Source organism: Sminthopsis crassicaudata, chromosome 3 (assembly GCF_048593235.1).
Source record: "Sminthopsis crassicaudata isolate SCR6 chromosome 3, ASM4859323v1, whole genome shotgun sequence".
Taxonomy (NCBI): domain Eukaryota; kingdom Metazoa; phylum Chordata; class Mammalia; order Dasyuromorphia; family Dasyuridae; genus Sminthopsis; species Sminthopsis crassicaudata.
The window spans coordinates 356,883,249-357,027,427 of NC_133619.1; the positions used below are offsets into that span (position 1 = coordinate 356,883,249).

At 32.5% G+C, this 144,179-nt stretch overlaps 1 pseudogene; it reads left to right on the top strand.

The window, feature by feature from the left end:
* Positions 1-48,273: 48,273 nt before the first annotated feature.
* On the top strand, positions 48,274-48,914 carry LOC141559660 (ras-related protein Rab-18 pseudogene; annotated as a pseudogene).
* The last annotated feature ends 95,265 nt before the right edge of the window (positions 48,915-144,179 follow it).

Below are 144,179 nucleotides of genomic sequence, written 5' to 3' on the forward strand. Positions count from 1 at the left end.
ACAAAATTTTGCAAGAAACAAGAAAAAAATAGCAAATATGCTGTAGCTACAATTAGAATTGTACAGGACTTATCAGAAGGTACAATAAAAGACTGCAGGTCTTGCAATCATCTCTACCAACAATCAAAAGGACTAGGCCTGCAGGCAAAAATATCATATCCAGCAAAATTTTCTGTTATGGGCCCGAACTTGAAACAAGGTGCTAAGTCACTGGAATGGATAGACAATGATTATGTACTTAGTACTTATTAGAGTTTACACGTTTAAAAGAGCATATATAAGGAGGAGCTCCCACAAGCCCACAGAGGCCCAAAAGTCCACTCTCTTGGAGGCAGAGTCAGATTCATTCCATTTTCCACCTTTGTGCTGGATGGAGGTTCAAGTGAAGGAGATAAGATTTTGATGGAAAAAATAAAGGATCTGGACTTTAAGTCCTGCCTGAATTTGAGGTGATTATTGAACTGAACTGAAACTAAGGCTGCCTCCAAAAGCTCCCCAAGAAACCTGATCCTGTAGAACATTATATTTTAGAGAAGAGAACATTACAATTTTCTGTTAATTTTGAATGAGAAAAAATGGATATTCAACAAATTTGCAGATTTCCAGGACTTTCTATCAATGAAACCTGAACTTAACAGAAAATTTAGCATTTAATAGCCAATATCAAAGATCACTTTTGAGGAACTCAACATGGATGAACTATTTAAACATGGACAAATTGTTTTTTTTTACATAGGAAATAGATAGTATATGTTTAAGATTCACATCAACAATACAGTAGCTCAAAAGAAAGATTATTAGAATTAAGATAAAAATAGTAATCATATTATACAAATGAGATGCAGAGAAAGAATAGAAACAGATATATTAAAGGGGGAGGAAACTTTGTAGTTCTGAAAACCTACTCACATCAGAAATAGGTTAAATAGTCAACACTACATGAATAACATGAAATCTATAAAGAAATAAGAGGGGAGGGAGGAGTAGATGTTGGCTGGGAAAAGAAGGCAAAAGGAGGGATTCTTGGATGGGGGAAGGTTAAGTAATAGCAAGACAAGTATTGGAGGAGAATTGAATGAAAGTCAGCAGGGATAATAAAGACACGTGTGTATGTGTGTGGGGGGTGTATGAGTGTGCCTATGTATGTATATATCTACATATGCATACATAAATATATCTTTAGAGATATATTAAGAAATTTATTTTTCCCTCCTTTCATCCCCATCAAGTAGGCTATAGTTAAGATATATATATATATATATATATATATATATATATATATATATATACACACACATATATATATGTATATACACACATATATATGTATATATGTGTATATATATATATATATATATATATATATATATATATTTATTTATTTATTTATTAAGGACTTTTTTCTTTTTTTCCTTTTTTTTGGGGGGGAGAAGGGAATTTCCATATTAGCCGTGTCTAAAAATGTATCTTTCTAAATTTTAAGATCATCATGTCTACATCTACACCTTAACAGATTGTGTCAATCTTTATTCATTAGGCCTTATTATTTATCTTTGCATTAATTAGAGTTCTAAGGATGTACCAATTATTTTTTTCAATTGTTCTTTTTTTGTTCAAACATTTTAGTCATGTCTTGTTCTTCAAGACTCTAATTGGGATTTTCTTGCAAAGATACTGAAGTGGTTTACTATTTGTTTCTCCAGATTATTTTACTGATGAGAGCTAAAGCAAATAGGGTTAAGTGACTTGTACAGGGTCACACAGCTAGTAAGTGTTTGAGGTGAGATTTGAATTTAGAAAGAGTAATCCTGATTTCAGGAACGATACTATATCCACTGCAAAACCTAACTACCCACTGAACAGTTTCGAATAAATCATTCTCTAATTTCTCACTTCCCTCCGCAACATTTCACAGAAGTCTTATTTATTTCTGGTGAAACTTTTTCTCATTATTTATGGTGCAATAATATTTTATTTTATTCATATATCAAAATTTATTTGGCCTTGTCCAATAGTTAGACATCCTCTTAATTTTCAATTTTTGACTGAATTTAATGAAATATTTTTTGCATATATATATAGGATCTTTTCCCTATTTCTTTAATGACATGCTTATTGATAATATAGTTGAAACAAAGGATAGTAACTTTCTGGACAAAACACCAAATCACTTGTCAGAATGCCTGAATTTAACTTACATCATAGCAGTAATATTATCCACAGCCCCTTCAACATTTGTCCTTTTTTTCTTTTGTTCATCTTTACCAATCTTATGGTGTGAGAGGAATTCTTATAGTTTCATAATTTTCATTTTTTCTAATAATCAGTAATTTATAGCTTTTTATAAAATTATTGATAGCTGAGATTTATCCCTTTGAAAACCTGCCTGTTCATACCCTCCCATCAATTATGTATTGAGCAATGGCTCTTAGTCTTCCAAATTTATATATATATATATATATATATATATATATATTAATAAGAGATTCTTATCAGTGGTACTTGATGCAAGGATTTTTCAGTTAACTATTTATCCTCCTCTGTTTGCTCCATTAAACATGGACATAATATAATACAATTAAAATTGTCCATTTTACTTTTTGTAACCTATAATGTACTGTATCATTTGTGAATCATGACCAATTCTAATGTCAATAGATATGAAAAGTATTTTTTCTTTGTTCCTCTAATTTGTTTTTGATATAACATTTTCTAGCTAAGTCATGTATCTTTTTTTTTTTTTTTAATCTTGCTTAAAGACCTATTTTCTGGGAGATATCAATCAACATTTATCACTAGTTTTTAAAAATTGGAATTCCTTCTCCCATAAATGCATTCCTTTGGTTCTCAATCTCTCTTTCCCTCCCTCCATCCCCCTTCTTTCCTTCTTCCATCCATCCCTCCTTACCTCCCCACCCCTCTCCAGAATAGTACCAAATTATTTTAATAATTATTGTTTTGTAGTATGATTTGAGATGTATTATTAATATGCTCCTACCTTCCAATTCTCTTCTCTTCTGTTATTACCTTTGAGATTCATAAACGTTCCCCCTCCCTCTACATGTTAATCGAGAGTTTGATTAGTGTAACACTGAATAAGTAAATTAATTTAGATAATGTTATCATTTAATTATATTGGTTTAATTTACCCTTGAGCAATTAATATTCTTTAATTATTTACTTGTGTTTTTACTTCGGCATAGTTAGTTCTATAAATTCAAATAATCTCTGAATAACTCTTGGTAGATTAACTTCTAATTTTAAAACTTTATAGTTATTTTAAAAGTAATGTCTCTTTTTAGCACTATCTGTTGCTATTTTTTTGCTTATATGTTGGGTACTGATAATTTATGTGTATTTTTCTTATACCTTCCACTTTTGCTTAGTTGTTAATTATTAAAATTAATTTTCATTGACACTTTAGGTTTTTAGCACTATACTATCATATTTTCTGCAAAAAATTATAATTATACTTTTTTAAAAATTTTTTCTCTATTATTATTTCTTCAGTTACTTTTTTTTCATCTTATTACTAAAATTAACATTTATACTTTCATTCCTCTTCAGTCTCCATTCCTGACTCTCTGAAAATGTTTCAATCTCCATTTTCTAGCAGCCTTCTTTTCTTTTTTTTTTAATTATAGCTTTTTAATTTCAAAATATATACATGGATAATTTTTGACATTTACCGTTATAAAACCTTATGTTCTAATTTTTCCCCTACCTTTCTCCCTCCTGCCCCAGTTGGCAAGTTATCCAATATATGTTAAACATGTGCAATTCCTCCATTCATATTTTCACAAATATGATGCACAAGAAAAATCAGATCCAAAAGGGGAAAAAATGAGAAAGAACACAAAATGCAAGCAAAGGACAAGAAAAAGAGTGAAACTACTATGTTGTAGTCTACATTCAGTTCTCATTGTCCTCTCTCTGGATGTAGATGGCTTACTTTATCACAAGACCTTGGGACTGGTCTGAATCACCTCATTGTTGAAAAGAGCTATGTTCATCAGAATCGATAATCATATAGTCTTCTTGTTGCCATGTACAATGATTTTCTGTTTCTGCTCACTTCACTTAGCATCAGTTCATGTAAGTCTCTCCAAACCTTTCTGAAATCATCCTGTTGGTCGTTTCTTATAGAACAGTAATATCCCATAATATTTCACATACCATAATTTATTCAGCCATTTCCCAACTGATGGCCATCCACTCACTTTCCAGTTTCTGGCCACTACAAAAAGCTACTACAAACATTTTTGCACATATGGGTCCTTTTCCCTTTTATATGATATCTTTGGGATACAGACCTAGTAGAGATACTGATGGATCAAAGGGTATGCACACTTTGATAGCTCTTTGGGCAGTTCCAAATTATTCTCTAGAATGGTTGAATGACTTCATAATTCCACCAACAATGTATCAGTGTCCCAGTTTTCCCACATCCCCTCCAAGATTTGTCATTATCTTTTCCTATCCTTTTAGCCAATCTGAGAGGTTTGTAGTAGTACCTCAGAATTGTCTTAATTTTAATTTCTCTGATCAATAATGATTTAAAGCATTTTTTGAAATAACTAGAAATGGTTTCCATGTCTTCATCTGAAAAGTGCCTGTTCATATTAGCAACCTTTTTTTCAATGAACATGCCAACAACATTGTGGACTTTTCACCATGGAAGATTCTTATACCCTGTGCCATTTACTTATGATTTATCTTTTCTTCCTGGACCCTCCATTTTAAGGAAGTATATCATATGTAATCATATATGTACATATATATATATATATATCATATGTATATATGTCATATATATTTATATATACAATTGTGTGTGTTTATGTGAGATAAACTGTAGAAAATCTTAGAGAAAAGATACTATCATTAGGGCATGAGAGATCTGAAAGGGTATAGCAGAATACAGGATTTTAGATGAATTTTTCTTGTATTCAGCTATCAAAGTAAATCTTTCTAAAAATTCTAAAATTCTGATTATGTCATATAAACATTCAATTAACACCAGGGGCCCTCCATTAGCTTTAACTCAAAATTGAAATCCTCTGGCATTTAACCTCCCTCTACCCATGGATTCTTCCCTTGTCTTCTTCTCTCACCCTTTGCTTCCCTGTTTGCCCATCGTTCCATATGTAATTTTTTTAATAGATTTTGGAGGGTGCTATATCCTTCATGGTATATATACAGTGTTGCCTATTTAAGCCTTTCGTAATGTGAGTAGGTTTTCAGAACTACAGGTCTTCCTCCCCCTCTAATGCTTCTGTGTCTGTTCTTCCTCTGCACCTCATTTGTATGACATAATTAACATTTTTACCTTAATTTTGACCCAATCTTTCTTTTGAGCTGTTGTATTGTTGATATCAATCTTAAATATATGGTACATATTTTCCATGTTAAAAAAAAAAATAAACAATTTATCCATGTTGAGTTCCTTGCAACTGATCTTTGACATTGGCTATTATATAAATTTTCTATTAAGTCCAGGTTTTGTTGATACAAAGTCCCAAAAATCTTCAGATTCATTGAATATCCATTTTTCTCTTTCAGTATTATAAAAAATGTGCTGGATATGGTATTTTTGGTCACAGGCCTAATTATTTTGATTATTGGTAAATATTCTAGGACCTGTGGTCTTTTATTGTGGCAGCTGATAATTCCTGTACAATTCTAATTGTAGCTTCAGCATATTTGAATTGTATTTTTTCCCTTGTTTCTTGCCAAATGTTCTCTTTCACTTGGGGTTTAAAAGTTTGGCAATAATGTTACTATGTGTTTTCCACAAAGGATCTCACTGAGGTGGTGATAGTGAATTTTTTTTTCCTGTTTCTACTTTCCCCTTATATTCCATCAATCTAGGACAATTTTCTTGGATTAATTTTTGTATTTTGTGACCACAATTTGGTCAGAACTTTCAGGCACTCCAATTATTCTTATATTTTTCTTCTTGATCTGTTCTTAAAATCTGTAATTTTTAATAAGTTATTTCACATTCTGTTCTATTTTATCAATCTTTATAATCTGTTCTGTTATTTGTAGGTCTCTTATTAAGCCTTATTAGCTTCCCTTTGTCCTATTCTAATTTTCAAAAAGTTATTTTCATCTTTGGGACTGTTAACTTTTTCTAGTTCATTAACTTTTTTTCATAATCTTGGAAGATTTTTGCATATTTTTAAGCTTTTACTCAATATCTTTTATTTGATTTTTACATTATTTTGAGTTCTTTAAATTCTCTCTGGACAGGGAGCCATTTCACAGTATTCTTCAATGTAGAACCTGTTTTTGCTTCAGTGTTTTCCTCTGAAGATGAACCACAGTCTTTCCTGTTTTCATAATGGGTTTCTATGATGGGGTTTTTTCTTCTTTTCCTGTTCATTTAAAAAATTTATAACATTTAATAACATTTTAAATAATATTTAATAATTAAAATTATTATTTAAAAAATAACCATATTAGTGTAAATATCTATAATCCTTGGATGGGGGCATGATGTCTCTTGCTTCACTTCAGTTCTCCACTTTGTGCTGGAACTCAAAACCAAGAACTCCACCCTCCTCTCAACCAGCCCTGCCCTGCCTCCCTGCTCTGCACTCACCAGGTGTGGATTCCTTCTCACCCAGGCCCTGGTCCTGCATTACAGATGGGCCTAGCAGTCCTGAAGGTAAAAGTTCCTGAAGTTCCATCAAAGGCTCCAGCCACACCCAGATAGCCTGAGGGGTCCTCACTTGCAGTTTTTGGGAGCTAACCCAAAGGAATTTGAACTTCACTGGGGTAAATCTCCAGCCAGGTCTTTCTTCAGGTTGTATCCAAAGGATCCCTGTTTTACTCCAAGTCTTCTTGATTTTTCTTGAGTCTATGTTCTCCTTGAGGCACAAATTTATTTTATTTTTGGTGGAAATCAGGAGATCTTGATACCAAACTACTGTTCCTTCTTTCCAGGATCCTCCCCTATTAATTCTACTCTTTAGAAAGCCTGAGGCCATTCCCCACTGATATTCTCTCTTCTTATGGCTACTGTACATGTCTAATCTCCCTCTCTTTCCCCACCTACCAAAAAACTATGCTTTGTAACTCATCATAGCCAAAAGTATGTGAAACTTGTCAAGTTAGGTGAACTGTCAGTATCCTTTTCAAAATCTATTCCTGACTTACTGTTAAATGTTATATAATTGGGCGACATCCCTGTCCTTGATTTACAACTCTACATTTTCCTCATTTTGTGGCTTTGAAAATGAAGTTAACTAGGAAGTTTGTGACAAAATGGAGGACACTGAAGCAGAGGGGTGCTGTGCTTTAGGACAACAGGATATCCATGTCAATATAGAGGTATGATGCATTTATACAATATGCATATATCTGTGCAATATACAGTATACTACTTTCCAAAGCTGTCAGAAGAGTCTGCTTACACTGCTGACAAATCTGAGGCCAGAAGTCTCTAATGCTGAATGGGACAGCCTAAACTAGGAAAAATACCAACTTTCAGGAGTTCTAGTTTGTCTTGCATTCAGACTTCTGCAAGTAGAAATAAACTGAGATCTTGAGTCCTTAGTTTCTGGGGTTTTGCCCTTTTTAGAAGCTTGAATCAGATATCTTTTAGATGCTATGATATTTGCATACTTTGGCAAACCAAAAGAGGAATCAAACTGTCAATTTCCATGACCTACATTCAGATCAATCTGAAATCTGAGGATTATTTTCATATTGTGATGATGTGGTAATGGCTTTTCTTTTTCCTTTATGTATAGCAAACATTACATAAAATTTTATAAAACACATTTATGTGTAATATCTAAGCATATGTGTATAGTCATTACTGAATTTGCCAATTTGACAAGGGTTCACTGAAATATAGCACATTTTGAGAAGGATACAAGATTTTGTTAGTAGAGTGATGTCTCAAATGCTGTTATTCAGTAAATCCACAAATCCAAAAAAAATCAACATTAGTCTATGGATAAATCTGTAATGGATTTTGAGACCTATAGGAACTTCATACCGCCTTAAGACTTCTGCAAGCTAGGGGTTACCTGCATAAATAAAATACTCCAAAGACACATGAGTTTTGCAGACTAGGATCAGTTGAATGATTATATATTCATAGTTATAAGTGTGTATGTCTCTATATAATATTCAGTTTATATTTGTAATGTAATATGTACACATATATACATGTATAAATAAATACAGAATATATTTCAATTCAATTTCATATATATATATATATATATATATATACTATTAATATCTAGCATTTACATAGTGCTTAAACTTTGCAAACTGCTTTACATATAAAATCTCTTTTGATTCAGCAACCCTGAGAGACAAGAACAATAATTTCACCTTTTTATAAGTGAAGAAATTGAGGTTCATTCAGGTTTACACAGATAGCATTTGAGTATGGTTTGAAATTCCTTGTTCCCAAATTAAATCGAGAGTTCTATACACCATTCCACCTACCCCCATTGCATATCATCTATCCAGTAATTCTCAAACTTTTTAAATAGGGGGCCAGTTCACTGACTCAGACTGTTGGAGGGCTGGACTATAGTAAAAACAAAAACTCACACTCTGTCTCTTCCCCTCAGCTCATTTGCCATAACCTGGTGGACCACATCTGGCCCACGGGCCATAGTTTGAGAACCCCTGATCTATACTTTCAGTTGTAAGCCTACTCTCCTACATTAAGTTATACACATACAATATACACATATACATATATATATATATATAAACACATAGGTGTGTATGTATGTATATGTGCATATGATATACCTTTCAAATAAATGCAAACTCAGATGGCAGTGTTTTTTGTTTCTATTTCTATGTTTTGCTTTTGTCTTTATATCTCTAGCACCTATCAGAGTTGCCAGAATAGCTAGTTAATAAATATTTATAGACTATGAATTTACAGACCTATAATTTTACCACTGTGCATATTCTGTCTCAAGGTATAGATGACAGAATTTCTACAACTTAATAAATAAATATGTAAAGTTGCTTTAGCTAGGAAAAGAATTCATCAACCTGAGATGGACCATATATAGCAAAGCTAATAAAAAGACCACAGATTTCTGGTCTGTCACCAAGCACATACACAAATCCTTTCTTCTTGGCTGAATTTGCTAGAGCTAGTGTTTCTTTCCTTTTTTTTTTTTTTTTCAATTCTTTTTTAAATTAATTTTATAATTATAATTTTTGACAGTACATATGCATGGGTAATTTTTTACAACATTATTCCTTGAAATCACTTCTGTTCTGAATTTTCCCCTCCTTCCCTCCATCCCCTCCCCTAGATGACAGGCAGTCCCATACATGTTAAATGTGTTATAATATATCCTTGATACAATATGTGTGTGCAGAACTGAATTTCTTCTTGCACAGGAAGAATTGGATTCAGAAAGTAAAAATAACCAAGGAAGAAAGACAAAAGGGCAAACAGTTACACTCATTTCCCAGTGTTCCTTCTCTGGGTGTAGTTGATTCTGTCCATTAATTGGAACTGAATTAGATCTTCTCTTTGTTGAAGATATCCACTTCCATCAGAATACATCCTCATACAATATCATTGTTGAAGTGTATAATGATCTCCTGGTTCTGCTCATTTCACTCACCATCAGTTCATGTAAGTCTCTCCAAGCCTCTCTGTATTCATCCTGCTGGTCATTTCTTACAGAACAATAATATTCCATAACATTCATATGCCATAATTTACCCAACCATTCTCCAATTGATGGACATCCATTCATTTTCCAGTTTCTAGCCACTACCAAAAGGACTGCCACAAACATTTTCACACATACAGATCCCTTTCCCTTCTTTAGTATTTCTTTGGGATATAAGCCCAGTAGTAGCACTTAGAGCTAGTGTTTCAATGGGAGAACTTTTAAGGAAGTAGTTAGTTACCTACACCATTATGAATCATGATTTATGTAGAATTATTACAAAACATATTATCATTATGCAAAAGGCAATGATCAGCCAAATGTCACAGTAATCAGACCATTTTGGTGCTATGGCTCCTTACCTTGCCTCATTGTGACATTATCATATTGGAGAATAAGCCAGCATAACGTTTTTAGAATATGTGAATAGTGATGTGGTACCCTGAACCTTGATTACTATAAGAACTTTAGTTCAGTGCAAACATTGATTATGAGTCTGAGAAGAGAGAGAGACAACCTACTCTATCACTGGAAATTTATACACAGATAAAATGAAACACCTGTCAGAATGATAAATGAGGTTTCTTGTTATCTCACTGTCTCTATCATTTCCCACTCAAATTCCCATCAAATGCCCAGATTACATGGGCAAAGCAGGCGGAAGAATTGTCCAGCTCATTTTATTTCTGCTCAAGAAATAGGAGCAAAGATCTCCAGATATTTAAAAACAGGATTGATTTAATTTTTATTTCAATTGTCTTGGATTTTAGAGTAATTTCTTTATGTACATTATCTTAAACATATTTCTCTGAGTCAAGTCTGATTTTTTTCTCCCTTTGTTTATGTTTGTGTTTATTTTTTTGAGATTCATATAGAGCCTTTTCAAAAGAGACTTAAAAAGAATTATTTTGAAAGAATCTCGAGAATAAAGCAGTATAAAAAGAAATGCCATAAACGTGGAAGTTCAAGCATTAGCCAAAATGAGGTAGGTATTATTTTATTCTCATTTTACAGATGAGGAGACTGAGACAAAGTCATACAGCTAGTAAAGCCAAAAGAGTAACATTTATGAGGAATTAAATTATAGCTATTCACATAGGCTAAACAAATGAATATACAAGTATAGAATGGAGATAGCATATTTATATATTCATTTATCTGAAAAAGATCTAATGTTTTAGTTGATTATATATTCAAAGTCAGCAGAAATGTCATATGGAAGTAAAAGAAACAGATAATACAATCTCTAGACCTTATTGAGACATAACTTTGAAGAAAAAGGAGAGTGATTAAGTCTCTGTATTATAACTTGGTCAGACATAATTTTAAATGGTGAGTTCCATTCTGAGTAGAGTATTTTATTTTTATTAAGCTTTTTATTTTCAAAACATATGCATAGGTAACTTTCAACATTAACCCTTATAAAACCTTGTGTTCCAAATTGTGTTTCTCCCTCTTTTTCCCCAACCCCTTCCCCTAGACAGCAAGTAATTCAATCTATGTCAAACGTAGGTAATTCTTCTGTACATATTTCCATGATTATCTTGTTGCACAAGAAAAATCAGATCCAAAAGGAAAAAATGATAAAGAAAACAAAATTCAAGCAAATAACAAGAGTGATAGGTTGTGATTCACCCTCAATTCCCACAGTTGTCTCTCTGAATGCAAATGGCTCTCTCCATCACAAGACCATTGGAACTAGCCTCAATCCTGTTGAAAACAGCCATGTCCCCCAAAAGGGGCGGAGCCAGGAGCTCTTCCTGGTGTCCATCAGATCAACATCACATCAAGCCTCTGAACTGGTTTAGGGGTAAGAGAAATCATGAATATTTGGAGTGTAAGAACTGAGCTAGACAATTTCCTGTGGTGGTTAACATGACCCTTCAAAAAAAAAAAAAAATAGTTGCCTCTAAGCAACAATGTCAAATAGATTCCAGGATAGTAAAGAAACAAAATATATAAAGAAAAGTTGAAGGAGAGAAGATCTTTAAAATAAGAAAACCAAAGATAGCCATGATAGCTATGTGAAGAGATTTCCTTTAGAAAGTTGAGGGGGATAAATTTGATCTTTGTTGATCTCTGCAAAAGAAATAAGACCTACAATACCTATCATTAACCTTTTTGCTTTTAGCAACTCTCCAAATCAAGTACTTGTTCAAGATATGCCATTTTCCATCTCTCAACTAAAAAAAATCATTGGGTAATATTTTGGGACCTGAGTTCCCTCACAATTTGTTGTTGTTTTGTTGTTTTGGATTTTAGGAAATCACTTTTTTTTGTGATATGTCTAATGATTACATAACAACAATACTCAATAAAAGGAAGCAGTATTTAGTGTTTCTTTAGACTTTATGTAGCCTTTTATTCATCCATTCAAAAAATCATTCATCCATCCATTGCTAAGTGTCTAATATTTGGAAGACACTATAGTAGATACTTGATATAAAATATAAAACAAACAAACAAAGAAAAAATTCTACTTTTAATAAAATTATACTTTATTAAGGTCAATTGGCCTACCTGGTTTCTATGTGAGGAATAAACTTTCAAGGAAATGAAAAAGAATCGCAAATATGACATTTCCTCTCTACCCAAAAGATCTGATCCTACCTTGTACTTAGTAGTTGAGAAGACCATAATAAGTTCTGACTTTTTTCCCTCATTTTTTGACAAGTAAGACACATGATTACTTCTGTTTCCTCCCTCTGGCAGGTGTGCTTTGTCCATTCTATTGATATTTGCATTTTCAAGGTAGAAAAATGAATGCAGAAAACATAATTAATATTAATAATGACAATGAAAGATCTGACAAAGGTTTTCCACTAATCTTATGTCATTTAGTTTCTAGTGGTATAATTAACAACTTGCATATTTAAAAACCAACAGAAAAAAAAAAAACAAAAACCTGAATCTCTCCTTTGATTTTCAGAATTTCCAGTTTGGGGATTAATTGGGGATTTTAAGTTTGTCTTTTTTCTAATTTATTTATTTTTAGTTTCATATTCAATAATTTGAACTGCTTTTTCTATATTTTATTGATGTAAGCAATTACACATATAAATTTTCACTAAGTACTGCCTTGGGTACATACCCTAAATTTTGTTGTGTTGTCTTATGTTGTCATTTACTTCAGTGAAATTATCCATTGTTTCTATGATTTGTTCTTTGATCCACTTGTGTGTGTTGTTGTTGTTTGTAGGATTAGTTTATTTAATTTCTAATTAATTTAAATCTCTATCTAATATTGTCCATTATTAAATGTATTTTTTGCATTATGATCTGAAAATGATATTAACTATTTCTGCTTTTCTACATTTGGTTGTGAGGTTTTTATGTTATAAAAGATGGTAATTTTTTATGGGCTCTACGTACTGTTTGAGAAAAAGTATATTCCTTTCTATTCTCATTCAATTTTTCAAGCAATCTATCATAACCAAGTTTTTTAGAAATTTATTCACTTCCTTGATTTCTTTCTTTCTTAAGTTTTATTTTTGTTACATTTATATAATTTTTGGTGATAAAAATTGAAATCCTCTTCTAGAATAATTCTATATTTATCTTCTCCTGTAACTCATTCAACTTATCCTTCAAAAATTTAGATGCTACACCATTTGACATATATATGTATACATTTAATACTGATATGACTTTGTGATATATATATATATATATATATATATATATATATATAACTTTTTAGCAAGATATTGGTTTCTTCTTTATCTCTTTTAATTAGATCTATTTTTTGTTTCTAATTTGTCTGATATCAGGATTGCTACTCCTGCTTTCCTTGCTTTAGCTGAAGCTTATTAGATTCTACTCCAGTCTCTTACCTTTATCCTGTGTGTATCTCTCTGTTTCAAATGTGTTCCTTGTAAACAACATATTTTAGGATTCTGTTTTTTAATCCATTTGCTTACCCACTTTAGTTTTATAGTTGACTTCATCCCATTCACATTTATAATTATGATAACTAACTGTGTATTTCCTTCTGTCTATTACTTTTCACTTATTTCTCTTTCTTTTATCTCCCACTCTTTCCCTCTTCAGGAATGTTTTTATGATCACTACTTTTACTAATATACTCATCCCCTTTTATTATTCCTGTCACTTATAGAGCAAGATTGATTTCTATATTCAACTGAAGGTGTTTGTTATTCCCTTTTTTAGCCAATTTTGAAGAGATTAAGCTTTAATCTTTCTCCCACCCCCATATTTCCCTCCATTATAATATTATTTCATTCCTCTTTTATATAGGATAATTTATACAATTTCTATACTTCCATCTTCTAGTGCAATTTTCTTTCTCACTCATTTATTTTGTCTTTTTGAGTATCATCCCATCTAAATCATCTTAGGTCCACATGCTTTGTTTGCATATACTCCTAATTGTTCTTATAGTAATAAAATTGTTAGGAGTTACAAATATTGTCTAGTCCTATAGAAATATTAACAGATCTTGTGTTTTCTCTTTTTTTTTCTCAGTTTAACTTTTTTTGTTTATTTTTAGTCTTGTATTTGGAGGTCAAAAATTTTGTTTGGCTCCAGTCTTTTAATGAGAAGTGATTGACAGTTCTCTATTTCATTATATATCCACTTTCAACTAAAAGATTATATTCAATTTTGTGGAGCAAGTGAATATTGTTTGTAATGCTAAATCCTTTGCATTCTAGTATATCATATTCCAAGTTTTCCACTTCTTTAATATAGAATCTGTCAAAATCTGGGTAATCTTGACTGTAGCTCCATGACATTTGAATTGTTTCTTTTTAGATGCTGGCAAATCTGTAAGTTCTGGAATATAGTTACAGTATTCCCTGGAGTTTGCATTTTGAGATCTTTTATGATGTGATTGGTGGATTCCTTCAATTTCTATTTTGCCTTCCAGATTTTAATATATGTAGACAGTTTTCTTTCATAATTTATTAAAATTTTTTGTCCAAGTTTTATATTTTATTAAATTATGGCTTTTAACTAGTCCAGAAATTCTTATATTTTCTCTCCTGCATCTATTTTCTCAGTCATTTTTTTCCAAAGTGAAATTTTATTTTTTCTTCTTCAGTGTTTTTCTTTTCTGATTTTGCTTTACTGTATTTGCTTTCTTATAACTGCGCTAGTTCAATTCCAGTTTTTAGGGAATAATTTTCTTGAGAGAGTGTTTATACTTTCTTTTCCATTTGCTTAATTCTATTTTTAAGAAGTTATTTTCCTCAGTAATTTTTGTATATCTTTTTCCCATACTATTGATTCTTTTTTTTTTAATTCTCCTTCATTATTCTCATTTCTTTTCCCAATTTTTCTTCTACTTCTGTAATTTACTTTTTAAAATCCAAATTTTTTTTGCCTGAGATCAAATTACATTTTTATTTAAGGTTTTACAGAATAGCCATTTTGACATAATTGTACTCCTCTGAGTTTATACCTTGATCCTATCACCATGAGAACTTTTCATATTCATTCTCTTTTTTTTTTTTCATTTTTGCACATTCTTTCTACCTTTATTTTGTGACTTGATGTTTTTATGTGCAAGTGTTATACAAATTTCTGGTCTTGCTGCTGACTTTTGCTGGGTTTCAGGGCTTATGAGTTTGCTTTTTCTAAACATTAGGGTCTGGCTTGTCCTAGGTGGTGGAGTCTATTAGCCTGTTCTGGTGGTCTGGTATCTGATGGCCTGATACAGGGATGGGTTCTTGTTGCTGGTTTGCTATGGTAAAGTTTTTCTGTTGGCTGGCCTTGGGATCCCTGGGGGTTGGGGCTCCACTGCTAAGGGATATGGAAACAAGGTCTCTGCTGGTAAGGTCCAGGGGCAGGGTCTCACTATTGCCCTGGCCTGGGGCACAGCTTCATTACTGTTTATAAGGGATCCAGATTTTATTGCTGGTTTCTGTTTGGGGTGGGTTGGTGAGATGGGGCCTTGCTCTGCTGCATAGACTGACCACTTACCTGGACCCTAAAGACTTCTAGAAAGGTGAATTCTCACTAGTGGATTGCCCCAGGTTTGGAAACTTGCTGCAGGCCCCCTGCTAAGAAGCTGGTTTCTCCTCTTACTGCTACTACTGCTGCTGGTCCTGAACTTGTTTCATCTCACCCCATTGAGATAGACCTTTCCTGCCAGGCTGCTAAGCTGCCTCACTGCTCCTTCATAAATTCTGGGGTGTTATTCTAGTTGTTTGAAGGGAAATTAGAGAGGGCTTCAGGGGATTTTTTCCTTACTCTTCCATCTTGGCAGCAAAAGTGGGGAATCCTTATCTTAAAATAAAAGGATAGAGATTGAATATGTCAACAGTAAAAATGACATTTTTACAACTCCAGTAAAATGTCACTGCAAATTGCAAATGGGGTATGCTACAACAGTGGAAAATTTGCCATAGAATGCAAAAAAATAAAAATCCTTATTTTTCTTCCTAGAGAAGTCATGCTAAAGGTCATTTTTAACACATATCAAATCCCACTGAAGCCATTCTTTCTAATGTGCCTTCAATATTCACTCAAATAGTATCCAACAGAAAAAAAAAAAGCCAGACCTCATGGTAATTAAAAATTCTGACTTACATAAGTAGGCAGAGCCTAAATAAGTAATGAAATAAAAATAGTTCCAGAAATGATGGTAACCAAGCAGGGGTAGGTGGTACATTTTTTAAAAGGGAGATATCAAAGCAACAATTAGAAAGAGTTAGGGGGATTATCAAATTAACATATATGGGTCTTTATACTTTATACAAAGGGACCTTCTTATTTATTTCACATTATTACTTCTTTAGCCCTGAACCTTGTTTCCTGATCCAGCTTTTATCTTTCCTACCTTCCCTCAGAGGGTCTAGAAAACTCCTTGGGGCAAAGACTTGTTCCTCTACTGCACATAAAAGTTTTATGAGATACAAAGTTTCCTTAAGAAAATTAGATTTTCCCCCCCAATTCAGTTCATTCCTGAAATGAAATTAAGCCTAGTGTTTTATGTGAATTGTCGAGGTTTTATTATTATTTTTTTGCATTTTCAATATCACAATGGAAACCCTGGGAATATTTACGGAAAGGAGAGAGACCCCAAAGCAATTGATTTCTATTTGTGGAGCAGAAAGTGATATCATCAAAAGAGGAAATTAACATGCTATTTGTTTTGACATTTGCTGCTGTACCACATATCTCTTCTTCATTTATAACTTGTCAGACTTTATATTGTGGGTGTACCTCTTTTATCTTCCTTGCTTTCATTTCCTTCTTCCCTCCTATCTAAGAGAAAAGAAAAATAGAATTCATAATTTGTCTTCATTTTACATTAATGTTCATAAGTTCATATCCAGGATGATAGAGGACTTATTTAGGTTTTGATTGGCACTCACTTCCCAGTTTTGAGAGGGTTAGAATGCACCAGATAAATCTGGGATTGCATGAAAGAAAGTTGGCTGCAAGATGAGATTGTCATTTACCATAGTCCAGTAATAAGTTGAGAAAATAGCACCTGGTGATTTATCAACTTCCAGGACCTGAACACATTTTGAGGAGTCAATCAGTCCATCTCTCTTTCTTGAAGAAAATTCTGCCCAAAGAAATATACCGTTTTTAAAAATTCTATCATATTATGAAAGTAGTCAAAATTTACATTAGAAGATATTATCTTCCTAACCAATTATTTGGACTAAAAATAGATTTTTCAGGTAGATATTTATTAGCTATATCATCCTGGATAAGTCATTTAATATTTATTCACCTCTATAAAGGCAAATAATAAAGAACACTTTAGGAACTCCTTCAGGGACTAAGCAGAAATGCTAAGGTCTCCTCCTTTAAAGTTTAAACATAAATATTTAGAAGTTTTCTTTTATGATAATCAACTACTGCTACTGCTACTACTATTGATGAGGTGTAAGAATAAATGAATAAGAGCCCTTCTGCTCAAAACCATAAAAAATGAAAAAACAATAGAAGAGAATGTAAAATACCTCAATGGAAAAACAACTGACCTGGAAAATAGATTTAGGAGAGAAAATCTAAGGATGATTAGACATTCTGAAAACTATGATTAAAAAAAAAAAGTCCACTTGTCATCTTTCAGGCAATCATCAAGAAAAACTGCCCAGATGTCTTAGAAGCAGAGAATAAAAGTCATTGAAAGAATTCCCCAATCAACTCCTGAAAGAGACCCAAAAATGAAAACCTCAAGGAATATTACAGCAAAATTTCAGAATTATCAAATCAAGGGGAAAATATTAGTAGCACCCCAAGGAAACAATTCAAATATTAAGAAGTAACAATCAGAATTACACAATACCTAGAAGTTCCACTTTAAGGGAAAGAAAAGCATGGAATCTAATATTTCAAAAGGCAATAGAACTTGAATTGCAGCCTAGAGTCAACTATCCATCAAAACTGAGCATTATCTTTCTGGGAAAAAAAAGATGGACCTTCAATGAAACAGGTGAATCTCATTTATGAAAAGACCAGAACTGGATAGAAAGTTTGATCTTCAAATAAAGAACTCAAGAGAAGTATAAAAAGGTAAAAAGGAAAAGAAAAAATTTTCTTTTAATGTTAAAAAGGTCATATGGGAAGATGATATATTTAACTCTTGAGATAATTATCTCTCTTATGAATCTATTTAGAGGGTGCAGATATAATATTTTATTTTATTGCGATGATATAAAAAATAAACTAAAGAACAAAGATAATTCTACTGGAAAAAGAGGAAAATGGAGTTAAATGGGTTAAATTATATCTCATGAAGAGGCAAATAACACCTTTACTATTGAGGGGAGAAAGGGATGTAGATGAGCATTGTCCGAATCTTACTCATTAGATTTGGCTCAAAGAGAATATCAGATATTTAGCTTCACAGAGAAGCTTGTCTAACCCTATTGGGGAGTAGGAGGGGAAAGAGTAAAAGAAATGGGTAAGCTAATAGAAGGGAGAACAAAAGTTAAAGGCCTTTTGCAGGATGGGTCTGCAAAAGGGGAGGGCTATTCAAGAGAAGGGGTGATCAGAAACAAAATACTGGGGAGGAGGGAAAGAGGAAAAGGGAAAAGAAAAGTATAACTGAAGGATAAACATAATGGCATAAAATATAAGGTTAGTCATTGAACATGTAAATATGAATGGGATGAATTATCTAATAAAGTAGAAGCAGATAGCAGACTGTATTAAAAGCTAGACTCTTACAAACCATTGTTTACAAAAACCACATTTAAAGCAGAGTGATACATTCAGAGTAAAGATAAAAGGCTGGAGCAGAATCCATTATGCTTCAGGTTAAGTAAAAAAAAAGCAGGGATATCAATACTGATCTCAGATCAAGCAACAGCAAAAAATAGATTGAATTAAAAGAGATAAGGAAAGAAACTACATTCTACTTAAAGGTACCATAGATAATGAAGTAATATTAATATTAAATATATACACAAAGTCATGTAGCATCCAAATGCCTAAATAAAAAGTTAAGAGAGTTGCAAGAAGAGTTAGACAGCAAAATTATACTAGTGGAGGATCTCAACCTTACTCTCTCAGAACTAGATAAATCAAAACAAAAAAATAAATAAGAAAGAAGTTAAGTAAACAGAATTCTAGAAAGGTTATCTATGATAGAGCTTTGAAGAAAATTGAATGGAGATAGAAAGGAATACATCTTTTTTTCTCAGCAATATATGGAACCTATACAAAATCGACCATGTATTAGGGCATAAAATATTATAATCAAAAATAGCATATACCTTTTTTCCAGATCATGTTGCAATAAAATTAGATGCAACAAAAGGCCATGGGAAAAGAGACCAAAAGTTAATTGGAAACTAAATAATCTAATTCTAAAGAATGACATACCAAAATTTATGGGATGTAGCCAAAGCAGTTCATAGGGGAAGTTTTATAGCTCTACAAGATTAATTGTATAAAAATAGAATAAAAGAAAATCGATGAATTGGAATACAACCAAGAAATCTAGAAAACAATAAATTAACCCCCCCCAAATAAATACCAAATTTGAAATTCTGAAAATAAAAGGGGAAAATGATAAAATTGAAAGTAAGAAAACTATTGAATTAATAGATAAAACTGTAAAGGACTAAAACTATGAAAAGGTGTACTTGAATCAGACAACTGAGCATTTAAGACTAATTGCCTATTGTATATGAGACAATGACTCTTTTAGCATAGTTTTGGATAAATGGCTCTTCTCACAGTTGATGCTGGCTCAATGTTTGGTGTTAAGATAATTGTAGGCAAGGATTAGAGGGTGGGGTGAAACAGGCCAAAGGCACTTGGTGACAGGAGGAAGAGGAGAAAGGTAGAGATTCTGGATCCCAGAATCAAGAAGAGATCTTTGGCAAAACTGGCAGTTTGCCTGCTGCTTTCACTTTTCCCCCTAAAGACCAAGGACTTTGAGGATTTATCCTTATTCTGGCTGATCCTGAGGCCTCCAGGGAGCTAGCTTGGACTTCACATAAAACTAAGAGTTGATTTTATGAAAAAAACAAGCAAACAAAACAAAACCATAAAAGAGATAAACCTTTAGTTAATTTGATTAGAAAAAGGAAAGAAGACAAAGAAATAATTAAATCTCAAAAATGATAAGGCAGAATTTTCCACCAATGAAGAGGAAATTAGAACAATAATTAGGAGTTATTTTGCCCAACTATATTTCAATAAATATGATAATATATGGGAAATGGAGGAATACCTACAAAAATATAGATTGCCCTGATTAACAGAAAAGAAAATAAATACTTGAATAGGCCCATTTTTGAAAAGGAAATTGAACAAGCTATAAGAAAAAAATCTCACTAAGAAAAAATCTCCAGAGCTAGTGGATTTACATGTGACATCTACCAAACATTTAAAAAAACAATTAAATCCAATATTATGTAGGAAAAAAAAAAGTAGAAAACTGACTCCTACCAAATTCCTTTTATGACACACACATGGTACTGATAACTAAACTAAACCAGGTAGGACAGAAAAAGAGAAAGTTTAGGACCAATTTCCCTAATGAACATTAATGCAAACATCTTAAATAAAAATTAGCAAAGAGATCATAGCAAATCATATTCAAAATTTATATCAGAAATGTAGGGCTGGTTAAATATTAGGAAAACTATTATTATAATTGACTATATCAATAATCAAACTAACAAAAATCATATGATTATCTCAATAGATGCAGAAAAAGCATTTGATAAAATTCAGCATCAGTTCCTATTAAAATACCAGATAGTATGTTAATAAATGGAGCTTTCATTAAAATGATCAGTAGCATCTATTTAAAACCATCAGCAAGCAACATATGTAATGGGGACAAACTACAGCCATTCTCAATAAGATCAGGGGTGAAACAAGGTTGTCCACTATAACAATTGCTATTCAATATTGTATTAGAAATGCTAGCTTTGGCAATAAGAAACGAAAAAGAGATTAAAGGAATTAGAATAGGTAATGAGGCAAACAAAATTATCATTCTTTGCAGATGATATGATGGTATATTTACAGAAGCCTAGAGAATCACTTAAAAACTTTTAGAAACAATACACAACTTTAGCAAAATTGCATGATACATAATACATCCACATAAATCTTCAGGATTTTTATATATTACCAAAATGTCCAACGACAAGAGTTACAAAGAGAAATTCAATTTAAAATAACTGTCAATAAAATAAAATATTTGGGACTCTATCTTTCAAGGAAAAAATCAGGAACTATATGAACACAAGTACAAAACATTTGCCACAAAAATAAAGTCAGATCTAATCAACTGGAAAAATATCAAGTGCTCATGAATAGGCAGAGCAAATATAATAAAAATGACAATACTACCTAAATTAATTTACTTATATTCAGTGCTGAACCAATCAAAATGCCAAGAAATTATTTTAAAGATCTAGAAAAAATAATAACAAAGTTCATGTGGAAGAAGAAAAGGTCAGGAATTTCGAGGAAATTAATGAAAAAAATGCAAATGAAAGTGGTCATCAGAACCATTTGGTACTGGTTAAGAAATACAGTACTAGATCAGTGGAAGAGGTTAGGTTCACAAGACAAAGTAGTCGGTGATTATAGTAATGCAGTGTTTGACAAACCCAGCTTTTGGGATAAGAACTCACTATTTGACAAAAACTGCTGGGAAAATTAGAAATTAATATGGCAAAAACCAGACATTGACCCACAACTAATACCTTATAGCAATAAAAGGTCAAAATGTGTTCATTATTTAGTCATAAAGAGTGATATTATAAGAAAATTAGGAGAACAAAGGATAGTTTGCCACTCATATCTGTGGAGAAGGAAGAAATTTGTGGCCAAAGAAAAACTATAGTATATTATTGAAAACAAAATAGACAATTTTGGTTTTGCTAAGATAAAAAAGTTTTGTACAAATAAAACTAATGCAGACAAGATTAGAAGGGAAGCAATTAACTGGGAATAAATTATTTTCAAGGGCTTTGATAAAGGCCTTATTTTTAAAATATAAAGAGATTGACTCAAATTTATAAGAATTCAAGCCATTTTCCATTTGATAAATGGTAAAAAGATATGAACAGATAATTTTCGGATGAAGAAATTACAATCATTTCTAATTAATTAAAGAGGTGCTGTGATTTATTATTGATCAGAGAAAGTCAAATGAAGACAACTCTGAAGTACCACTACAAATCTCAGATTGGCTAAAATGACAGGAAAAGATAATGATGAAAGTTTGAGGGGATGTGGGAAAACTGGGACACTGATACATTGTTGGTGGATTTGTTACCTGATACAATCATTCTGGAGAGCAATTTGGAACTTGCCAAATGGCTATCAAAATGTGCACACCTTTCTTCCAGCAGTTTCCACTGGGCTTATATTCCAAAGAGATTGTAAAGGAGGGAAAGAATCCTACACGTGCAAAAATGTTTGTGACAGTCCTTTTTGTAGTGGCAAAAAGCTGGAAATCGAGTGGATGCCCATCAATTGGAGAATGGCTGAATAAGTTATGATATATTAATGTTATTTTTCTACATTTTGTATTATTGTTCTATAAAAAAGTATCAGCAGGATGATTCCAGAGAGGTCTGGAGAGACATATATGAACTGATGCTACAGGATTATAAGAAAATCAGTTCTAATGGATATGGCTCTTTTCAAGCCAGTACTAATGTTCTTGTGATGAAGAGAGTCATCTACACCCAGAGAGAGGACTATGAGAACTGAGTGTAAATAACAACATAGCATTTTCACTCTTATTGTTCTATGCTTGCATTTTTTTTCATTTATTTTGATCTGATTTTTCTTGTGCAGCATTACATTTGTATAAATATGTATACATATATTGAATTTAATATATATATATGTATATATATTAATGTGTTTAACATATATTGGCTTACTTTCCATCTAGGAGCAGTGGTGAGAGGGAAGACAGGGGAAAAATTGGAAAAACATAGTTTTGCAAGGATCAATGCTAAAAAATTATACATACATATATTTTGAAAACAAAAAAAACTATAAAAAAAAGAAAAATGACATCAAATTAAAGATTTCAAAGCTTATTCTATCTTACTTTTAGATCATCATCATTTGTATTTGATTATGAAAACTATTTCTTGGGCTTTATGGTACTTGTACCCTTGATCTATAGAATGCTTGAATCAATTCACAACACCAGCAGTGTATTAAAGTGTCATTTTTTTTGCACATCCCCTCCATCACTTGTTATTTTCCTTTTCTTTCTTATTATTCAATCTAATATGCATGAGGAATTACTCAGAATTATTTTAATTTACATTTCTCCAATTAATTGTGAGTTAGAGCATCTTTTTATTTCATATGCTTATATCTACTTTTGATTATTTCATCTGAAAACTGTCTATATCTTTTGATCATTTATCTAATGGAAAATGACTCTTATTTTTACAAATTTGACTCAGTTCTTTACATGCTTATAAATGAATCCTTTATCAGGGAAACTTGCTTTAAATTTTTTCCAGATACTGTTGCTAACTTTATTTCCCTCCATCCTATTTTCCTACCTCATTTATTTTATTCTTTCTCCTTTCACCCTATCCTAGCTTCTGACTATTATCTCTCTCAATCTGCCATTCCTTCTATTAATCCATTCCTTTTGTTCCCTTCTACTCCTACCATCCTGTAGGGTAAGATAGATTTTTTTTTTTTATTATTCAACTGAGTGTGTGTGTGTATGTTTTTCCTTCTTTGAGCAAATTCATTTGACAGTAATGTTTCCCTCACTCCTCTTTACTTTCCCCCATCTTCCTCTCCATTGTAAAAGCTTTTTCTTGTTCTTTTTATCTGAATAATTTAGCTCATTCTACTTCTCCCTTTTACTTTCTCTGTGCATTTTTCTCTCATTCCTTTATTGTATTTTTTAGCTCTCATTCCTTCATATTCAACTCTTATTTTTGCGCCCTGTGTATTCCTTCTAATTGACCTAACAATTAGAATGTTGCTTTGAATTCTAAGTATTATCTTCCCATGTAATAATCTAAGGAGTTTAAATCCTTTTAAATTCCTGATGATTTCCTTTTCCTGTTTAACTTTTTATTCTTCTTTGTTTTACTTTCTGTTTTGTGCGTCCTATAGCTTGAGAATTTGTTCAGAATTATTATTTTAAAGTAATTGGAGAAGTTTGAGGTGATTACCTGCCTTTATTCTGCCATCTTTGCTCCATCTAGAAAAAAAAAAAAAAAAAAAAAAAAACTTTGTTGATTGAAGTGAATTCAGAAGATCACATCTCTACATATGAAATAAATGTCAGAGCTCATTTATTCCAATGCCTTCATTTTACAGATGATGGAACTGAGTCTTACAAAGAACATTTGATGAGTCATCCTCTCCAAGTTTTTTGTTTGTTTGAGGCAGGTTGGAGGAGAGTAGGGGAGGTGATAAAAATTTCAGCTTACGTGATTTTCAATAAAGCTACATTGCCTCTTAAAATCATAAATAATAGAGAAAAACAAATCCTCTATAACCTTTTTACACTGTGGTTCATAACTTCATATTGGTCTTGCAACTGAGGGTTGCAAATTTTGATTTATTATCAGTAAGTGTTTGATTTCTATACTTATTTCATATACATATATAGTTATATTTACATAAAAAATTCTTAAACAAAAAATGAATGTGAGTGGATAAAGTTTAAGAAGTCCTGCTCTATAGGATAGATGAACTGTTTTCCCTGTCAGTCTGGCTGCCTGACATAATCATACCTACATTGTATTGGATAGAGAAATAATGATGTTATGTTAAAGGCACAAATGCATGTCTTTCTTTATCGATTCCATTAGAATAAATTCTCTGTCACTATGATTACTTAATATATGTTATATTTATGCTGCATTTAAAAAGGAAGGCAAATATGTCTGCCATCTGGAGGGAATTCTACCCATGTAAAATTGTAGGCATTTAGAACAAGAGATGAGCATTGCTTAATTGGAGAATGTATAATTACTTATGTTAAGTTCTTACAGATGAATTATAGCAAGAAATTTCCCCCATTTTCCCCTCTTGTTGAATGAGGAGGTTATGTCTTAACTATTAACAAGGCCATAGCCTTTTATTGATTTCAAAAACTCCCTGGGCATTTTCTCATGAGTTGCTATGCAGCAGGACCTAGAAATCATGCTCATGAGTATTTAATATTGCTATAAGTACAAATCCTGCTCTGGGGCCTCTGCTATTATGATTTTTTTTTGTTTCCTCAGTTGGTTACTGCATCTAGATATGAGTCCAGTGATTTTTCATTTTCCTTAATTTCCCAAGCATCTCTTTACCAGATGCCATACTACTTTCTAGTTCTAGAACAAGAACCAAGTCAACTATATGCTTACTCTTCAAATTTATTTATTAGTAGTAATATTAACAACTCCCCTGTGGTTCCACTCATGATACCAGTAAATTCCCCAATCAAAATATCATTCAGTGGTCGTTGGACATAACCCCCCTATTGATAATGTAACTTCTTGAGGGAAAGAATTATATTTTATTTAACATTTACATCCTCATGCTTTACATATTATTTGGTTGATCAAAAACACTTAATGCATACTTCTGCTGATTTATTAATTCACCCAATACTATTTGTCCAAAGCTAACTCTGTCAGAAGTGATGTTCTTCCTCCTCTCTCTATTTATTACTCCTGCCCATCTTGGAAGACTGAACTTAAGTATCTCCTACTGTGAAACATTTCCTAACTACTCCAATTCTGTGATACCTCACTTTGGTGAGTCCCTAGAGAACTTCATTGCTTGACTTTCATTCCATATAATTTTCCTTAAGTCTGGCTCTGATCATGTCACTTCTCCTCTCAATCAGTGCCTTATTGCAACTAACATAAATGATAAATTCCTCTGTTTGCCTTTTAAAATTCTACAACTTACTTCACAAATCTATTTTTTTCAGTTTTCCTGTGTGTTATTACCTTTCCTGTAAATTACAATCTACATGAATTGTTCTTACTTGTATTCATATGCCATGTTCTACCTCCCATCTCTATCTATTCCTTTGTCTTGCTTTCCTTCACGATTAAATGTGTGAAGCCTTTACCTTTGCCTTATAGAATTCCTTATTTTCTTGTTCCTCTACTCTTTTTATTTCTATTCCCCAACACAAAGCCTGGTACAGAAGAGATATTTAATAAATGTTTGTTTAATGATTGAATTTACTGAAACTTAGTATATACCTTTTTTGCATTATTAGCTATCCTTTCCTTTAGAGATGCGATACTCATTTCAGTAGGACACAAAGTCCATTGAAGGCAGGGGTCATTCATGTCTTCTTTAATAAAGACATAATAATAATAATTATACCAAAGGCAGGATTATTCTACTTAGTTATTTAAAAAATACTTAATAAGCATACATTCTACACCCTCTATCCCCAATAAGCATCTTTTCCAAAGGATCTTTACTGAAAATTACTATTGTTATATTCCTCACCTATTAACTGGCTAGGGGAGAGTAGGAAAGCGGGGTAAGTTGAATTAGGTATGATCATTGCCTTTTGAATTGACTCCTAAGGTTCTTAGTTTGACTTATTTCCCAAGAGAGGAATTGTTCAGTTTGCCCTTACCTGACATACAAAGTTCTCTGCCCAAAGACAGAAACATAATCCAAAAGAATTATATGATTTTTTTTTCCCACAAAGTCCAAACAATACATTTTTCTGCTGAAAAAAAAACTCAAAAGAGAATAAGTGAGACACTTTTATTTAGAAGAAAAGCCTAAACAATTCAAATAGTATTCTGAAAATTGGATTGAACCAAGTTCAGTTCAGAGACTCCTCTTATATACTATAATTCCAACTTCCTCTATGTATCTTTCACGAATTCTATAATTTGGCTCTAACCCTATTTTCTTCTACTTCCTATTATATTCTATTTGACTGTCAGATTAGTCTCTCCCTATTGGTAATAGGCCATGTTTATTTTAGCTTCTTTTTCTTTAATCACAATGGACATTGAAAAAGTTACTTAATATTCTCTTGAGTCTCAGGTTCCTCAAATATAAAATATAAGAAGATTAGATTGCATCTATAGGTCCTATCATCTCTATGGCTATGATCTTAAGCAAATTTTCATTATCTAGAAGCCTTTTCTTTCCCTTTTCCAACTTCTCAATTTTTCTCATCTTTAATTGTCCTACTCAAGTCTCCTAACTATTCCTTGTATAAAGCCTGTTAGAGAACTACAATTCTAGTCACCTTAAACAAACACACACATACACCTGTGTATAAATGTGTATATTATATACCTCTCTATAGATACACACATGCATGTTTTCAACAAAAGATATGCATATATTGACATATGTATACATTGATATGCATATAAAATCAGCCTGTGAACTATTTATTTCTTATAAATTTGCCTTGTTTCTCAAATGATATTATAAACTTCTTGGGTAAAAGAGACTATGTCTAATCTTCTGTAGCCCCACTATATCTAATTCCTTTTGTAGTGCTGAGGTATATAATAAAAGCTTGATAATTAATAAAAACATGATCATTCATTAATTGCTGTGTTATTCCAAAATATAAAAAATGTTAAATTTTGAAAGAGTTAAAGTTTTAAATTCTCACATTTCTGCACTTTCTCCTATATTTTCTAAGTGACCTCACTCACTGTCACACTACTATTTATAGCATATGATAGCAATAGTAAAGGTTTTTCAGAAATTAAAGGAATCTCTTAAAATCTCTTATTCTTTCTGACTTTATGATTGCAAACTAATGTGAGATCTTTGTTTTGTGTCATTGAAAACAATGGGTGTCTGTCTCTACAAAGTCAATTATTCTTTTCAATTTTTTCCTTTGACTCATTTAAAAACAACCGAGGCTTCCTCAGAAATTTTTTTTCAGTTGCCATCCAAAGTAGTTGTGTGATAAAATAATTATTTAAATACCATTGCTGGCTCTTATTTTATATTAACTTATGTGTTCTTTCCCGCTGGCTGACAGGTGAATAAATGTCTCAGAGATAGGCCTATATGGTGTTCAACATAGAGTTTGCTCAAGCTAACCCCATGCTGTGCAGCAGTTTGTTATTTTTAAAAGCTAATTATCAGTCAGTCTTTTCCTTTGGGATTTCATCTATTTTAGCTTGAGAGGCAAAGGAGTGAAAATTATTTCTATCCCCTCTTTCAGGAGGAGAGAATAAAATGTTGTTTAAATGAAAATATGTAGAATGTCTACATAAAGGAAGATAAGAATCTCTATGGGTGATGAAGTACTAGCAAAATTCTAAAGTATTTAGTAGTATCAGTAGCTTCATTTTTGCTGCTGGCTGAAAGTAAGAACTTCACAACTTTAATGATGATTTAGGATGTAAATAAGTAGCAAAAAAAATGGTTCTTGAGACCAGAATTTGGTATTTCTGATCATGACTTAATAAATACAAATGATGAATGTGCTGAAGGATGGAGAGTACTGAGAGGAATTAATTTGCTTGGGAAGCATGTTGATCTAATCTAAAAAGGGTAAGGTAAGGGAAACCAAATCAGGTACAATTGCCAAGTCAAATAATATGTAGAGCAATAAGTGTGACATAGAAAGCAGAATGATATTAGAAATAGCTAGCAACAGACAGGAGAAAATATTTTAAGGAAGGCAGAAATAACATCCATAGAATCAACTGTGTTTACACTGATTCACATAATATTGTTAATAATATTTATTAACAATTAATAATAATTATTAATAATATTATTTATGTGTATATATACACATAAATTTAGAACGTCTCTAACTATGTATTTTCCCATACATAGATATAGATATATAGGTATGAATATAATTATACACATATCTACCTATCTTGGCATTTCAGAACACACAACAAAACACATTGAGGATTCTATATGCAACAGCACATCTCCATTTCATGATGATTATATGTGTACATATTCACACATACATACATATATGTATAGTCATCTTATTATCCTAAACTTTATAATAAAAAAAAAAAACTAACAGAATGATTGACTGACATTTGCTCTATAATTTAAGTGAGAAGGCCCCAAGGAATTTAGAGAAACACCAGTTAAAATCTTACAGTTTGTCCTGACATATTAAAAAGGAAATAAGTTCAAAATATATGGGAGGTTGTCGAGAACAAAATTTTGGCAATATAGTTAAGAATGCTTTAAAAAGAGAAGTTGAAACTGTTAAATACATTCAAAAGATGGAAGTGAGAAAATGTAAATGTGAGACCACTGCAACAGAGTAACAGTCCTCTAAGAAGAGTGTGAGAAATGCTGAATCTGAGAGGGCTCTTAGTGGATAGCATTTTATGCCTTTTTCATGTAGATTTAATTATTAACAGTATTGTTTATGGATACTTAGAAATGAATACACTGTGCAGTAAATTACAGATTCATTATGAACAAGCCATATCAGACTAAACTCATTTCATTTTCTGGCAAGGCTATCAGATTAATTGATCAAGAAATTTCAGTGAGACGAGGTAGAAGGAAGGATGGATTGAAAACTAAAGGCCTGTGGAGTGTCTGTGGCAATTTCTTTAAATAAGACCACACTTAAATTTGCCACATGGGTTGACTCTTTCTTTCCAGAAAGATTTCTCTGTAGTGTGTAATGTTATTTAATAGCATTTTATCCACAGGAGAACTTCTTTCAAAATTTCAATCAATCTTCTCAATTTCTGTTGCTTCTTTATTACCTGAGTTAATGTGATATTCTTCAATATTGTTATGTCTTGAAATAAGGAGGCCTGAGGAGAAAAAGAGAGATGAGGTATAAGCTGGTTGGTGGAATAGTCAGAAAACACTCAACATGTGATCAATTAAGTTTGCAAGTCCTATGCGGGTGTGATTTGTGGTGTCCCAAAACAATTATAACAGTAATACCAAATAAAACTTAACTACAGATCACCATAACAGATATAATAATAATGAAAAAAGTTTGAAATATTATAAGAATTACCAAATGTGACATAGAGAAACAATAGGAGTACATGCTGATGAAAAATGATGCTGATATACTTGCTCAGAGTTGCCCCAAACTTTCATTAAAAAAAAAGTGATATCAATAATATGTCATAAAGACAGCTCTGGCTGTATCAATATGATTTTTATTTCATTTAAACATAATATTTAACAAAGTGTTCTGTGACCTCTTTGTGGATAAGATGGAGAAATGGATTGGAATATACATGACATTGTTTGGTCTAATTTAAACTAGTTGAGTTACCAGAGCTAAAATTAAGTGATTGGTGTATTGAGGCTATTCTTTTTGGGAAGGAGTATGGAAATGGAGAAGGGTATTCTATTTTAATGGTTTAAGATTTTGTCTTTGGCTCTGTTTTTCATCATCATTATCAGCAGCAGCAGCAATATAACTAGCATTTATATAGCACCTAAAATGTGGCAAGAACAGTGCTAAATGCTTTATAAATATTGTCTTATTTCATCCTCACAACAACCTCATGTGAAGATGTTTTTATTATCATCAATATTATACAGTTGACAGACAATAATTGATTTGCCCAAGGTCACACAGCTACTGAGTGTCTGAGTTCATATTTGAACTCAGTTCTGATTCCAGGATAAACAAACTATGCATTGCATCTTTGACCTACCCAATAAACCATAGCTTCTTTATTTATAAAATGAGGAGATAACAAAACCAAAAGAAATACCTATTAAACACAACGATAGAATGAAGAAACAAAAACAATCTCTAAAGAAGATTTCCTACATAATAAAAATACAACTTTTACCATGAAAAGGGTCTACAGAGTACAAAAAAAGGAACACTGTAATTTTCTGAAAACAATCACAAAATCATTTTGACTGCTCTCTTCCTTGTCTCCTTTCCTGGTTTCATTCTCATTCTTCTTTTCTTTCCATTCTGACTTCATCCCTGACTATATCTTTCAAGGTTCTGAAGAAATTTGTTTCTTTACCTATACTCTGTTTACTGGGGCTTTCATCAACTTTCCTAGTTTTAACTATCATCTCTTTGCAGAAACCTTCCAAATGTTCACCTTCAAAATTGACTTCCCCAGATCTATTAATCACATTTGTAGCTGGACATTTATATCTAGAAGTATCCTTTCTCAATATCAAAGACAAACTAACTGGAATATAGGGTCTAGAGCTCTGTGTATTCCCTTATTCCTATGTTAATGTATGTGTGTATGTGTATCATATATACACGTGCACAGGTATGTATACATACACATACATAACTGCATGCAATACGCATACCCAGATATATGTGTGTACATACATGAATACACATAAGCATGTGTATATATATTAAATATATGTGTATGTGTACGTCTATCTATTTGCAAAACAGAGTGAAAACAAACAAATACTTTAATGAGAAGTGAAATCACACTTACATTGTGTTAAAGAAATATCTAAAAGGTGAAATGGAGCAGAATCTCCTGTTTTGCCTTGATGGGAGTGAAGAGTATGTCACTGACTGACTGTGTATTTGTCTAACCAGCTTAGTCACTTCCATTCCCTTAACACAATGTCTTTTCCTGTCACTAGAGAAGCATGACAGTCATCTTTATCCTACATTGTCCACAGTGTCCAAAAAAGACACTATTTTTATCTCATCCATTTCTAGCCAAAGAAACTGAAATCATTTAATTCCCTTTGATGTGACTCTGAAATCTCAGGTGGCCTGATCTTAGCTTTGGACACTGACCCTGAGTTGAAAATTCTTGTGGGTTTTTAAGCTAGAGTTCTTTCAGGTGACCTACAATTCATCATTAGTGATTGTATTAGAATGGCAAGAACAAGATTAACTCTTTTCATGCTAGATTCAATTATACATAAGTTAGGCAGACACCAAATAATACAATTAGTGAACAATTTAAAATAGTTAAAAAATGCTAAAAATAGGTGGTATAAATAATATGCCCTGCACTTTTACTCCTTCATACCTTTGGTTTTATCACTACACTTACATACAGTATACTTTTGGTCATTAATTATTTAGAGTACTCTTTCCATCCCTGAACCTCTTGCTTTTGGGAGGTTAACCATCAGTGTGACATTACAACATTATCATCATCTGTGTCATCCACTTAAGTATACAGCATTTTATTGGCATGAAGTGTTTTCACTAATATTTTCTGTCTCATTCTTATATTAATTCTGAGGTGCACAAACTGTTTACAAATTTTCATTTGTCTTCTACCTTAGGAATCCTTCATCCCTATATGCTCTGGTTCTTTCCATTGTCTCTAGGTTCCAATGTTTTCTTTAAATAACAACTCTTTGAAGTTTTCTCCTGCTAGAAATAATCCAAGCATTCATAGTATTTTGTTTGCTGACCCCTTAAGTACCTGTCAAATTTAAATTTGTATTATATTTATGTTCATGTATGGTCTTTCTCCTCTCTTAGACAAAAAATTCCTTAAGATCAAGGATCAAGTTGTATTTATTTTTATATGGCTTTCTACTTTCCATATAGTATGCAAATGCATACATGTATTCATATCTGGAAGCCATAGGAATTGAGAAGCATAGGAGAGATCATTGTTGATTTGAATTCATAGAGAGAGATTTGTTGAGGTGTTGAGACATGAACTAAAACGATATAAGAGCCAGGATTTGTACTGATAAGGAAGAAAGAAGAGGCACTCACTTTTTTTTTATATAGGCGTTTTTGAGCAAAGAATTGACATAGATACGAGCAGTTGATTTTAACCATTTTGAAAAATAATTCTTTTACTATCCAGATTCTAGAAGGCAGACTAGGAAATAAATTTAATATGCAGCCAAGAGGATACATTCCTACAGTGTTATGTAATTAAGATAGGGGCTAAGATAAGAAATAAAAGATAACCAAACATAGTTTCTCTCATTATAATCCATTTGGATGACAAATTCTAATCTGAGTGGTTCTTTGAAATTACTTTTAATCTGCATGGAGTTGCAATATTGTTTGAATAATAATGTTTGGGCTTACAGAATACCTTTCTCCAAGGGACCAAGTGAGTTTTGTGGAGATTATCTAATTAGTTTTATTAAAATCTCTGCAAGGTATGGGGATGGATACTGAAGTCCCATTTTTACAAATAACAAAACCCAAGAAATTATTTGAATGACTTTACTTCTCACTGCGGGTCATTTAATTTCACATCCTTTTACCTGATTTTACCTTTAATGCCTTTACATCTTATTAATTACCTTTACACCTCTCACTTCACCTAATTCTCTAAAACTGACCAGCAAACATATTTACCTAGGTATTTCACTACCTCTCTCTCCAAGTCCAAATTTCCCAACTGAACTTATATTTTCTTCAGAGCTAATTCTCCATGTGACTTCATTAGGTTTATTAGTAACACAAGTTGTCTTTTTTTAAACCTTAGCTTTACCTTAAAAAGGTAATATAATCTTGTATATAGAAGCTGTATTGAGAGTCAAGAGGATCATGATTCATATTATGTTTCCACATAATTATTGTGACCTTTATGTGTAATTTATTTCCTGAGCCTCAATTTCTTCTTTTATAAAATGGGGATATGAATGACATTTCCTTCAAAATATAGTCTGAAATAAAGTGTTTTTTTTTTTTTTTTTTTTTTTTTTTTTTTTTTTTTTTTTTTTTTTTTTGGTAAGAAATCAATGTCTTATCACTGAAAATCTTCAAGGGGATGGTGAAATCCTTATTAGTTATATTGTACAGATGACTTCTGTTTGGACATAGGTAAGATTAGTTTAAGACTAAGATCCTAATTAGAACTGAGATAGTGACTGAAATATTATGAATTTTAAATCATTTTTTCAAATCTTTTTCCTTTTCTCTTTTCTTATTCTACCACCATAGTGCAGACCTTTCTTACTATTCTTTTGTATTGTTGCATATATTTCCTTGTCTTTCTCACCACCTTCTAATTCCTGCTACATATTTCTTGATTTACATTCCTTTTTCACAAAAGTCATCATATCACTTCCCTATTTAGGGCTTGCAAAATATTCACATTTTTTGGTTTGCCGTTCATGTATGATTTTAATTTGGCATCTTATTTTTTCAAGATAATGGAATCATTCAGTTAAAACAAACTATTCATTGACACACACACACACACACACACACACACACACACACATATATATATATATATATATATATATATATATATATATATATATATATATATATATATATATATAGTATAAACATGTGACCAATCTCTATCTGTTGACATTTTATGAATTCTTTAGAATCCACATAAAAATGGAATCTCTTCTAGGAAGATTTCCCTCTTATGTCTTCAATTGATAATTATTTCTTCAATCTTCAAACTTGCATAACATATAGCTTATATCTTTTTTTTTCTGGACCCATTTTTCATTTTTATTATGGTGATTTTCATATGCATTATATTCCTCTCTTAGATATTCAGATTTATAAAGGCAAGACTTTAGTCTTTATATTGTCTCCAAGAATATTAACCACTACAGTTTTCTAACCATAGTCTATAATTAATAAATATTTCATAAATTTCAAGTTGAAAATAGGTGCATTTATGCCTATCTCCAAATGGATGAAAGGGACCTTATCAAATTTAGTGAATCAATTAATAAGAATGGAATGTAAATTATAACATAAAAATGCAAAATAAGAATGATATCAAGGAAACTGTATAATTTTCTTTATATAGATACATATATACATATATATGTATCATTAAAATTTACTTACAAAATACCTTTAATGATTTGCTTTGTTTATCCCCAAAATGTATTGTTCTAATCCTAACAAAAGGTCCTTCTTTCCATTAATTTCCTTTTAGTTTTCCCTCCTTTAGACATTTTTGATTCCACTGATTTTCTTTACTGCTAATCTTGGCTTTTTTCAACCTAACCTTCACTGTGGTTGCCAAATCTCCAGTTAAGATGACTTTTAGGCTTTAAAAAATTTTGTTAACACGATTCAAATCATGAAATTATATAAGGCTTTATTTATTTTACTCACCTCATTTCAGCAGGAAAACTTTTAACTATATATATATATATTACATTCAGTGTTTCTTTGAAAAAATAGGCAAGATTCATTTGTGTGTTGACACATTTCTATAAATGAGCAATAATCCCAAATTTTCCAGTTCCTAATTTACATTTTTGTGCTTTATTCCATCTCTAAATAATATTTTTAGATATTTGAGGTGGATTTAATAATTATACTATTAATACTATATTAATAATTTAATAATTATATAAAAAATAATAATTTTCATTTATCACACATGTAATGAATTTCCAGAAGGCATTTAAGGCAGAAAAGAGAATGCTCTAAATATAGACACTTAGTCTAGAAGTTTTCCTGCTCTCTAACTGTACCAAGTTTATACTTTATTCACTTTTTAATCATGGTTATACCAGCAGTAAATTAGACATATTTGTGATCCTAACCATCACTGCTATAATATGTCATATTGATGGTTGCATATCTCATATAGGAAATTAAAAAATGCTTCATCTCATTGTTGACCTATACAAAATATATATGTTCTGTGGTTGCATATCTCATATATAAAATTGAAGTGTTTGACTTCATTGTTGACATCAGTAAAATTTACATATTAAGGGTGATTTCAATTTCTGGTATCCTATTTTCATAGATTGTATAAAATATAAATGTTAGAAGTAATTTTTATGTTTTATGCCACTTTCTTCCCTTCATTGAAACCAATCCCAATTAAATGATCATCTTCCTTATCACATTAGGTACATAGAGACCTCTGGGTTGCTTATCACACTTCAAAATATAAAACTATCCAGGACTATCATTTTCACATATACAATGTTCCAAAATTGTCTATTTATTCTATCAACTATCAATATTCTATCAATTCTCCAAAGTTTCACAAAAATAACTATTCTAGTATTCAAAAATTATTCAATAAAATGGTCCTTATTGTACTAACCCTCACAGAAATACATGCTTCAAAAGGATAATATCTTAACCAAGAAAAATGAAGACCACCATGACAGTGATGATTATGACAACAAACAATGAAAGAATGTTAATTTTAGGAATTTCAAACACTGAGGACTACCAGGTAGTCATTGATAGAAACTTTGTGTTTGATCCAAAGAGAGATTGATCAAAGGGAGGAATGGAAGAGGAACCAGAAATTCTTTGGGAATCCATTTCCACTTACGTCATTGGGATCAAACAAATAAAATCAGTCTTAAATCTATGCAGAGAAAATAGTTATATCATCAAACAGAGACAGTAATTGTTTCTGTCATATGGGCATATATTAGATTTCAAGTTTGCCCTGAGAGAAAAAAATCAATTGGAATGCTTCCTCTAGAGTGTACCAGCATACCCAGCCCATGCTTTATACATGACTACCATTTTGTGATATATTAAGATGTAACTTTCTCACTCTATTATCTAGATGTGTTCTGACAAGATTTGAGATTATTATTTTCTATTTTATCATTTGTAGGTGCATAAAATCACAGATTTAGAGCTAGAAAGAATCTTAGAGATCTAGTCCAACTGCTTTGTTTTATAGATGAATAGATGAGAAAACCAGGGTACATAGAGAAATAATTTGTTCAAGGTGATATAGTTAGAAAGGAACAACAGTAAGGTGACAAAGCCATAGAGAACTAAGCATAATAGAACAATTGCTTTTGTTTTTCTTTTCTTTAACAAAGTCAAGTTTCTGTGATCTCTCCAAGGTGCTGTTTTAGACCAGTTTTCACCAGTTCTTATTCTGTTGTTTGGAACTGGCCAACTTCAATGTTCTTAATAGAATACCTCAGTCTTTGCCCTGCCTGCATCCGTGAATGGCATTGAATTTAAGTGTTTGATCCTGCTTCTGGTCATCAGATTTAGGCTACCAACATATGAAGTAGAGTCCTGAAATCCCCAACTCAGCTTCTCATTTCCTCATTTGGGGGGGGGGGGGAAAGTACCTTCAAGAAATCAGTCATATCTAGGCCACCATCTAAGTGGCTTTCTACTCTCCCTTCACATAGAACCTATTCTTTTAAAGACTCTAGGAACACCTTCCATTCGTGTTATTATTCTGCAAAATCTGCCTTAGATAATAAAATCTCTAAGACCCAGAAAGATTCTCTATGGGTGGTTTAACTAGAAATAACATATAACTCTGTTAGGGAAAGAGTGCAGTCACATGGGCTCATTTTTACCCATTGTGTAAATCCACAAGAAGATTCTCAGCTGGGGCAACTTGCAATAATATCAGTGCCTCAGGGAAGCATCACATTTCAAAGGGATTTGTTTGCCCAATGCAAAGCCTCTGCTTTCCATGTATTGTCTTGGAGGAAGGTAATGGAATTGTGTGAATGTTAAACAGAACAAATGAAACTCAAAGTGACTACAGAACAAAGACAAACAAATTCTGGCTCTCAGACTGAAGGAATTCCCTCACTTTCTGTTACTTCCCAGCCTTCCCTTGGTTCACTGTGGCTGCTGGCCTGATTTTAATTGCCATTTGTTCAGAGTCAGAATAGTAGACTTTGGATGTTCTGAAGACATGGCAATGAATATTAATGGTATATATGTGCTTTTCCTTCTGAAAAGATTCCAGGACACATTTGTTGCTTGTCATGGAAGGTCAGAAAACCCCTTTCTTAACCTGCAGTGCTGTCCCATTTGAATAAACTAGAGATAGCCTGCCAGAGGAAATGCAAAGGGAGATAAGAATAATTCTATTACAAATAAATAAATAAACTAAAATGGTTGCTATTCTATTTGTCTGGCTTCCTTCCTACCCATGCATCAATGTTTTTGTTAAGATGGTATTCCTTCTAATCACTTCTCTGATTTAACATCAGTATTAATTTCAGTATTACTTTATTAGTCTTTTTTATTTTCTTTTTGCTTATTTGGTGGTAGGGAGGAGCAACAGAAATATTTTAGTACTATCCAATCATTTTAACATTCCCAGTTGCCTGATTTGACACTTGATTTTAATGGTTATTCACATGCATAATTCTTGGGATAAGTTGCTTAGTCTTTCCTTGTTTGAACTTCCTTATCCATGAAATAGAATAAATAATAACTTTACTATGCCCTTAAATGTTTATTTAAAATAAGATATGTGTTAAAATATTTTTTGTTTTAAATATTTTGTAAATAATTCAATGTAATTAATGTAATAAAAATGGTTGTTAACTGGATAAGGGGTTTGTGGGAGATGATTCAGGTAGACAAGTTCCCAGAAAAGCAAACTAATCAATAAAGGCAATGAAGTAGGAGGGGAGTAGTGATGGAAAAGTCATGATTAATGGCTAAAACATTTTTATTTTGAGAAGAACTGATTAGAACATGATGCCAGGGCACACAGAACCTGAAGAATATAGATTTTAAACACTATTTTTGGGAAATTAGGAAATCAAAGTATGAAAAAGGAAAATATATCTGAGTCATTGAATCACAAAAACTTAGAACTGAAAAGGATCTCATGAACAAATAAAACCTTAATTTGAACAAAAATTCCCTCTCTAACATAAATAATAAATCAGTATCTGTAGTCATCTTTGATGACCTCAAATGAGAGAAACCTTACTAAATCTTGAGACAACCTGTTCAAATCTTGGAAAATTTAAATTAGTATTAATTTTTTCTTGATTATCAAATCTAAATTTTCTTCTTTCTAATTTCTATTCCATGATTCTAATTTTTTTTATCAAATCTTATCCATGATTATCCTTAAATATTTGAAGTGATATATCAAATTCTAAGAGTTCTCTTTATTATAATTTCAATGAAAAAATAAATACCTTTTTATTGTGATTTTGATATCTTTCATTTCCCTAGTCACCATCCCATAAACACTATCTTATTAAAGTATTATTTAAAATGTAGCACAAAAATTAAAAACAATATTTCTAATGTGGTCTAACCAAAAGTGAATAAAATGGTATCCTTACCTTCTTGTATTCTTTGCTTCTTTCAATAGAGTTAACATTCACAGTAGCTTCCTTGGGTATCATCTCATACTATAGTGAGTTTACAATGCACTGAAATACAGAGAATAGCTCTTATAAGCAAGACAAAATTTCTAGTATGTCCAGAAGGTGATTTAAGAAATCATCGTATTATTATTTTTTCAGGTGTAAGTGTCCAAGAAAGGTCAGGCCAGCATAATTAAGATGTAAGTGGACCAATGGTCTTTATCCCCAGATGTGTTTAAGAGTTGAGTACTTAGGGACTTCCTTGGTGGGTGGGACCTCCACCCATGGCAGGAACCTAGATCTCTCTCTGAAGTCTAGGTCAAGTTTGGGATGTAGACTTCGTTGATTGGCTTGTGTCTGTGACCTCATTGACTCTATTTAAGCTCAAGACAAGGAGCACCCTTCCCTTTTTTCCCCTCTTTTCCCTTTTCTCTTTCCTCTTTCTACCTGGAGCCTGGACTGGGAGGTTGATACTAAGGTATGTGCAGGAGGTCATAGGGTAGATGTGATTTATGGGAATAAAGTTTAAGATTGCTGCTCATTTAAACTCTCGGGTGCTCTGTTATGCTTCAACTACTTTCTATGAGATAGTAGCCAGAGGATTCTGAAGACCTCAAAATAGAGGTGAGATTGATGATATTATTTTTACCAGATTTTCTCTGATAGGCCTAGGAATAAGGACAGATTAGCATTAGTTAGGGAGAGGAAAATAAAACCCTAACATTCAGGTAAACTGTAATTGTGCTGAAGTAACAATGAATTATTGTATGGTGATCTTCTGATTAAGAATATTTGGTATTCATCTTAGCATAACCACATATGACTTCTGTCACCCTGAAGGTGATGATAAAAGTATTGACAACATTTGACTTTATAGAGTAGACGAGGGAATGAGTATTTTGGAAGGATTATTATGGATATTTCATTGTGTAAATTACCTGACCATAGAATGAATTCTTAACTGCCCAAAGAAATAATAAGAAAAAAAAAATAAACATTTTGATATGATTTAGTAAAGATAGCACTTCTGAATAGCATGAAATAGTATCATTCACTGAATAAAAATCTGAGTTTAATAATGTTCTCATGAAGAAAGTAAAATGAACTACAGATATTTTAAAGGGTTTGCTAATGGTAGTAACCAATTTAATCTGAACAATTATTAGAATTCACCCAGGGAAAAAGTTGTTAGTACATTTTCAAGGAATTCACCATAAAAAACAGATGGCAATTTTCAGTTGTGGGGGAGCATCCTTATACGTTATGAGAAGAAGTCTTTGAGTCCTGGTTGAGACATGCCATGAAGTTGATGTGTCAATAGAAAAATGCCTATTTGGAAAAAAAAATTAGAAGATTTGGTAGATTTTTTTTAATTTTTTTTAATTAAAGTTATAACTCACTGGGATTATATAACTGTAATTCTTAAAGCTTTTTTTTTTTTTTTTTTTACAGCTTGTTGATAGTATTGAGAATATACAGAAAAGCAAATTAATTTTCTTATTACCTTGCAATAGAAAGGAGGAAACAAAAAAGGAAAGGTCAGCCATCTTAAGCTGCTCTTTGGGGAATGGAGGAAATGGCATGGTATATCAACAACAAAAGAGTTCTTCAGTTGATAATGCCATGAAATCAGCAATCTTTTACTTATTGGACCAACTCATGTTACTCCTAAATAGATGAGCTGATCATGTCACAAATGACAGGAGTCAGCACTGAGAATTGTGGGGTTCCTCTGTAATCCTTTTATTGGAAAAGGATCAAAGTCTACAACTTCCTTATCTTCCTCTAAAGACTGGCCCTACTATAGGAATGATGATTTGTGAATAGGAACTTTGTTCTGTTTCCTACATTTTCTTGTCTTCTAGCAGGTGGAATTATCAAGAAGAATTAAAGAATTGTTAAAAATGCTTTTTCTCTGAATTCAGGGATTGAGAGCCATTTTTGTAATATATTTGAAATATATGTAGGAAGTTTTAAGATCACATTTGAATGTTCAATATTTTTCTATGTCTGTTTTATTGTTATTATGTGTTGCTTATTGTTGTATTGATTATATGACAAGAGTAAAACACTATAGTTAAACATGTTTGTCTGATTCTATAGAGATTCAAGACCATTTTGCCAAATGTACTCACTCAAATAGGACTCAAGAAAAGGATCAGCTTCAGAGAAGTGGTAGGGGCACAGATCCAATACAAATTGTAAGACAGACGTTTCCATAACTGATGCTTTTTTATGGATGTAAGAAATCCCCAGTATTTCTTCAATGAAGCTGACTCATGGTTTGTACAGCAGGATGAGCAGAAGCAATAATCAGTATGAACTAGTACAAAAGAAATCTACTGTTTGTTGCTTTGGACCTTTCTCTTTTTGAATGAGATATTCTTTTATATTTCTATACAACATGTCATGTCAGTTCTCTTCCTACTTCCTAATGCATAGTCAAGTGAATTAATCTTCTTTTCCTGATCTTCCCTATCATTTTTATATCAGGAAAGTGCTGTCGCTTTATTTAACATATCACAATATAACATAACATAATATAATAAATATAATGTAATATAATACTATAACATAATATAATATAATAAGTTATGCAATGTTAGCTATACAACTAAGTGGCACAGTAGTTACATCTCTGGGCCTGGAGTCAGGAAAACTCATCATTCTGAATTCAAATCCTGCCTCAGACACTTATTAGGAAAATGATCCTGAGCATTCTGCCTCATTTTGCCTCAATTTGCCTCAGTTTTTTTTTTTACATATAACAATGAGTTGGAGATGGAAATGACAAACCACTCCAGTATCTTTGGCAAGAAAACCCTAGGTGGTATCATGAAGAATTGGACATGACAGAAATGATTGAACAATAAGAACAAATATTAGCTATTATCATTGTTATCATTATTGTCTTCATCATCATTGTTATTTTTGTGGCTATTATGATTGCAACCTCTTTGTTTTAGAGATGAGAAAATTAAGATTCAGAGTGGCTAACCTGACTCAGCCATTTAGGTTAGAGTTGATAGTACAAGCTATTAGAACTCAACTTTCTGATTCTCAATACAGTCCACAAAATATTTATATATATCCTCAGGAGAGGAGTGTTATGTAATGGGGAGCTTTAGGAGAAAGGTGAATTTTTGAAACAGTTACTATGGTAATACTGAAAAAGTAGAAAATAATCAGACAAGAAAAAGGGAGGAAAAGGAATTGTATCCTTCATATGAATTTTGTTTGCTTTTATTTAAGCACACAATTCTAACAATTCTCCATTTCTCTACCTCATATGACCAAGAATGTAATTCACTGTTTCCCAATCTATTCAGGAGCTTCAGCTATTGGCTTTCAAATGCAGAGGAATTGAATCACAGTAGATGGCAAATATAATGAATGTTTCTGAAGCTATATAAAAGTGGTCTGTGATTGAGTTTAATTTGAATTAATTGTACAAAAAAGAAAACCCATCTATTTTATGTTAATCAGATGGCCTAGATCTACTTAAAGTTTGAAATTGCATATGTAATAATAATATTCACTTTCATATGTCTCTCTCCTTTTGATTCAAAGTATTTAACATGTGTTCTCTTATTTTATTCCCCAAACAAGGCTCTACATCAGTGGTCCTCAAATTTTTTAAATAGGGGGCCAGTTCACTGTCCCTCAGACTGTTGGAGTGCCTCACACTCTGTCTCTTCCACCTCAGCCCAGTGCCGGAAATGTGCTTTGCTAGTGTGAGTTTAGGTCCAAAGTCACTTCAGGTCTGATTTTGCCATAGGCAGGCCACATAAACGTCCTCAGCAGGCCGCATCTGACCCACGGGCAGTAGTTTGAGGACCTCTGCTCTACATCATATAAGGTGAGTATTATAACACAATACATAACAGACAAGGAAACTGAAGCATAGAGAATATTAAAGACTTATTCATGGTCATGATCATAAGATAAGTTATTAGTATAACTACAATAATTTTACTGATTCATATTGGTGAGTGAACCTTTGGTTTGAATAGAAAGCTTCTTCTGGAAATTAATTTTTTCATTTTCACTTTTTAGGTCCTTTTTCTTGGCATAAATTTTAGCTTCTCATTGTACTTTTTCCAATCCTAAGAAATCAGGAAATACAAAATTTAGAAAGCTTCTTGTGTCCTTAAAAAATTTATTTAGGAAAAAAAAAAAAAAAAAGAAGAGATAATAAATCAGAACAAAATGGAAGGACAAAACTTACTATTCAAACAGGAGAAATTGTTGAGGAGAAATGGAAACAAATACTTCTTTCCATCTGCCATCTATTTATTGAAGGCTATAAATTTAATGTCTCCTTTGTACTTTATTAGAAGGTTGTCCCCATACTACATTTATTTAATAAACATTTCTTATTAAGGACTTTTCTTTCCTGAGAAACTTACTATTTCTCTGGGTAGACAACAATATAAAAAAAATGTCTTAAAATTTTCTAACTACAGGGAATCTAGATGGCACAGGGATAGAATGCTAGCCCTGGAATCAGGAGGACCTGAGTTCAAATCTATCCTCAGATACTTAATTAACACTTCTTATCTGTGTGACTCTGGGCAAGCCACTTAACTCTAATTAGATTGTCAAAAAAAAAAAAAAAAAAAAAAAAAAAAAAACAACTTTCTAACTATCTGATAAGTAGTGATAAAGAGTAATGGATAGAGTTTGGGAATGAAATCCAGGAAGATCTGAGGTTAAATCACTACTCAGCTATTTAGAAACCATGTGACCTTTGCAAGAAAGAACTCCATTGACAAAATGAAAGAAATATAAAATTAAGGAACTGAATACACATTTTAAAATAGAATATCAATATCAAAGATTAGAATATTATTATCAATTAAAATTAGAATAAACAAAACTAAAATAAGCACAAAATGAGCAAAGTATGTGCCAAACTGATTATTTATGTGTATATCTCTAGAAAGTATACAGCCAAGGTAAGTGAACTTATCCACAGAATTCAATTGTAACCAATGGTTCCTTATAGGATGGTAAAATGCTATCTGATGAAGAAGCTCTGTTTTTTAAGTGTTGTTGGACCAAAATTAGCACAAGTAACAGAGAACTGATCCAACTCTATTACATCTCAACTTCAGAGGACACATTGAGTACACAAACATCTATGAACAAAATGTCACACATCAACTTTCTCTACTTTGATCTTGACTTTTAGTCTTTTTAAGTTAAATAGTATACAGCCATCAGTAACTTAGCTTGATAATCTTTTTTGTCCTTGTTTAAGACATTTAACAACATTACTGAAAACATCATGCTAAAAAGCCTGAGAGCAACTGCATAGTTTTGCTTTACTTCCTTGGTATTTGAGAAAGTGTACCATCATGGAAATGGTTGTAATACTAATGAACATTTTTTCATGAACTTCTGAAAGCCCTCATGGCTGACAGTATAAAAGGCTTGATCAAATAAATGATATTATTTATTGACTTCTGTTCATGGCATTTCTCCTGAAGTTGTTGACCATTCCTTGCCCCTTTTTGAAGCGACACTGGATCTCAGGTAAATTTTCTCCAAATGAAGTACCATCCCATTAAGGAGGACTCTGGTAAGAATCTTGCTGGGAATGACTAAGAAAAAAGAACTCCCTGTGACTGTTATAGAACAACTTATTTCCTTTTTTTTAAATAGAGATGAAGGCATTCTTGAATTCCTGGGAGATAAATCTTCTCAACCCAGGGGATAAATGAGGGGATGTCTGAACTCCTAAAATGGAAGTTTGAGATTCATTGTTCCTCTACTCAGATGTGGTGATAAAAAGCCAAGAGATAAGAGCAAGAATGGAATAGTAAATAGGTAATTGACTTCTGAACTCAGAAGAACAGGATTCAAGTCCTTCCCAAGACCCAACTGGTTATGTGTTACTGAATAATTTGTTTAACCTTTTGTGGGGGGTTGGGGAATCATATAACTCATTATCAAAAAACAAAACAAAAACAAAACTACACATATTTATTGCTCTTCATGTGGATACATACATATATAATCTTTATATAAAATATGTATGCATGATATAATGCATATAAAAAGAACACATGCATGTATATATTTAGATATGTACATATCACATTATGTATTATTATATATAACATACACAGTATACATAGGTATACATGTTTGTATAGAGAATTCTAGATGCTAGATATGGTGCTTAGTGCTAGGAATACACACATACAGTTAGAATCTACATACACATATAACCATAGTTTGAGTGTATACATACATATGCACATATACATTATACACACATACACATACATAGACACACACACACGCATATAGAACACACATACACATACATAGACACACACACACGCATATATATGCGTGTGTGTTGTCCGTTCTAGGTATTGTGCTTAGTGCTGTGTGTATGCATGTATGCATAGTGTATTCTAAGGTCTGTGCTTAGTATTTAGTGCTAGAGAGACCAAGTACAAATAAGACCAAGTCTTTGCCTTCAAGGAGATTGGAATTTAGTAAAAGAGATAGTATATGAATTATTATTGAATAATAATGTTTTGGGGACTTGGGCAGGAGATAAGTTTTATTCTGTCACATGCGCAAGTGTAATTAGAAAGATGTTTAAAAATCAGCATTGTAGAAGGAGATAAACTTTCAAATGCTATCTTCAATAGTATTTCTAACTCATTTTAATTATAGTAGCATTTTTATTTACTTTGCAATAATCCCTCTAAGTAAAACTTCTCATTTTTATAAAAGAAAGAACATTTTTGTTACAGAGGAAATTTCCATTGTGTTTAATGGACACATCACCATGCTTTATACTGAGGAACCACTGAGACAGTGAAAGGAGTCTAGTTTTCCTGTATAGAAAACAAACTTCAAAATCAAATGAAAAGAATATCATTCCAGGTCCTCTGGATAATCACCTTTTGTCCATTTTGGGAAAACTAGGGAGATAAGGGAGTGTTGGGAGATAGGAGACAAAATTTTATGAATGAGAGATAATACAACATAGTGAAAAGACTGTTGTCATTTTAGTTAGTAAAAGCTAGATTTGAAACCTACTTCAAGCATTTTATTACTCTTGTGAGTTGAACAAGTCATTTTCATTCCTCATTGTCTCAAATATCCATTACAACTCTGTTTGCTCTTGTGACTTTACTAGTAGCAATAAGTACTTGCTCTTGGCTTACTAATCTATGTCTCTCTGGCTTGTTTAATATGTCTAGAACCAATCATGAAAGTAAGAGTCCTTGGTAATCAAGCACCATTAATTTTTAGGACTAGGAGATAATATAAGATCAGCTTTAAAGATTAGCTATCAAAGCTTAAAGCTGTACCAACACTATTGGGAAACTCCATATGCATGTTTGTCTATGCATGCATTTGTGAGTGTTATTATATACACAAACATATAAAGACAGTTCTCACTTTATGGAATGAATTCTTCAGATCCCTATATAAAGCAATTTTTATATAATGAGAATTTGTTTGTGAATGTAGGGAAAGTCAGTATGGATGGAAAGAGGAAAGGGTCCATAAACCAATGGAGGAAGTGACAGGAACATGTTCCAAGGATATGTGGGGACCAGAGAGAGAGAATTGAAAGTAGGGAAAGCAACACATGTTGCTGGAGTCCCAGATACAGGGGTCCCAGCTGGAATGGAGATAAAGAGTATACAGGACAGAAATACTGGGCCAGTCATGGACATAGACAAAAAGGAATGGGCAACATGCAGGTCCAGAGATGGACATTGGTATTCAAGAACAGAAGAACTGAAAATAGAAATGGAGCTAGACAAACAGGCAGAGGCTGAAGCAGGACAAAGGTCTCTTTCAGTGATAAAAGTCTCAAGTCATGCCCTTGATTCTTAGTGATGGAGGTATCTACATAGCTCTTTTTTTTTTCTTTTCACTCAGAAGGTTCTTTTTTTTTTTTTTTTTTTCCTTTGGGGTGGGGGATAATGCGGACAAGGAAGGAAGACTATGGAGCCCTTGGCTGAGGAGCATGAGCAGAAAGAGAAATATAAGTATTATACAGTAAACTTACTTTTTTTTGGAATGTGGATTTCATTCAGAATTCTTCATGTGAAATCAAATATATTTATAATGTGAATTTACATAAAGGGAGGACTATCTGTACACCTATATAGATGTGGATGTGGGTGCATTTTTGATTCTGTGTTTAATGCTAGAGATATAAAGCTGAAATAAGATGTAGTTTTATATGTCTCTTGGTTTTAATTTCCTCATCTATAAAATTAGGTGCCTGAATTAAGTAGCCTCAAAGGTCTCTTACAATTCAAAATGCATGATTTTATGAATACACCAGTAATGCCAAATACTGACTCTTGATAATCTACTAATCCATCACTATTCTAGTTGCTAAACATCTAGAATCAGCATTGTCAATAAGACTTTATGATATCATACTCCCTTTGTTTTTAGAACTGAAGAATAATTTGAGATCAATATTAGAGTATAGCCAAAAAGAAAAAGACAGAAGAAATGAAGGATGGGGGAAAGGCTTTAGAAAATCTACTCTCCATTCCCTTAGCACTGCAGTGAAACCACATTAATTAGAAGCAATTGAGAGGAAGGCTAAACTGAATTAGTGAAAAGCTTGAATTATAGATGATTATTAAAGGAACCACTCATTATTTTCAAGTATATATGGTAACTGGAAACAGTCCAACAAAATGTTGCCTAATAGAAGTCCTTAAGTTTTAATGAACAGATAAAAATGCAGCCTTCTAAGCAAATAGATGCTTCTTATGAGTTTTACTAATTGTATTTGAAACTATCACCTTGCTATTTTCAGACCCACACATATGAATTCTTTTTTATGTTATTAATTTTCTCCTAAAAACTTTTCCTATGGAATTTTTCCTAAATAACATATTTATGTCAATGGCGATACATTCATTGAAATGCACTTGTTCTCAATATAATCTTTGCTTCTTTTCTGTTTCTCTCCTCTTACATCAAAACAATTATCAAATCTTTTCTTTTCATATCCATAATAACTCCATAATTAATTTCCTCCTATTTTTTCTTCCATTATTATAGTTCAACTTTTTTTTTTTTTAATCCAGACCTAAAAGGGGACAGACAGGAGAGCACTGAAATGGTGTGAATGATATGGCTGGCTGACTCAGGAGCTGAAACTAGAGGTAGGATAAGAATGAGGAGCTTTAACATACTAATCATTGGGGAGAATAGGGTGGGCAAGTTCAGCCTTCTATTGAGATTCACAGATGATTATTTTGATCCAGAGTTTTCTGCAACAATTGCTGTTTATTTCCAGATGAAGTCTCTCTCAGTTAATAGAAATAAGGCTGTTTGCAATATGGGATACTGCAAGTCAGGAACAGTTCAGAACACTGAGATTTAGCTATCACAGAGGTGCACAAGACTTCATATTAGTGAATGATGTCTTAAGAATAAATAATTCTATTAAGCTGGATAATTGGTTAAAGTAATTGGAAATATAATATAAGTGGCATAATAAAATGCTAGTTAGAAAGAAAATTTATAAGGAAAATCATGTTGATAGAAATAAAGAGTTGAAATTTGCACAAAAGCTTCCCATGTTATTTATATGGACTAGTGCAAAAAATATCTGTGATGGTGTACAATATGCCTTTGAAGAATTTGTTGAAAAGATCATTCAAACCCCTAGACTAAGGGAGACAGAATCAGAATAAAGGAGTAAAGTTATCACATAGAGAAGAAAGCCATGAAGCAGCTTAAGGAGTGTATTGTTCTGTTATAAATTTTAAATTTTTGTGTTTTGGATCAGATAGGGTCATATTTCTTAAATGAACTATTTAACTGCTTAGGGACCTTGTAGGTTTCATATATTTGTTTTGTATCTTGACAACGAACATTAATAAAAACACTCTTCAACTCTCCCTGGTAAAAATGTTTATGGTAAGCATGCAAAAATTGCAACCTCCAGTCTTTTATATAACATAAAACAGGAGTTCATTACCAAGTAAATTATACTTTATAAACTATATTAATCATGTATTTTTAATTCAACCAATACATATCTGTTGTGAAGTTGTCTGTGTTTTGGTTTCCTTTTGGTTAAATGCTTTAGTCTGATTATTTGATTGCTTTGTATAACTCCTAGGATTCCTAAGAGATATCAGTACAAGAGATTATATCTTATGAATGTCTTTGTAGCATTAACAGCATGATCTTATAGCTTTGCTAGCATGTTGATAGTAAAGATGCTTTCTTTTTTTAAGTACTTAACAAAATTTCCAGCGTGCAGTATGATTGGGGCCTGTTTATATAGTTGCCTGTATTTGTCTGATGATGCTTCTGAATTAGCAGTAAAATAATTCCATTGTGACCTAATCTTTAATTCATTTCATTTAATAATTCATTTGTTTAACTGGTGTTTTACTCCTGTAATATAAACATTAAATTCATGACAATTTTGCAGAACAGATTTTGTGGGAAGAAAAAAACATGAAATGACAGTTTGAAAAAAGGCATTATATAGTTTCTGTCTTCTGATGTGTGGAGAAATCCTGTTTCAATGAAAATCTTGAATTAACTAACTAGTATCAGTAGTTTATCTTTTTTTTTAATAAATAAATGGAAAAGTTTTTATTAAATGCTTACTCTGTGCAACTCATTATAACAAGCACTGCTGATTCAAACAATAAAGTGAGATAGCTCCTATTTTTTATTAAAGCTGTTTATTTTCAAAACATACTCATAATTTTCAACATTCGCCTTTGCAAAACCTTGTGTTCCAAATATTTTTCTTTCCCATCCCCCCACCCCTTCCCCTAGACAGCAAATAATCCAGTATGTTCTCACAATTATCATAGTGCACAAGAAAAATCAGTTCAAAGGGGAAAAAATGAGAAAGAAAACAAATTGTAAGCAAATAACAATAAAAAGGTGAAAATATTACGTTAAAATCCAAACTCGGATCCCACAGTCCTCTCTCTAGATGCAAATAGTCTCCTCATTACAAGATGTTTGGTACTGGCCTAAATCTCCTTGCTGTTGAAAAAAGCCACGAACATCAAAATTGATCATCACAGAATCTTGCTGTTACTGTGTAAAATGTTCTCCTCATTCTACTCATTTCACTTTGCATCAGTTCATTTAAGTCTCTCAAGTGGCCTTTTTGAAATCATCTTGCTAACAAAAATATCCCATAACATTCATTTACCATAAGTTATTCAGACATTCTCCAACTGATGGACATCCATTCAGTTTCCAATTTTTGCCACTTCAAAAAAGGCTGGTACAAAAATTTTTGCACACAAAGGTCCTTTGGAATAAAGTTCCATTTGAGACATTGCTGGATCAAAGAATATGCAGTTAGATAGCCCTCTGAGCATAGTTCCAAATTGCTCTCCAAAATAGTTGGATCAGTTTATAATTCAACCAATAATGTATTAGTGTCCTAGTTTTCCCACATTCCCTCCAACATTCATCATTATCTTTTCCTGTCATTTTAGTGAATTTGAGAGGTACATAATGGTACCTGGAAGTTGTTTTAATTTGCATTTCTCTGATCAATAATTATTTAGAGCATTTTTTCATATGATATAAATGGTTTTAATTTCTTCATCTGAAAATTTCCTGTCCATATCATTTGAAGAATGGCTTGAATTCTTATAAATTTAACTCACTTATCTATATATTTAGAAATCAGGCTTTTATCAGAACCCTTGGATATAAAAATTTTCCCCCAGTTTATTGCTTCCCTTCTAATATTATCTGCATTGGTTTTGTTTGTACAAAAACTTTTTAACTTAAAATAAATAAAAATTATTCATTTTGTATTTCCTAGTGTACTTTAGTTTTTCTTTGGCCACAGATTTCTTTTTTCTCCACAGATCTGAGAGGTAGACTATTCTTTATTCTTCTCATGTGCTTATATCACTCTTTATGACTAAATCATGAACCCATTTCAACCTTATCTTGGTATAGGATGCTAGGTGTGGGTGAATATCTAGTTCCTGCTATGCTAATTTCCAATTTTCTTAACAACTTTTGTCAAATAGTGATATCTTACCCATGAAAAAGACTTTGGGCTTATCAAACACTAAATCACTATAGTCATTAACTATTGTGTCTTGTCAAACTAACCTATTCCACTGAATTACTATACTATTTCTTAGCCAGTACCAAATGATTTTGCTGACCACTGCTTTATAATACAGTTTTAAGTCTAGTATAACTAGGCCATCTTCATTTGCATTTTTTCATTAATTCCCTTGAAATTCTTGGTCTTGTATTCTTCCAAATGAACTTTATTATTATTTTTCTAGTTCTGTAAAACAATTTCTTGAAAGTTTGATTGGTATGGAATTCAAGAGTTTAATCAAAACTAAATGTACAGAGTAATAAATTTTTCCCAAAATCAAAAAAATCCTAGAATTAGAATTTTATTTATATAGGGAACAAAGAAGTTAAATCTATTGCTCAAGATCATCTAGTCTTTATATTTCAGAAGTAAGATTTGAAACCAGATATTCTTTGCTTGGGGACCTTTCTCCATCTACTATACTATGATGCCTTGATACTATTGTAGCTCTTCACAACCCTCCAGCACTATAGAAATCATCCCTTAACTAGTTTTCCTGCCTCTAAATTCTGCTTCCTCTAATTCAGTATTTACCTGGTTAGAATTAATCTTCCCTATGCATAGATAATCCTGATCTTGTGACTATATATTGTGCTCAATAATCCTTAAATGTTCCTTTATTGCCCACACATTCAAGGTCAAAGTCTTTCATCCAGAGGCCAAACTGTCAGGCTAACATGTCAATGGCTAAAATTATGTATTTTCAAATACAATTTCTGCTAAAAAATATCTACATTTATCACTGAAAACATATCAAAATCAAATTCAATAATTTTCTTTTTAAATATAAGAATTACTATCATATCCAGCGCTACAAATAAAGCATCCTTGAGTATCACTAAAGTATTTAACATAACATATGTGTATAAATATACATACACACAGAGTCATTGTTTATTTCCCAATAGCAAGGAAAAATGTTATCATTAAAAAATATATATATATTTAATTCATCTTCCCCCCCACCTTGACTCTTCTACCTCCCTGAGAAGGCAAATAATTTGATACTGATTATAGATATAAAGTCACATATAATATATTTTAATATTTTATATGTCTCAAAAGAAAATATAAGCAAAATAAAACGTTGTAAATAAAAGAGTAAAAAAATGCTTTACTCTTCATTGAGAGATCTTCTATTTGCTTTTGATTATAGTTAAATACTGCTTATCTTAAGAAAGTTTTCATTAAATATCATGTTTTCTAATGTTTTTAATAGAAATTATTGTGTTTTGTCAATGCGTTTTCTGTTTACGGGGACATGATCATATGATTTTTGTTGTTGTTTTGTTTTGTTTTGTTTTGTTTTAATCTAGATGATCAATTACACTGAGAATTTTCCCAGTATCGAACCAGTCATATATTCCTGGTATAAATACCATCTATTCATACTCTGTGGTCTTTGTGATATATTTCTACAATCTCCTGCCTAGTATTATATTTAATTTTAATCATATTTCTTAAGGAAATTGGTCTATAGTTTTATTTGTTGGGTTTTATTCCCCCTGCTTTGCCACTGTGCCCAAAGGACCATGGGGATTTTTCACATAACATACAGGAGATGCCTCTTACATGCTATATCTCTATTTTTATAATTAAGCTCCTTGAGGTTAGGGAATGTTTCCACTTTTAAGTTCACATCTCAGTTTTTAGCACAGAGTTTTACATATAATAATAGATTATAAGTGATTTGTCATTAATTCAGTCATTTATTCACATAGCTCCTCTACTTAATAAACTCCTGTTGCTTTTTATTGTCTCCAGGAGCAAATTCAAAATGCTTTGTTTAAGATGTTCATAACTCTCCCCTTCCTATATTTCCAGTATTCTTCAACCTTACTCCCAAACACATCCTTATCTGTTAAGTGACATTTGCATCCTGACTATTCCATCTTTTGACTTCAGGGAGTCTTTCTGCTACTTCCTATGCTTGGAACATTCTCCCTCTCCAGTCCTTCTACTGATCTTACTTTAAGGTCGAAATAAAACCTTACCTTTCCTAAGGGAACCACCTAAAACCACTGCCTTCTCTATTTTAATGATTTCTTATGTATCTTATATATAGCTTGCTTTGTGTAGGTTTATTTGTACACTATATCTCATATTTTATTAGTAAATTCGTTGGAGACAAAGACTGTCTTTTGCCTTTTTTTGTAGGCCCAGTGCTTAATAAATAGTGGGCATTTAATAAATGTCTGCGGATTAATTCACTTAATTCATCTGGTCAGTTTTTGGTGTTGTTTTGTTTTGTTTTTTTTTAAGAACTGTGTAATCAAACTACATCTTTGCAATTTATAGGTCTGAGGAGACAAAAATAAAATATATATAATTATTACAAAGTAATAAATAAAAATTAGAGCCTTGAAATTTATCATTGTATATACAATGCCCATAGATAAACAACATGAAACATCTATAAGAGAACCAATATTACATTCCAGAAAATTGGGGAAAAAGTTCCTATCTGTGACATCTACTACCAATATGATCAAGGAAAAATTGCTAAACATTTTAGTGCCCCACATTACATAATGTAAAACATTAAGTCACAGATAATTTGCTAATATTCATCAGTGCGGGGAAAACCATACGCAAATGGTCCATTCTAAACAAATTAAAGAAGCAACAATTTTTCCCCTAAAAATAGAATTACTGAGAAGGGAGGAATTCATAGAGGCTGGAGCTATGACAAAAGATTGCAAGGAAGATGGCAACATAAATTAAGCATGAATGGTGAGATAGTATACAACTAAATGAAGGGGAAAATTATAGAAAAACAATGTCATTTGTCATTTGAATGTGTGTGTGTGTGAATGTGTGTGTGTGAATGTGTGTGTGTGTGTGTAGGTGTGTGTGTGTGTGCATGTGTGTGTGTGTGTATCCATGGTTGGGTACACTGGGATAGTTTTGTTTTATTTTTGTTTTTTGTTTTTTCCCCCTGAAGTCTGTCCCACTTTCTTTTAGTTAGGAAAATTAAATTTGAAATCTATGGATAAATCAGACTATCTGTTTTTATGTCCCTTGGGGGAGAATTCAAAAACCTCTTTCATTGTTTTTATCAACATTCAATATACAAAGCTTGTTAGGAAAATAAATCTATGTGACCAAATTATGACAATATGTTTGTGGATATTAATACCAAAGCCCTTCAGAGGTTTCTTTGTAGAATATTGTCTGCAGTTGACTAAATTACCTTTTTTCTATCTCATTTTGGCTGGTAAATATATTTGGCCTTAATAGGGCTTTGCTTTACAGAAGTTTTCTCCACATAAGTTTTATTCCACAGTCAATTCTGAAATGATCAGCAAGTTTGAACATTATAATTACACTATATGAATCGTAAAATGGGATAAGAGTAAAGGCCTGGTAGCAGTCGATCTGTTTACAGAAAGTTTTACTTTCGGAGAAAAATAAATTCTCAGTTTACCTTTAGTTCTCATGGGCAAAGATTATGATTTCTTTCTACTTTTCATCTCCCATAATGCCAAGGCCAGAACACATTGTAGCCGTTCAGTGAAAACTTGCTGATAATGAGATTTGCAGTCATGAGAAATGACATGTTTGGAATTGTTTATATTTTGCAAGACTCCTAGTGTGCAATGTGAGTTTTGACATATAAATCTTCTAAGAGGTATATGTTATGGAATAGATCTCTGCCCATGAGTAGTTTAAGGATTTTGTAAACATGAAGTACATAACATATAATAATCATTAGAGGGCATGTTGAAGGGACATTTTGATTTGGGAGGTAATGAAATGTAGTGAAAAGGTAGTAACTCTAGAGCCAGGTTCAATTCCTATTTTTTGTGTTTTAACATCTGATATGGGTTATTATTTGGTTTCCCTGAGAACTATGTGTGTCTCCTATAAAAAGTGGGGGTGTGATGGTGAACTCTAAGATCTTTTCTACTTTATCTCTGTGATATTTTGATTACATAAACTTTTGTAGGAGGGAAGGAAATATGGATATTTCAGTTGAATTCTATATGTCTATTACCTAAATCATCCACTGTATACAGAACATTATACTTCATGTTAGAGAAAAGAAAAAAAATAGAAAAATCAATATATCTCTTACTTTATCAATGCATTAGGTATGGAAGATGCATGTTAAAATATCTACCATTAAAATAATTCAAATAAAATAAGGAAAGAGGTGTAGTGTATTATATGATGTCCAAGAGCATTTCCAACTATGGAAATCATGAAAGATTTCCAGGAAAGTAACACATTTTATTTGAGCTTTAGAAGCTGATTAGCAATTCAAAGGGAACTAGTTTCTGTTGGTAAGCTCAATACACATGAGCCCAAAATATAAATTGTGTAATGAAAACATTAATTGCGTTAATTGAAGTATAATACATAATTAGATAGGGAGACGAAAGTCATAGAATGAAAGGATCTTTGATCTAAGAATCAATAGTACTCAGTTGTTTTCTTGACTCTGTCATTAAATATATAGGCAAGGTATGTATTTTTGTAATTCTATCTCTTTATCTCTAAAATAAAGAATTTAGATTATATAATTTATTTGGACCAATCCAGTAATAAAAAGCAAAATAATAGTATTTTAGTTTGAATTTTTTCAGGTCATTTTTGTATATCATATTCATAGTTCTGTTCATTTCTATTTCATCTTTAATAAGTAGTTTTTATTAATGCCTTCTGTTTCTTATATCAAGTAATTATTCCTAATTTCTTTTCCTTTCCCCTTCCTTAGAGATATCCCATGTAACAAATAGTACTTTAAAAAGAAAATAAATCAGCACACTTGATTAATACATATTAAAAAAATCTGAAAATATGTTGGCCATTATATTTCAGAAGGTATTTTGAGCAGTTAGTCTAGGGAAGGGTGACTTAGATGACAAATGAACAAAAATATTTCAACTCAATGTATCTTAATTCATTATCTGAATTAATGTATTGTACATAGTAAAAAGCTTTGACTTTGTTATCAACTGAATATGTGTTTTGATCTTCCTTGTCACCATAATAACTTTTTATGGTCCCAGTCTTTTTCAATTGTTTGCTCCTTTTCCCAGCCTTTTATTTTTTTTTTAATTCCTTGTTAAAGTAGGGTTCTTCTTTCAGGATGGAAGATGTAATGTTCCAAGCTTCAGAGGCTTGGTACAGCTCTTTTCAAAAATTCTTCTAGGGAATCTATGTTTTTAGGTCTTCCAAAAATGGAATGATCTAAAGAGAGGTGTATTAACTACTCTCCCGACTTATGCTCTGATCTGAGTAATTAAAAGCACTCTTTCTGACCTGGAATTGTGAGGAGGGAATGTCTCCACTCTGGCTGCATACTCTAGTGTGCTCATACTCCTTCTTGCTCTGGAACTGCCATTGAGGACTGTGATCAGGATTCAAGGATGGGCAAAGCAATAGAGTTCCTCCTCTGAGCTAGCAAAGAGATCCCTATAATCTCTTTCTGACTAGTTATTCCACCAGTTTATAGTCTGTGAGCTGAGAGCTCTGGAAGCCAATGCTGCTGCTCTTTCTGACATTCCTCCAAGTCCTGGTCTGGTTTGTGGGGCCAGGGCTATGCTTGCACCACCTGTTGATTGTACTCTGGTCTCAACCAGGTGTGACAAGCCTTTCCAACTGACCTTTTAAGTTGTCTTTGGCATTTGAGTTGAGAAGTCTGGAAACTGCCATTGTTGCCACTGATTCAGTTTCCCTGATGCCTGTTCCAGATATGCTAGGGCTGGGATTTTGCTACCATAGCCTATGCAAGACCTTGTTCCATTCTCACCCTGGTATGACAGATATTTCCTGCTAACCTTTCAAGTTGTCCTCTGCTGGAAACTTGTTTCATTTTGTCTTTTTGTGAATTTATTTGTACTCTTTCTGCCCAATGGAACAACAAAGAACAAATACATCCGAAAATAAATTCCAGAAAATTGAGTCACTTGAGGATTATTTGAAAGAATTAGGAGGTGTTGAGATTGAACAAAGGACTAATACCTGATAAGATCAATCAAATATTTTTATAAGGAAGAGGGAATTTCAATTAGATTAAAATGAATAATTAACAATTAATAAGAAAATTAGTATTCTACTATTAGCAGCGGTTAACTATTAGCCAGAATTCCCCAGCAGTAGAATTCAAGACATGGTTCAATAAATATAACAAACTATAATGACAATCATAATAATATTTATATAACTTTTTAAGGTTGTAATACATTTCACAAATATTGTATCCTTTGATTCTCACAATAGTCTTAGGAGGTAGATGTATCTCTATTTCACAGATGAGTAAACTGATGTCAATTGAGTTTACATGACTTAAATTGGGTCACAAAAAGCAAGTGTTAAATTTGAACTAAATTCTTCCTGACTTGAGTTCCAGCATTATATCCATTGTAACAACCAGCTATACCTTATATAATAGTGTTAGAGACAAGGTAAAACACTCAGAAGTTCTGATAAATATGTGTTGTCATTGACATAGCTATTCTTTCTAGGGATACATATTGTCATTTATTATGTGGAATTTTTGTCTCTGTCTTCCTATGTTCTCCATAAAGGGCCCAGCCATAAGGTAGTGGGATTCTCCAGTTGAGCTTTATATCATAAATTCACCAGTGGAATAATGAAAAGTGTAATTATCAATCGAGCTAGGTATTCTAAAAGGAATTTCTATAGTTTAAAAACAATTACTTAGCAATAAAAATAAGACAATGTTTTAAATCTTTCAAAGTTCTTTCTTCAAAACAATCTTTTGAGGCAGGTAACATAAATAATATTATCCCCTTTTGACAGATTAAAAAACTAAGACTCTGAAAGATTAAATGCTTTGTCCATAGTATATAATCATAGGGTTTTAAGATATAATTTCAACCCATGTCTCCTAACTGTGAACCAAAGCTGCTTCTTCTATTCTACTACTTTTTGTTATAGAATCATAAGTATATGGAGATTTATTCATTAAAATGACTAAAAAGATATTTTACTTTTAAAACACAGGGCAGAACTGTCTAAGTAGAATCAATGTCTGTGAAAATAAAACAGTAGCATGGTATTATATCATATTATTAAGTAAAGATTTCACTGCCTATTATCCTTGAAAGACATCAGGACATTGAATGAATTATGTGTATTGTGTACAAAATTTCCCAGTTTAAACAGTCCCTCCTCAGGAGTGAAAGACAACAGCTGTTTGAACACTACCTTATCCAACTGAAAGCACAATGGAAATTTGTGGCAGGCAGAATATAATTAAATAGGTTGGAGGCAGATGAAGAGACTGATTATGCATTCTAAATGTCACACTTTAATTTTGATTCCTTAGCCAGAAAATGCTAATAAAAAGACTAAAATATTTGAATCTTTACTAATACATTTTCTAGAACAATGAACAAATCTATAGCACTGTTCCATATGAATGGCCTGAACACGGTCTTCCTAACTTTTCTTTTATGACATTTATAAGTAGAATGCTAAGCTTAAAATGCCTCTGGTCTCATATAATTGTGACATGTGGCTTATACAATAACTAATGACCAAAATACAAAACCCAATGATGACCTGCTTCTTGTTTTTCTTGTGTGTGATCAATGGAAAAAATATAGAAATACTATGGCCTTTCTTGGACTTGTATATGCGGATAATTTTGATGTTTAAGGGAACATGGCTGATTCCTTTTCTCCCATGTAACTCTGTTGTTGTTTCATCTCCCCCTTTATGATAGCATAATGGGTGAATATACATTTTTATTGAAGCTTTTTATTTTCAAAAGATATGCATTGGTAATTTTTCAACATTAACCTTTGTAAAACCCTGTATTCTAATTCTCCCCCCTTCTCCCTCTCCCTTCCCCTAGATAGCATACACTTATTTTTTTTTTTTTTTTGCTTGGGAATTTCAGTATGGTCAGAACATGCTTCTTCAATATTCACCAACTGGAGGCATTTATTAAGTAACTATTCACAAAGCATTGTGTTGAAGTGTTGACTTCAGAGATAGATTTAATGATTAAAAAGCATGGTCCCTGGCCCAAAAGAGTTTTGCTGTTATTATCCAGTTGTTTCAGTTGTTTCCAACTCTTCATGACTCTATTTGGGGTTTTCTTTCCAAAGATATTGGAATGGTTTGTCATTTCCTCTTCCAGCTCATTTTACAAATTGGGAAACTGAGGTAAACAAGGTTAAATGATTTACCCGGAGTCACATAGCTAGTAAAAGGCTAGAATTGAATTCTGAAATATGAGTCTTCCTGACTTCAGATCTGGCACTCTTTCTACTGTGTGCTTTTGCTGTCCCATCTTTCACCCATCCAATACAGCTAAGATCTTTCAATTCAGTAAATTATAATAGAATTATATACTATAAAAGAATTTAGAATCTGATGTATATATATATATGTATGTGTATATATATATATATATATACATATTATATACACACATATATATGTAACTGGGAAATATATATGTGTGTATATATATATATATATATATATATATATGTGTGTGTGTGTGTGTGTGTGTGTGTGTGTGTGTGTGTGTGTGTAACTGGGAAGTATATACATATATACATACATACATACATTGACATAATCTATGTAATTAACCCCAAGATTCATTCAATAAATACTTATAGACCAGTTTTGTCTATGAATATATAGGTAGAGCATAAGGCACTCACATAGGTATATGCCAAAGAAGTGAAGCCAAAAGAAAGATAACCTGGGAACTTCTTTAAAATAGATGTTTCAGGAAGAATTCACCAATAAAAGGAGAGGACTGCTAGGATGAAGGGTCCTTTCATGATGATAAGGTCACAAGGCAAGGCATCTTCCAGTGGAAGAAAGATATTAAAGGGAATTTTGAGAAATTTGGAGCATGAATGGTGATATTTGGGAATGAGTATGTTTATACTGGACCCTTCTGCAAAAAATAAAAAATAATAATAATAATAATAATAATAATAAACAAAAAACATAATAGGAAGAACTCAGAAATCAGAGATGGGGATTACTGGAATGAATAGCTTTTCCATAGAGAGAAGTAAAAAAGATTCCAATATGTTTGAATTTGAGAAAATAATTCTAGATGAAAATAGACTCAAAATGAAGAGAGCATATGTGATTAATGAGTGAGAATGCTTAAAAGATTCTGTTTTAGGATGATGAATGTGTCTGTCTGTCCTTGATATCTATATTGTCATTAACTTGTTTGAGTACATGGCTAGGACATGTTGGGAATATAAAGGATGCAACATCCTTCAGAATCTTCAATATTTATAAGGTTCTTTTAAAAAGACAGAAGGGGGGAAGATCTAGTTAAAACGTAGGAAAGACCTCAAAAAGAGATAATTCCTTAAATTAAAGAAAAAAAAGAAATCAATCATTTAGGTAAAACTCCCAAATCCAGAAAAGGAACTGCAAATAGGATTAAAAGTGGGAGAGGAAAGAGAGTCTGTGTTAAAAAAAAAATTGCATCAAAGTAGTTTAAAAAAAATAACTCTTGGGAGAAAGTATTGATTTAAAAGGGGAAGAAGGGATTTCATGTGTGTGTTTTATGCCAGGTCTGTTGTCTCTTGATATTCAGAAGTATTGGCAATTTTTTCTCATATTATGCTTTGCATTTGGTGTTCATGATTAATTCATTTAAAGAGACTATTATATCATGCATTCAATTTTTATATAATGTTCAAGTTTAGCTTTTAATTATACATTGAATGTTCAGAGTTCTGGCTATCTTACATTGACTCCTCATTTTGTTCTTGTTTATGGATTTCATTTCTTTATCTTTTCTGGTTTCTTTTTTAATTGTTCTACAATTTCTTAGGAATCCAAATGATTTTATATTTTAATAGCTATATGTCACTTTCTTTTCTTTTCTGATATTTGATAAATATAGCTTTGAAATTTTTAGTTCTCTTATTCTTTCTATTTTGAGATTACTGATTTATCTGCTTTTTCTCAGCCTTTCTATTGAAGGTTTTTCTCTTGAGAAAGTTGGTATTTAAGCCTTTTAAAAATCTTTCCCATTCATTAGAATTATGACTTCTTTCTCTTTTTGTGAATATCTTCATGACTAAGTTTTAAAACGAGTTGCCAAGAAACAAGAAGAAAAGGTTATTGACATTTCAATTCTGGTCAGTTTACTCAAGGGAAAGTATGTTTACACCCAACCTTCAACCTTCCTTTCTTCAGATTTAGGCCAGCTACACACACTGCACACATCCCTCTCTTTTTCTTTCCTTGGGTCTACTTTTTTCCTTCTCTTTGCTGAAATAAATTAGTATCTCCCTCTTTTTCAGAATTAAAAGATGATATGTAATTTGTGACAATTTCTGCAGACTTGGGTATCCCCCAAAATGTGTATCCACTTCATTCAGAAATTATCATGCTTTCAAACTTCTTTTATCTTTTGCTCCTTATGCCTGAGTCCGAGTAGAATGAGTGCCTGAAATTCCTGCAACCTGGAGCTGAGGAATAAGGTGTGCTCTCAGAGACTCTGAAGGAAATCTGGTGAAACTTTTCCATCTAATTACTGTTTTGTGAATGACTTGAGAAAACATGAAGGATCTTAGGGGAAAGGTATTGTCTGAACATGTTAAAAACCATACTTTTCTAGTTTTAATCCATAAGATTTTTTTTCATGGCTAGTTAAGTAAACTGTTATTCTACTTCTGACATATAAACCCTCTCCCTCCTTTTCAGTATTAGAAAGTTAAAGGACTCAATAAAAAAAAAGGAGCAAATCTGTCAAATTGCTTTTTACTTTACCTGGAAATCTCATAAATATTCTTGCATATATACTTTTTTTCCATGCTCTTTTACTTATTCATGATCTTATCACCTCATTTTTTATTCTATTGCCTCCTGCTAATGCCCTGTCCAATGCAGTCATACCATCACTGTTTAATCTTCCCTATTATTACTTTCACTGATCAAAGTAGTTAATGATCTCCCATTGTCAAGAGAAGGAAGTCATTACTCCATAGTGTGGCTTACAGATGATTTGTCAGCATGGAAAGTAACATTAGATATCATCTAGTTTTACTCCCTTAGTTTTATTGATGAGGAACCTAAAATCTAGAAAAGTGATGTGATTTGCCTAAAGTCAGATTTGGGAGTAAAATTTATGTTTTCTAATTCATGTTTGCCCAGAACATTTTCCTTTTATTCTACTTAACTTTATCTGTTAACTTTCAAAGAAAAAGAAAGGAGAGGAAGGAAAATTATGATTCCCAAAATGTAAACACCTTTCTTTGCAAAACACTATGCCTTTTGACTATTTTCTCTTTCACTCTCTAGGGAGAATTCAGTGGCATATCTTTTTTTAGCTCTCTAAGTCAGTACCCCCAATATATGTCAGCCTAGTTAAAGAAAGAAAATGTGCAGATGTAGTTAAAGGCCTCTACCTCTCTGAGCTATCGTTTCTGAGATGATTGCTCAATAGTCCCATATCTTTGTATACTTGGCTTCCTTTTTATCTTGCCAGTGGGATGGTTTTCAAATTAAACCTCTTCATATAGCTGCCTTGCAAAGAAGCCATGGATTTGATTGTCTTGGCTGTTACTTTTCAGGTGCAGTAATGAACACCTGCCACTTTTAGACCAATATAATTTAAGACACTATTTGTTTACTCTCAGCTTCACCTCCTAATAAAATTTTCCTTTGAGTCAAAAATTACCATCCCCTGCCCATTGACCCCCTCCTCTGCCAGCAGAGGGAAACACAACCTGACTGTTTTTATGTCTGATTTGTTTATCTCTATGAGGAATGGGGGAGTGTTTGGTAGAGATCGTTAATTTTATGACTTGTGTTTCAAGAAAATGGTGCATGGGCTATTTACATTTCTCCATATTAACACCTGAGAAAATGAGCCTGCTAAAGATATAAAACCTAAAGTTGAAGTGTGTTTATCATTCTCCTCTAAATATAATTCATGGCTCAGAACAGATCTTTATAGCTTATGATCAAATATTTTCCTGGGTCTGTATTTGATTTTTGCTGCAATGACACTGAATGTCTTTAAATCTTTTAAAGATTGTGTAGTGTTAAGTTTTAATTTTTCAGGCTGAAAACTGAAGGAGGGCAAACATTATAACTTTTTGGATGTGTACCAAAATAATAACAATCATTCTTCATAATAGGCAGATCCTATTTTTCTCTACCTTCTCATTTGAAGGAAAAAAAATTCACTTTCTCCTGTCCTTTCCCACTCATTCAGTAGATTCTAATGATAATCAGAACAAGAAGGAGTCAATAGCGCATTCAGAAACAAGGATTTCACCTTGTAGTGATCCAATTTAAAATGCAATGTCCCCAAACATATTACATATAAGCAAAGAAGACCACCTGTACTTTGTAACTATGATAGTTATAGGCAGGTTAATGATCCTATTAGTAATGAAGTTTCATTATTAGGAATTCACCTTATGTTCAGCAATACTGATTAGGATGACAACTAGAACACGGTTAATTTAAGATCTGATGTTATTTTTATCTTCTATGTATTATGGCCCTAATCACAGTCCAGATCTAGGAATAGCTTTTTGTTCCAAATCCAGAAGGAATTGATTATAGTTTTAGCAGCACTACAAATAGGATTGTTGTTGTTGATGGTGATGGTGGTCATGGTGATGATGATGATGTTGATGATGCTACCTCTTCAAAGTCTTACTTCGGTGGCTCATTGCATTTTCAAGGATAGGCTGGGTTCCAAAAGACCATACTGATGAAGAAAAAAACTTTGGCAGTTTTTGCCTGGGAAAGCTTTAAATATTGACCTATAATAGATTACACCTGCTTTCTGAGAATAGCTTTGGCTAATGGACAATAAATTGGCTACCAATTGTTTAATTGTTTGTTGTTATTATTTGTTGTAATATGTACAAAATAAAATTTTGAATGGATTGTAGGCAATTTCTATATGCTTTCCACTTTTGTAGTGAAGTTAGACAAGTAGCATAAAAGGGCTAATTATGGACACAATTCTTAGACATTCTAAAAATATTAACTTAATTTTCAGTACTTTAAATATGAATTATCTGGCAGGTAACCAAATGGTAGGCATGATGCTGGATGAACCGAATCATATCAATATTGGCCTTGCCACTATAAATTATCCAGAAGACAAATTGAAGAATAGTTCTTAAGTTCTCTTTGGAGACCCAAAGAAATTTTTGAAGGTAGTTCCATCATTCATCCAAAAGAAAAATAAAAATGTCATTTCACATGATATTTGTTCATTTCATATTGCAATATACATGATAATCATTTGCAAAATGATTACCATCAAAATAATTTCAGGTTATTTTCTCAATATCAGTTAAAGAGATTTAGGACATAAAGAAAACTTAAAAAATAATAATATACTTGTCAAATTATACTTTAAAAAGCTATGCCTTAAATACTTTAATGCAAAAATGGTCATGGGAGAAAATAATGGGATATAAAGGCAAAGTGGATAGAATACTAGCTTTAAGAAGACAGCTCAAATAGAGCATCAGACATTAAGTAGCTGTGTAACCCTTTGAAAGCCACTTAATTGCTTAGTTTCCTCAACTATGAAATGGGAACAATATCAGAACCTACATTAAGTTGTAATGACTGAATTAGAAAATATTCATTAAAAAGTGCTTACCAAAATGCCTAGCACAGAGTAGGTCTGTGTAAAAGTTAAGTTTCTTCCCCTTTAAAATGTATAGATAACTAATCAATTAAATAGATCAGTCATTAGATAAGTAGCGATTTAGATAAGTAGATATACAAGTATATAGATAATACATCATATAAAGATATATACTTAGTAATAATTTTATCAATAATACAGGTGTAACTTGTTTTTGAAAATGTTGATGATCTAACATTTTTAAATTCTTACTGAAGTGCATCACTGAAATAAAATGAGATGCTAGGTTTTGGAGGAATATGGCAATGAAGTAAAGACTGTGGGATATTGCCGATATATCTATGTATATTCCTTTATATCTGTCTTTAGATAGATAGACATGTATATATAGTTGCATGTGTGTGTGTGTGTGTGTGTGTGTGTGTGTGTGTATGTGTCTGTATGAATGTATGTGTGTATACCTCACAGGTAGATCTTTGTAGAGGGTTGGAACTCTGAAAAGGTATACTTGAATCCAGACCAGCAGAGTACTTAAGGCTAAGTACCTACTAATGTACCTACTCAATGTGAGATAATGGTTCTATAAACATATACTTACATGATATGGTGATGTCATGGTTCTCCTTATATTTGGTGCCTGCTGAATGTGGTATGGGGAGGTAATCCTAGGGAAGGATTGGAGGGCTGAGGGAGAGAGTCAGAGTCTCTTTGCTACAGCTCTCTCATCAGGGAAGACTTCAGGTCAGAGTCCAGGATCCATCTTTGAGAAGTCACATGGGAGCTTTCCTGTCTCCTTCATTTCTCCTCCTAAAGACTAAGAACTTTGACTGCTCCTGACTCTGACTGATCCTGAGGCCCTCCAGAGAGCAGGCCAGGACATTACAAATCTATATATTTATGGAGAAACATTTTTGAAAATATTGCTCAAGATTAATGAATTAGAGAAGTTAGAGAAAACACATAAAATATTAATTTATATATATCATGAATACTTTCTTTAAGAAGGTAGTGATCATAGATTGATCGAATGATTATCATGGAGTCCTAAACATGGCTAGTTCCAAATAATATAGAGAGTGAAGAAAAGAAGGGAAGAGAAATTGATTACATTTTGTGTAATCAATTTAGAATTTAAATATATATCATATATTTTACTTCTATTTATGTTTTGTACAAAATGGCTATGTACCTAAATGAAAGTAATTTTTTAAAACAATAATCTGGATATAGTAATACTAACAATTTTTTACACAAAAATTACAATCAATAGAAAATGAGAAAAATAACATAAATATGAAGCAATAGTATAGAATAGTGATGAATCCAATCTCATCTACTTAAATAATTGAACAAAAAAATGAAAAGTAGTCCATAGAAAAGACATTAACAAATATTATTTATTTTAAGAAACATTTTTGTAGAAATAATAGTTTATCATAAGAACACAAAAAAGAATCTAAAAACATTTCAGCTAGTAAATAATTGGTCTCAGAGATAGAAAAACCATGGAATGTACTGGTTTACAATAGAGACAACTTTCCAAAATCTTTTGAAAGATTGTGAGCAGCATTTTCTCACAAAACTGCAGGAATATTAGAACAAATAAAGAAGTTTGAAAAAGCAAAATAAAAACTTAGCTTAAGACTTGAACAAGAAAAATTATCCCAAAGGGATTTTATATGTGAAACTAGGAGAACAAAATCCATAAAATGAAAAATAGAATAGGTGTATTAAGATTTCTCTAACAAATTCTTTTTTTTATCAATGACAATGGATGCACAACAGTTAGATTCTATAGTAATAACACCATTTCTAATGTGCTATATGAAGAAACAATAAAGACACTAAATATCAGAATATGATCAGGTATAAAAGAAGTATACACAATGGAAATGTACTGAAGACCACATAATTTTGAGGGCATTGAATCTTAATCTGTCAAGATATTTGAAAAAGTGTGGAATAACAAAATGCTTGAGGAAAAAAGAACATGTATCTTATTATCAAATCAGAATGACTAAGAAAATATTTATAACTGTCAATCTGCCTGTTTCTGATCCCATCTCTATAATATCTTTGTAAAAATAATAATCTACAAATCCAAGAAATTATTGAAAACTTGAAAAGTGAACAGATAGGTTTTGAGAAATTATATACTATGGCAGAACAGAAATTTTATATCACACATTTTCAGAGAACATATATTACCATGTGTAGCATTTGTTGGCAATAAGTTTTTCTTCGAACAGAATGTCAACCTTACATGTATCTAAATCATATCCTGTTATTACATTATGAATATTATCACACAATTCTTTAAATGTTTCAACAATTGCAAATAACTTCTCTGAATGACTATTAATAAAATATTATTATGAAACAGAACTATTTTTATACTAATGATGTTTGCCACCATCATGGTGGATTTCCAGCATAGATTCCAAATAAGGATATGTTTTGATGAAGTCTTCCACCTACTCCTGTTTATGTATAACCTTGAATTCAGCCCAAGAATTAAACACTTAGATAACAAATTGCATTTTCTTAAGGAAAGTGTGCAGTGTTTTTAATGGCTATAAGCTTCTTCTAGAAACAAAGTCCCAGTATCCAAAAATTAATATACTTCCTCTCACACTGCATGGTTCCAAAGTTATAGAACACCATAATTTTTAAATATTTAAAAACTGAGGCTTACCCAAAGTGCAATGAAGAGGTACTTGATGGGTATAAGTTCATTATAATCTATTACCTACAATATATTGAATGGGAGAAGCTTATACAGAAATCTACCTAAGAAATTTATTGTTGGAAAAAATAAACAAATAAAAAATATACGACCTTGTCATGAGAACACTGGATAACTGATGAAGAATTTTCACGTTTATTGGTATCTATTTAATGTATAAATATTAAGATACAGACCTCCAGAATGTTTAGTGGATGTCCCTATGATGTTTTTCATGATAAATTCATACTGAATTGGATGATATATGAAGGTGCAAATGGTTTACAATCTTCAGTATTGGAAGGAATACAAAGACTGTTGTAATCACAGATCTGTTGAAGATTGAAACATAAAATAATATTTAATATTATTAGCTCAGAGGATAATTATATCGGTGTTAAATTTGTAAATAAACTTTATCTAAAATCATACAGATCTAGAAAGTGTGAAGTGCTGCCATCATCAGCCATCATCATAAGTCAAGGTCTCATATGTTATAGAAACTCAGCACCTATATCTAAGCAGTAAAATGTTCTTCAACATTATTTGAAATTCTAAATAAACATAAAATTATTTCAGCCAATATTGATAGAAAACATAAAATGATGGAACAAGAATGCATTTTATGCTCTTTTAAACTTAACTTGTTTTCCTCTCATAATCTCTTTTCAATTGAGAAATGTGTATACAATCCCAGCTATATGGGTTTATAAAAATAGGCAGCAAGTCAAACATTTTCTGATAATAAACAATAGTTTTATGCCCCCCCACATTCATTTATGCAACCTCATAAGGGATCATGACCCACAGTTGAAGAAGCTTTACTTTAATGAACATTAAAGTTCTCATTAAAGTAAAAAACAAAACAAAACAAAACAAAACAAAATCTGAGTCTGAAATTATCTGATGTATTTAACACCATACCACTAGAATCATTCTGGATATGGAAGCTATAGTTACTTGAAGAGATTCTCATCATAGAACTTATGTGTCCTTTCAAGAGATTTAAATCCACTTTCCATCTTAAATCCACTTTTTCTATCGACTCAAGGATAGAAAGAGCAGTGTATTTAGGATACCTTGTTTTTTTTTTTTTTTTTAATATCAGAAATTCCTAAATACTGAATTAGTACTATAGAGGAAAATTGTGCTTACATAAAGGTGAAATAGGGCACATAGAGTAGGAAATTATTTCTCCCCCCATCTATTCATATGCTTCAAATGCCTAAGACTACACAATTTTATCATCTCTTTGTTTTATTTTCCATTTTTATTATAAAGCCTTTTCTTTTCAAAACACTTACATAGTTTTCAACATGCACCTTTGCAAAGCATTGTGCTTAAAATATTTTCCTTCCTCCTTTCCCCCCAACACTTTTCCTAGACATCAAGTAATCCAATATGTTAAACATGTGCAATTCTTCTATATGTAATTCCAAAATGATCATGCTGCATAAGAAAAATCAAATCAAAATGATAAAGAAAACAATGCAAGTAAACAACAACAACAAAAAAAGTGAAAATACTATAGTGTGATGCATACTAAGTCCCCATAGTCTTGTCTCTGGGTGCTGATGGCTGTTTCCAGCACAAGACCATTAGAACTGGTCTCAATCACCTCAATGCTGAAAGGAGCCATATCCATCAGAATAGATCATTGCATAATCTTGTTCTTACAGTTGTTATTGTTGGTACAGGGTCCCTTTAGTCCTTCTCACTTCACTTATCGTCAGTTCCTATGTCTCTCCAGGTAAAATCATCCTGCTGATAGTCTCTTACAGATATTTCATTAAAATCATACAATAAAATTTATTCAGCCATTCTTTAACTGATGGGCATCCAGTCAGTTTCCAATTCCTTGCCACTACAAAAAGAGCTGCTACAAACAATTTTGCATATCTGTGCCCTATTCTTGTTTTTATTATGTCTTTGGGATGCCAGTATAGACACAGCTGAATCAAATGATAGATCTTTGGGCATAATTCCAAATTGCTCTCCAGAATGGTTGAATCAGATCACAATTCCACCAACAATGTATTAACGTCCCAGCTTTCTCACTTCCTTTCCAACATTCATCATTATCTTTTCCTGGCAACTTAGCCAATCTGAGAGGTATATAATGGTACTTCATAGTTATCTTAATTTGTATATCTCTGATCAATAGTGATTTTAAGCACCTTTTCATATGAATAGGAATATTTTCAATTTCTTCCTCTGAAAATTCTCTATTCATATCATTTGACCATTTATAAATTGGATAATAGCTTGAATTCTTTTAAATGTGGGTCAGTTCTGTCTATAATTTAGAAATGAGGCCCTTATCAGAACCCTTGAATGTATTTTTCCCAATCTATTGCTTTCTTTCTCATCTTGTCTGTATTGATTTTGTTTTTTTTTAACTTTTTATCTTAATAAAATCAAAATTATCCATTTTACCTTCTATAATGTACTCCAGTTCTTCGTTGACCACAAATTCCTTCCTTCTCCACACATCTGAGTGGTAAACTATACTTTATTCTTCTAAGTTGCTTATAATATCACTCTTTTTGTCTAAATCATGCACCTTTGTGCATGACCTTATTTTGTGACCTTATATTGATGTAGTGTGTGAAATGTGGGTCAATATCTAATTTCTGCCATACTAATTTTTCTAAGCAATTTTTGTCAAATAGTGAGTTCTTATTGCAGAAGCTAGAGTCTTTGGATTTATCAAACACTAGATTAATATAGTGATTGAATATTGTGTCTTGTGAACCTAATCTCTTTCACTAGTGGACTACTCTATTTCTTAGTACCAAATGGTTTTGATAAGTGCCACTTTATAATGTAGTTTTAGGTCTGGTATAATAGATCACTTTAATTTGCATTTTTCATTAATTCCCTTGAAATTCTTGATCTTTTTTTGCATCTATTGACTTAATCATATGATGTCTGTTAGTTTGATTAATGATAGTTAATTATGCTAATAGTTTTCCTAATATTGAACTAGCCCTTCATTCCTGTTAGTTCTACTTAGTCCTAGTTAGTCATGGTGTATTATCCTGGTGATCAACTATTTGCTAATATTTAAAATTTTGTATCAATATCCATTAAGAAAATTGATTGATAATCTACTTTCTCTTTTTTGACCCTACCTGGTTTAGTTATCAGCACCACATCTGTGTCATAAAAACAATTTGCTAGGACTTCTTCTTTTCCTAATTTTCCAAAAAAAAAAAAAAATGTTTTCATAGTATGGCAATTAATTTTTCTTTAAGTGTTTGATAAAATTTACATATAAATCCATCTGACCCTTGAGATTTTTTCTTATGGAGCTGATTAATAGCTTGTTCAATTTCTTTTTTTCTAAAATGGGAGTATTTAAGTAATTTATTTAGTCCTCTTAATATAGGCAATCTATATTTTTGTAAGATTCCATACTTAGATTATCAGCTTTATTGGCATACAGTTGGGCAAAATTGCTCCTAATTACTGTTCTGATTTCCTCTTCACTGGAGGAAAATTCACTCTTTTCCTTTTTGAACAATTTTATTTTCTTTCTTTTTTCTAATAACATTAACTAAAGATTTATCTATTTTGTTTTTTTTTCCATAAATTTGTATTAGTTCAATAGTTTTCTTATTTTCAATTTGATTAAGCTCCTCTTTTATTTTCAGAATTTCAAATTTTGTATTTAATAAAGGGTTTTCATTTGTTCTTTTTCTAATTTTTTTAGTTGCATTCCCAATTCATTGATCTTTTCTTTCTCAATTTTATGCAAGTAAACATGTAAAAATACAAAATATCCCCTAAGAACTACTTTGGTTGTAGCCCATAAATTTTGGTATGTTGTCTCATTGTTGTCCTTCTCTTGGATGAAATTGTAAATTGTATTTATGATTTATTGTTTCCCACACTCATTCTTTAGGATTAAATTACTTAGTTTCTGATTAATTTTGTTCTATTTTCCCCTGGGCCTTTATCACATATAACTTTTATTGCTTCATTATCTGAAAAATATACATTTATTATTTCTGCATTTCTTCATTTAATTTTGAGGTTTTTATGCCCTAATATAGGTCAATTTTTGTACAGGATCCATGTAACACCAAGAAAAAAAGGATATTTCTTCTTATCTCCAAATAATGTTATTCAAAGTTTTATTATACTAAACTTTTCTAAATTTCTATTTACTTCCTTAAATTCTTTCTTATTTATTTTATGTTTCAATTTATGTAGTTCTGAGAAAGAAATTTTGAGAATTCTCTCTAGTATAGTTTTTCTGCCTAATTCTTCTTGACGCTCTCTTAACATCTCCTCTTGGATTTGGATGCTCTATCACTTGGAGCATATATGTTTAATGTTGATATTATTTCATTATCTATGTGTCCTTTAGCTAAATGTATTTTCCTTTCATTATCTTTTTTATTTAGATCTATTTTTGGTTTTTCTTGATCTGAGATCAGGATCTCCATCCCTAATTTATTTTATTTTATTTACTTCAGCTGAAGCACAATGGATTTTGCTCCAACCCTTTACCTTTAATCTGAATGAATCACTTTGTTTTTTTTTATTTATTTATTTACTTAATTACTTATTTATTTACTTTGTAAACAACTTCTTGTAGGATTCTGGCTTTTATTCTAGTCTGCTATCCATTTCCATTTTATAAGAGAAATCTTCCCATTCACATTCACAATTAAAATGACTAATTATGTATTTCCTTAAGTTATGCTCTTTTTCTTTTTTTTCCTTATATTCCTTCCTCCCTAGTATTTTGCTTCTGACCACCACTTTGCTCAAATTGCCCCCCACTTTTATAGCTGCTCCCCCCATCTCTTTGGATTTTGAAAAAAAAAATATAGTCTCAAATTCAATAAACACTTTTAAATACTAGCAATACAGTTTGAAAACTTTTTTTTCATTTTGTATCCCTCTTAATTTTTTTTCAAAAGATGTTTATTTTAGTGTTTATTTTAATACACATTGTTTTATGAATCATGTTGAGAAATAAAAATCAGAACAAAAGGGGAAAACCATGGGGGAGATAAAAAAAAAAAAAAAAAAAAAAAACAGAAAAAGAAATGAACATATTATGTGTCCACTTACATTCAGTCTTATTTGTTTTTTTTTTTCCAAAGCACAGATGGCATTTTCTATTCAAAGTCTATCCAATTTATCTATTTTCTATCCAAAGGAACTGCTTTGGATCAGTATGAAGAACCAAGCCTTTTCATAGTTGATCATCACACCCTTTTATTGTTATTGTGTAACATGTATTACTGATTCTGCATGTTTCACTCAGCATCACTTCATGTAAATTTTCCCAGGCCTTTCTATAGTCAGGTTTTTCATCATTTTTTAAATAGAACAATAATATTCCATTACTTTCATGTACCACAACTTGTTCAGCCATTCCTCAGTTGATGGGAATTTATTCCTTTTCCAGTTTTTTGCTACCACAAAAAGAGTTGCTGCAAACATTTTTGCACATATAGATCCTTTTCTTTCTTTTATAATTTCCTTGGAATATAGACTCAATAATGGCACTGCTGGGTCAAAGGGTAGGCACAGTTTGATAGCCTTTTGGCAGAGAGCCAGATTGCTCTCCAGAATGTTTGAATCATTTCACAATTCCACCAACAATGTAATATTGCCCCAGTTTTCTCCCATCCCCTCCCACATTTATAATTTTTTCCTGTTGCCTTAGTCAATCTGAGAGATTTGAGGTGGTACCTCAGAGTAATTTTAACTTGCATATCTCTACTCAATAGTGATTTAGAGCATTTTTCATATGACAGCAATGAATGTCTTTAATTTCGTCATCTGAAAATTGTCTGTTCATATCTTTGACCATTTATCAATTGGAAAAAGAACATATCCTTACCATCTAATATTTTTATCAACAATTAAATGTGACAAAGGCTATATATCAAAGTGGAAGGTTCAGAACACAGGACTGAGCTATAAGGAACCAGAAGTCATGGCAGGAGTTCGCCAAAGAAAATGTTCACCATATTTGGAAAATGGATTCATACAATTTATATTTAAATTCTTGCAGAGACATTTGGGCAGGTCACATAACCTATTTAATCCTTGGTTTCTTTGCTGGTAACATGTGGATATTGGATTACGTGACTTTGGGGATTTTTTCTGTCTACACTTTTCCTCTAATCTTATTTCACATTGCACCATAATCAAGTTTTGTTTCTTGTATATCCCATACTCGTTATAGAAATTATTGTTATTCAGTTACGGTTACTGATCTTTTCTTCTTGAATGGATCATCATCACATTAAATTTAAGAGATTCATAGTTAAATCATCAACATTGATGATTTTCATGAATTCATGCTTCTGGGTTCTGGCCTCTCTGGGGTTAGGCAGAATGGATGTGTTCCCTTTCAAACTCACTACTGAAATTATATAGACTCACCTATCACATATGTAAATAATTGAATCGAATTAATATTTTTGAGCATCTACTATTTTAAAGCCATAGAACAGAATTTAGATATGCTTTTTCTTAAATCTGAAATGTACTGTCTCCTTGCCTTCATTTCTTAGAATCTCTTTTCCATCAAAGCACCATTCCTATACAAATTCTTTCTTGATCTCCCATTCCTCATTCTTAGCTGATAGGGTCTTCTCTGTCTCTGAAGTTACCCTGAATTTATTTTGCATATATTTATATATACTTGTATTTATAGAATTTATTTCTCTCTTCTCTCCTTCTCTGTAGAATATAAGCTTTTTGAGAACAGAGTATATTGTTTTTATTTATTTGTAATATATGATACTTGGAAATTTTAAAATGTTTGTTGTTTGATATTAATAAGGAGGTAGTAAGATATGGTGCAAAGACTTTAGGATTCTGATACTCTAGTTTGAATCTTAGAATTGCTACTTACTACTTCTCTGATCATAGATATCTCTAGCGCTTTATTATTCTCAGATATATGATAGAGAGTATGAGGGTTGACTAGATGATAACTAGGGTCTTTTCAGTTCTACATCTATAATTCTGTATCTATATATTCGTGAGGACAACCCATTTGACTGGGCCTCAGGCCTTGAGTAGAGACCATTAGTAATGCCCGTGTTCTTGGGGAGGCAATGCTCCCTTTTCTCATATTCCTTAGCTCATTAAACCCTAGCACTCTAGGGACAAGATGTTTAAATATTAGTTATTTAGTTCATATCTAATTCCTCCCAAAGAAGGAATTATAAATGTTCAGAATATAATATGTGAATCAGATATAGAACAGACATTTCAGTCACAAACATAAAAAGATGCTTCCCCTAGAGGATTTCCAGAACACATTGACTGAACAACTTAAAACAAGATTCAGCATTAAAATCTGCTGGGAGTATGAAATTTGAACTTTATCAAAATACAAAACAGTTTGCAGAACTGATGAAAAAGCATTTTACATTTCTGATATATTCTCTTTATCTCCCAGTTATTTTCTGGAAAGTAAAGTTGTGGTCTTTGTCTTCTTTCATCAGTTTTCATTTTCTCCAATGAAAGAACATATGAACCAAAAGAACTCCCTTTGTTAATAATCAGTTCTCCTCAATAGTTCAGAACTCTCCTATTCAGAGTTGTTTCCCAGCCTGGTCAGATCCATCTTGAAGTTGATGCTCAGTTACCCATCAAGAAAAGGAAATTTTTAAAAAAGAAAGACAAGCAATGATGGGCTCAGGTACAATTTGGCTTGTAGAGTTCCTATACTATACCCATAACATAACAGTGATACATATAATTTTAGAATAGAGTAGAGCCAAGCTATTCCATATTCTTCAGTAGAAGTCTCTGGGTTACATGATTCACAATGGAAAATTCCAAAAAAATTAGAACTCCAAAAAAACTGTGTTTTTCTTTTTAATTGGCATAGCATCCTTGATCTACTAAGGGTCCACATTGTGTTATTTGCAACATCCTAAAATGAAAAGTCCTTTCATTGCTGGAAAAGCAAATGACCAGAAATAGCAATGTGCTCTTATTAGCCCCAGAAGACCCAAGTAAAACATCATAATCTCCCTCTTGTCCTTGTAGTACCTTAACCAATGTCCCCTTAGATAACACTTATAGAACAATTCAACTATCTCTTCAGAAATAAACACAGAAGATCTCTGGTTATTGAAATTAAATCCTCTAAAATATACTCCAACTTGTACAGTTTGTTCAGAGAAGAATTAGTTGGTCTCTTACTCAGAAATGCCTATTAATTCTAACAAGGACAAATATTTCAGTTCTAAGAATGATTGTTTTTATTCTTATTCCAACAGTTTGAATCATCTGTTGTTCATATACACAGCAGGTTATTAGTAACAAATTAAATGTAGAATCAGGACTAAAAAATCAAGTACATTACCAGCAACAAAAAGTGATATCTTGAAGTCTGAGAACAAGGAAAGAGAGAAAAGATTAAAAAATAAAATAAGAAGTCAATAAGAACAGCCATTTGGAGAAATTTAGTATAGGGGAAAATAGAACTATATTTCTTAATAGGGAGGGTACCATTTTATTAACACATTATATAGTCATTGTCAACTATAATAAATTTATATAATTAAATAAGGGACAGTTATATTATGTTCAGTGTATATTTATGAAGTTGGATATTTTACGCCTGTCCTCTGGAAAGGATTGTGGGTTCAGTAATGTTTAATTTTGGAGTCAACCATAAAAAGGACAATTTGACAGAAGGGTTGAAGGAGTTCTGGATCTATAAATTAAGTAAGAAGTACTGGATACTAAGATGGATACTAAGAAGAGTGATAAGTCAGAGGAGTAAGAAAAAGCAACAAATAAAGGGAAAGAAAATGACAAAGTAGAATCGGGGGTGTTTTAGTAATAGGGTATTTTGTAGCTGCTATATGATCTATTTATTTAAAAAAATATTTCACTAACTTCACCATTCTTAATGACTATAATGTGAAGATTAAACCTTCAACACAAAGCAATTCTATAATAAATATTGATTAAAAAACACAACAAAAAAAAATTAACAATTTAAGTAGTCCAATCTACCTCTGCTTATCCTACCCCAATCTCTTCCCTAATTTCCAATCTTCCACCTCCAACTGCCTTTCACATATATAAAACAGACACATCAAACATTCAATAGATATCTTAAATAAAACTCATTCAAAACAAAATACATTCTTTTCCCTTTAGTCCCTAGCAGTTTCTACAGTTTCTATTGTTCTTCATTCTTGAGAACCAAATGACATCACTATAAGAGTCAAATTGCAGAGGATTGAACTGTGGCTCATGAGACCAATTTGAACTTGGAATGTTCTGTCACAGATCAGACACAAATAGTCCCTATGAACATTTTAGGTGAGTTTTCTAATTTTGCATATCTTGTGTTTCTTCAGAGCTAATTCAATTCTGATTCGCTCATAGAACAAAGCAACTTTTCTAATGACGCACACTATTCTTTGTGGTCCTGTGCCAGTGTGTCCCATGTCATGCAATCAATGTCCTTACATTGCTTTTTCTGACCACTTTCTGAGTTCTTTATAAAATAGTCTTTTTGACAATACCATCCTCTCAGGCTCTTAGGCTCATGATCTAGGAATTATTCTCAACTCCTTACTGTCTCTGCCTAACCATATACAATTTCTCTCCATTGGAAGTTTTCATCAAAGTCAGGATGGTAGCTTCTTTTGTAAAGTGATCATAGGATCATAGGGAATTATGTTTCAGGCAAGGGTTGGACTCAGTAATCCTTTGGTTTCCTCACAGAGCTGATATTCTATGATTCTGTTGCAATAACATTATGGAAAGGCATATTTCAATCAGCAGGATTACTAAATAATTGAAGTTTCTCTTGTTAACTTTAGAATCATAGAATAAGAACACATTTGCAAAGGGTAAAGAAAAATAGGCATTTATAACTGAACATTACCTGATTGACTTCTTGGTACTTGCACTAGCTTCATCTAACTATCTTCAATGATTTTGCTCATTTTTAAATAAAAAATTAAAAGAATGGCAATTTCATAATATCTTATGATAATTTGTCCCACTGTTTCATAGGCACTAGCTATGCTGTACTCTCAGTTCTTTCTATTTTAGTATAACTATAGAGCAGACAGATATATGATCCCTCAAGGCTACATAGTTTTCTTTTCATTTCAGGGCATCTCTTTCTGACAAGCAGCATAATCTTTTGCAATTGGACTGTGAGTTATGGCCTTCTTAAATTGGATATAGTAAGGAGAGGGCTGGAATCAAAGGAGACAACTCAAGAGTTAATTATGTTTTCATGAAACTAAGAGATGACTAAATGTCAAAAAGAATTATAATTAAGCCAAGCAAATTGATAGAAAGAGGATGAATTTGTTTCAATTGAGAGGAATAAACATTCTTGAAGGCAGACAAGCACTTTGATTTATAGAGAAGGAAAAAAAAAGAATGATAATGTCAAAGCAGACAATCCATTGGATAGTTTTAAAAAATGTTATCTTTTGAAATCCAACCTTTCTCTCCACCCAAGCAGTAGACAGTGGATAAATAATTAAGACTTTTTGAATATAGATATTGATAAATTACAGGTAATGGCTCTCCGGCATACTCTGCAGATGGGTGATTGAGTGCCTTCAAAGTCTATGATTAATGCATTCATCGGGCCACTCATTGTCCTGCCTGAAATATCTTCAAGTATATGAAGATTGAAAAGATGGAAAAGAGAGGACTAATGGGACACTGACCTTCAACTTGAAGAAATAAAGACTGATCCTGACAATCAAATCTGGAATATTTAATGTCAACTGCTAGGAAAAGTAATTTGAAAAGCATAACAGGAAAATTTGTTTAACTCCAAGAGAATGATGCATTTTTGATGAATTGAATGCAAATGACTCTGGCTCAAACCTCCTCATTCTTCAGTTCTTGCAGCTTCCTTAAAATGGACAAAGGATCTAGCATGTATAAATGATATTACACAATTGCATGTAATGAATTCACACTGATTTAGATCTTTTTTTAATATTTTCACATGGATTGACAAATGACCAATGGGATAGAATTAAAAGTTAAATGATAAACAGCAATCTTTTGAGTTAGGAGAATGCTCTATGACATGCTTTATGGGTGGGAGTTAGGTTGGTTTTAATTTGTCATTATTATTAATGATATGGTGAAGCAAGTAAACAACGGATAAATTAACTATGCTGGTGATAATAGAACAGAAAGAAATGCATGCCAATTTAATCACAAGATGGGGCCAAAAATGTTTGAAATTGAGAGTGGACCCAACAGATGACTATGTGATGTTCACTCTAGAAACAAAGGAAACAAATATGAAAATTAATTGAAGCACCATGATTTAGTAGAAGTGAGAAAGATGGAAGAAGGATAAACAAAAATGACTCGAGCTTTAATGGCTAGAAATAATATTTGTTTGTAATGTGCTATCACAGCCAGCAAAATTTAAGTAACATTTGAATCCACTGGCAGCCAAATTAAATATTGGACTTAAATATAATAAATTTTATCTCTTTCTTTCCCCCACCCCATAGTTCTTGAACAATATCAAAGTTCTTGGCAGGTATGGCTAGCACCATAAGATTTTAAATTGAAATGATTATTCTAGATCTTGAATTCTAGAGAGTCCTTTGGTATTGTAGCTTCAGAAATAAGGAATCAAAAGGGGATTAAAAGAAAGCAAAAAAATGAAAGAGAAACAATTGGAACATGGGAACTGAAGCTAACAGAGGACATTCATACATATGTTCATGTTTATACATATATATATATATACATATATATATATATATATACATATATGCATTTATACATACATATACCCACATATACTTATATACTATTAATTTCCTTCACTGGTACCAACATAAAATAATTTTATTAAATTCTTACTTCCACTATAAACCTCTCCTTTTCTGAAACTCATTCTCTCTAATAATTTTATCCTTATTTTTTATTAAATCTATTTATTTATAAGACATATGCATAGGTAATTTTTCAACATTGTCCCTTGTAAAACTGTTCCAAATATTCCCCTCCTTCTGTCCCCCCCTTCCCTAGATGGCAGGGTAGCTCAATACCTGTTAAATATGTTGAAACATATGCTAAATCCAACATATTTGTGTATATATGTATATATATGTATATATATATATATACATATATATATATATATATATATATATATATATATATATACAGTTATACAGTTATCTTGCTGCAAAAAAAAAATCAGATCAAGAAGGGAAAAAAAAATCTGAGAAAGAAAACAAAATGCAAGCAAACAACAGAAAGAGTAAGAATGCTATGTTGTGGTCTACTCTCAGTTCCCACAGTCCTATCTCTGGGTTTATATGGCTTTCTTTATCACTGAACAATTTAAACTGGTTTGAATCATCTCATTGTTGAAGAGAACCACATCCATCAAAATTGTCTATCCTTAATTTTGATACTAAACTAGTAATTTTAAAATCAAATTAAAATAGATTCACAGTGATTAATACAAGATGCCATAATAATCCTAATTTTAACACCTGGTCCCATTCCCTACACTCCAAACAGAATTACCTATTAGTCAACAGATTTTTGAGATAAAATTGGGGATCCATTATAAATATTGCAGCTTAAATATCAGAGCAGCAGAGTAGGAAGGATGGTAATTAAAAACATTATTAAAATTACTTAAGAAAAAACACTAAGTGTTTAGTCTTTGTTTTGTGCTTGCTGGTAGAGTGTATAACTACAAAAAATGCTTTCTTTCTATTTCATTGGATAAAATGAAATAAAAAAGGTTTATATGAAATTATTGATGCTTTAAGATGAAAAAACCTTATAGATAACTAATGTGATAATTCATTTCATAATACTGAATATCCAACTTTTACTTAAATAATTTAACTAATGGAGACTAAGTGAACAGTCTATTCTGTTTTTTTCTTAGCAATCCTAGTTAATATTTCTCTGTATCAGCGAACCAGTATCTGTTTTCACCCTTGCTTCTAGTTGTGATAGCTAGAATAATATAATGATTAGAATATTTGACTACATATAGAAGCATAATACTGAGAATATGAAAGCTAAGTATGCTGCTACATTATGAGGCAGAGTACATCTGTAATACTGTGTTCATTTCTGAGAAAGCAGATTTTAGGAAAAAAAAAAGACATTAACAAGTTAGAGCATTGCCACAAGAGGAAAAGCAAAATGATAAGGATTCCTAAAACCTTTCATAAGAGGATGGGTTGAAAGACCTAGAATTGTACAGTCTAGAGAAGAAAAGGTTTAGGTAGTGATGCAATAATTTTCTTCAAGTATTTGAAGAGTAGTCATGTAGAAGAGGCATTTGACTTATATATCTATAAAATAATATACATACATGTAATATATCCAATATATTAGGTATATACATATATTCATTAATATATATAACATATACTTTGTGTGTGTGTTGTGTGTGTATGCATGTATGTGTGTATGACTATTTGTGTCTAATGGTAGCCATTTCTGGGGAGGGAAGGAAGGGATGAAAAGAAATGTACATGATAATTTTATGGCATATTTGAAAGGAATACCAAGTTGTGCATAGTAAAATTTCAGTTTCATGTGTAATCATCTTTTTGTACTATAATATGGAATTTTTATTTTTTATTCCATAAATTAAAACTAAAAGTTAATCAAACAAAAAAAAAAAAAAAAAGAACGTGGGAACAGACTAGACCACTTGTGGGAAGGCAAGCAATTTTTTTAAAATGATTTTTTAAAATTCATCTCTTTATCTGTTATTCCTTCATTTAACTCTTCCCCAATATTACAATATTCCCACTTCCTTATCCTTGTTTTTTTTTCTATATCATCTCTTTTATCTCCCTCCTCCCTCTCCCTTCCCACTCACTGTCCTTCATATCTTCCACATTATATGAGTTTTCTTTTTCATCTTTCACTTGTTCAGACTTCCTTTCTGTTCAATCCCCAACCTTTACTTCATGGAACTAATATAACCACACAATTTTTGGTTTATATGTTTAATGCATAGGCTCTGAATAAGGAGAGGAATTATTTCTCATTCCTTCTCAATTTCAGATAAACTTTCTTAGCTAAAACAAATAAAAAACCTAAGATTTTTCTATGGTTATTCCATACTGTATAACAATTTCTAAACAAAAAGAAAAATCATTGATAGGATTTTAAAATAAAATATATTTCTCATTCAAATAAAAATGTTGAATACTTACTATAGGTTAAACACTGTTTTAGGCAGTTTAGGGAGACAATAGAAATGAGCAAGATTCAAAGTACATAATAAAATGTAACACAAAATAGAGGGATGTTATATAAGATCATTTGATATATAAGCTATAAACACAACCATCAGGGACAGAGAAGTGAGAAATTTATAATGAGTATTATTAGGAAAATTTTCAATTTTCCCCTCCTTCTGCCCCCCCTTCCCTAGATGGCAGCATTTGAGCTGGACTTTGAATGATAGGTGAGATTTTGATAGGTTCAATGGAATAAAAATCCATGAGATGGAGAGAAAATAATATATAATTATATATTTTAAAGGTAGGAGAAAAAGATAAGAGATGAAAAAATACAGATCATGTTTAATATTGATTATCTGATGTCCATAGCACATGAAGGCAAACAGTAGGGGATCAGCAGAAAAAAATAAGTGGAACTACATTATAAGACAATTTTAGTATGTGATTAGAACTTCATTTTTTAGAAATAGAAAATCTACTGCTATTGATCAGAAAAATAATTTTGGAAGATTGTTTTGAGGGTACAGTACAAAATAATAATGGCTTACATTTGTAGAGCACTTATTATGAACTAGGTTTTGTGCTAAGTACTTTACAATTCTTATATTCTTTGAACTTTAGAACAACTCTGGAAGGTAGGTTCTATTATTCTATTTTACAAATAAAGAAACTGAGGCATATACATTTTTTTTTAATTTTATTTTGTTTTTTATTAATTTTTATAATTACAACATTTTCTTTGACAGTATATATGCATAGGTAATTTTTTTTTTTACAACATTATCCCTTGCACTCCCTTCTGTTGAGAGTTTTTCCCCTCCTTTCCTCCACCCCCTCCTCTAAATGGCAGGCATTCCCATAAATATTAAATATCTTATACTATATCCTAGGTACAATATATATGTGCAGAACCGAATTTTGTTGTTGCAAAGGAAGGATTGTATTTGAAAGTTAAAAATAATCTGGGAAGAGAAACAAAACAAAACAAAACAAAAGCAATGCTCACAGTTTACACTCATTTCCCAGTGTTCCTGTTCTGGATGTAGCTGATTCTGTCCATCATTGATCAATTGGAATTGGATTAGCTCTTCTCTATGTTGAAGATATCCACTTCCATCATAATACATCCTCATACAGTATCATTATTGAAGTGTATAATGATCTCCTAGTTCTGCTCGTTTCACTCAGCATCAGTTCATGTAAGTCTCTCCAAGCCTCTCTGTATTCATCCTGCTGGTCATTTCTTACAGAAAAATAATATTCCATAACATTCATATGCCATAATTTACCCAACCATTCTCCAATTGATGGACATCTATCCATTTTCCAGTTTCTAGCCACTACAAAAAGGTCTGCCACAAACATTTTGGCACACACAGGTCCCTTTCCCCTCTTTAGTATTTCCTTGGGATATAAGCCCAGTAGTAGCACTGCTGGATCAAAGGGTATGCACATTTTGATAACTTTTTGGGCATAATTCCAGATTGCTCTCCAGAATGGCTGGATTCTTTCACAGCTCCACCAACAATGTATTAGTGTCCCAGTTTTCCCACAGCCCCTCCAACATTCATCATTATTTGTTCCTGTCATCTTAGCCAATCTGACAGGTGTGTAGTGATATCTCAGAGTTGTCTTAATTTGAATTTCTCTGATCAACAGTGATTTGTAACACTCTTTCATATGAGTGGAAATAGTTTTAATTTCATCATCTGAAAATTTTTCTATCCTTTGACCATTTATCAATTGGTGAATGGCTTGATTTCTTATAGATTAAAGTCAATTCTCTGTATATTTTGGAGATGAGGCCTTTATCAGAACCTTTAACTATAAAAATGTTTTCCCAATTTGTTACTTCCCTTCTAATCTTGTTTGCATTAGTTTTGTTTGTGCAGAAACTTTTTAATTTGGTGTAATCAAAATTTTCTATTTTGTGATCAATAATGATCTCTAGTTCTCCCTAGGACACAAACTTCTTCCTCCTCCACAAGTCCGAGAGGTAAACCATCCCATTTTCCTCCTATTTATTTATGATTTTTTTCTTTATGCCTAAATATTGGACCCATTGTGATCTTATCTTAAAGGTATGTGATGTTAAATGTGGGTCCATGCCTAGTTTCTGCCATACTAATTTCAGTTTTCCCAGCAGTTTTTGTCAAATAATGAATTCTTATCCCCAAATTTGGGATCTTTGGGTTTGTCAAACACTAGATTGCTATTTTTATTCACTCTCTTGCCCTGTGAACCTAACCTATGCCACTGATCAACTAGTCTATTTCTTAGCCAATACCAAATAGTTCTGGTGACTGTTGCTTTATAATATAGTTCTAGATCAGGTACAACTAGACCACCTTCATTTAATTTTTTTTCATTACTTTCCTTGAAATTCTCGACCTTTTGTTGTTCCATATGAATTCTGTTGTTATATTTTTCTAGGTCATTAAAATAGTTTCTTGGGAGTCTGATTAGTATAGTACTAAATAATTAGGTTAGTTTAGGGAGTATTGTCATCTTAATTATATTCACTCAGCCTATCCAAGAGCACTGAATGTCTTTCCAATTATTTAAATTTGACTTTATTTTTGTGGCAAGTGTTTCATAATTTTGCTCATATAATTCATGACTCTCCTTTGGTAGATATATTCCCAAATATTTTATACTATCGACCGTTATTTTGAATGGAATTTCTCCTTGTATCTCTTGCTATTGGATTGTGTTGGTAATGTATAAAAATGCTGAGGATTTATGGGGATTGAGGCATATAAAAGTGACAAAGCTAGTAAATGTTTAGGAGTGGTTTTGAATTCTGATTTCTGACTCTATTTCCAGTACTTGATCCACTGTATCATCTAGCTGCCTTAAAATGGATGAGAAAAAGAAAAGTAGGGAAGAGAGGAAGCAAAGACATCAATTAGCAGGCTACTGAAATAGTCTAAGTAAAGGAAAGTGAACCTGAATCTTACTTCTACTATTGTAAATAGAGGGGTACCTTTTTGCTACTTTAAATATTTTTCTGTATTGTATATTGTGGAAGTAAATTTGGCATATTCACCTGATTGGCTATAGAAGGAAAACTTTGGGTAACAAGAAGCTGCCATTAACAGAATAGGGAAATCATTGAGACCAGGAAACAGAAACAAGTTCAGAGAAATGATAACATTACTTGTGGTCAGTTTGTGTTTGTGAATCCATTAGAACAACCAAATAGAAATTCCTGGTAATCTACTGAAAATGTGAATCTGAAATTCACAAGAAAGAAAAGAGAAATATAAATATGGAAATCTTTTAAAAAGTTATTGTTGAGGCTATGGAAATGAAGAAAAAGAGAAAGATGTGAACTAAGGGCAATGTCTTAATGGGGCATCAATATTTAGTGATGGTATGATAAATGACCTATAAATGATCTAGAGAAGAGAGAGAAAAAAGTGGGAGAGAGAGCAAAGGTAATGTACCTATTATGCAAAAAAAAAAAAAAATCACAAAGGAAGGGAATTGTCAGTCTTGTTCAATTCTGATAGGAGAAGAATAGTGATTTACAATTTTTAAAGAAAAATTGCTCTTATTAGATTATTTTTAAAATAACATTTTCATATGGGAAAGAGAGATAAGTTAAGGAGTTACTGAGAATATTTGGTCAGAGCTTAAAAACTGATACATTGAGGGAAACATATTATGGAGAGCAAAAACAAGTACTCCACAGATATGTGAAAAGTACAAAAAAGTAAAAACATGAAATGAGGAAATTTGAAATTTGCATTTTGTTTTATAATGTTGCCATTGACTAACCATGCATCTGTTTTAGGTCTTCCTGCATGTTGCTAGGCTTTACATTCTTGTTTACAAAAGCCTTAACATTGGCTGAAACTGTACAAGTGAAAGCTTCTATCATAAAATCTCAATGAAAATATTGTTTTTTGGGGAATAACAGGGAAGTAGAATTTTGTCTATGACCTGAATTAGCAAATCCATGCTTTGTATCCAGCAGAGAACTCTATTGTAAACATTTCCCTATAAATTAATCATCAAATACCATTTTTATAGGAATTATCCATTATTGTTATTTTTTATCTTGTTGTGGTTCCTATTTTTGTTCAACCTTAATTCCTACCTAAATAAAGGTTTTACCTCATAAAATGACATCCTTGAAAAAAAGGAGGGGTACATACATGAACACTAGAACAATTATAACAATTTCTGCAAAAACAATATCCTTTGAGATAGCAGTGTATTATTTTATCATTTAAGAAGTGAAGAAACTAGGGCTCAGGGAAGTTAACTGGGTTGCCTAATGCTTTGCCCCCTACTTTGTCAAATATTAGGTAGCAGAGGCCTAAGTACAAGACAAGTTTATGTTCAAATCCAATTTTGTGACATGAAGTATAGTAGTCTCTCAAATATATTATACTATCTACCATATGTTAGAACTAAGGGTATGATTAAAGATTGAAATCAGATTTTATGCAATCCATTTTAGAGGGGGGGGGGGATTTAGCCTGTTTTTGAACCAGTGTATGCATTAAAATAAGATTGTTAATTATGACTGTGATTAGATATTGCCACAAGAAAAATGAAATAGTAGAATATCTGAGAAGTTTAGCCAGTAGGAACAAAATATTAAAGAAGATGTTATATAGATTAATATAAAAGAACAAAGTACAGTTTAAAGTGAATTTATGGAGAAGTTTATTGGTGATCAGTGAGGGCAGACATTTTCTTTTCAATGATTTAGAGAAAAATGGAAAATATTAATTGGTTCTAAAACAACTAAATGATCCTGTACATTTATTCTCTTTAGAGTATATTGCGAAGAGTCATGCTTTTATGATGGAAATTATGCACATTTCAATTCAAGAAGAATCTGTTCTACATTTATCAAATATTAGGTAGCAGAGGCCTAAGTACAAGACTCATATTACACCTATGATTTTGGTCATTTGGTCATTTTGTTAGCCAATTTAACCTCAAACTCAATCTAAATGCTTCAGAAATATGCTGTTAGCAATTCACAAAAAGCTTAAGATCTACTTAGTGGAGGAAATTCCCCCTAAAGAAGTATAAAGTGAAATATGGCTATTTTCTTTAGGCATTTTCATAAGTGGAAATTAGTGAGAAAATGAATGTTAAGAGAAACAACATAGTCCTTGTTGTCAATGAGCTTATAGTCTATTAGGTTGAATACAAAATGAATGTGAATAATTGTAACCTAAGTCATATTGTATTTGGTCCAAAAAAAGAGATCTAGAACAGGTGATCTGAGAAAGTGTAGAAGGAGAGAAAAACAAACAAACATTCAGCTGGAACAATAAAGATTTTATGGAGGAAGTAAACTTGAGTCTTGAGGGATCAATTATCATCAAGTAGATGAGACTGTACATTCTAGGTATGAGTCCTGTCTGACCTACACAAATATATACAATTAGAAACAGCTGGAAGAGGAAGGAGAATGGTAAATAGATTAGTTTATTGGAACAATGATTAAAACAAATCAACTTTATCATCTAGTCTTTCTAAGATCTTTAGATTTGTCCTTCTTCAGAAGAAACACTGGGAGGGGAATGAAAATTGTTAGCACTAATATCTGTCTGCCCAGGTTGCATGTACCTTCGGATTCTAATGTTTATTGTGCAACAAGAAAGTGATATTCGCACACATGTATTGTACCTAGACTATATTGTAACACATGTAAAATGTATGGTATTGCCTGTCGTCGGGGGGAGGGAATAGAGGGAGGGGGGGTAAATTGGAAAAATGAATACAAGGGATAATATTATAATATATATATATATATATATATATATAATAAAAAAAAAAAAAAAAAAAAAAGAAAAATGAATGTTGAAAATTATCTTGGAGAAGCTAGGTGTGGCAGTGGAGAAAGCACCCAGCCCTGGAGTCAGGAGGACCTGAATTCAAATATGACCTCAGATACTCAACACTTACTAGCTGTGTGACCCTGGGGAAGTCACTTAACCACAATTGCCTCAGCAAAAAAAAAAAAAAAAAAAAAAAAAAAAAAAAGTTTTATATATATATATATATATATACACACACACACACACACACACACACACACACAGACACACATATATGTGTTTGTGTGTGTATTTATATTTACATATATTTGTAAAAATAAAATGCTACTAAAAGTTTAAAAATTAAAAAAAAAAAAAAAAAAAAAAAAAAAAAAGATTTGTCCTTCTTCTAATGTTTTTGCATTTGGATGTTTTTTGAGAAATGTGGATTTCTTGGTGTTAAGGGGCTGTTACATTATAAAAATATTTGGAGAACTGCAGAGGTTTGAATCAACTTCTAAAACTCGGAAGCTCCTCAGGCTATGAAAACAGTGTAGATGTTATGAGCCTCTTTGGGAAAGCAGTATCTCATTTAAAAACCATGTTACAATAACATTTTGGAAATATTTCAGAGTTTTCATCCATATGCTCCTAATTCCTTCCAACCATCTGGCCTAGAGAAATATCCACATGTTACTACCAATTGTGAATGGCATTGAAGGAGAAAAACTGGAACACATCTGGGAGAGCCAGCATGTGGCGGCTGCTCCAGAGGAAGACATGTCCATCTTTGTTCATATTTTTGCTATTCTCGTCACATTGGAAAATATTAGCAATTAATTCTTGGAATGTTGCCACAAGTTTTAGAAAAGCAGAGAGAGTATTGAATTAGTCGTGTAAGTTGGCTAAAAGGATGAAAATAGCAGCTCTTTAAAAAAAAATCTTGAAAGTCTGCCAAATCATTCACAGGACAGTGTGGTACAGTGTAAAGAACTCTGAACTTGCAAAAAGAAGATCTGGCAAGTTCAGCTCTACCATTTGCCAACTGTGTGATCTAGGCCAAGTCGTTTAACTTTTCTGAAACTGTTTCCTTCTCAATTCAACAAATATAAGAATACTTATAATATCTACCTGACAGAAATGTTGCATAGAATAAATGATAAAAGTGTTTTGTAGCTACTATATTCAATATAAATGTAAACTAATTGCAATAATCCACAGTTATAGTAATATCTTCAAGTGTTTTTGAGCTCTCAGCCACTAAGATATTACAATTTCAGGAGTATCAAGCAACACTTACTTCCTCTTCCCAAATGCCGTCTCCATCTCTTCACTAATGCCTTATGTTCCTTTAAATATTGTGGATTTTCTTTAATTTGTTTTAATTTCCTATTATTTTAGAAGCAAAGGAATTTAAAGACCTTTATAAGTTTCCCATCCTTATTATCCTATTTCTCTTTACATATTCTAGATCTTATTGAACTGACTTCCTTATTCTATCTAATATATAGTTATTCAATGATCATTTATGAAGTATATACTGGGGACTGTGTTGGACAATAGATACACCAAAGGCAAAATCTAGTTCCTGCCTTCAAGGAGCTCTCAATATAATGGGGAGACAACAAGCAAACAGCTATGTATAAACAAATTATATTCAAGATTCATAGGAAATTATTTTTAGAGGAAAAGTGCTAGAAATCAAATGGGTTAACCTTCTTTAAAAGATAAGATTTTAATTGGAATTTTTAAAAGTTGGGGAAGCTAGTAGGTGAAAATTAGGCAGAAGATCATTGGTAAATTTAGATGTTTTGGCAAGGGGATGAAGTTCGAAGTCTGATTGTAGTGAAAGTGAAAAGAGATGAAGTGGAAGTACCTGTTGTAAATAGCTTTATTTTTATTTTTATTTTATTTTATTTTATTTTTGAGGCTGGGGTTAAGTGACTTGCCCAGGGTCACACAGCTAGGAAGTGTTAAGTGTCTGAGACCACATTTGAACTCGGGTCCTCCTGAATTCAAGGCTGGTGTTCTATCCACTTCGCCACCTAGCTTTATCAAGGAGTTCAGCCCAAAGTGTAGAAAAGAAAAATGCATCTTCTAAAGATGTTTGCAGAAAATAGTGAAGGAGCCCCTAATTAAGGAGAGATTGATGATAAGTGAAAAAGTGGAGATGACAGAGAAAACCATCTGTTGAAAGAAGAAATTTTCTCTCCTGTCTCCATGTGTGAATAGAAGGGTTTGCCTTGGCAAGTAGAGGAATCACTTAATTATCCAAACCATAGGTAAAGAAGGCAATAGTTGCAGAAGGCAAGAGATGAAGAGCAATAGAAAAGTGGGAGCTCTTGGTAAAAGCTTCAGATTGTTTATTTGTTTGGTTTTGTTCTTCTATTATTATTTATAACATATGAGGCAATATTTTCAACAGAGAAAGTGGGGGAAAGGCAGTAATGGAAAGTCTGAGAAGGGATGAAAAACTTTGGACAAGCATTGTGGAAAGTGGAATAGTGAGTTGATAAGGGAACTGTATATGGATTGCCTAACAGCAAAAAAAAGAATTATTTGAAAATGTGTAACATAAATTTGTAGAGTGATTTTGTGATTTTTCTCCACCTTTGTTTAATAGTGCTTATGTAGAATGAGAGCAAAAGATTGGGATTGGGGGAGGAAGAGATGATTTAAAACTAAGATTTTGCAGGATACAAATGACAATATAAGAAGAGAGTCAAAAACTCAAAAGAAAAGCACAGTATAGAATTGAACTGATTCCCAAAAGCACCTAAAATGGGGAAGAGATGAGAGAATGGCTAGAATAGTTTTGACAGATTGGGAGAGAATTGAGAAGTCAAGAGATTGAAGGTCACTATGAATGGAGAGAGTAGAGTTTGGATAAAGAAGTCAGAGACTGAGGTAGAAAATTAGTAAATAAATGATTAAATAAGGGAATTCCAGAGTTCAGAAAACTTTAACATGAGTGTGGTCCATTTGTAGGTAGGGACAAATCAAGCATCTTTTTCTGTGTCTGAAATAGGATGAAAGAAAATAGATCATGGGAAATAAAGAAGTTGTGGAACTGGGCGGTTGCCATAGTTAATAGATTATCTTCTTTGTTAATGACATCTAATATGAGAAAAGGAGTTACAGAGAGAATAATTATAAATCAGGTACCCACTGTTAAAGACCATGTCTAAGTGGAGGGGCAGGTCAGTTCTCTGACAGCCTCCACATCTGTGAATCATAACACTAGAATGAGTTACAAAGCAGCCTTCACAAATATTCCTTGTGGATTGGGAATGAAATAAATTGGAGGCAAGAGGGAAGAGGAGAGAAGTCAGAGAATGCAACTTCTTCTCAGTCTTCTTGTATAATGATCATCATCCTCTCACATGAAGAGGTCCATTCTATAGGTCTGAGTTAGACCTCCAGCAGCCAATGTCAGGAGACTCCCGTATCACAACATATGGTGCCGGAACATGGGATATAAGAAACACAAGAAACAAAGAAGCAGCAGCCTGAGAGCTGTTAAAGAGTAGGATCCTCCCAGAATTCCTTTGGTAACCCCGGGGGAAGGAAAGGGAGAAGTTTTCCAATGGAAAACTGATACACCAGTGTGGGTAGAACAGTGGCCCTTAGGTAGCAATAAAATTCAGGCCTTATTAGATATAGTACAGGAGCAACTTAACCAAAGACACTTACAACTTTCTCTAAGTCCTTGGAATTCCCCAGTATTTGTTGTAAAAAAAGAAATCTGGAAAGTGAAGGATGTTGACTGATTTAAGAAAGGTAAATGAACAGATGGAAACTGAGAACTCTTCAACCTGGACTTCCATCTCCTACTCAATTGCCTAGGGAATGGCCTCTTTGGGTTTTAGACATTAAGGATTGTTTCTATTCTATCCCTCTAGATAAGGAGGATATGAAAAGATTTACCTTTTCAGTGCCCAGCGTTAACTTAGCTGAGCCTTATAAAAGATATGAATGGACAGTTTTGCCACAGGGAATGAACAAACAACCCTACTGTGTGTCAAACGTATGTTGCTGCTGCTCTTACTCCAGTAAGAAAAGCATTTCCAAAAGTAATGTTATTACATTACATGGATGATATATTGGGATGTGCACCTGAGGAACAAATGTTAGAAGCATGTCTACAAAAGACCATAGAAACACTAAGGAATTATAAATTGCACATAGCTCCAGAAAAAATTCAAAGACATGCTCCTTTTCAATATTTAGGATATTAAGTATATCCTAAGGTGCTTACAGTACAAAAACTCTCCTTAAGAATAGAGAAGCTAAACACCTTAGATGACTTACACAAATTGATAGGAGATATCCAATGGATGAGTCCCGTGCTAGGCTTGATTACCTTTCAGTTATAACCATTATATGACATTTTAAGGGGAGACAGTGCTTTAAACTCACCACGCCAGCTTACAAAAGAAGCTTAAGAGGCTTTGAGACAAGTGGAGCTGGCTTTATCCAATGTGGTTGAAAGAGTCACTCAAAAACCCTTGGAAATATCAGTTTTTGCTACACAAGAGGCACCCACAGCAGTCCTTCATCAAGGAGACAGAGTGATTGAGTGGGTGAACCTCCCAGCACAACCAAAACAAAGCCTTATTCCTTACCCAGTGCTTGTGGCTAGAATTTTATTAAAGGCCATTAAGCTAGCAGTACAATTATCTGGGATAAGACTTGACAAGATATACACCTTTTATACTAATGCACAAGTTAATGTGTGCTGTGAAACCATCCCAGAGTGGCAAATTTTATTAGCCATGGCTCCAAATCTTACACACAGGTCTCCTTTAAAGATAGCCCTGGTGGTATCACTGACCTTCCCACTCCTCCTCTTCCCTCCAACCAGGAAGATGAAAGTGATGGGGGAGGGACATGAGCCTGCTTGGATGTAGGTGGAGTTGAAGCTGGGCTTTGAGAGTGAGAATCGCCACACCCTTTAAGTTCACTTAAATCCTCATGCCTTTCATTGATTTTGCCAGAACCATCCCTCTTCTCTTCCTCTTTCTCCTCAAGCTTCTTTGTCTGGTTGTTCTCCTTAAAACTTTTTCTTAGAACTTGTGGGATTTTTTAAGGCCAATTGTATTAAGTTGTATATATAGAATGTTTCCTTAGAAATTTAATCAGGACCTTTATCATTGCAATATTCACTTAATTGCTCTCCTACTAGTTTCCAGTTATCTGCCTCTAATTCTTCTTCCTTGGAGAACCAAGGGACATGCATGCTAATGTTTTCAAGAGTCCACCAATCTGCTCCCAAGTTATAAGCAAACCTTGCTCCTTTATTAATCTAAATATGCTTTCTATAGAGCTTCCTCAGGTGGGATGGGGGGTGGGGATGGGGGAGACTCTTTTCCTAGTATCTGCCACATTTCAGCTAGAAAAGGAAAGTTACTAGTTTAGCCCTTAACAAAGTTTCCCGCTTGTCTATTTTAATTCACCTTATTTCCTGGACACAGAGACTTCTTCATGGAAATCACAGTCCTTCATCCACATTGGCACCAATCTACAATGTCTTGGATAGCTCCCTGGAGGGCCTCAGAATCAGTCAGTCAGGATCAATCAAAATCCTTGGTCTTTAGGGGGAAAAGTGAAGGAGGCAGGCCCTGCCACTCGGATTGCCAAAGATGTATCCTGGACTCTTGAGTCTGGAGCCTTAAGTCTCTCAGGTAGATTTAACCCTTGTTTCATATATATTACAACATTTAACTGACTCTACTCACATTGCCCATGTTTTACCTTGCTCCATATAATGATCACTATTTTATCTTAATATAGCTCCCATTTAAAGATCATACCTTGTAATACTCAGGTATTCAGCAGAGTAGCTGCTTCACCCATTCCCTATTCCATGCTACTCTGCTGAATACCTGAGTCCATATTTCTGGTACTATCTTCTTCTCTCATTTCCCCAACATCAATAACAGTTTCAAGAAAGACTATTTATCTATTAGCCCCCAAAAAAGAAACAAAAATTAAGTTTCATTTACCAATGTGATTTGTCTTCCCTGATTACCAATCTCTATATAGAAAAGCTCTTTCTGTTATCAAAGAATTTAGGTGCCAGGAAAAAAAAAATTTTTCAGGACTTTGGGACATAGATGGGCCTTTCTTTTCTTTTTCTGAGCCTCAAAAGTACATGGTTTAGACAACAATTACCTGAACTACAAATATCACTGAGCCTGTTTCATATTAGGAAAAGCATCTAAAAATCACAAAAATATATTACTTAACATTCTTTATGCAGAAATGACTATTCATAGACAATGAATTCAGAAAGAAAAAAACAACATAAAGTCAAAATAGATTTTGCTCCCTTGTATTTAGACTCAGTGCCTGAGTTCCTTTGTGGCTTATTGGATTTCTTTCAGGTCATGGGCCTGTGAAGCAGGGTATATTTCTAAAGATTCTGTCAAATAGTGTTTGAAGTATTCTACTCTCCTGTCCTCTTGGTTTGTATTTTAAAAGAGAGGGGCTAATATTTGCAAGGCAGGTGAATCTGCTCACCAGTCAATGTTTCAAATGCCAGTGGCAGGTAGACAGGAGCAACTATCAATAAGGGAAAAAAAAAAAAAAAAAACTTTTGATTCCTACTTGATTTACCTTTGCTAGATTTATAAATGTCATAAGTCTAGGTAGCATGATCCTGAAAGGTGCTTTAAAAAAGCTTCTCTGGAACTTATAGGTAGGGAGAGAGGTGTCATAGCCCTTCTTGGAATTGTGCAAAGGTAAAGAAATTCTTTCGTAGAAAATATCCATTCAATCTTTATCTCCTGTAGCCTGCACTTTGAGCAAGCTTGTTTAAAGATGCTGTCAAGCTTAAACTGCCATTCATTGACAGAATGATATATGGACTTTTCTTGTCTGTAGAGGACAGGCAGAAGTTAACATCATCCAATCTTGGCTTATTTACCATGTGCTAGGCACAAACATCTCTGTGCTCTTGCTTGGCTTTTCCCTTCACATAGCCTAGATGGGGCTTGCTTTAGATAAGCTTTTTATCAATAAGAGGCTCAACATAGCTTTGGAAAAAGATTCTCCAGTCTTAACAAAATTGAAAGAATTAAAGCCAACATCCGAAGTGCTATTAATTCACTTAAGAAGGAGAAATATGCACTATTGATACCAGGATCAATTGCAGTGTCAGTTAAAATTATTTATGCCTATATTTTATCTCCTCTACTAGACTGTCATCCACAGGAAAGTAGAGATTCTATGCTATTCAAATTAATTAAAAAATCTTCCTCAGTGCCTTGAATATAGTAGAATTAATGTTTATTAAAGAAAAATGAATTAATTTTAAAAACTATTTAAGAGAAGTAAACTTATGAAGAATCAAAGTTGGTACTATGAATGGAGATCATTGTGCTTGGTGTTTGTGTATACAAATGAGCAAGTTTTTCAACTAACACAGACTTTATATAACTGAAGTATATATATATATATACAGAAATAGGATCATAAACCTTTAGCTGTCCTCTTGAAAGCAGCCTTTTGAGCACTACCACCAGATAAAAATTGCATGGCAATATTGCAGTCCCTAGGAACTAGAACCTTATTTATTAAAATGGTGTGATGGATTTCATCTTTCAAAATATGTCCCCATCCCTTCAATAAGGGTTATTTTTCTTGTGCACATTTTTTTAAAGAATGAGCAAAGTACTTCAGCTGGGAAATGTAGTATTGAGGTATATTGGTAGGTAAAAGTTAACTGCCAAGCTCAGTAAATATGCATCCCTAGCAAATATAACAGGGAGAATGTGTTCAAGAGTTGCTTCTGATATGGACAAACTAATCACCATTTATTCTGCTTTATAGAATCAAAGGTAAATAACACTCATTATTTATTGCTGACCTGTTCATGACAATTTTGTTGTTGGTATTTAACCCAGTCATGCATATTAGTGAACTCCTCATGCTTCCTCAGCAGGGGGAAATATTTTAGAAAAAGGGCACTGGGCATGGATTTGAAATGAATTTGATTTAAAAGGGCCTTACCTTTATGGCTATTTCTTGCAGAGTACACTTGGACAAGATTTCAAAGTAAGGCAGTGTAGTATAGTGGAAAAAGCACAGGACAGTATGTCAAAACAACAACTTTTTCCAAAGCTATGTTGAGCCTTTTATTGATATAAAGCTTATCTAAAGCAAGTAGTAGCCATAAAAAACAGTAAAAACAACAACTCATGCTTCTAGCCCCCTGATCTGCCAATAACTTGTTCTGTGATCTTGGATAATTTCTATAGACTTCAATTTTCTCCTTGGTAAAAAAAGGAAGAGTGTGAACTTAGTGATGTCTAAGGATACTTTTAGCTCTAAAATTGCATTTTTTAAAAAGATTATATGTCTATCTTTAATGCTTTACTTCCCCTAATCATCTCTCTCACTTCTCCTGGAGCCCTGTCAGTCTAGTTACCAAGTGCACTGTATACTGCCTTAAACCACTGCTATAGCCTTGGTAGGATTACCTTCCTAAGCAATGCCAAAAAATGTGATCTCATCTATCAGGTATGATGTGTGTTTGTGTGTGTGTGTGAGAGAGAGAGAGAAATGCAGAGAGGAGTGGGGAAAAAGATTAAATCAATATAGTAAGTCTAGTAATTAATATTTAGTACTTGCTGTCATGTTTTAAGAAAGCCACTGATAACCTAGAAGTCTTCCAATGAAGACTGGGTATCTTCATGAGGGAACTGAATAGTATGACATAAGGATTGTTTGGAAGCACTGAACATGTTTATCCTAGAAAAAGAGAAGACATTAGAGCCATGATAACTGTTTACAATTCACAAAGAAAGAGAATTAAGCTTTCTATGGCACCAGAAAAGCAGTGGATAAAAATTAGAGAATTGGGAGAGGATTATGGGGAAATCACAGAGTAGGTGGATGAATTTCAAGCTCTCCAGATTTCCTTCACAGAAAGAAGACATTAGTACCTCAGGGTGAACATAGATTGGTGAAAAATCAAGAAGACTTGGAGTAAAATAGAGTTCCTCCTGGGACAATCCTGGAAAACCTGAAGAAAGACCCCAGGCCAGAAGATGTGACAGAATGAGGAGTCTGGGGTCTGAATCCTAGAAGTCTGCTTGAGCCTCAGTTGATTAGGAACATCAACCTCAGCCATGCTGCAGAAATGCAGCCTTTCAAGAAGGAACCATCACACTTAGTGAGTGCAGAAGTGGTGGGGCTGGCATTTGCAGAAGGGTGGAGTTTTTGTTTTGTTGTTCTGGCTAAGAGGGAAAAGCTGAAGTGAAGCTAAAGGCACTATCCCCCTCCCCCCCAACTCCATGATTAGAAATGCTTATAGGAACTATAAACTATATGCTCATATTAAAAAAAAAAATGATTGAGTTCTAGGGGGAGGGAGTTGGAACCAAGATGGGACAGTAAAGCCAGGAAGCTGCTTGAGCTCTACAACATGAAACCAAACCTCTGAATAGAGTCCTGATAGAATTGTTAGAAACACACTTGACACTGAATCAGATACGGAGGAAAATATATTAAAGAAGCATCTTAAGGTAACATCTTAATGTTTCTATGCAGAAGCTAGCTCCTCTTCCAGGAAGAGGGAACACTAGGTAGAGAAAGAGAGAAGCTTTAGACTTATTACCTCAGTGAAGTCTTCTCCCTTCAGAAAACAGATTAGTCCATACTGGGTTACAACATTTCTACTACACCCACTGCATGGTTGCTCCTAAAATTTTATAGGTCTATCCCCCCTCTCTTCCTACTGAATTTATCTTTAATATTCAATTAGCCTATTAAGGAGGCAGCAATAGTAATTTGATGAAGTCAGGTCATTGACAACTACTAGTTTGAACTGAATCAGTTATTATCATAAACTTGTAGTTTTCTCAAAACATCAAACTCTTTATAATTGACTGAGTCTACCTGTGCCTTTCTGAGTGCCCAATTCTTTGTTTGCTCAAGGCTTCTGGGAAATTGAAATTTAATTGTTCTGTAGAAACTTAATTTATAACATTCTTAAAAAAAACCTTTGGTCAGTAATACTTACTATTTTACATTACCTGGAAGCTTGGAACATTCTGTGGAAACCTAACATTTCAGTATTTCTCACATAATCAAACTGTTCTCCAGCTCAAGATAGATTAGAAGGACTTCAAGAAAGGTCAGTCTCACTGAAGTGAAAAAGGTGTTCAGCTTAGCTCAGAAAGAATCTGAGAAAGCCAGTAAGAGGTTTTTAATCACAGCAGATCTCCAATTAAGACCCTCCTTCTTGGCTCAGTAGCAAAGTAGATCAGTGGGAAACCTCCAATACTAGCTCAGAAAGCAAATTCTAGGAAACCAAGTTGTTTCCTGGAAAGAGCAGGTTAAAAAAACCACCAAAGACAAGGGGAACTTTTGCTCTAGCCAAGGCTTAGAGCTAAATAGGAAGCTAGGAACAGCACCCATTTACCCCAAAAGCAGATGTTGATTATAAAAATAAAAGAAAAGATACATTAAGAAATGGAAAGAAAAGGAGGAAGAAACAGAAAAAGAAACAAACAAACAAAAAACCTTGACAGTAGAAAGCTACTATGATGACAAAGAAAACCAAAGCATTAATTAAGATGAGAACAAAATATCCAAAGAGGAAATATCAAAGAGTGATATAAATTGTTCTCATATCTAAAGAAGCTTTTTGGAAGTGCTCATAAGAGACTTTAAAAAAATAAGTGAATTACAAGAAAAAAATGAGAAAAGAAAGGAAAGGTGTTCAAGAGAGAGTCAACAGCTTGGAAAAGAAAGGCAATCACTTAAAAATACTATTAGCCAAATGCAAAAAAAAAAATCCACTGAAGAAAACAATATTTTCATAAATAGAATTAACTGATTGGAAAAAAAGATACAAAAACTAACTGAAGAAAATCACACATCAAAAAGGAGATTGGGGCAAATGGAAGGTAATGACTCCATGAGACATGAAGTATTAGTCAAACAAATTAAAAGAATGAAAAAAGGCAGAAAATGTGAAATATCTCAAAAGAAAAAACCTGACCTGCAAAATAGATCCAGAAGAGGCAATTTAAAAATTATTGAGAAAACAAAATCTGTATATCTTGAGAACTGTATCTGTTACTGGGGCAGACAGAAAGGATATCATATAAACAGAGGGTGTGGTTATTATTGGACTCTGATGTGATGATATCAAATAAAAAGACATTAAGCAGTGGGAAAAAAAAAGATTATACTGAAAGAAAAGGAAAGAAGAAGTATTATGGGGCAAAAGAGGCACAAAAGATCTATTACAATGGAGGAAAGAAGGAAGGTGGATGAGTATTATTAGAAGCTTAATCTCAAACCCAAAGATACCAACATTAGGGATAAAAATTCATTATTTGGAAAAAAACTATTGGGAAAATTGGAAATTAGTATGGCAGAAATTAGATATGGATCCATACTTAACACCATATACCAAGATAAGATCAAAATGGGTCCATGATTTAGGCATAAAAAATGAGATCATAAACAGATTAGAGAAACAGAAAATAGTCTACCTCTTAGACCTGTGGAGGAGGAAGGAATTTATAACCAGAGGAGAACTAGAGATCATTATTGATCACAAAATAGAAGATTTTGATTACATCAAACTAAAAAGTTTCTGTACAAACAATACTAATGCAAACAAGATTAGAAGGGAAGTAACAAATTGGGAAAATATTTTTACAGTAAAAGGTTCTGATAAAGGTCTAATTTCCAAAATATATAGAGAACTGACCCTAATTTATAAGAAATCAAACCATTCTCCAATTGATAAAAGGGCAAAGGATATGAACAGACAATTCTCAGATGATGAAATTGAAACTATATCCACCCATATGAAAGAGTGTTCCAAATCACTACTGATCAGAGAAATGCAAATTAAGACAACTCTGAGATATCACTACACACCTGTCAGATTGGCTAAGATGACAGGAACAAATAATGATGAATGTTGGAGGGGATGTGGGAAAACTGGGACACTGATACATTGTTGGTGGAGTTGTGAAAGAATCCAGCCATTCTGGAGAGCAATTTGGAATTATGCCCAAAAAGTTATCAAAATGTGCATACCCTTTGATCCAGCAGTGCTACTACTGGGCTTATATCCCAAAGAAATACTAAATAGCGGAAAGGGACCTGTGTGTGCCAAAATGTTTGTGGCAGCTCTTTTTGTAGTAGCTAGAAACTGGAAGATGAATGGATGTCCATCAATTGGAGAATGGTTGGGTAAATTGTGGTATATGAATGTTATGGAATATTATTGCTCTGTAAGAAATGACCAGCAGGAGGAATACAGAGAGGTTTGGAGAGACTTACATGAACTGATGCTGAGTGAAATGAGCAGAACCAGAAGATCACTGTACACTTCAACAACAATACTGTATGAAGAGATATTCTGATGGAAGTGGATATCTTCAACATAAAGAAGATCCAACTCACTTCCAGTTGATCAATGATGGACAGAGGTAGCTACACCCAGAGAAGGAACACTGGGAAGTGAATGTAAATTGTTAGCACTACTGTCTATCTACCCAGGTTACTTATACTTTCGGAATCTAATACTTAATGTGCAACAAGAAAATGGTATTTACACACATATGTTGTATCTAGGTTATATTGTAACATATGTAAAATGTATGGGATTGCCTGTCATCAAGGGGAGGGAGTAGAGGGAGGGAGGGGATAATTTGGAAAAATGAATTTAAAAAAAAAAAAGAAGCTTGATCTCATCAGTTTTGGCTCAAAGAAGGAATAACTTAATCATTTAGTTGGGTATAGAAATGTATCTAATTCTATAAAGCAAGAGGAGAAGAAAGAGGAAAGAAAAAGGAGGGGCAGATAGAAGGGAGTACACTAAGAAACACTAGGAAAGAAAGGTAAGAGATGGGAAAGGGAAGATAGAAGATAAGATAGTGTGTGGGTTCAAGTAGAAAAACAAAACAGTACTGAGGATCAGGTGGAAAGAGAGAACAAAAGTATATTTAGGAGAAAATAGGATGAAGGGAAATACAAAGTTGGTACTCATATGTGAATGTGAATGGGATGAACTCTCTGATAAAATGAAAGTGTATCAAAAACCAGATTTCTACAATATATTGTTTACAAGATTTGAAATTGAGAGATACATACAGACTAATGGTAAAAGGCTGGAGCAGAATTCATTATGCTTCAGCAAAAAGCAAAAACAACAATAACAACAATACTAGGTAGCATTTCTTATCTGAGATAAAACAAAAGTAAAAATAGATCTAATCAAAAGAGATAAGGAAGGAAAGTACATCTTGTTAAAGAAGATCATTAATAAGGAAGTATTGTTACTAGTAAATGTGTATGCCCAAAGTGACAGAGCCTGCAAATTCTTAGAGAAGATAGTAATCTAGTTACAGGGGAAAATAGAGACCAAAACTCTATTAGTGAAGGTCCTCAACCTTTCTCTCTGGGAATCAGACAAATCAAACCAAAAGAAAGAAAGTAGAGAGGTTAATAGAAACCTAGACAACCTAACTATGATAGACCTCTGGAGAAAACTGAATAGGAACAGAAAGGAATACACCTTTTTTTCAACAATACATGGCATCTACAAAAAAAAAAAAAAAAAAAAAAAAAAGACCATGTGCTAGGGGGAAAAACACAATCAAAGGCAGAAAGGCAGAAATGGTAAATGCTTCCTTTTCAGACCATAATGCAATCAAAAAAACAAAACAAACAACAACAAAAAAACAAACAAACAAATTATATTCTTTCAATAAAGGACCAGAGAAAAATAGACTAACAACTAATTGGAGATTAAAATAATCTAATTCTAAATAATGATTGTCTGACAAAAAATCATAGAAACAATCCATAATTTCAAACAAGAGAATGACCATAATGAGACAACACACTAAAAACATTTGGATGCAGCCAAAGCAGCATTTAGGGGAAACTTTTTGTCTCTAAATAGTTACATGAATAAAATAGAAAAAGAGGAGATCAATGAATTGGACATGAAACTAAAAAGGCTACAAAAACAAATTAAAATCCCCCAATTATGTACCAAATTAGAAATTCTGAAACTGAAGAAAATTTAATAAAATTGAAACAAAGAAAACTATTGGACAAATAAATAAAACAAAGAATCTGTTTTATGAAAAAACAACCAAATAGATAAACTTTTGGTTAATTTCACAAGAAAACAGAAAGAAAAAAGCCAAATTAACAACATCAAAAATGAAAAGGGTGAAATTACCACCAATGAAACAGTAATCAAACCAATAATTAGGAGCTATTTTCCCCAAGTGTATGGAAGCAAATGTGACAATCTAATCAAAATGGATAAATATTTATAAAAAATATAAATTGCCAGATTAACAGAAGAGGAAATACATTATGCAAATAGTCCCATTTTAGAAAAAGAAATTGAATAAGCCTTCAATAAACTACCTAAGAAAAAGTCTCCAGGGCCTGATGGATTTACGAGTGAATAAATTTAAAGAAAAATTAAGTTATTATATATATATATATATATATATATATATATATATATATATATATATATATATATATATATAAAGGCTTAATGTATATGTCCAATACCATGCAAACTGCTTGGAAAATTAGGTAAAGAAGTACTTCAGCCATTGTGTGGCATAAATATGTCACTGATACCTAACCAGGAAGAGCCAAAAAAGTAAAAGAACATTATAGAGCAATCTTTCTAATGAGTATTGATGCAGAAAATTTAAATAAAATACTAGCAGAGACTACAACAATTTATCAGCAGGATAAAACATTATGACCCTGTGGGATTTATACCAGAAAGGCAAGGATGGTATTAGAAAAACTTTGCTATAGTCAACCATATCAGTAACAAAATCAACCAAAGTTATATGATAATCTCAATAGAAGCTGAAAAAGCTTTCGACAAAATATAGCACTCATTTTTATTACAAACAGTAAAGAGCATAGGGATGAAGCAAGTTTTCCTTAAAATAATTAAGTAGTACCTAAAAAGTAAGCATTATTTGCAATTGAATGATACTGGACCCATTCTCTATAAGATCATGGGTGAAACAAATATCACCAATAGTATTCAATATTGCACTAGAAATGTTGGTTTTAGCAATAAAAAAAGAAAAAGAAATAAAAAGAATTAGAATAAGCAATGAAGGGACAAAGAGTGATCTCTTTGCAGATGACATGATGGTATAATTAGAGAACGCTAGAAAATCATCCAAAAACCTACTGGAAACAATTAACAGCTTTGACAAATCTTCAGGATAAAAAATAAACCCACATTAAGTGATCTAGCAGCAACAGATAGACAAATTTCATTTAAAATAATTTTAGGCAAAATAAATTATTTGAGGGTCTACCTGCCAAGACACAAACTTAGGAACTATGTGGACACAATTACAAAGCACTTCTCACAAGTCAGATCTAAACAATTGGAAAAATATAAAATGTTCATCAGTAGACTGAACTAATATAATAAAAATGACAATTCTACCTAAATTGGTGTATTTGTTCAATGTCATAGCCATCAAACTGCCAAAAAATTATTTGACAGAACTAGAAAAAATAAGAAAATTCATCTGGAAGAACAATAGATCAGGAATATTAAAGAAATGAATGAAAAACAAAACATGCAAATGGTGGTGGTCAGTCTAAACTACATTATAAACCAGACCTAAAACTATATTATAAATCAGCAATAATAAAAACTATTTGTTACTGGCTAAGAAATAAAATAGTGGATCAGTCACATAGATTAAATATATATAACACAATAATCAATGACTATAGTATTCTAGTATTTGGTAAATCTCCAAACTCCAGGTTTTGGAATAAGAACCCACTCTTTCAGAAAAATTATCAATTAATAAATAATCACTAAGGAAATATGGATGATAGGGAGGAACTGCTGAAGTAAACAGTCATATTTTATACTGGTTTTCAAAAGAATGAAGAAGAGTAGTACTTGAATTTGTAGTTCAGTGAATTTGAAATCGATTCCTAGTTAAAGAAAGAAAAGAACAAATGAAAGAAATAGAGAGAGAAAGAGAGAGAGGAAGGGATGGAGGAAGGAAGGAAGAAAGGAAGGAAGGAAAGAAGGAAAAATTTCAATGGATTATTAAAGGAAAATATTTATGAACATTTAGAAAAAATAACACCAACATGGATTAACTATCTTCATTCTCTTGATGATTTCCTACTTATTCTCTACATCTTATTTTTCCATAATTGTTTCCATATTGTCTCTCTCATCAGACTGAGCTCTTTGAAGAGTAGAGATTCATTTGCTCTTTTAATATATCCCTAGTGCTTAGCACAGAGTTTGGATCATAGTAGATATTTAATATATGTTAATGACTCTTTTTTTTAAATTGATAAACCATGCCAGGTTTCTTTATTTTGTTTTTTGACAGGGTTACTATAGTAGTGGATTAGGTAAACTGGGATTTGGATGAAAACATAGATTGGCATGCTTATCAAATCTGTGGATGACAAGCTGGCAAGAATAGTGAATATATATTGGCAGACTGAATCCATTTCCAAAAGAAATCTGACAGGCTAGAATGATGAGCAAAATGTAATAAGATGACAGTTAATATGGACAAATATAAAGTCTTCTACTTAGGTTAAAAAAAATCAATGGGTCAATAACTGGATGGGGAAGATGTGGTTAGAAAATAGTTGGTGTGAGAGGAAAATATGAAATTAGGCAAGTGGCAAATTCAGTATGATTCATTTATGGTAAACAAAAGGCTATTTTAGTTTCAAGTTCCATTAATAAAAGCAGTGTGTCAAACAAGGAAAGGCCTTGATTTTGCTGTACCCTGCTATTGTCAGAATACATCTAGGACACATATTCACTTTTGGATACAGCATTTTAAGAGGTCTATTGACAAAATTTAACAGGTCTTAAGGAGAGTAATCAGGATAGAGGTTTTGAAACCTTGTCATACAAAGACTGATTGATGGAATTCAACTTGTTTAGGATGGAAAATTGATGGTTTAGAGATGACATGACTAGAGTTTTCAAATATTTAAAAGGCAATGTTTTTGTTTATGTTTTTTTTTGTTTTGAAATTTGAAAGATTATAAGCATTTTGTTTGTTTGTTTTATCCTAAGCAAATATGAATGGTTTTAGGAAAATTTCTCAGCAATTTTGGATCTCAGGGATTTTGTTTTTCATCTTATTTCATAGATTGTGTCTTATTTTTATCAGAGTTGGACTGTTACTTGTTAAGGACTATGCAGGGGATTCCTTACCAGATTTGGGCTGAACAAAGTAACTTTGGAAGCTATATGAATCTATAAAGTCAATTGCTTTGTTTTAGTACTTTATTATGCACTAGGGAGATCACCAGATATCTTTTCATGGAATAAGAACTGGTCCAATATGAAGAATTTCTAAAGCAAATTTGGAGTGCCTATATAGCAATAAAATGTCTTTGCCTTTAATTTTTATTAAACTTAGATTGAACTTCTAGCCTTTTCTAAATGATTTTTCTGCCTTTTCAAATGCATTTAGAAAGAATCAACATAGATGTTAAGTTATTAGCATATTTTCCAGTTTGGAAGATACAAGATAGGAATCAGGGTAAAGAAAATCTGAGTTAAAATCTATCCTTAGGCATTTATGTGTAACCATAGAAAGTCACTGAAACTTCATCTGACTTAATTTCTTTGATTGTAAAATGAAAATTATACTGGCATTTATCACCTAGGGTTGTTGTGAAATAATAATCGTGATATGCATGTAAGTGCTTGACACATAATTGACATTTTATAAACATTTGTTTCACTTCTTCTTCCTCTCCCTTTCAAAAGTAGGAATCCCCCATACTAGATCTAGGAGCTGATTACCTAACTTAAAAACAGCTGCATGAAAGTGTAGGGGACTTCGTTTTCTATGCTCAATTCAATTTAGTATTTATAAAGGGCCAGCTATATGCAAAATATAGTCTATGTAACAATATGAATGTAAATACCATGATGACAATGAAAACAACAAACATTTCCCTCATGGAATTTACATTCAATTAGAGAGATTCAGTGTTTAAATAGTTAGATACATGTACAATAATTTAAAGAAGGAAGAAACATTAACAATAGAAATGTCAAATAAAAAATTTCTCATATATGGTAATATGAAATGAAACTTGAAGGAAGTGAAAGAGCCTCCAAATAGCAGAGGTGAATTGGGCTTGTATTTTAGATGTATGAGGAATTATGTTAAGGCATGGAATTTGGAGAGCTAATGCTAAATTGATCAAACAATGAGGAAAGGCATGATTTACACCTGAGCTTTAGAAGAATTAATGTAATACCTGCTTGCAGGATGGATTGGAGACAGAAAATCTGGAAGTTCTTTCAGGGAAAAAAAAAATCTATAATTTTCTCACTAACTTTCTTTCAGCTTTCTAAAACATGTCAGCCAAGTATTTTGTTTATGTCTAACTAAATCCCTCTTATTACAGTTTGAGTGGATTTAAAGAAAAAATACTGACCTAGGAAAAAAACAAAACAAAACTGTTTGTTTTGTTCCATTTAAGTACTAAGGTGACAATTAAGTTACTAATGAGGCTTTCCTTTCTTTTTTACAGAGAAGTTTTTAATTTAACTAATTTATCTCAACTTATTTTGCAAAATTATTTCCCAAAACACTTGATCATAATAGACATGTCCAATTAATAAAGACAGAGCAAACTCTCCCTCTTTCTCTCCATTTTCTCCCACTCCTACCTAAGATAAGGTTTTAGTGAATATCAATGGGATCTAGTCTGACAGTCCTGCTGCTTCATGTAACATTGAAACAAAGGGGTTGCTAGCTTTTCTGTGAAGTTTTGAAATTCTCAAAGAATTGCTTGATCCACTTGAGCCTTAAAAGAAAACTGTGATCCTGGATGAAAATCCAAGAAGTATATTGATGTTTCCAAGATCAAACACATTAGAAATTGCCAGGGACTACAACCTAAATTTCTTAATTCAAGATCCTATAGAATATAAGCTCCTTGAGGGCAAGTAAAAATTCCATTTAATAGTAAAACTAAAAGATACATATTATATATTCGCTACATGCATAACATATATAAGTAAATACATGTCTAATAAAATAGTGTATATTACTTATATTCATAAGACAACATAGATATAATATAGACACCATATAATAAGATATATAAAATGCCATAATATCATACGCTGGAAAAAAACTCAGAATCCATGTGGATCAAAGCTTCTTAAACTCTGGGCTGCAATCTCATGTGCGATTGTGTAACAATGTGGGGGTCACAAAATGATTTCTTATCAGTAAATGTTTGATTTGTAAACCTATTTTATATACATAAATGTAATATTCTCTAAAATATATTGTTCTCTGGGAGCAGGTTTCTTGGGGGGGCTTCTGGAAGCAGCCTTAGTTTCGATTCAGTATAAATCGCCCCAAATGCAGCCAGGAATTAAAGTCCAAATCCTTTATTGGCTCCTTCAAAGTCTTATTTTCTTCACTTAGGGCTCGGCTAGTTTTTCTTAGAGACCATCTGTAGTCTTGGTTCTGAAAGCTTAAGCTGCCTTCTCTGGCTTCTGAATCTCCTCAACCGAATCCTGGCTGAGGCTCCAAGAGCTTCTAGTGGGCTTCTCCTCTCTAGCCCTGACAGCTCCTCTTTATATGTTCCATACTGAGTATACACCAATCATTACATCACTAGGAAACCATTATTTGTTAAAGGATTAAATCAGTGCTAAACTAGATTTAACCACTGTTTCCTCAATTCCACTTACTTAGCACCTAGTAAGAATCCTAACACATATACCAAAGGTCATGTAAAAATGAATCAAATGAAAAGGGGTCACAAATAGAAAAAAAATTAAGAAGTCTTGATTCAGGTCAGAGGCTCTTTAAACTTTGTGTGTGTGTGTGTGTGTGTGTGTGTGTGTGTGTGATGGATTCTTGGCAGTATGATTAAATCTTTAACTCCCCTTTGAGAATAAGATATTAAAATATAAAAATAAAAAATCAGGTTAATAAAGAAAATAAATTATAATGATATAGTATGTGTATAAATGTGTGAAAATATACATATACAAATATAAATGCATATTTATATAAAGAAAAATACAATGACCTTATCATACATATGTATATATATATATGTTTACACATATATAATATCATTACAGGGAAAGAAATAAAACAGCCAGAGGTAATTCAATTTAACAGATAATCTATTGACTATATGGACACAATGGACCACATGAAAAGAATGTTTATTCTAGAATGAGATCATTAAGTTCAAATCCTATTTCTCTTGCTTGCTCAGAATCTATGTGACCATGAGATAATTATTCAACCTCAGTCAGTTTCCTTATATATATAAGTGAATTGGTTAACCTAAATCAGGGGTACTTAACCTTGGAACTATGAAAACACACATTCTCCACTCTCTTACTCACTTCTCTGGCTCTTACTATAGCTCTCTCTTCTTTCAATCAACTCCATGGATGTAACAAAGAAATCCATTTATTCACACACGACACACACACACCACACACACAGAGGTACATGTAGGGCATATACATACCTGCATGTATGCACATATATGTATTCAAATATGTACATATACATGCATGCATATTGTATTCATTTATGTTTATAACACTATTACAAAGAAATTGTTTTCCTGTTTTCTTATATCTGGATATTCTAATGTTTGTAATAATTTCAAATTAACAATTCTTAATTGAGGTCAACTTACTTTTATTTAATGTGTGAAGAAACTGTGATGCAGCTAGGTGCAAGGTCACAGAGGTGGTAAGCAAACACAAGTAGTTAAGATTTGAAAGTAAGTCCCCTGACTTCATTTTTTTGCCCAGAACTATAAAGAGATTAGGCTGTTTCAATTGACTCACCTCTTGCTGTGCTGCTTCTTTTCCACGTGATGATATGCCAGTTTACTATGCTCTGGGGAAATTGCAGAAAGAGTGGGAAGTTGAAAAAGGGGTAAAATAAGTGAAGGGGAGGAAAACTTTTGTGAGTCTAGGCAATTATATCTTTGACCTACATAAACAATGACTAGGGACCAAACGTGTTTTCATTGCTGTCTAGAGGACTGTCCATCTTCATATTCGTCTGACAAAGATGCCCAAAGCCTAGTGAAATTTTGCCAAAATCAACTGGAAAGAAAGGAACTCCATCTTGAGCTAATGGATTCAGTCTCAAATTAGTTTAGATTAAAAACACTCTCTCTCATGCACATATCTCCCATTCATACATGCCACTTACTCATCATTCATTAAGGCATTTTCCTATTTTTTTTTTTTTTTTTTGCCTTGTAGGGAGGACATCTCATACTTTCCTTTATCCTTTGGTCCTTAAGTTTCATATAGTCCACATTTTCTACCACTTCCAACATTTTGATTCAATTTTTCAATCTATCATACAACTTATTACATGATTATTGGCTGAGTTAAATAGGCCAAGTTCAAATCCAGTCTTGGACTGTTAAAAATTTTATAACCTTAAATAATTTCTATAAATTCCCCTCACTTTTCCCATTTTATCATAAGGTAGTTGGGCCAGAAGCTCTCCAATCTCTTCCATTATTAGATTAATGATCTTATGGTCTAAAGATTAACTTAGTGTTATGTTTGTTTCATTATCCTTTTTCTTATTCCTCTCTCTGAAACATAAGTGACATTTTTCATTTATATGAGACCACAATTCATAACAAATAAATGCTAATCAGTATGGCTTTACTTGTGTGGTGAGTTGATTTTTTTTTTTCTTTTTCTTCAGTGCTCTAATTCCTCCAGTAATAGAGTTAAAGATGTTTTGAAGATGGATGACTAATAGTGATACTCCTTTGGGTAGAACATTATCCTAATGAGATAAAGATTATTCTTCACATTGAAAGAAATTCTGTTCCATGATTAGAAGGAGGAAAAACAGTCCTTTCCCTTAAGGAGCTTAAATTGTATTAGGGATGTTCACCATTTATCTAGAAAATAATAAATAAAAGATCATTTAAAATGGGGAAAACATTAAAAATGAAAGGAATAAAGAAAGATTTCTCCCAAAAGATGACATGGGAAGAGACTTTAAGGAAACTAAGCATTATAGAAGTGAGGAATGATTACTGTTTAGATATGAGATCTGTATGAGATTACTTAGATGTTGAGCAATAAAGTAGCATTCCTAACACTCAACTTAACTGTTTCTTTTATAGTTGGTTACTGGAACACCTTGGCAGAAAGGATAGACAGCTATATGAAGAAAGGAAATGCCTGAAATATTATATTTATTCACATATGCCTTGGCCAAAGGCAAATTCAGCTAAGGATCACATTTCTGATCCTAGGGCAATGATAACTGACTCAAGGGTCTCACCTAATCTAAGTTGGCTATTTACAGATACATAAAACACATAGGATTATCCTCATCCTAAACTCCCAAGGAAATGAAGCACAAAGCTCAATCTGCTTCCAGTCCTTCAGTCACAATATGCAAAATGAATATCAGGAACAGCTATTCCCATTCTCCTGACTACACCACCAATATTCTGAAGAATTATGTGAATTTTTTAGATCCCAGACCTAGATCCAAATCTCTGTCCATAAATACTAGAGAACTCCTTTCCACTAGATCTTCTCATGAAACTTCAAAAAGTAGTCTTTTAATTTATCAACACAGGCTAATTGATTTTTACAATGTGCCTCTGAGAATAATAATCATCAGTAGCTAACCATAAGTCAATAAAAATGCTTCCAGTTCCTCTGCCTCTTCCACACCATCATCTCCCTGTCTCCCCCCAGATATTTAGAATCAAGAATATTTTACTTCAGTCAAACAACTGAAAGGTACTCAGATAAAGAACAGCAAAGGTAATTACTTAGTTATCACCAGTAGACAATCCAACCAGTTAATCAGAAGCAATATGTTTACCACTACTGTGAAAAATACTCCTTAATTGGTCATACAGTATCACTGAGAGGCATCCTTAAGGGATTCTGATCTAAACTCGTTTTATGATTTTGGGCAAGTTATTCACTTCCCAAGCTTCATTTTATTTAGCTGGAAAATGTGGTTGAAATGAGAGAAAGATATAGACTACATGATCTCTAAGTTGTTTTTGTTTATTTTAATTTTTATGTTTCTCCAGTTCTAGTACTCCATGATTCTCTAATCAAATCATTCATGTTACTAATGGATGCTCAATAGTCTTTATAATTTATTTGAAGAATGGTGTGTTTTCTGAGGCTTTTCAGTGATGGCAAATACTATCTGAACTATACAGGTTGATTCAGTTATTAGAACAGTCATTAGGGTGCCATATGGGGCACTGCACTTTGACATATATTAAGGCATTCTCATTGTTGGAGGTTTAAAGAAAACTGTTTTTAAGCAGATTCTTAGTAAATAATTAGAGAACAGGAAATTTGTAGGACAAAATATGAAACTAGGACTTTTTAAAAATAGTTTTTGTTTATCTTTCTGTTACTTCATTCATTGTATACCCTGTGATATTTTTCTCATTTTTAGATGAGAAATCTGAGATTTAAAGAGATTAAGTAACTTCTTGTTATAGGTAATTTTTTTTTTAATTTTTAGATTATTTTGTTTCCTGTCATGATTTTTTTTTAATAGCTAGAGAATAATTTGATGTCTGGTGGGTCCACCCAAAAGCTTTGATTTTTGACTTATAATGAAATAGATGGCTTTTTCAGAAATTGAGTTGACTCATGAGTGTTCTAAACTGTAAACTTTTTGTCTGATAATACACTTAGAATGATTTGTAACATATCTCATATAGGCTCAGTTAAGAATCCTCAGGAGAACAGACATCTAGGAGAACCAATACCAAAATTCTCTTTTCTTATAGCCCCAGAGCTTTTTACAACTCAAGGTACACACACACACACACACACACACACACACACACACAATTAAATTAAATTAAATTAAATACAATTAAAAGAATGAATCATCAATAATTCTCAGACATTTCCATTTTTTCTTAACATTCCTCATTTCTCTGTTTTATTTCCCCATAGTTATGTTAGAGAAAATTATAAATACTGTTTATATCTTTTTGTTGCATTTCTTATGGTAAGTGATTCCCTGTATTGTATTTCATTCAATTTTTACTCTTTGTGCTTAATTGGGTAAAAACATGCTCCTAGACATAACTTTGGAAGAGGTGATTTTTTTTTCTTTTTGTGATCACTTCCTCTTTTCACTGTCCCTTGCTCTTTTGCCTAATATTAGTATGGCATACGAATACACCAGATGTTAATATGACTATAAGGGTGCTGTTCCATTCCTATACCAGCTAATGAAATCAAAAAAGATGCAGATACCTCAAGAAAATCAATTGACATGTGCATATGTTAACTTTTTAATGTAAGTTGTTGGCACTCTTTCATTAAATCATGAAAAAAATAGATTTTGTTGAAAGGATAAGAAATTCCTTTTTAAACATATCTGTAGATAGCAAGTTAGTCAAGCAAAAACCCATGTAGTTTCACTTAAGATCTATTTCTGAATGATAATTAGCTAAGGAAAGGCAGTTTTGTGGACTGTGATCCATAGTGGGAGAGTGAAACCTTTCTCTGGATACTCAAAAGCAGTGGTTTTCAAAGTGTGGTCCAGAGAATCCTCATGTCTCTGAAACTCTTGCAGAGGGTCTACAAATTCAAAATAGGTTTTATTTCTAATATGTTAAATTTATACACATACATACATACACACATATATCTCTCCACATAAACAAAAACTCTTTGGATAGATCCTCAATAATTTTCAATACTACAAAGATACTGAGAAGAAAAATTTGAGAACCAGTTCTATTAAGGAATGCATCCTCAGAATCCAGAAGAAAGCTATACCTAGAAGAAATTTTGTAAGTTTTATGAGGAGAAAAGGACTTCCAGTCATTGATCTGTAATTTAATCCTTTGTCACAAGTGATCTCTACATGTAGGCTACCACCATGCTTTTAGTTTAGATCATAGAACTTGGGTATATTTATTTGAAAGAAAGTGCTATACTATAATTCTGGAGAAACTGAGGCAAGATAGAGATTAGAGAGTATTTAATAATTTATTAAAAGGGAAAGATTTACTGGGACCAAATGGATCTCTGGTTAGGTCCTAGGGCTGAATGAGATTATCATCTCCAAGAATACAGCAAACAATGTGAGTTCTCAATGACATATATACACATGGCTCAGACCCTAGGGTAGAGCTAGAGAGGGGTGGAGTCAGGGTGCTGAGAGTGGGAGAGGGACTCTGACAGGGTAGAGTGAGGCTCCTGACTTGGGGGAAGGCAGCTTGATAAGATGGTATCTGATATTCCAATAGCTGGGGATGGTAAGAAGCGTTCTGATATTCTAAAGCATAAGGTCTTTTATCCTTATCAAATATTCTGATAAAGAGGGAGGGGAGGTTTTGCAGGACTGAGTTTTGAGAAGCAGAAAAACTAAGGACTGCATCAGGATAATTAAGGGAACAGAACTGTGGCATAATACATACCTTTATTTTTTTTATTTATTTATTTTTTTTTACTATTCTTCCTATATATCTTGGTAAATATATTTGCTAAAAGGCTGATTAAGCCTGCTGATCATCAACCCGAAGTCCATGAGTTACAAATTGTGAATAATAGTATTATAAATTCAAACTTTTGGGGTTACTGTCTAGAAAACTAAGCCTTATTACAATTTAATTTCTGGGGACTTTTACCACTAAAACAAATGAGATTTGAGAAAGTAACATCAGAGTGGTTAATGCTAAACTATCCACCTTGGTTTTGTACTAATTCTAATACTCTTCTTTCCAAACCCCAAGTCCTAGGATATTTTCCCGTTTGCTCACATTTGCCTTGTGGTCTGGATCTCTCATTACCACCGTTGACTAAAAATACTATTTTAAATTAACTAACCAATGTTGATATCTAATAACTTTGTGCTGCTTCTTGTATGTGCATCCGTGTGTATAGGATGTATGTGGGGGGCAGAGGGGTGGGGTTTGCAGTTTTAAAAGGCAATTTTGGGAGAGCAATACTATAAGTTTAATATTAACAGTTACCTTCCAATGTAAAGAGCTGAAACTCTTGAATCAATGACTACTAGCTTCTGTAACAATTTTTCCAGGTTTTATACAAAATTAAAGGCATTCTATCTCTCTATTACAGAATTAAATAGAATTTCAATAAATATGTTTTTGGCACTTTTAATATTGCCAAATTATACAGAATCTATGAATATTAAGGCCTTGGGAACTCAGGCACACTATCCTCAAGATAGCAAGAGGAGTTCCCCAGAATTTCATTGTTTAATTACCTCACAACATAGCTTGAATTCTTCTCAACTCTAAAATTCCTAGCTATTCAATTTGTAGTCTGAAACGTTTTGAATAATCGTAATTATGCAAATAAATCTTGAATCCACATTGAACTTGTACCCTACCAATAGACCAGGAAGAAACTTTGAATTCAATATTAAAATACTTAAATGAGATAAGGGAAGTTGTGGGTGGGGAGGGTGAATCAAGGAATAGAATCTTTCTCAGCTCCCATTCACAAAATAAATCCATTTTTCCACAGATTCCCACAGTGGAGACTTCCACAGGATGAAGAAAGGAACAGTACCTGAACAGTTCATGTTTTGAGGTCAAAAAGCATTGTGGAAAGACGAACATCTCTAAAGATTTTATCTCCTAGAAATTGCCTAAATTGCTGCTTCTTCACTCAATCTCTTTCAACTCATATGAAACCAGACCTCTCCTTGTTAATGGAATTCTACTCTACTTAATTTGTCACAGCTATGATCTACTGTTACAATTTCTCTTGCTAAACTATTACTGCCGTCTTTTGGATGCTATTATTTCTTTTTCAGGAGAAAAATCTTTGGTTTTTCAAGAGTTTGCCCCAGGCTAGCATACCTGAGGGATTATCAACACACCTTCAACTCCTTTGTTAGAAAATCCTTTAGTTTCACAAAACTTGGAGTAAAATCCTGTTCTTTTTATTTTATCAACTACTTCTTTCCTTTCCCCAAGATTAATTTGAAGTTCATTAAGCTTAGTAAGGCTGGAAGGAATTCTGGTGAGTTGTAAATGCTGCCCAGCCTTTCTGACTTTGGATATAGATCTTCCCTTTATATTATTTTTCTTCTTAAAAATTACTTCCTTTATTTGAGAAAGAGAACCTGGAAGTCAGTAGTAATTTGTCCATCCCCCACAATCAGATTCCTTATTCTTATTTCCCCTCACTAACTCGCTGTAGTTTTAACCAAACATGACCTTTCCTTTCTGACTTGCCTTCCGGGATGCCTATTCATCCCAAATCTTTTCCTGTTTCAAACCTTTCTGAAACATCCCATTATCTTGATAATACAACCTTCATGGCTACCTTTTATGGTTAAACTTTCATTCACCCTCTTTGAATTAGTATTTACATTAGAAGAGCTAAAATAGTCCTTGTTCCTCATTGCCACTTCCAGAGTCACTTCTCTGCCACATTATTCAATAACTTCTCTTCCTTTGAAGTTGAGGTTATTCACTCCTATTACCCAATCAAAATAGCTATTGTTTAAAGACTTCCATGTCAGCCTCCCCTTTCCTTCCTCACAAATTTCTCTCTTTACTAATCCCTGCTTGCATATTAGAGGACTTCAACATACAGATTAGATAGATAGATAGATAGATAGATAGATAGATAGATGCATAGATGGATAGATATAAATATAAAATTCTCCTATGTACCACTCTACTCCTTAGTCAACTCACTTTCTATGAGCTTTTTCTCGACCCCATCACAGTCATGCACAAAAATGATTATATCCTTCATCTCATAATTATATACAAATGGATATAGAAAAATTAGCAAAATCCCTTATATTAACATAACATTGGCCTTCTATCTCTCTGTCTTCTCATATCAAATCTTCCTTTTTTTCAACACAGTGACATCTTATCATTTGATCTTTCAATTCTCTATGTCATCTACCTTGCCATCCTTTCTACTTTTCTTTCTTTTGACCCCATTGATGTATGAATTCTACTCTACACTATCCTTCCCTAAAGTCCCTTATCATTTTGAAGATTGTGCTCTGTCAAGCTTTAGCTTGGATCATTCTTCCATTTGTCTTCATTATTCCCATACACATGCTTCTGAACAAAGGTGTAGGAAATCATACAACTATTTTGAAGGATCTATATAAATTTAGATTGTATAACCTCAATTAGACCTTCAGTGTTGCTAGATAATCCTAGTACAACTATCTCATCAATTCACTTCTTACTCTCCAAAGTGGTTCTTTTGAACTTAATTTTTCTCCTGAAATCTTTCATTGTCCTCTTCCTATTCATTTCTCAGCTAAGAACCTTGCCTTACAGGAAGAAAAAAAAAAAAAAAAAAAAAAAAAAAAAAAAAAAGAGATTATTCACCAAGAATACCCTCTTCTCCCTTCCTTCCCATCTCATTCAATTCAGATACATATCTGTTTCTTCTCTCCTAGCTCACATGATGAGGAAACCTTATCCTTTACCATCACTATCCTTTCTACCAATGTCTTATCTTCAACAAATTGCTCTTTCTATCATTTCTGCTCTCTTATCTTCAATTTCTCCCTATTTAGTAGCTTTTTCCTTACTGCCTACAAATATCCCTATATTTCTTCCAACCTGAAAAAACAAAAACAAAAACAAAAACAAAAATCCCTTGAATCCCTGCTAATACACCTCTGCTACCTTGAAAAGGCTATATACAATTGGTGGCTCTACTGTAAATCTTTATAATCCAATTTCCAACTTCTTTATTCTATCAAAATTTCTTTCTCCTAAGTAATGATCACTTAATTGCTAAATCCAATAGCCTATTCTCTCTTTTCATTCTCTTTGACCACTCTATACATTTTGATAGTGTTGGACACTCTCTCCTACTTGATAGTCTCTTCCCTGAGTTATGGGGCACTACTCTCCCTGCTTTTCGCCTACTGGTTGGACCCTATCAATTTCCTTTCACCACCAAAGTGATTTTCTTAAATTGCCAATTCTACCATGTCAGCACCGTGCACTTTAGTGGCTCCTATTTTATTCTAGATTAGATACAAAGTTCTCTATTTGGTATTCAAAATCCATCATAACCTGTCCCTCTATTATTTCCCAGTCTTTTTCATACCTCACTTCTCATCACATACTCTTCAATCCAGTGATGTAGGTCTCTCTCTCTCTCTCTTTTTTTTTTTTTCCTTCCCAAACAAGACACTCAATATCTCAGTACCTGGCATTTTCTATGATTGTATCCTAAAATTGAAATATTTCACTCCTCTTGTCCACCTAATATTGCTTCTGTATTCCTTTAAGTTTCAACAAAAATTCATTATTTAGAAGGGTTTTTCCAGCCTCTCTTCTGATGCCTTCTTTCTTTTGTTTCTTTCCTCTTGATCCTGCACATAACTTGTTTGTATATATCTGCTTCCTTTTTATCTTCCATTAGATTGTAAATTTCTTGATGACATAAACTATCTTGACTTTTTTGTATCTCCAGAGTCTAGCAAAGTATCTGGCACAAAGTAATAAATGTATTTCTAAATGACTCCATTTTTACACAAATAATCTGATTTGTCAATCTGCTACCTGACATTGACCTCTGCTTGCTTTACTCTGGGTTGTTGGTCAATAATCTCTACCTACCTTAATGTGAACACTGTGTTTTTATGAATGTATTACTTTATAACCTAGAATAACTGAAAGAAGGGCCTGAGTTCCTTGCTGTCCTATAACAAGGTTAATATGCACATGCTTATTTTAGGTAACAAAATATGTGTGTCCATCTTTTCCCTCTCTCTCCCTCTCTTCCCCCTGTCTCCCCTCAAACATTTTCTCAAACAAAAAATTTAGGTAGGGTCTAATAAATTCTGATTCTTTATGAAGTACTAAAGGACAATCAAAAAAAGGTAAGGAATGAATCTTGCCCTAATGGAAATGATGATGTAAGAAAACATGGGGATCTAAATTATAATAATTTACCATAGAATATAATCCATATTTAAAGATATACACACATATTTATCATTCCATGTATTATTCTAATCTCATTTGCCCCCATGAGCCTTTTAAAATGTAGTTGCCATATGGATGCCTAAAAAGTTGAAATATAAGTTATAAAAATCAAACCTATTTTTTGATATGATCATTAAAATATTCTGCACAATGAATTTATTACATGTATATACATGTGAAATATTATATGTACATATTTGCATAAAATATTTATTTAAATTAAGGAATACTACACACTTAAAATTCACTAATTTTAATTGTAGTTATTCAAGTATATTATGCTTTTTCTTCCAAAATATTTTCATTTTATACTTATTACTTATTTTTCACTAGATGTACCCATTATGGTTTAAAGTAAAGGCCTATTTTACAATTGGGATCTTATGAAAACCAAATATTTTCTCACATGTACACATAGGCATTTCAAAGTAAATAAAGATCATTTTTAAATGTCCCCCAAGCTCTAGAATTCTTAAAGGAAGTGTTGTGGGCAAGCACATAAGGAAACATAATTCTTTCCTTAGTGCCATGTGACAGTCTTATTGCTGGGGGAAAGGGAGAGTCCTGCTCCTTGTCAGTTAAGATTGACATCACTTTAGGTTATCTGACTCACTATGAAAACATTGCTAACTTATTTGCATATTGTAGTATCTTTCAATAATTTCATGGAATGTTAGAGCTTTGTTAGGGGCTTTTGAAAACATCTATTCTAGACCTACATTATTTTACATAGGTGGAAAAAATACAAGTTGAGTAGTAACTTGCTGACTGTCAGGCAACTAGTTGGTGACTGATTAAGGACAAGTATCTTTTGATCCAGACTTTCAATCCAGCTCACCTTGCATAATACTATATACCTTTTATTTAAGTAAATGAGAATACATGTTAAGCAGTATTTAATTTTAATGATTCAGTTGTCAGTACTTCTACCTACATTTTTAATGGTAATTTTGAAACATTCATCTTATTGTAATTGTGTACTCCCCTTTCATTTTCAACTACATTTAATAATCTAAATCAAAGTATGATAAACATATATGTATTTATATTTACATATATATCTATATACATATGTATCTATATACGCACACACACACACACACACACACACACACACACACACACACACACACACACATATATATATATATATATATATATATATATATATATATATATATATATATATATATATATATATACACATGTGATGAATGTGTGTGTATTTTTAAACATAAAAGACATTCTAGTTTATGGGTCTTACAAAGTGAGAGGCCATATTTGGCCCAGGTCATTAGTTTGCTAACTCATTAATCATTGAATGTGTTAAGAACATCCCTAGGTGGATGCTTCCATGAACATGTTAAAGATAAGAAATCATTCCTTTGAGATTTTTTTTTTCTTTGAGATTTTAACTTTGGGATGTCCAGGTAAAGTTTTTCCTTGTTTCAGGTAATGAGTTTTATGTCTTCTTAAGCTTGCTCTCAACATTATAATCCATATTATAAAGACAAAGCCATTGATGTAATAGTACAGATGTATTGTTTTGGTGGTTGTTGCTGCTGCCATTATTTTTGTCAACAAAATTGTCATAAAGAACTCTTGCAAGGGGGAGAGAAATTGGTACCCAGTTGCAAACTTGAGATAAATAGGGATCTAATTGGTTTTATACATCTCAGTTGAGATATTTATTCATGTGGAAAGAAGTACTACATTAAAATAATTTGATTTAGAAATCATTTTCCTTAAAAGGGCTCTGAATAATGTCTCTTAATTCTATGTGAAGAAGGCAGAAGGGAAGATATTTCCAATTAAACACTTGAAAGTGTGTTTCCATAAATTATTTCACAGAGTTTATAGCAATAAATTCCATAGAAACCAATGCATGGATTGGGAATATTTATATTTATTTGCAATGAGAAGGGGAGATAAATGGATATAAACCTAATCCTAACAAATTTAAATGATAGTGAATGATTCTCTTTTTTAGGCTTCATTTATTTATTTTTAACATTTTCTTTTAAAATTCTCCTTCTTTCTCCAAATCCTTTCATAACCACAGAGAAGGAAAACAATATGATATCAATTATACATGTGAAATTATGCAAGGCATATTTCTGTATTAGCTGAAAGAGAGAGAGAGAGAGAGAGAGAGAGAGAGAGAGAGAGAATATTGTGCTTCAATTTACACTTAGAGTTCATCAGCTCTCTATTTGACATATATATTAAGCAGAGTAGCCAAATCTATCAGTTAATTATTATTACAATATTGTTGTAACTGCACAATGATCTCTAGGTTTTTTTCACTTCAATTTGCATCAGTTTATATTAATCTTTTCAGAAAAAAAAAGCTGGTTTTGGTTTCTTCTTTTAAAAAAAAACTATCCTTATCTTTGACAATTTCTCAATTTAGTTAGGACTTTTTAAAAAATTGAATCAGTTACTTATATTTTTTTAAAAATGAGGTCTTTATCAGAGAAACTTGCTATATGTATTTTTTAAAATATTACTTCAACATCTGTGGTACCTTCAGCAAAATATAGTTTTCCTGATTATCTTTTTCAGTTGAGTCTATTTTTACTTTTGCTTTTCTGAGATAATGAATCCTACTCTTGCCCTCCCTACTTCAGCTGTAGGATAATAGATTCTGTCTCAGTTGTCATTTCAACCTCATGTGTGCCTTTCTGCTCCAAGTCCTTTTCTTACACATTATCTTTCTATGCTTCTCTTGAGTTCTGTGTTTGAAAATCAAGTTTTCTGTTTAATTGTGTTGCTTTTCAATAGAAATAATTGAAAGAATCTCACTTCACTAAAGATCCATTTCCTTCCCTGAAAAATGATGTTCAGTCTTGCTAGATAGTTAATTCTTAGTTATAACCTCAGGTCCTTTGCCTTCTAGAATATAATATTCTTGTCCTCTGATTCTTGACTATAAATGCTGCCAGATCCTGGATAATCCTGATTATGGCTCCTTGATACTTGAATTGTTTTTGTCTGGCAGCTTGAAGTTTTTAGCTTGAGATTGTGGTTCTGGAGTATTGTGATAATGTTGCTTGGGGTTTTCCTTGTAGCTCTCTTTCTGTTAATGATTGATGGATTCTTTCAATGACTATTTCCCATTCTGGTTTTAGTATATCAGGGCAGTTTTCCTTGATGATCTCTTGAACAATGCTATGCAAGCATTTGTTTGGTTATGGTATTCAGATAAACTGTTAAATTTTAAATCATCTCTCTCTTGGATCAATTTTTCAGGTCAGTTGTATTTATTTTTTTTCCTTTTTTAAAAAAATACACATTGCTTTATGAATCATGTTTGAAGAAAATAAATTAGAATAAAAGGGGGGAAAACCTATGGGAGAGAGAGAAAAAAAAAAAAAAAAAGAAGTGGATATAGCACATGTTGATTTACATTCAAACTCCTTAGTTCTTTTTGTGATGCAAATGGTATTTTCTGTCAAATATCCATTGGGATTGCTTTGGATCACTGAACCACTGAGAAGAACCAAGTCTTTCACAGTTGATCATCTCATATTCTTGCTATATCATATACAATTAATTCCTGGTTCTACTTGTTTTATGCAACATTAGTTCATGTAGATCTTTCCCAGCCTGTCTAAAATCAGCTTATTTGTCTTTTTTTATGCAAAAGTAATATTCCATTACCTTCATATACCACAATTTGTTCAGCCACTCCCCAATTGATGGGCATCTACTCATCTTCCAATTTTTGCTACCACAAAAAGAGCTGCTACAAACACTTTTGTACATGTAGATCCTTTCCATCTTTTATGAATTCCTTGAGATACAGACCTAGTAGTGGCACTGCTGGGTCAAAGAATATGCACATTTTCATAGCCCTTTGGGCATAGTTCCAGATTGTTCTCCAGAATGGTTGGATCATTTCACAACTCCACCAACAATGCATTAGTGTCCCAGTTTTCACATATGCTCTCCAACATTCCTCATGATCTTTTCTTGACAAGTGAAGTGCTATTTTAATTTGCATTTCTCTAATTAATAGTGATTTAGAACATTTTTTCAAATAACTATAGATGGCTTTAATTTCATCAATTTTCAGATCATATGTTCAGATGTTCAGACATGACATTCAGATGTTCATATCCTTTGACCTTTATCAATTGGGGAATGACTTATATTCCTATAAATTTGAAAATTCTTTGTATACTTTAGAAATGCGAACTTTTATCAGAAACACTGTCTGTAAAGATTTTTCCCAACTTTGTACTTCCCTTTTAATCTTGTTTCAATTGGGTTAATTTGTGCAAAACTTTTTAAATTTAATGTAATAAAAATTGTTCATTTTGTCTTTCTTAATGTTCTCTAGTTCTTCTTTAATCATAAATTCCTCACTTCTCCAAAGATCTATCTGATAGGTAAATTATTCCTCATGCTCCAATTTTGTTTATAGTATTATCCTTTATACCAAAATCATGTACCCATTTTGATCTTATTTTGGTATGGTATGAGATGTAGGTCTATGCCTACTTTCTGACATATTATTTTCTAGTTTTCCCAGCAATTTTTGTCAAATAGTGAGTTCTTATTCCAGAAGCTTGATTTTGGGGATTATCAAATATTAGATTACTATAGGCTTTGATTATTATATCTTGTGTATTTAATCTATTGCACTGATCCACTGCTCTGTTTCATAGCTAATACCAAATAGTTTTGATGATTGCTGTGTAATACTATAGGTTTTAGGTTTGGTATTCTTAAGCCATGATGTTTTCTATTTTTTTTTTATTAATTCTCTTGATATTCTTGGCCAAAAGGTCAAGATTCTTCCAGATGAATTTTGTTATTATTTTTTCTAGTTATATAAAATAAAATTTTGGCAGTTTGATCAGTATGGTACCAAACAAGTAGACCAATTTAGGCATAATTATTATTTTTATCCTATAAGCTCACACTATCCATGAGCAATTGATATTTTTTCCAATTGTTTAGATGTGAGTTTGTTTGTGTGAGAAGTGTTTTGTAATTGTATTCATGTAATTCTTTGTCTTGACAGGTAGATTTTTTTGACAGGTAATATTTTTTTCTACAATAATTTTAAATAGAATTGCTCTTGCTAACTCTTGATACTGGATTTTGTCAGTAAACACTAATAATTTGTGAGGATTTATTTCATATCCTACAACTTTGCTAAAGCTATTAACTGTCTCCAGTAGTCTTTTGGATTATTTACTGGGATTTTTTCATTATAGCATCATATCATCTGCAAAGGGTAATAGCTTTATGTTCTCATTGCCTGTTCTAATTTAATTTCTTTTCTTCTTGCTAAACCCAATATTTCTAGTTCAGTATTGAATAACAGTGATGATAATGGGCATCTTTGTTTCACTCTGATCTTATTGAGAATGTGTCCAGCTTCTCTCCATTCCAAATAATGCTTGTTGTTGGTTTCAAATAGATACTGTTTATTATATATTATGTTACATTATTATGTTTCTTAAAATAATATGTAAATCTCCCTTTATCTCTATATTCTCTAGTGTTTTTAATAGGAATGGGCTGTATTTTATCAAAAGCTTTTTCTGCATTTATTTAGATTATTATATGATTTCTGTTGGTTTTCTTATTGATATAGTTTCCATATTGATATTGATATTGATATGGTTGCCATATTAGGATATGGCAATAGCTTTCCTGAATCATCCCTGCTTTCATAGTATAAATCCCACTTGGTCATAGTGTATTATCCTGCTAGTAAGTTGCTGAATGTCTGCTAATATTTTATTTTAAAATTTTGCATCAATATTTATTAGAGATTGATGTGAAATTTTCTTTCTCTGTTTTATCTTTTCTTGGTTAAGCATTAGTACTATATTTATGTGTAAAAGGAATTTGGCAGGAGTCCTTCTTTACAAATTCTTCCAAATAGTTTTGATAATTTTGGAATTAATTTTTCTTCCAGTGTTTGGAAGAATTCTCTTGTGAATCCATCTGGCCCTGGAGGTTTATTCTTATGAAGTTCATTAATGGCTTATTCAATTTCTTTTTAAAATGAGACTATTTAAGCAATTTATTTCTTCTTTTGTTAATTTGGGCAATTTATATTTTTGTAAATATTTTGATTAGATCATCAGACTTGCTGCCATACAGTTAGGAAAAATAACTAATTATTGGTTTAATTTCCTTGTCATTGGTGGTAATTTTTGATAATGATGACTTGATTTTTTTCATTCCTTTTTCTAATCAAATTAATCAAGGTTCATCTATTTTGTTGTTTTTTTCACATAGTATATGCTTTATATATTAATTCAATAGTTTTCTTAGTTTCTGTTTTACCAATTCCTCCTTTGATTGTTCATTTTCTCAACTTAATCCTTCATTTCGGACTTTATGTTCTTATTCTTTGTCTCAGTATAAAAAGATAGGGGGCCAAAATTCAAGTTTTTTCATGTTGTTGTTTTCAAATTTGAGGGTATGAAAGGTTTTGGTTATTCTTTCATGATATTTTACTGATAGGGGTGTGGTCACTGCTTTCTTAGTCACACTCCGGTCTTTATTTAGAAATGTTCCATGTTCCTCTGCATCTAAAAGTACTATCATTCCCCTTAACACAGGGATTATGACCAGAGTCCCTGTTTTTTTGAGGATATTCATAAGCATTCTTCTCTATCCTGCTCATGTAACCCAGAATTTCTTGGGTGCAATAGAGTTGGTAGTCACTACCCACTATATCCATTGTTAGCAAAGGTTAACTGTAATTTTTTTTTAACCAGTTGTCTGACTTCCTTACTGCCTCTTGGCTGAGAAGTTCTGATGGTTATGTTCCTACTCCTGCTACCATCATTCCAAAGCTACAGCTGGATAGGCTTTGGGACTATACCCACCTTATTTTTACAGACCCTTTCTGTGGACCTCATTAATTGTCTTAGGTTAGAAAAATATTTCCTTCTGATTTCTTGTCAGTTCTGATAATCTAGAATTTTGATTTGAGATCTTATTTTTTTTTTTACTTTTTTTTTTTTTAAATTAAAGCTTTTTAATTTTTAAAACACATTCATGGATATTTTTTCAACATCAACCCTTGCAAAACCTTGTGTTCCATTTTTCCTCTTCTCACCCCTCCCCTAGATGGCAAGTAATTCAACATATGTTAAACATGGTAAAAATATATGTTAAACCAAATATATATATATATATATATATATATATATATATATATATATATATACATATATATATATATATATATATATATATATATATATACACATTTATACAATTATCTTGCTGCACAAGAAACATCAAATCAAAAAGGAAAAAAATGATAAAGAAAATAAAATGCAAGCAAATAACAAAAAGAGTTAAAATGCTTTGTGGTGGTCCACACTCACTTTCCACAGTCCTGAGTGTAGATGGCTCTCTTCATCACAAGATCATTGGAGCTGGCCTCAGTTGTTTCATTGTTGGAAAGACTCATGTTCATAAGAATTAATCATCATATAATCTTCTTGTTGCCATGTACAATGATCTGGTTATGCTCATTTCACTCAGCATCAGTTCATGTAAGTCTCTCCAGGCCTTTCTGAAATCATTCTGTTGGTCATGTCTTACAGAACAATAATATTCCATAAACTTCATATTCTATAACTTATTCAGCCATTCTCCAATTGATAAGCATCCACTCAGTTTCCAGTTTCTGGCCATTACAAAGAGGGCTGCCACAAAAATTTTCCCACATGTGGGTCCCTTTCCCTCCTTTAAGATCTCTTTGAGATATAAGCCCAGTAGAAATACTGCTGGGTCAAAGAGTATGCAGTTTGATAACCCTTTGGGCATAGTTCCAAATTGGTCTCTAGAATGGTTGGATTACTTCAAACCAACAATGTATCAGTGTCCCAGATTTCTCATATCCCCTCAAACATTTATCATTATCTTTTCTTGTCATTTTAGCCAATCTGACAGACTTGTAGTGGTATCTAAGAGTTGTCATAATTTGCATTTCTCTGATCAATAATGATTTAGAGTCCCTTTTCATATGGCTAGAAATAGTTTCAATTTCTTCGTCTGAAAATTGTCTGTTCATATCCTTTGACCATTTATCAATTGGAGAATGGCTTGAATTCTTATAAATTTGAGTCAGTTTTCTATATATTTTAGAAATGAGGCCTTTATCAGAACACATGAATGTAAAAAATATTTTCCAAATGTATTGCTTCTCTTCTAATCTTGTCTGCATTAGTTTTGTGTGTACAAAACTTTTGAGCTTAATGTAATCAAAATTATCTATTTTGTGTTCAATATTGATCTCTAGTTCTTCTTTGGTCACAAATTTCTTCCTCCTCCACAGATCTGAGAGGTTAACTTTTCTATTTTCTTCAAATTTGCTTACAATATCACTCTTTATTATCTAAATCACGAACCCATTTCAATCTTCTCTTGGTATATGGTGTTAAGTATGGGTCAGTGTCTAATTTCTGCCATATTAGTTTCCAATTTTCCTAGCAGTTTTTTGTTTGTTTGTTTGTTTTGTTTTGTTTTGGTTTGGTTTTTTGTTAATAGTGAGATTGTATTCCAAAAACTGGGATCTTTGGAATTGTCAAACACCAGATTGCTATAGTCATTGACTATTTTGTCATGTAAACCTAATCCATTCCACTGATTATCTTTTCTATTTCTTAGCCAGTATCAAATAGTTTTGATGGCTGCTAATTTATAATATAGTTTTAGATCTTGCATAGCTAGGCCACTTTCATTTGCATTTTTTTCATTAATTTGCTTAAAATTCTTTACCTTTTGTTCTTCCAGATGTACTTTATTTTTTTCTATAAAATTTTTTATTCTATTAAATTTATTCTATTTATTCTATAAAATAGTTGCTTGGGAGTTTGATTGGTATGTTACTACATAAGTAGCTTAATTTAGGTAGTATTATCATTTTTATTATAACATCTTAACCTACCTATGAGTATTTGCTATTTTTCCAGTTGATTAGATCTGACTTTATTTCTGTGGAAAGTGTTTTGTAGTTGTGTTCATATAATGCCTAACTTTGCATCAACAGATAAACTCCCAAATATTTTATTTTATCATCAGTTGTTTTAGATTGAATATTTCTTTGTTTCTTTTGCTGCTGTATTTGTTGGTGATATATAAAAATGCTGATCGTTTATCTGGATTTATTTTGTATCCTGCAACTCTGCTAAAGTTGTGAATTGTTTTTGGTTGATACTCTAGGGTTCTGTAAGTATACCATCATATCATATGCAAATAGTGATAATTTGCTTTCCTCATTACCTACTCTAATTCCTTTAATCTTTTTATTCTCTTATTGCCAAAGCTAACATTTCTAATACAGTATTGAATAGTAATGCTTGTAGTGGGCAACCTTGTTTCACTCTTGATCTTATTGAAAATGATTCTAGTTTCCCATTACATATAATGCTTGCTGATAGTTTTCAATACAGGTTATGGATCATTTTAAGGAAAAATCAATTTATTCTTATGATCTATAGTGTTTTTAAAAGGAATGAGTGTTTGGATTTTCTCAAATGCATTTTCTGCATCTATTAAGATAATTATATGATTTTTGTTAGTTTGGCTATTGATATAGTCAGTTATGTTAATAATTTTCCTAATATTGAAGCAGCCCTGCATTCCTGGTACAAATTCTACTTGGACATGATGTATTATCCTGGGGAGGATATTTTATTTAAGATTTTGCATCAATGTTCATTAGGCTAATTGGTCTATAATATTCTTTCTCTGTTTTCATCCTACTTGGTTTAGGTATCAATATCATATCCATGTCATAAAAGGAATTTGGTAGGACTCCTCCATTCCTTACTTTTTCAAAAAGTTTCCATAGTATTGGAATAAATAGTTTTTTTTTTTGTTTTTTGGGTTTTTTTTTTTTTAATGTTTGGTAGAGGGGTAGCTAGGTGGTATAGTGAATAGAGCACTGGCCCTGAAGTCAGGAGGACCTGAGTTCAAATCTGGATTCAGACACTTAACACTTCCTAGCTGTGTGACCTTGGGCAAGTCACTTAACCCCAATTGTCTCAGAAAAACAAAAGAAGAAGAAAAAAAAGAAAGAAAGAAATGTTTGGTATAATTCATATGTAAAGCCATCTTGCCTTAAAGATTTTTCTTGGGGAACTGATTAATAGCTTGTTAAATTTCTTTTTCTAAAATGGGCCTCTAAATAATTTATTACCTCTTCTGTTCATCTAGGCAATCTCTATTTTTATAGGTATTCCTCCATTTCACTTAGATTATCAAATTTATTGACATAGAGTTGGACAAATTAACTCCTGATTATTGTTCTAATTTCCTCCTCTTTGGTGGAAAGTTCTCTCTTTTCATTTTTGAGACTAATAATTTTATTTTTTCTTTCCTTTTTCTAATCAAATTAACTAAAGGCTTATTTGTTTTCTTGTTTTTTTTTTCTCATAAAACCAACTCTTAGTTTTGTTTATTAATTCAATAGGTTTCTTACTTTCATTTTTATTAATCTCCCCTTTTATTTTCAGAATTTCAAATCTGGTATTTAATTGGGGGTTTTTATTTTTTTCTTTTGCTAGCTGTTTTAATTGTAAGCCCAATTCATTGGTCTTCTCTTTCTCTATTTTATGCAAGTAAGCATCAAGAGATATAAAACTTCCCCTAATTGCTGCCTTGGCTGCATCCCACAAATTTTGGTTTATGGTCTCATTGTTGCATTATCTTGGATAAAATTATTGATTGTGTCTATGATTTGTTGTTTCGCCCATTCATTCTTTAGTATTTGAATATTTAGTTCCCAATTAATTTTTTATCTATTTTCTGCTTTTAATGTACCATAATCTAAAAAAAAAGGATTTAATATTTCTGCCTTTCAGCATTTGATATTGAGGTTTTTATGTCCTAATATATGGTCAATTTTTGTATAAGTGCCATGAATGGCCAAGAAAAAATTATATTCCTGTCTCCAATTAACTCCAAAGATCTATCATACCTAACTTTTCTAAAATTAAATTTACCTCCTTTACTTCTGTTTTATTTATTTGTGGTTCAATTTATCTAGTTCTGAGAGAGTAAGGATGAGGTCCTCCACTAATATAGTTTTGCTAGTTCTTCTTGCAGTTCTCTTCTCTTCTCTAGGAATCTGGATGCTACACCACTTGGTGCATATATGTTTAGTACTGATAGTGCTTTATTATCTATGGTACCTATTAGCAAGATATAGTTTTCTTTCTTATCTCTTTTATTTAGATCTATTTTTGATTTTGTTTGATTTGCAAACAGGATTACTATCCTGCTTTTTTTATTTTTTAACTTCACCTGAAGCATAATAGATTCTGTCCCTGCCTTTTACCTTTACTCTGTATAGATCATTCTGTTTAAATGTGTTTCTTGTAAACAACATGTTGTAGGATTTTAAAAATTCAGTCTGCTATCACTTCTGTTTTATGAGAGAGTTCATCCTATTCACATTCATAGATAAAATAACTAATTTTGTATTTCTTGCTATCTTCTTTACCCCAAGTTATACTTTTCTCTTTCTTTTCCTCTTTTCCTTCCATCTGTCCCTTTCCCCCCCCAGTATTTTGCTTCTGGCCACAACCTCCTTCAAACAGTCTTCCCCTTTAAAGCCCTTCCCCCTTTCTTACACTTCTCTTTTTCCTTCTATTGACTTCCCAATTTCCTTTCCCTTTTCCCCTCCCACTTTCCTATAAGGTGAAAGAAGTTTCTCTGTGAAACCAAATGTCTAATATTCTCTCTTTGAGACAAATATGATCAGAGTAAGTTTTTTACAATTTTCACTCCACTCTCTTCTTTCCCTCAGTCATAAAAGGTCTTTTTTTGTCCCTTTATGAGATATAATTTCCCTCATTTTATCTCCATTTTCCTTTTTCCAGTACAATCCCCATTTCACCTCGAGTTTCTTTTTCATGTTATCCCAGTAAAATCAAATTATATCCACACTCTCAAAATATACCCATAACAGAGATATAGTTTGTAAGAGTTCTTTCATTTTTTACCTTTTTTATGCTTCTCTTGAATTCTGTATTTGCAGATCAAATTTTTTGTTCAGCTCTGGTCTTTTCATCAAAAAAAAAAAATGAAATTCAACTGTATCATTGAATGTCTACTTTTTTCCCTGAAAGATAATGTTCATTTTAGCTGGACAATTAATTCTTGGCTGTGATCCAAGTTCGTTTGCCTTTTGGAATATCAGGTGCAAGGGTCTTTGATCCTTGGAAGCTGTTAGGTCCTGGGTAATCCTGATTATGGTTCCTTGATATATGAACTGTTTCTATTCAGCCATATTTTTTTTCCTTGATCTGGTAACTCTTAAATTTAGCTATGATATTCTTTGGAGTTTTCATTTTATAATCTCTTTTAGGAGGTGATTGGTGAATTCTTTCAATGGTTGCATTTACCTCATTTACATTGAGGCACTTTCCCTTGATTTTCTGAAAGATCATGTCATGGCTCTTTTTTTTTTCATCATTATTTTCAAGCAGTCCAATAATCCTAAAATTGTCTCTCCTACATGTATTTTCCAGGTCAATCATCTTTTCAAAGAGGTATTTCTCATTTTCTTATATTTTTTTTCATTTTTTAAGAATTTTGTTTGACTGATTTTTGAAGTGTCTGAGTTATTCACTTGCATTTGTTCAATTTTAATTTTTGTATTTTTTCTTTAGTTACCTTTTTAGCTCCTTTTGTATTTGGCCAATTGAATTTTTAAAATGAGTTGTTTCTTCATTGCATTTTTTTATTTCAGAAATTCTGTTTTTCAATAAATCGATTTCTTTTTCATATCTATTTTGTAAGGAGTTATTTGCTTTTTCCATTTCATCAAATCTATTTTGTAGGGACTTACATGCTTTTCCCATTTCAATAAAGCTATTTTGTAAAGGGTTTTTTTCAGATAATGTGTTTTTCCTTTTCCATACCCTCTTGCAAAGATCTCATTTCCTTTCCCCATTTTTATTCTAACTCTCTTTTAAGATCCTTTTCTAATTCTTTCAAGAGAGCCTTGTGAGATGGGGAAAAGCTCATAACACCCTTTGGGACTTCAGTTGTAGCTGATTTGCCTATTGGAATCTCAGGGTTTGAGGTCTATTCTTCTCTTTCTCCATAAAAGCTGTCTATGGCCAGAGTTCTTTTTGCTTTTTTGTTCATTTTTATAGGGTTGAGGTCTGTTCTTCAGTCAAATGGGCAACAGCCACTTTAGTTTGCCCTGATGTACATCATCTGACTGACTTCTGGTGCTGGGTAATCATGGCCAGGTCCTGCATTCTCCCAAGCTTACAGTTTGCCTTTTATATTTGCTTTTGGGTATCTCACAGAAAGTCTGCTAAACCACCAGCTTGCACCCAGGACAGAGTAGCCTAAGAGCATCACAGGAGATTCTGAAGCTTGCATCACTCTGTCTCCCTACCTCAGCTCATTGCCATGGGCTCCCTACACTGTGGTCACACAGACCTGTTGTAAAGTTCTTGGAAAGTATCTTCTAGAAATGTGTTACACTCCAAATACTTGTGGGTTCTGTCACTCCAAAACCAATTCAGAGGCTTAATCTATTGTTGATCTGAGGGGAAGCTCAGAGAAGATCATATATAGTCATGTCTTCTTTAAGCCATCTTGGCTCTGCCTCCATGGTATGTATGCACAGTTTGATAACTTTTTGAGCATAGTTCCAGATTGCTCTCCAGAATGGATGGATCTATTTACAATTCCATCAACAATGTATCAGTGTCTCAGTTTTCCCACATCCCCTCCAACAATCATCATTTTATTTTCCTGTCATCTTAGCCAATCTGACAGGTGTGTAGTGATATTTCAGAGTTGTCTTAATTTGCATTTCTCTGATCAATAGTGATTTAGAGCACCTTTTCATATGACTAAAATAGTTTTAATTTTTTCATCTGACTATCAATTTGAGAATGGCTTGTGAGATCTTATTTTAAAGGTGTTTGGAGGAAATATTAGGAGAATTTAGTTAAGTTCCATTCTTTATTATGCCATTTTGATTGCCCTAGTAGATGTTTTTCCTAAATAATGTTATGGACTTTATTTTCAGTAAACTAGTTATTATTGAGTTATTTTCCTTAAAATAATTTTCCTATAATATTTTTAAATAGGTTTTCATTGATGAGTTAGAAAAGATAGCTAATAATAAGTAAACTGCAGTAAGCTAAATCAGTTTCATTTGGGAGAAGGATGAGAATTCAAAAAGTCAAGGTCCTAGTTGTTGCTCTGCCACCAACTAGCTATAAGAGCATAGGCAAGTTATTTGACCTTTTGGGTCTCATTTAATTTTCCACGTTTAAAAAAATATCTGCAAACAATAAGAAAAGATACAAGTATTGAAGAAATACAAAGAGTATCACAAACTATTTAGAAGGCATGCTCAAGGACCAGAGAAAATGCAATATGATATTTTAGAAGACTAAAAATTGTTTTCTTTTTAATACACAATCATAATAAAAAATTAAAAATAACTTGCCCAGAAAACTGAGAATAATCTTACAGGAGGGAAAATGGTTTCTTAAATGCAAAAGAAAACAACTAAGTATTCTTGATGAAAAGACCACCTAAGCACTTTTGGGTTGCATTTGCAGGTTGGAGAGAAATGCATTTGATTGTTCACAAAAAAAACTTCCAATTCAAATACAGGTTTTAAGAAGAATAAAAAAAAAGATTAATACAAATGAACAATCAAAAGGGACAAACAAAAATAAACTGCTTCCATTCAAATATGCAGAGAACAATTTGGAACTACACAAATAAAATGACTAAAATGTCTTTACTCTTTGTACCAGAGAATTCATTACTGGGCTTTTGCCACAAAGAAGTCATTAATAAAATGAAATTCCCTACATATACAAAAATATTTATAATAACACTGTGTGTGTGTATGTGTGTGTGTGTGTGTGTGTGTGTTTGGTGGGGGGAGGGAAAGAAAAAAGAAAGGGAGGGAGGTTGGAAGAGACAGAAGGAGATAACAAGTAACTGAAAATAAAGTAAGTGTACTTTGGATAACTACTAAATAAATTTGGTAATTGAATGTAATAGAACATTATTGCAAGAATTGGAAAGTGTAATAAATGCAGAGAAGCAAAGAAAAATCTACACGAATGAATGCCGACTAAAATAAGTAGGGCAAAGGAAATCTTATTCAGAAAGACTACAAAATGTAAATAAAAGCAACAAAGTAAAAAGTTAAACGCAAATATGGTAAACTATAAAGAATAAATATAGTTTAGAAAAAGATATATAGGAAAACACGATGACTATCCCTTTGCAAAATGGGTGGTCTAAAAGTGCTATTGATTGCATATATTGTTATGCCACAGTCTCCTTGAGCTGTTCTACCTCAGTTTCCCTGCACTAGTTTCCCTTATTGTCTTGACTGAGTTTCCCTGAATTGTTCTGTCTCAAGTTTCCTTGTTCTGCCTCAGACCCCTTAGTTGTAAAACCCCTCTGGTTCATTAAGACTGAGGACCATTTGCTCTAAGCATATATAAATTGTCAATAGGAGATGAGGAGCATATCAGACATCCTGGCTCCTAGCTCCCTTTGCCTTCAAAGAATTTGTAACACAGTCCCTCTAAATATTCCTAGAGATAAGATCATCCTGGATACTTCAATTGATATCCTTACTTCTGTTTTCTGCCTCTGGTTTTCTGGTCATCCTGACAGAAACAAATGAGTTCTGTAAAAACTTTTCCCGCTCTTCTTTTCTTTGTTTGAAAGCTATAAAAGGGTTTGTCATTCCCCCATTCCTCACTGGATACTTTGAGACAAGAGTCCTGTCCAGTCAATTAAACTCTCCAATTAATAAAATATTTAAAACTCTCTAAACTCTATCTTGCCTCAGTTTCTCTGGCATTACAATATTTTCAGATTTCTTTTGTTAAACATATTGATCAGTTATCCTGATTTTTGCATTCCTTTTTTCCTTTGTTAATTTTTCTTTTTTTTTTTCCTTTTTTTTTTTTTTTTTGGTCTTTAAAAATACTATTTGTGATATTAGATGCCTTTGAAGGGGAAGCATGTAGGGCACCAAGGAAAATTATGATTGTGTTTTTAAAAGAAAACAATAAGTACTTATTTTTAAAGTGCATGCTATATTTAAAAATCTGGAAGTATGGTGAAACTTACATCCTATGTTAGGATTCTTGAGTTTTTCAGTAAATTTTCATATTATCTTTTCTTTCCACATTTTTGTGCTTCATTTGCCAAACTGTTGACTTTTTTTTCAAGGTTTTCTTGAATAACTTTCATTTCTTTTTTCTAGTTTTTTAGCTATTTATTTTTAATTTCATTAGTGAATTTTTCCAGAATATTTGTTTGGGCATGAAGCCAATTCCTCCCTCTTCCCTTTTTTTTTTTTTTTTTTTTTTTCCCTCTCAGGTTTTGCATGTAGCCATTTTAACATTGTTGTACTCTTCTGAATTTGTATTATCTTCCTGGTCGCCATAATAATATGGTAATTTTTTATTGTTGCTTGTCAATATATTTCTTGACTTTTAGCTTTATGCTAAAGTTCAACTCTGTCCCCAGATTTTATAGGCGTATTGTTTGAAATCCCATGGATTTTGTTCTGCTGCTTTCAGTATTAGTTCTGGGGCTCTATAAGTTTTCATTTTTTTTTTTAAGGTAGTATGGTCCAAAGAGAGGTGTGGTAATTGCTTTCCTGTGGCCAGGAAGTCTAGTGCATTAGTGTTCTCTCTCACCCTGGGACTATCACCTGGATCCCCATATAGGTAATGGAAGGAGTCCTGCACCTGGTGCCAACTAAGAAGAGTCTCCTGTTATCTCCACTCCCCTTAGCAATTATTGGCTGGCAGCATCTTAGATTCAGTTAACAAGGTGGGCTGCTGGCTTGTACTGGACCCCTTTTTTGACTGTCTTGTATAGAGATTTGGAGACTTATTGCTGGCTTGAACCGGGGTTTTGGAATCTTCTCGATGATTTTTTGGGAGCATACCTTGATGCACAGAACTCTCCTCTTAGATAGACGTTTTCTGCCAAACTTCTCACTTTTTTTTGGACTGGAATGTATCACTTGGCACTTTTTTTGCTTTTGCCACTCCAGACTTAATTTTGGTACATTATTTTAAAAGGTATTTAGAGAGAAATTTGAAAGAGTTTGAATGAATTCCTATCTTTACTCTACCACCTTGGCTCTGCTTCAGTTTTCTGGAGCTATAAGCCCATCTTAGACACTTATTAGCTGTGTGACCTTTAGCAAATCACTTTACTTTTCTGACTTTCAGTTTCCTTACTCATAAAATGAGTCATATAATAGCAGTGTTTATATGATGGTAATATTTGCACAGGGTATTATGTGGGAAGTTACTTGAAAATTGCTGGTACAAAAATGTAAATTGTTTTTATTATTTAAAAAAATCTTTTTGAGCACCTACAGATATTTTTCCTCAATTTCTGATTTCAAACAAAGAAATCATGAAACTATTTTCTATCAAATGTAAAAAACTGACAAGCTAAATTCAAATGTTATTTTTCCCAAGATGATTTGCATATTAGTAAAACATATTTAACTCTTAAAAAGTGAGACCAGAGTTTATATATATATATATATATATATATATATTAATAAGTGAAAAAACTTTCATTTAATGAAACAAAAAATATACATTTTTAGGAATCATCAAGTCAATGAAAAAGTTATGGAGGTGGGATAATGATAGGGATAGAAGAGGAAGGATACTCAAAATTCTTGTAGGCTCAATAGAAAGACCTTATTAGAGGAAGCATAGTGCAATGGGAAACACACAAGACTCAGAATTAGAAGGTATGTTTTCAAATATAATCTCTTTTAATAACTTTGATCAAGTCAAGTAACTTTACTGAGCCTAGGTTTTCTTTATTTATAATAATGGAGAAAAACTTACCTATATTAGAAGATTAACTTGAAGATCAAATGTGGCAACATTTTTTTAGTTTTTTTTTTTTTTTTTCCCCTGAAGATCATTTTTTTAGTCATAGAACATTGTGTTATGTGAAGAATTAATACTTTTTTTTTTTCTGTGTGAAAACTCTACTCAACAAATCAGATTAGAGCCCATTGATAAAATTGACAGGTTAAGTGGTTTGCCCATATTTAATATTCTGCAGATGATTGAGGTAATATTTGATATCACCTTTCCTTGGCTCTGCATATAACACAATTACCAACTATTGCCACATGATTTCTCAATTCTGTGCTACATTGGAAAGAACACTCCTGTCATCAGAAAACAAAAAGACTTAGATTTCAATCTTACTTCCAATATTTACTATCTGTGTGATCTTGGTGAAATCTCTTCATTTTACTGGGCCTCAGATTTGTCAGGTGTAAATGAAGAGTTTTCAGTCGATATCATATGTGGTTCCTGCCAGATCAAAAACTGATCTTTTGATGTTTTCTATAAAAAACAGTTCTAATCACTCTACTCATTTCAGAATTATTTTATGACTATGAAGTTTATAATTGGAACATTTACAATTATTATTTGCCTATAAAGAGACTCCCCTGAAAGAACTTAAGTAACTAAAAAAGTACTTTTGTTCAGTTTCATTTAAGACTGTTATATTTACATATATTTCCCAGTTGCTTTCTTTTCTTTTTATTTATTTGAAATTTTATATTGTTTTCAGAGTAAAAAAATCTACCTTTTTATCATCCCACTTCAAATAGGCATAAACAAGAAAAAACAACTTTTTGTATAGACCATATAAAAAAGGTTTTATTTTTCACTCTGTGAATTTTGCCTCTCCATAGAAGAGACTAGCATCTTTCATCATTGGTTATCTTGAATTATAATTGATCATGTCACTGATCAAAATTTCCCAGTTATTTAAAAGTTGTTCTGCTTTTTAACTTTGTTATCATCACATAAATTGTAATTGTTGTGTCAATTCATGTAACTCTTCCAAGATTACTCTGAAGCAATCTACTTTATCATTTCTATAGCTCAATAATATTCCAAAGAGTTTTGTATGTTCTTGGAATTTATTTTGCTTAAGACTAAATCCTCTTTCATTTTAATTTCCTAATTTCTTCTCCCCCCTTTCTTTCTATTGCCCTGTTAAACACAATGAATTTTTGTACTAAACTCTGTATATGTATTCTTCCCATTTTAACAAGTTGAAAAGAAAGCTTTTCAAATGTCGCTTATCACAATTCCTTGTTTTATAGTCTATTTCTGAATGCTAATTATGTTAGATAATTTCCCCTAATGTTCCTTCTGTCCTCCAACCCCTTCTGCCATGTATTTTGCTATCTTATTCTTTGTATTCGTCTCATATGATCATGTAAATATGATAGAACCATTCCCTGGCACTGTATAATTAGATTTTCTCTAAAATCTGTGAAAAATCATTGGTTCTAGAAGAGATATATGTTTCACCTCATTGTTTCGTGATTGCTCATTTGTATTTATACATTGTAAAAAATTCTCTTAATTCTTGTGTTTGAAGTAAAAAAAAAAATCTTTACTTTTCATCACTTCTGGTCTTTTCATTAAGAATTTTTGGAAGTTTTCTATTACATTGACAATCCATTTTCCCCCTGCAGAATTATATTTATCTTTGAAGGTTTAGTTATTTTTGGCAATATTCTATTTAGAATTATATAAAGAAGAGATACTTTGCTTTTTGGAATATGATCTTCCATGATCTCAGTTATTTTATAATGCTACTTAATAAGTCATATCTAATCCTTTCAATGACACTTTGGTGTGAATACTTTTTAATTACTTGTAACATTTTTTTTGCTCCTGAAATGTCTGTATATCGTTATGTGTTTCTGGAAGTTTTCTCTCGAATGTTTGTTTCAGGAAATGATTTTTTTTCTTGGTTTGTTGTTTGTTTGTTTGTTTTCTATTTCCAAGTGGAAAAAAAAATCTGCTCTCTACTTCCAAAATGTCTGAAAAGTTTTATTTTGAGAATTACTGAAAAAAATAACATATCAGGTTTTTTCCTTTCTTTTTGTCCTAGCCCCTGGGTCAGGTTATTTTGTTTGACATAGATTAAATATCCTTATATTTGTGATCTATTTTAAGATGTTTCTCTCATGGAATCATTAGTTTTTATTTGGTTTAGTCTAATTTTCAGAAGTTGTCATTTGAGAAAAGTGTGTGTTTGTGTTTGGTGCCAAGTTGTTAATTATCTTTGCAATTATTATTTTCCATAGCTTTCATTTCTTTTTTAATTCTTCCCTCTACCATTACCATTTCATTTACCATTAATTTTAATATTACTATTAAGACCACTCTGAGATACCACTACACACCTGCCGAATTGGCTAGAATGACAGGGCAAGATAATGTGCAATGTTGGAGGGGATGTGGGAAAACAGGGACACTGATACATTGTTGGTGAAATTGTGAACACATCCAGCCATTCTGAAGAGCAATTTGGAACTATGCTCAAAAAGTTATCAAACTGTGCATACCCTTTGATCCAGCAGTGTTACTACTGGGTTTATATCCCAAAGAGATTTTAAAGAAGGGAAAGGGACCTGTATGTACAAGGATATTTGTGGCAGCCCTCTTTGTAGTGGCCAGAAACTGGAGACTGAGTGAATGCCCATCAATTGGAGAATGGCTGAATAAATTGTGGTATATGAATAGTATGAAATGTTGGGGGCTGTAGCCCTCTTTGATAATCCTTGTTTAATCTCCAACTTCCTTTGGGCTAGTTTTGGTTTTCAGCCCCCATTCTAATGATCTGAAATTCCTTTCTGGGGAGAGACTGAAGGAGATAACAACAGAGAATTTCTGTCTTATTTACTACAACAGAGAATTATCAAGAACCTTTTGGATAACATCTTTGTGCAAACATTGTTTTGATGACTCTAGTTATGTATATAAGGAAAGTTGGAAAATGGAATCTTTGCATTTGGTGTATACAGCCAGTGCCCGCCAACTGGTGTCCCCTTGCAGGCAGTTTGATCTTCCTGAAGGCCAAATGCCTGTCTATCCATTTATTATCAATAAAGACTTTGTTTCCATACAGCCTGAGTAGCAAATTCATTTGCTACTGAACCCCGTGGTGGTTACTTTGGGAAGTAGAAAAGGAACTGATCCATCTCGGTTTAGAACCTCAGTTTACTCTTCATCATGGAATATTATTGTTTGGTAAGAAATGACCAGCAGGATGATTTCAGAAAGGCCTGGAGAGACTTACATGAACTGATGCTGAGTGAAATGAGCAGGAACTGGAGATCACTATATACTTCAACAATACTATATGATGATCAATTCTGATGGACATAGCTCTCTTCAACAATGAGATGAACCAAATCAGTTCCAATAGAGCAGTAATGAACTGAACCAGCTACACCCAGCGAAAGAACTCTGGGAGATGACTGAACCACTACATAGAATTCCCAATCCCCCTAGTTTTTTTCTGCCTGCATTTTTTTTATTTCCTTCACAGGCTAATTGTACACTATTTCAAAGTCTATTTCTTTTTGTATAGAAAAATAACTGTTTGGACATGTGTATATATATATATAATTTAATTTATACTTTAACATATTTAACATGTATTGGTCAACCTGCCATCTGAGGGAGGGGGTGGTGGGAAGGCGGGGAAAAATTGGAACAAAAGGTTTGGCAATTGTCAATGCTGTAAAATTACCCAGTAAATAAAAAATCCATAATAAAAAAAATTAATATTGTTTATATCTTCCAAAAATTATAATTAAATTTGTGCTCAAGTTTTGTTTATCCGAGATTTTCCTTAGAAATGTTTTTGAGAGACATTTTCTCCTTGTGGATTTGTGCCTTGAGTACTCCTGTCTCACATGAAAAAAAGCTATTTGTAGTAAGATCTTTTTAATGATTGATAATTCTTTCATCCTACTTCCTGTTTTTGAATATTAGGGCCAGCATTTGTGAAGGAGAAGTCTAACCTGGTTTTGTTGATATTTTCTTGGGTTGAATGTTGGATTATTACAAGATCTTATGTATGTATTGCAGGTTGGAGACACACAAGCATTTACATAAAGACCAAACTAGGACAGAGTTTGTTGCTCCTCCCTCTTTAGTTTGAATTTTAGAAACTCCTAATCCAGGTGTAGGTTTGAGGAGCAGTAGACTATTAGACTCAGTTTCTTTCATTCATCTGAACCAAAGTCCCCTCTTTAGCTCACTCTGGATCTATGAAAGCTGCCAGCTGGTACTTCTATCTATTATGGGGCCTTAATGTGGGCCTGAGACCTTCTCCTACCTTGGTTCATAACCTGTCTATAACCACTGGAGTGCTTCTCAGCCTGTTTCTAAGCAGATCCTATCTATAGCATGCATAGATTTCTGCCCTTGCTCCCGGTGCAGAAGTTGGATGGGAAAACGATACACTGCAATTTTTCTTGGTCTCCAAGATTTAGTCTGAAATAGTCTCTAGATTTGCTTGTAAGCTTATTTTATTTTGGGAGATGGTGGTATGGTGGTGATGGGGATTTCCCTCTATTTCTCCTGCCTACTCTTCTATCAGATTTCATCTCCTGTCAGATTTCTTTCAAGAGTGTCATTAGCATTTGGCAACAACTAGCATTAAGGGGAGGGGAGTGTGTGTATGCATGTATACAAAGAGACTAAAAGCACAAAAACATATTTTGTGCTGTACTGTTTTTTGTTTTTGCCTATGTAAATTATGTAAACACATATTTGTCCATCAAAAGTAAAACAAATAAACAAAAAAAGTGATTTTTCTACTGTCTTTGTTTTTTTACCCTACTCTAAAGGAGACTTTGGTTCCTGGCAAGAGGGAAAGCAAAAAGTTGGGACCAGAGCCTGCCATTCTGTTCTCCTCAGAGAGAAGGTAGTATTGGAGTATAATAATGTCAATTTGCTCTATTAAATATGATTAGTCTAAGACATAAGTGGGGAACCTTTTTTCTGTCAAGGGCCATTTGGATATTTATGTCATTGGTAGGCCAAATGAAATTATCAGCTTATAAAACTCAAGCAGTGGGAGGTTGCTGTATCTAGCTTTCAGCTTATCATCATCTGTAATTGCCTTGGCAGGGCCCAACCAAATGATTTTGAAACCTTTATGTTGCCTATGGGCTGGATGTTTCCCATCCCACTCCCCCCATCCCCCAACCCCGCCTAAGGGAAGCAATTTTTAGTTTCCTTAATGTTCCTCTTTGAAGAAGAAAGGACCAATCTTACATCCAAGGCTTGATTCCTTTTCCATAAAATGTTAGTTATACAATGAATAATCTAAATAGCAAATATATTCATTTACACAATTCAATAGCAACATAGAAATCAGAAAATGTATGCAAGTGAAAATATGTACCAAACAATACAAATTGAATGAAATCCCCTTTGGGAATAAGATAATAGCTCAAATCTAGATAGATTCAAATCTTACCCGAGGGGGCACTCTCTGAAGTTTCTAGAGTAATATCTGGTAATAGAGACATGATTGTAGTTTTATATATTGGTTTCTTACCAAAGTCCTTCTCTCCACTCAGTAACAAAAAGGGAGGTTGGAATGTTGTATTTTCTCTCTCACACCTGGAAGGCAGATGAACTGAAGACTTCTTTTCTCCTTCCTAATCAGTCACTTATTTTCTTCATTTCTTCATTAGTGAGGATTAAGTCCCATGCAATTGGCCCTTTGAGTCAAAGTTTAGATTTCTCCCCTGCCCAAAGCCTTTGTAGTCCTTTGCAAAGATCAGCTGGGGCAATTTCAAATTATATAATTCTATGTTACTAATACAAATATTAGTACTTTAAAACAACAAAGATGATTTCCCTGGTGTTCCAGGTAATTAACCTATAATACTGTTGAAATACAATTTAAATAAATGCACATTTCATATTATCAACTTCCAGTGTTGTCATCAAAATACATGTGTAATTATATCTTCAGGTTTAACTGTAATGTCATAATTTAGGGCAGAAACCTATCTAATAGGGCTAGTTTAGATTTCCAAAGTTCCTATATTCAAACTAGTAATTGGTATGGGATGACTAACAGAATCTTTATAGAATTGTTTTTTACACTTGGATCTACAGCCATATGAAGTTCTGTGGCTTGAATCTCTACCCTTAGAATCTCTGGCTATGGATTAGGGAAAGAAAGAAGTTATCTCTGGGTTTTATACTCCTGCCCTGTGATAATATTTTACTCTCCTTCTCTTGATACACAATTTTCAGCACCCATATCTGCATCTGAAGGCTTTTGGACAACTAGTAGATGATTTATTTTTCTATGTCTTTGTCTAGGTAAATGTCCATCAGTTCTTTACACCTGCTCATTAGAAAGTAGAACCTATTTCCCTACAGTACTTGTATTGAATAGTCCTGAGGGTGTTCCCTCCATTCCCTGGAGCTATTTTGCACTCAGTCTCTAATACAAATAAACACACACACACATAACACAAACTTGAGTTTTATTACACTGTACAGATCCCTCAAACAGTGGTGAAGAGATCTGTACTGGCTGGTGGGACAGCACTAAATAGAATGTTGGTTTATGTTCAGGTTTGTTTCCTTTGAGGTATATTAACTACTTACAGGCATGAAGACATTTTCCCCATTTGTTATATATAAACATGAGTATGTATGTGTGTGTGTATTCCCCTTCTGCTTCAGATATTCTTAATTTTTAGCATATCATGATCTCTTGGCAGTCTGAGTTAAATGGATAAAGTAAAATGTTCAGCATTAATAAAGGAAATAATATATTGAGCCCAGTGTCTCAAGGGCTTCTAAAGAAACCTGCCTTTTAGCACATTGTCCAGACCCAGTGCATGTTCTCTCAAATAGAGGCAAAGTGATGTGTTCTGGCTCAAGGGACCATGGCAAATAGAACAAAAGTTTGTGTTCATGGTTGTTTCCTTTGAATTTAGTAGCTATTTATAGGTACATGGATATTGCCCCATTTGTTATTCATAGCAAGGGGTTTTATAAAAAGCCATCACAGGCGGTGGTACAGTCTTGATCTTTTCACTATGCTATTTCAGAGCTCACAGGGCACAGTAGTATATAAAGTTTAATTTAACTTTGTGATCAGAAGTCAACAGATTTTTAATTACTGAGTTATTTCACTATTCAGTGCCTCAGTTTACTCATTTTTAGGCTTTTGAGTTAGTAATTTTTAAGGATCCTTCAAACTTTAAATTCTCTGATCACAATCAAAGCACATAGTGTTGAAAACCCAGAAAGGAAATGATGTCAAACTGTGTCAGTGACAGGACAGTTTTTGAGAGGAATGTGATATGGCATAGTAGATGGAAGACTAAATTTGAAGTTAGAATGATGTGGGTTTGATTTCTACCAATCAATGTTTTTAGCTTAAAGACTCTAAGCAAGTCCCTTTAACTCATAGTGCTCTAAGCAATTCTCAGATATTCTCTGTTTCAGACAAAATGCTAATTTGCTTCAGTGAAGGGAGTTTATCTACCAAAACTTTCCTAAGAAGAAGCTGTATATGTAGTGGTGATTGAAAGCGTATGGGGATTTAACATGTATGGGACCTACCTGCCATCTGAAGGAGCTGGTAGGGGGAAGAAGGGGAAAAGTTGGAACAGAAGGTTTCAGAAAGGTCAATGATGAAAAATTATCCATGCATATGTTTTGTAAATAAAAAGCTATGAAAAAGAAAAAGTATGGGGGAAGGTTGTTTGCCTTGCCAGTGACTAGTTCAGAAACCCTATAAGGAGTTCTGCTGCAGGTGCTCTTTACTATTCTATTTCAAATATTCTATTCCTGACTTCAAGAAGTCAGCCTATAATTCAACACTTACATTTTCTTTCTCATAATTCTTTTGTATCAGAATGCTAGTAGAATTTTCTCAGTACTGTACTAGGACTTTTCTTTTTCTCCTTTGTACTCTCAATGGCAGCTGTCTAAGGTTGTGCACAAAACAAAACAAAACAAAAATTTTTACATTTTACATTTACATTCTTTGTCTTATTTGAATCTCAGGAAACCCTTTAACTTAAATACTAGAAGTATTATTAGCCTCATCTTATTAATGAGGAAATTGAGCTTCAGAGACCCTGTTACTTGCATATGGTCTCTCATCTAGGAAACATCAAAGGAAAAACTCCAACTGAATCTCAGGGTCAGCACTCTATCCCTGTACCACATTAATCTCCTTGGAACAACTTTGCCCCAGATGATGGGGGGAAATGAAGAAGCAGCATATTACTGAGCTGAAAATGATAGTAGCAAATAAACATATTGAGGCATAGCTACAAAACACATCAAGGGCCCTGCAGCTCATGCAAATTGAATGGTAGAGCAGAGGGGATTCTGATGATTTGTACTTTCATAAACGATTTGGAAGATGCTTTGTGCCAGGACTGAGAATGGAAAGGTCATGTTGTTCAGTATGCAAAAGGCGGCCTGTCTGATGAGGTTATATTTCTCTGGGAAATCAGTGAGGCTGATTCTACAGAGGGCATATGACCGTCTCTTTCCTTTCAGACTGCCATATAGCTTAGACAAAGGATTATCAGGTTCAGTTCAAATTCAGACTCTTCTCATTGATACCTGTATGACTTGAGTAATTAAGTTGATTTCTCTGGCCCTTGGGTTATCAATCTATAAAATGATGACATGGGAACA